Source organism: Myxocyprinus asiaticus, chromosome 11 (genome assembly GCF_019703515.2).
Source record: "Myxocyprinus asiaticus isolate MX2 ecotype Aquarium Trade chromosome 11, UBuf_Myxa_2, whole genome shotgun sequence".
Lineage (NCBI taxonomy): Eukaryota > Metazoa > Chordata > Actinopteri > Cypriniformes > Catostomidae > Myxocyprinus > Myxocyprinus asiaticus.
In genome coordinates this window covers 4,852,797-4,996,975 of record NC_059354.1, presented here as the reverse complement: position 1 = coordinate 4,996,975, position 144,179 = coordinate 4,852,797, and the positions used below count along the sequence as shown (strand labels likewise).

Here is a 144,179-nt window from a genome sequence, read left to right as displayed (position 1 = left end):
ACGGACATTCTTCCACCTGCTACAATTTTCCAAATCTTCCAAATTTTCCCAGCTCAACCTTAGCCATGGGTGGGTTAGCTTGTAGCTCCCTCTCAGGCGACTCCAGAAAATCATCCCGTTTTTGACATCACCTACTCTTGTAACCAGAGCAGAGAGCTTCGCCTCCATGGAAGTGATCGCCCGGCATATCTCAGCAAGATCCTCCAAGTTAGCAGTGTCTTTCATCAGCATTGCAGACATGTTCAGAATCTCTCTACGCATCTCTCGCAGGTCTCCAACATCCTCCACGCCCGGGCCCACGCCATGATCTGAGGCGTCTGTTTGAGCACGTAAGTGTCTTTTAATATCTCCAGAGCTCGAGGACTTGTTGAGTTAGCAGCACAGTTCAGAAACAAAAATATAACAAGTTTCTATTACTTTAAATATTAATAGCAGCAAAGTTTGTGGAGATAGAGCCTTAAATGACCACTCTCACCATAGCGTCATGTGACTCCAATGGTTACAATTGTTAAGAGATCATGTCACTAAGTAGAAACAGGCTGCCTCTTTTAAAAATCACATTACATACATTCATACAATTCTTTACTCCACTTCTCATACTGTTAAACACTGAGATAATTTAGTTGGTGAATTCCTGCCCCACCTGACCCACATATCTCATTTTTCCCTCTCCTTCATCTTACTGTTCTGTAATAGTTGTTACTATTATCACAACTACTAATACCACTATTGTCATTAGTATTAGCAATATTACGTCTTTCCATTTATCTCTGTTTCTTTAGCACTGCAATTTTGAAAACCATCTATTATTATTATTATTATTATTATTATTATTATCTTCACTTTTGTTATTAACAGTAACATATCTGTCCCTTCCCTTGCTATATTTCTTTACCAAATATGAGTAAAAAAAATCTCATTTGTTTTATTATTATTATCATTATTATTTATTACTTTTATTATTAGATTTATAGCTAATCTACTGGCTTTGTTTTTTTCCCTCTCTTTCAAACCTTTTGAAAACTATTGTTATTAGTATTAATTTAATATAATGATTGTCATTGTTATTATTATTATTATTACTGCTATATTTATTAATTGGGGGGGGGGGTGCTTGTGGGGAGTATTGGCTTTGCGTGGATGTCGCCTTGTGGATGTATGTCTGGTAGTCCGGTGTGAGTTCCCTCCTTATCTCATATTGTAATCAAATCTCACATCTGGATATACTACAAAATCAATCACTGAATTGCTGAGATTGTCTGTGAGTTGTCTGTATGTTCTCTATGTCTGTCTGTATATATGTAGATAATGTTTTTTTCTTGTTTTCTTTTCCTTTCCTGTAGTATGTTGCATAAAAATAAAAACTAATTAAAAAAAAAAAAACAATGTTAGCGTAGATGCTATTCACTTTAAGAAGTGTTTCTGGTAGACCTGACTAAAGCAGCCTAAATATGAGTTGATGGATAAATTAGGCATATTCCTGGCTAAATAGATGAATCTTTAGTCTAGACTTAAACTGAGAGAGTGTGTCTGAGTTCCGAACAGTGTTAGGAAGACTATTTCATAGCTTAGGAGCCAAATAGGAAAAGGATCTACCTCCTTTTGTGGATTTTGATATTCTAGGAACTATTAACAGGCCAGAATTTTGTGACCATAATGAACGTGATTGAATATAGCTTGGTAGAAGGTCACTGCATACTGCGGAAAGTATTGCGGAAAGTACTGCGGAACTAGACCATTCAAAGCTTTGTACGTAATTAATGTGAAATTTAACAGGTAGCCAGTGTAACGATGATAAAATTGGGCTAATATGATCATATTTATTGGTTCTAGTCAACACTCTGGCTGCTGAATTTTGAACCAATTGAAGTTTATTTATTAAACTTGCAGGACATCCTCCCAGTAATGCATTACAATAATCTAGTCTTGAGGCCATGAACACATTAATTAGTTTTTCGGCATCAGCAACAGAGAGCATGTGTCGTAACAGCAATATTTATGAGGTGGAAGAATGCTGTTCTACAAACATTGGATTTTTTTTTCAAAGGACAAATTGGTATCAAATATAACAACCAAGTTGACGATGTAACAGTACATCCATCGAGAGTCAAATTATATTTGAATGGTTTATTTTTGTCCGGTATGTTTTTGATTTAGTACCTCTAAATCAAGTGAGTAGAAGGAAATTTCTGGCCATCCAATCTTTAATTTCATTGATACACTCTCCTAATTCGGAGAATTGTGAAATTTCGTTGGGTTTTGAAGAAATATAAAGTTGGGTTTCATCGGCTTAACAGTGGAAACTTATTCCACGATTCCTGGTGATATCTCCTAGGGGAAGCATATATAAGGAGAAAAGCAGAGGCCCCAAAACTGATCCCTGTGGCACTCCATACTTTTGTTTGATTTGACAATTCCTCATTTACACAGACAAAGTGGTAGCGGTCTGCTAAATAGGACCTAAACCATGCTAATACATGTCCACAAATACCAACATAATTCTCAAGCCTATCCAAGAGAATGTTGTGATCTATGGTGTTGAAGGCAGCAACAGCTGGGTCAGTACCCTCAAAGGTACACACACTATACCCTTTATATCTTAATTGGAACGTATTTGTACCTTATCTGTCCCTAAAAGGTACATATTAGTACCTTAAGGTATAAAGAAGGTACAGTGGGTGTACCTTTGAGGGTACTGCCCTAGTGATGAGCTGTTGACCCTTAAAGGTAAACTTTTTGCAAATTTTTTCTGACATTTAAGATCTAAAAGCACTAGAAGAGAAATGCATCCATGATCAGATAATAAGAGCAAGTAATTTGTAACTCTGATAAGAGCAGTTTCTGTGCTGTGATGGGGCCTAAATCTTGACTGAAATTGTTCATATATACAATTTCTCTGTAGAAATTAACAGTTGCGAGGACACAACTTTTTCTAGTATTTTTGACATAAATGTGAGATTTGAAATTGGTCTATAACACGAGTCAAATACAATAATGACAAACCGTGGTTCACACAAGAATTGAGGCAATTGCATCAAGATAAAGAACAGGCATACAAAAGTTAAATAAAGACCTCTTTAAAAAGGCCAAGTACAAGTTGGACAAGAGAATTAGAGCAGCTAAGAAAAGGTACTCTGAAAAACTGACAAACCAGTTATTGGCCAACGACCCATCATCAGTCTGGAAAGGCCTGAAAGAAATCACAAGCTACAAAAAGGAAACACACTGTGCCATGATCGATCATCAGTTAACTAACGACCTCAACACATTCTACTGCAGATTTGAAAGAAAGTATAGCCAAAGCCATTCACACCGTAGACATGTATGCAAGACAACTGGAATGTCTGGCATCCTGGTACAGCGCTAACAACCTAGAGATGAACAATGTAAAAACAGTGGAGATGATTGTAGACTTTAGAGGATCACACCCCCTAGTCATCAACGGATCACCTGTTGCAGTTGAAAAATCCCTCAAATTTCTAGGGACAACAATCTCCCATGTCCTAAAATGGGACAATAACAATGCCTCCATCACTAGGAAGGCACAGCAAAGGATGTACTTCTTGTGGCAGCTAAGAAAGTTCAACCTCCCACAAGCACTGATGATACAATTCTATACAGCCATCATTGAGTCTGTCCTCACTTTATCCTTTACTGTGTGGTTTGGATCAATAATCACATGTGAGAGGATGAAACTCCAGCGCATCATCAGGACAGCTGAAAAGATCATTGGCTGTAGTTTGCCTTCTATCCAATATCTGTATGAGGCCCATTGCAGAAAGCAAGCAATTAAAATAACCAGGGACTCTTTACATCCTGCCCACATTATTTTCCAGCATCTTCCATCAGGAAGGAGATTCAGGTCCATTAGAACAAAAACAACAAGACACAAGAATATTTTATTTCCTAGAGCTGTATCTTTGCTGAACATATAAGAACATAGGTGTCACTGCACTCTCTAATATCATGGGCCATATTTTAATGTATATCTGTACGTCTGCACTTGCACTTTTTGTCCATACATACATACCTATTGATGTAATTGTTTATATGCTATACACTGTTGCACATCTTTGCTTTTCTCTATCTAGTCACATATATTTGTTTTTACTGTATTGTATTACATGTCTGTACACGTAAGTAAGTTTGTCTGTCTTAATGTATGTCCTCTGTCTGCAATTGCCAAGTCAAATTCCTTGTAAGAGTAATCTTACCTGGCTAATAAAGAAACTATTCTGATTCTATTCTGATAACTAGCCAATCTCCAGGATCAAGCTGTGGCTTCTTAATAAGAGGTTTGATATCTGCAATTTTAAAGTTTCTTGGGGCATGTCCTAAGGATAGTGAGGAGTTAATAATATTAAGAAGACATTCTGAGATTACAAGGAACACCTCTTTTAAGAGCTTAGTTTGTATTGGATACAATATACATGTTGTTGCTTTTGATGTTTCAAAAAGTTTTGTTAGCTCTTCATGACCTATGACAGCAAAGGATTGCTTGTGAGGAAAATTATGAGACACTGTTTTCTGAGGTGCTGTGACAGATGATTGCATAATTCCAATTTTATTTCTGATGTTTAAAATTTTATCAGTATAGAAATTCCTTACTATTGTGCTGCAACAGAATATCTGGTTCAGTCAAGGCTTTATTCCTGATCAGTTTAGCCACAGTACTAAATAAACACCTAGGATTGTTATGGTTATTTTCTATGAGTTTGCTAAAATATGCTGACCTGGCAGTTTTTAGTGCCTGTCTGTAGCTACAGACACTATCCTTTCATGCACCGCGAAATACCTCTACGTTTGTATTCTTCCACTTGCGCTCCATTTTCCGACCTGCTCTCTTGAGAGCATGAGTGTGATCATTGTATCATGGTCTGGGGCTTTTTTCTTTCATTGTCTTTTATCGAAGGGGGGCGGCAATATCAAGAGTGCTAGAGAAGACTGTATTTATATTTTCTGTGATTACATCAAGTTCTTCTAGACTTTTTGGCTTACTGAGTATTTGAGACAAATCTGGAAGATTATTAGTGAAGCTATCTTTAGTGGTCGAAAGAATAGTTCTACCTGAACAATAGCATGGTGTAGATTAAGTGACATTAGCTAATCACAGCATACACGAGACAAGGTAATGATCTGAAATGTGATCACTTTGTGGCAGAATTTCTATAGTATCATCAACAACTCCATATGACAGAATTAAATCTAGCATATGAATATGGTAATGTTTGGTATTGTCACATTTGGTCTGACTCCAAGAGAGTTCAGAATATCGATAAATGCTAATCCCAATGTGTCATTTGCGTTATCTATGTGAATGTTGAAGTCACCAACAATTAAAGCTCTATCCACAGTAACTACTTGATCTGATAGAAAATCTGCTAATTCACCAAGGAAATCAGAATACAGCCTGGGTGATCTTTATAATGTAGCAAGGGCAAAATATTTTTTATTTATATCTGATGGTGTCACATTAAGCAGTATTAGTTCAAAAGAATTAAACTTGTATCCTGTCCTCTAAGTAACACCAAAAACTTCACTGTAAATTGTAGCAACACCTCCTCCTCGACCCTTCAGATGAGGCTCATGTTTCTAACAATAACCTGGGGGAGAAGACTCATTTAAACTACTATATTCATCTGGTTTAAGCCGGGTTTCAGTCAGAGTGCATCCAAACTATGATCTGTAATAATTTCATTTATAATTAGTGCTTTGGTTGAAAGAGATCTATTGTTTAGTAGCCCAACCTTTATATGATGTTTATCTTCAATTTTTTGGTTTTCAAGTTTGACCTTAATCAATTTTTTTTCTAAATGATGAGTGAGGGGGTTTGTGTGTGGTAATTCCGGGAACAGACACAGTCTCTATATGATATCTGGGTGATACAGTCTCTATGTGTTGTAGTTTATGTGACCTGTGTGACGTCTTAAGGCAGCTTGCAGACAGATGGTTAAGCCATTCTGTCTGCTTCCTGACCTGGGCCCCAGTTAGTCAAATACTATCACTATTAGGACTATGAGCCAAATTAAAAGAGAGGAGAGTGGCACCTTCCCTGGAGGGATGGAGTTTGTCTCTCTTTAGCAGGTCAGCTCTACCCCAAAAACTTTTCCAATTGTATATAAATCCTATGCTAAGTATTGTTGCTGCCTGTTGTGGCGGCATCTCAAGAACCCATTGGTGGACAAGTCCTGGCAAAGCAGAAGGAATGCAGCCTTAATAGTTGTGGAAGCGAAAACCCTGGTGTGGGAGGAACTTGGGGAGGCCATGGATAAGGACTTTTGGTGTGCCTCAAGAAGTTCTGGCAAACCATCAAGCCTGGATATATGGTGAGGCAGTGCAAGGAACACTGAGGAATTTTTGAACTCGATTGATACGCCCTCTCTAGAGGAGGCAGAGATGGAGGATTCGAGGGGTCATTGCCAGTTTCCCTGGCAGAGGTCACTGAGGTGGCTCATAAGTGGCAAAATGCCAGGGAATTATGAGATTTACTCAGATTTTGAAGGCCCTGGATGTTGTTGGTTAAACCTGGAGAAAGCTTATGATCATGTCCCCCAAGGTATCCAGTGGGTGATTCGTGAGATTCAGTCTCTGTATAACTGCTGCGAGAGCTGTGTCCTCATTCTCGCCATTAAATCAAGCTTGGTTCCTGTGGTGGACTCAGCCAACAATTTCCTTTCTCGCCTATCCTGTGTGTGATATTCATGGACAGAATTTTAAGATGCAGTGAAGGGACAGAGTTTTCCAAGTTGCAGGGCCTCAGGATTGCATATCTGCTTTTGCAGAAGATGTCCTGTTGGTAGGAAAATTGTAAACACTGTGCCCAATGTGACACTACCAAAACTTTGTTCTGTTTATGTGAGCATCCCGATCAGCCCAACACAGCAACATTGGGGTGGGGCAAATGAAAGGCAGATGTGGGGAGTGTTTGGGGGAAGCCTGTTGGAAAACAGTCATTATTTATTTTTATAATTCCATTTGGTGACATGGGAGCCTAGGAATGAAAAACTTTAGCTTAAGCAATGTTAGATTGCTGCTTGCATGCACACAGTACTTAAATTTCATAAAGTATGTGTAATGGTTAACACCAGATCAGGTGGATCCATGTCTATATCATGCAGTGTTTTGTAAGGTGATGCCTGCCTTGTTCTCTGGTTGTCCCAATATAAATGTCTCATTGTGACGCTTTTGTTTCCACAATGACCCTTTGTAACAAAGACAGACTCTGATGTAGTTAGGTATTCATGGAAACCGTTCTCTCTGATAAGTTCAGAGCAACACATTCTCTGAGACGGCAGTACTGACTATCACACGCACACATTGCAGAGTCCATTTGCTCTAATGGTGAGGTAATTGTACTGAAGCCATTAGCATATCAATATCAGTAGCACACTTCTCATGTCTGGAGAGAGGACACAGCACACCTCACCTGGGCTTGGACCTTAATGGAGTCTGTTTAATGGACCCCCATTCATGACACACTCAGGTTATGATCGTGACACTTCTCTGCAGAGATCTGCATCTTTGGATAAAATTTTAGATTGAAGAGATTCTTTGGGAATTAATTTATTTAATTGAATTCTCTATAACTATTTATTCTCTTTCTGCTACATTTGGCATAAAATATTGTGTGAATAATTCACTAAACAGTTGCTCCACTTTTGCATGTGGATTTTCAGCACAAACACCTTAGGTGTCTTAGGCTGTGTGTCCACCAAAGCGTTTTTTCCTGAGGCCAACGTATTTTTTCAATTGTTTGCAATTGGAGCACCATGTATTTAAAAAAGGCAGCAGCATGACAAGGCACTGAGCGTCTATTCCACACTGAGCGCTGCGAGCTTGGCTTTTTTTTTCTGGTCGCCGAGAGTTTAAAAATTTTAAACTTTGGGTAAAATGCAGCGCTCGTCACTGTCACTTTTTACCCAGCCGTCCAATCACAGTGGAGGAGGGGAGGGACAAATTCCACACCAACCAACCATCACATCCTACTTGTACAAAGACTGACCAACAATGGAGAAGTTTGCTGGTCTCTGAGTATTCATGTCTGTACCAGATGACATTCCCGAACTACCACAATATTAATATGAAAAATAATGCTTGGAGGAACATTATGTGCTTAAGACTTCCCTTCATCCAGAGCAAGTACTGTACCTTGTGCCGACATTTTTACATTCAGTACTTGTTGATAACACAAACTATCTGCGAAATTAGGTATTTGCAACACATTATTTCCACAGATATTCCGTATCATCCATTCACGCTGAACATACCTAATATGCACTCTTGCATTGCTATCATGGTAAAAAATCGTAGTACTCAAGAGGGTGATAGAGTTACCTTTAAATGTTAGTGCCATTAATCTGAATGTGTTATTATTCAGGTAGCTACAAACATAATATCAAACATGCTCAGCAAGATTCTTTGTTGCTCCACTGTGACAGTAGTTGAATTTAAAGAGAAAACTGATCAATTTATGCTAATTCCAAATATAGCATCCCTTGTGGCAATGATGAGATTGCAACACACATTTCCTTTGTTTTATGAATTTCACTCTGATATGTTTCAGAATGCATGCATTGCATCAGAGCAATATTAGCAAAGAGCAATTTTTGGCCCTTATTCACTAACCACTTGCAATAGTTTAGCCAGGCTAAATCTGTGCTGTTAAATTTTTAAGTAAATGAAGTCATTTTCATTCTATACAGCACAAACACGCCCCCTTTCTATGTAAATTAATTTTATAATTTTTAATCCTTTTTTCATGATATTGCGCTATTACCGCCCACAGAAAGCAGACGTGAGTGGAATTTTGTTGAAAAGTGATCATGGCAGCAGTAACTCATCATATGATGATCAAATGATGGAGAAGAGCATTATAACAATGCATATGTAGGGCATATGTATTCAAGCACACTTTTGGCATTTTAAAGAATTGATTTAAGTGTCTGGATTGCAGTGGTGGTGTGATGTCATACAGTTCAGCCTGATCTCACAATGAAATCAGTAGTGTTGGGTTCGAGTCCACCATAGTCGAGTCAGAGTCAAGTCCGAGTCTTTAAACAATTGAGTTCGAGTTGAGTCTGAGTCCAAAAGGGGCCGAGTCAGACTCAAGACCAAGTTCATAGCAGGCCGAGTCAAATATCGAGTCAGAGTCTGAATGAATCTGTTCATGAATCTGAATTAAAATTGTAACCATAAACTCAACATCAATATTTTAAGCATATTTAAAACCTCACAACTAAGAAAAATAGTTTTTCAATATAAATGTAACAAAAACACCTCTGTTGCCTTTCATATACAGTTGTGCTCAAACGTTTGCATACCCTTGGAGAATTGGTAATATATGTACCATTTTTAAAGAAAACGTGTGCGCAGGCAAAACACATTTCTTTTATTTCTTATGGGATTCATATTCAATTGTAGGTTATAACAGAATGGCACAATCATAAAACAAAACATGGCAACGAAGAAAAAAATGAAATGACCCCTGTTCAAAAGTCTGCATACTCTTAGTTCTTAATACTGTGTATTGCCCCCTTTAGCATCAATGACAGCATGCAGTCTTTTGTAATAGTTGTCTATGAGGCCTTGCAGGTGGTATAGCTGCCTATTCGTCTTGGCAAAATGCCTCCAGGTCATGCAAAGTCTTTGGTCATTTTGCATGAACCGCACGTTTGAGATCTCCCCAGAGTGGCTCGATGACATTAAGGTCAGGAGACTGTGATGGCCACTCCAGAACCTTCACCTTTTTCTGCTATAACCACTGGAGGGTCAACTTGGCCTTGTGCTTGGGTCATTGTTGTGCTGGAAAGTCCAATAGCTTCCCATGCGCAGCTTTCATGCAGAAGAATGCAAATAGCTGCATTCATCTTGCCATCAGTTTTCACAAGATTCCCCGTGCCTTTAGAGCTCACACACCCCCAACACATCAGTGAGCCACCACCATGCTTCACAGTGGGGATGGTATTCTTTTCAATATAGGCCTTGTTGACCCCTCTCCAAACATAGCGCTTATGGTTGTGACCATAAAGCTCTATTTTGGTCTCGTCACTCCAAATTACAGTGTGCCAGAAGCTGTGAAGCATGTCAAGGTGTTGTCGAGCATATTGTAACCAGGCTTTTTTTTGGCATTGGTGCAGTAAAGGCTTCTTTCTGGCAACTCGACCATGCAGCTCATTTTTGTTCACGTATCCTCGTATTGTGCTCCTTGAAACAACCACACCGTCTTTTTCCAGAGCAGCCTGTATTTCTCCTGAGGTTACCTGTGGATTTTTCTTTGTATCCCGAACAATTCTTCTGGCAGTTGTGGCTGAAATCTTTCTTGGTCTACCTGACCTTGGCTTGGTATCAAGAGATCCCTGAATTTTCCACTTCTTAATAAGTGATTGAACAGTACTGACTGGCATTTACAAGGCTTTGGATATATTTTTATATCCTTTTCCATCTTTATAAAGTTCCATTACCTTGTTACGCAGGTCGTTTGACAGTTTTTTCTACTCCCCCTGGCTCAGTATCTAGCTGCTCAGTGCATCCATGTGAGAGCTAACAAACTCATTGACTATTTATACACAGACACTAATTGCAATTTAAAAAGCCACAGGTGTGGGAAATTAACCTTTAATTGCCATTTAAACCTGTGTGTGTCACCTTGTGTGTCTGTAACAAGACCAAACATTCAAGGGTATGTAAACTTTTGATCAGGGCCATTTGGGTGATTTCTGTTATCATTATGATTTTAAAAGGAGCCAAACAACTATGTGATAATAAATGGCTTCATATGATCATTATCCTTAAATAAAAGATAGTTTTTTTGCATGATCAGTCATATTTTCAAAATCAATGCCAAAATTTCACAATTTCTGCCAGGGTATGCAAACCTTTGAGCACAGCTGTATATATTTCATGATTAGTATCCTGCTGAACAAACTTCAAAGTGGTTTCAGAATGAAAGCATATGCTTTCGGTCAATGAAGACAAAACTGTCCTTCAGCACAATTCTTATTGCGTTCTGTTGACATTTCAATTATTTGTTGCTTTTTCCCCTCCACTCGAACATAGACTAAATAAAGTGAAAGCTGCATTAGTCATTACAACCAAGGTTATTATGTTTCAAATTTTTATTAAGTTTTTATTTGTACTTCATTTTCAATTTGTCACTTCAATTTAATTTAGTTTTATTTAAAATTGTCACTATCAAAAGAAATAATAGTCTATACTGAGATTTCTTTCTGAATCTTTTTTCTCTATCTGCCGACTGATTTGGGAAAATACAGTGCATAGAAATGAGTCAACACAGTAGTTATTAGCACTCACTGAGAAGTTACATCTCACGATTTGACTGCAAATGCTACATCCAAAAACACTGGAAAAGCCCACTGATAATATTAGGGCCATGTCATCACGGATATGATTTTCTAGTTAATTTGCTCGAAACCGCACAATGCAGGGTAGTTCTGCGTGCTACTTGTCTACCTAAATCCCTGATACTTTCGTGTGTGTCTCGCAGCAGCTGCCGCAGAAGATTTTTTTTAAATATAATTGATATTTTAAAGCCGCGGTGGTCTGCAATCAGTCTGAAATCTTTCAATACCAACCAAAGAAAATTTCATTGAGCTCTTCTTTTACCGAAAAACATGGAGAATAATAATTTTGAGTCATAAATTTAACAGAATTGTTCTTCAAAAGTGTCAGAGATGTAGGATAAAAAAAGATGTGTATAAGTTACCCGATGGTTTACAGTGCAACTAAATTCATCTCGTAATATGAAATTTAGCTTCATACATAAACTATGTCATCATATAATACTTATAATTATAAACAAAACATTTCACTGCCCAAAATATCCTAATATTTTATTGTGCATGGTTGAATGTTGTGAATGGTGGACAAATGCTGTAAAAGAATGTATTTTAAGCAGCTCGTCAGTGCTTTGAAAATAGTAAATCAATAATAAATAGGTGCTGTTTATCTGTTTAGAGTTGCTGTCCACTTTAGCAATAACGCTTTTTTCCCCCGACTATTTAAAAAGTTACACAGTTAACTCATCAAGCTAGTATGGACCAATTCAAGCTGAAAACACTGCGTGGACCACAAGAGACTACAGAAGCCTACATGTGTAGATACATTACGCCTAAAAAGACTTAATATCCAATATTAATACTATTTTTATGTATGTTTATTTTGATATGCTGTTTTAAGTAAACTGTGAGAGACATGATGTGGGTGACTTGACTCAATGAAGTTCTTGATTTTAAGTTTTTAAGCACGATGAAACCACAATGTGAGCACCGTCTTGGCTGCAAAAAAGCCACACGAAATTTTACCAGTTGTCAGGTTCCGTGTCGTGTGAAACTGCCTTGTTTAGTTTCTATTATATTGTGTGTATACACCCGTCCTTATGTTTTCATTGTGCCAGCCACCTTGGTAGTCAATGTTATGCATTAGTCTCTGTAGTAACATTCAAGTGTATTGGTTGACTGATAAGTGTGCCTGTGCACATGCGTATGTGTTTGCTTAAACACAGTGAAACAACTCTGGCTACATCTACAACTTCAGGGGCCAATTCAGCTGTATGCAGACAGAGATGTGTTCATTAATTTTTGTTTTGTTTTTTATTTATTTATTTTTTTCATTGCATCACAAATGTCATGGACTCGGCTGGACTCCCAAAGGCTTGAGTCCGAGTCAAGTCAGAGTAAAAATGCATCCGAATCCGTGACCAGTCCAAGTCCATTAAAATTGGACTCGTGACTCGGACTCGAGTCCGAGTCCAAACTCAAATAACCCAACTCTAGAAATCTGAAAGAGTATGTCGACTTTTCTTTAGCAAAACTGGTATATGCTTACCGTAATTTAAAATACTGCCCCCAGTGGCCAAAGCAGTAAGTGTTGTAAGGCGTATAGGCATGTGTGATCTCTATTTATGTCCAGAAGAACACCAAAAGCTAGTTGTGAAGTGAGTGCTATTCAGCTGTACAGGATGTAATACAATGAAGAGGAATGCATATTTTATGGACTCCATCCCCCAACCCAAACCCAAACCTAAACCTAACCATTAGTGGAGTGAAAATGAAATGTTAGGGGGAAAAGTGCAACCTCCAAATCACGCTTCACACCGATTAAGTGAACGTGATTACTTCCCGGTTTCAACGTGGATACAAACCCAGGTCTCTCCCGCTAACTGGCTGGTGTTTTTATGGACATTTTCAACCTTTCCCTCTCCTTGTCTGTAGTCCCCACATGCTTTAAAACATCCACCATTGTGCCTGTACCAAAGCAATCCAAAATCACTTGCTTAAATGACTGGCGTCCTGTTGCTCTGACCCCCATCATCAGCAAATGCTTTGAGAGACTAATCAGAGATTACATCTGCTCTGTGCTGCCTCCATCACTGGACCCATTGCAGTTTGCTTACCGCAACAACCGCTCCACTGATGATGCCATTGCATCTAAAATACACACTGCTCTCTCCCACCTGGAAAAAAGGAACACTTATGTGAGAATGCTGTTTGTAGACTACAGCTTAGCATTCAACACCATAGTGTCCTCCAAGCTTGATGAGAAACTCCAGGCTCTGGGCTTAAACAGCTCGCTGTGCAGCTGGATCCTGGACTTCCTGTCAAGCAGACGCCAGGTGTTTAGAATGGGCAGTAACATCTCCTCATCACTGACCCTCAACACTGGAGCCCGCAGGACTGTGTTCTTAGTCCACTCCTGTATTCCCTGTACACACATGACTGTGTGGCAACACATAGCTCCAATGCCATCATTAAGTTTGCTGATGATACGATGGTGGTAGGTCTGATCACTGACAATGATGAAACAGCCTACAGAGAGGAGGTGCACACACTGACACGCTGGTGTCAAGAGCACAACCTCTCCCTCAAAGTCAGTAAGACAAAGGAGCTTGTGGTGGACTTCAGAAGAAGAGAAAGAGAACACAGCCCCATCACCATCAATGGAGCACTGGTGGAGAGAGTCAGCAACTTCCTGGTCCACATCACTGAGGAACTCACATGGTCTGTCCACACTGAGGCCGTTGTGAAGAAGGCTCATCAGCACCTCTTCTTCCTGAGACGGCTGAGGAAGTTTGGAATGAACCGCCACATCCTCACACGGGTCTACACCAGCACTGTAGAGAGCATCCTGACTGGCTGCATCTCCGCCTGGTATGGCAATAGCACCGCCCACAACCACAAAGCCCTGCAAAGGGTGGTGCGAACTGCCAGACACATCATCGGAGGTGAGCTTCCCTCCCTCCAGGACATATACACCAGGTGGTGTGTGAAAAAAGTTCGGAGGATCATCAGAGACTCCAGCCACCCGAGCTATGGGCTGCTCTCACTGCTACCATCAGGCAGGCGGTATCGCAGCATCAGGACCCGCACCAGCCGACTTCATGACAGCTTCTTCCCCCAAGCAATCAGACTTTTGAACTCTTGATCTCTCACGATCAATATACATCAGCACTGCACTTTATTAATTTTATTATCTCACACTGGACTGTCATAAATTATATTCTCTCTTAACAACACACTGGCAACTGACTATCAACCGACAGTCTGAATGTCAATACAGTACAATACAACCTACTGTACATTTTATATATACTATATATACTATTTTTTTTTATTGTATAATGTGTATTCTTTATTGTGTGTATTGTATGATGTACATTGTATGTTATTATTTGTATATTGTGTGTATAAATTATGTGTATATTAGATTTTTAATTGTGTTGTGTAAATTTGATGTTTTTTTGTAGATTGTTATATGTCGCATCACTGTCACGACTGCTATGTTGCTCGGAACTGCACCCAAGAATTTCACACACTATTGCACTTGTGTATATGGTTGTGTGACAATAGAAGTGTTTTGATTTGATTTTTGATTTGATTTACTAATGCAACACGCTGCTGGTCGAGCCATGTGGGAAGGTAGACACACTGAAATAGATGCAAAACTGTCTGGTGGGAAATGCCACATCAGAGAATCGGCATACTGTCGCCGATCCTAGGGTACCGGAACTTTCAGAAACAGCATGCCGACCTCCTGTGTGATCATGTTGTACAGTTAGGGCTGCAAGAATATTACAAAAGTCATAATTGTTTATTATTGCCATTGATATTGTGATCGTGATTGTCTATTAATAGTTACATTAAATACTTAGGCCTATTTGTTAAGCTTCTTGCCATATTCTTTATGTAGGCTACACATCAAAATCAAGCTGAGAACTGTTAAGCTGAATTACTTTATTGCTGTATTATTATCAGTAAATCAACTTTACTGTTTGCCTGTTTAGTGGCACAACAAAAATAAACTGTTATTCCATTTTTTATAAATTGTACACAGAAATTGAGCAACTTAAAAATTCCATTATAATCAGTAAAACTCACTGCAAGTATACATGATATAAGCCAGGGTATAAAATTAACACCAGCCAATAGAGGGTACTTTTTGCACAGTGGTGGTTAATTTTGCTCACAGTGGCAGGCAACCTGTACATTTCGAAGTAACATGTTGTAACGGTCAGAGATGTCCATCCAGCAAGTGTTTACATAGAAAAACTAGTGAAAAACGGCACAGATGCATGCAAAAACACGTTCATTGTGAACAGTCCCGAACTCATCCTTTCACACATGTCTGAGAGTGAGAGCATGTGTGCAAAACAAGTTACGTGGGCCTATTTAATTTTTCCTTATTTAAAAATTCTAACCCAAAATGAGACTTGTAAAACTGACCTGAACCCGGCCCAAAACCTGAAGCATGCGAGTCCTGTTGGGTATGGTTTGGGTTGCCTGATTTGCTTAATTCCTTTAATAAACTGTGTGCTAAATTGCTAAAAAAAAAAAAAAGACTAAAAAAATAAAAGCAGTGTGTGCAATTAAACAATTCTATAAGCATGCAAAAATAATTCCTAGTGAATTCCTCCCACTATCTTTTAGTTCTGTGTGTTGTGTTTCATTCTATTCTCCTCTCTTCTCTTCCATTCAGGTTGGCATGACAACAGATGAAACCGATGGCATTATTCCGTGATGCAGCAATCAGACACAATACCCACCAGCTCCCTCTGCTCAGGTCAGGCTATCCAAAATCAATCTGAACCAACCAAAACAATGCAATGTCACCGTACACCTGGCAGGTATTGAGGTATTTGTGTATCACACTGGGATCTCTCTCCCCCACACCCCCCCCCCCTCCCCACCCCCATCCCATTACCCACCTATTCAGAGCAGTCAAACCCTGAGGACAAGCAGGCAAAACTGTAATGATCCTCTGGGTCTGGGCTCAGATAAAGCACTGTTAAGCAAAGCTGAAGGGAACACACTGAAGTCTGTGTTCGCCTGATATACAGCCATTTGGAGACCTCACTTGACATGAGATAGGGAGGTCTTGTATAGAGACTGTACAACACTGAAAAAAATGTCATTGATGCCCATCTCGCTAATGAAAGAGACAAATTACACGCGGGATGTTGTAATGACTGGTGTGAGATGGGAAAGTGTGGTTTTATATTACGGTAATGATTAAAGGTATTTGTAAGAATGTTCTTAGTTTTCGTGGAAAAGGAGGAAGCAGGAGATGGCGAGATCCAACTCAAAAGGGGCTTTATTTCCCACACTTTCACAGACTCAAAAATCACACTTTTCAGTGTACACACTCAATAATGGTTTTTAGCACAACAGAAATATTGTATGCTGGAACACTCTGCTCTGTGCTGCTCTCTCTCCCTCACTGGTGTCTTGCTCGCTCTCCACTCTCAAACTTAAAAGGCTGAAGAGCCAGATACCAACAGGTGATCCACGCATTGATATCCTTCATGCAATGGAGCCACTGGAGTGGATCGTGGTCCGAACAGAGGGTGAAAGCCCATTCCAGGAGGCAGTACCGAAGGGTGAGGACAGCCCACTTGATGGCCAGACTATCCTTCACAATGGTTCTGTACCTCGCCTCTCTTGCCGAAAGATTAAGGCTGATGTACAGTACCACCCCCAGATGCTGCATATGCTGCTGCCAGTCATTACTGTATATAATGATATCATCCAGATAGGCAGCGGCGTATGCAGAGTGCGGTTTTCTATAATCCACACCGAGCCGTCACTCTTCGGAACCAGCACCACCGGGCTTGCCCAATCATTGTGGGATTCTTCTATTACCCACATATCGAGCATTACCTTTAATTCTTCTCGAACCACTATTTTTTGTGCTCGGGTAATCGGTAGGGATGATTGCACACCACTACCCCGGGGTTGTTTCGATATGGTGTTTTATGAGTTTCGCATGACTGGGAAGGGGCAAGAACACATCTGAAAATGATCTTTGCAACCGGGCCATGTCCGTGATTTGCCATGGTGAGAGGTGGTCTCCGCAATTGACCGGGGTGCCGCGCTTGGCTTTTAAGTTCACCTTTGGCCCGAGCTTCTCCCTCTCCAGTACCACCGTCGCCAAAGTCACAGGAATCACTTCCCTCCATGGTTTTAAGAGGCTGAGGTGGTAAATTTACAGTGCTCTGCCCCTATCCGTTTGTTTAACCTCATAATCGACTTCCCCAACTTGCCGTGTGACCTTAAAGGGCCCTTGCCACTGTAAGGGGGGGGGCACCCAAAGGCCCAAGGACGGTATCCAATGGCGTGGCTGAAGGTCTACTGCGCGTTCTGTCTTATCGTGCACATTAAGTTTAAGTTATTTCGTTCCGATTAAGTAACTATATTATTCATTTTATGATCCCCGTTTATTTTATCTGACTCCAATTATAAAAGTTTCCAAGGATATATTAATGTTCCAATCTTAATTATTATTATTAAATTTGGTTTAACATTTGATCATCGTATTTAACATCGTCTTTATTTTATATTGTACTCGTTCATTCGGATTCATATGTCACTTAGAGAGTCTCGCGCCAGCCGTGTACGCAGATCTCACGATCACAAACTCGCCAGTCTTGGTCATTAGAGAGAGGTAATTGACTAGAACTATTTAGATGGCTGCTCATGCTTGCTCTTTTATCTAAAAGTATTTTGTTTAGTCCCCTTAGATAGTAGACACTTAATTAGAGTAACATTATTTCTACTCAGAGGTCATGACCATTAAAATTTACAAAGATTGACCAACATTAACTAAGTTAAAAATAGCTTTATATAATCATGCCATAGTGCTATGTACACTTAGCTAGAAAAATATTACAATAACCAGAGGTTTAGACTTCACCCTATTTAGGTTGGTCAATCAACTTCATGTTGTCCTAAACGGAAATTCCATATCGAGGCTGTACACTCTAAGTACGCTTGAACTAATGCCAATTTGTTAGTCGGAGCTCTAAAGTCTCAGTCGGTGTGCCCCATACTCTACTCAGAACTGAGATTTAGTCCGCTACCAACCTGGTCGTAGATTTGCGGAAACATGGACTTAACGTAATCTACTAAAGACAATAACTTCAGAGTAAATCAGCATAAACTCAAATGTAACAATTTATTTACCAGGTAAAATAATACATTCATCAATTCCAATTAGACAATAATAAGTCAAATTCAAACATTTATCAAAACATAAGAAATAAGAATTACATACCTGGTGGAGAAAACGACACACAGCAATTGTGCGGGAGATCTGACTACAGATTCCCTGTCTCCTTTGCCATCTCTCCTTAAGTACCAAATGACTTTATTGTTATTTTTGATGTGTTTGTTTGATGTTATTCAGGATTTGGTTTACAATTTAGGGGGTTGTAAGTAGACCTTTGAAACTTGTAATTGAGTAGGTCGTTTGATGTTTACAAGGAATACACCTAATCTGCATACAGCATATGTTTCCTTATGATAGACCTGGGAGGGGCATGCCCCTGATAGAATACAGTATTTTACTAAGTTCTTAAATCTTACTTGTGATTTGACTTTGCTGAAAGGGAATGAGACCATTTACCAGTTGCACCGAGACCTCTTGAATGATACCAACCATGTATGATCAGAAAACCTTTTACATTATAGAACAGGATAAGTCATAACTTAGTTTTTGGTGACTCTAAAGTGACCTGAGGTGTGAGGTATGGAAGAGAGGGAGCAGATGTGAGTGAGATTTGCATTTTATGGTCCTTATCAGTAGGGTGTGTTGTCTCAGGTGGAGATGCTCTTCTGTGTGAGAGTTTTATGACGTTGGCTCTCACAGAGTTACATTTACATTTATGCATTTGGCAGACGCTTTTATCCAAAGCGACTTACAGTACACTTATTACAGGGAGCAACCTGGAGTTAAGTGCCTTGCTCAAGGACACAATGGTGATGGCTATGGGAATTGAACCAGCAACCTTCTGATTACAAGTTATGTGCTTTAGCCCACTACGCCACCACCACTCCACAGTTCTTTGACTTTTACCGGAAATGGCACCTTTTGGGTGTAGACATCCTGGTGCCAGCCTTACACCACTTTGCAAGTAATTTAGAGCTTGATGTGGGTAGAAATACAAGGACTTTATCTCCCTGTGTAAATTCCCGAGGCGAGTTCCCCTGTTATACAGCCGAGTCTGATGTTCTTGAGCCTGTAGCAAATTCTCCTGAGATAGCTGCCCCAATGTGTGGAGTTTTGCTCTCAGGTCAAGAATGTATTGAATTTAGTTTTGCTGTTTGAAGGTCCCTCCTCCCAATTTTATCTCACGACATCTAAGACACCGCAAGGCTTACGCTCATACAATAATTCAAAGGGGGAGAACCCCGTGGAGGCTTGCAGGACCTCTTGAATTGTGAATAACAGGGGTTCAAGCCACTTATCCCAATTCCGAGCATCTACGTGCATGAACTTACGAATTATGTTTTTCATGGTTTTATTAAACCGTTCAACCAAGCCGTATGTTAGCGGATGGTAGCCGCTTGTCCGAATCAATTTAATGTCCAATAATTCATACAGCTCATGTAGTGTAAGTGACATAAAAGTAGTGCCTTGATCAGTGAGGATTTCTTTCGAAATCACCACTCGGGAGATAATTCTGAAGAGTGTCTCCGCAACACTATGTGCTGAGGTGTTTCATAAAGGCACTGCTTCTGGATATCGCATTGTGTAGTCCACCAGAACCAACACAAAGTGATGTCCACTGTCGTCCACTCTAATGGCCCAATGAGGTCCATACCAATTCTTTCCAAGGGGACCTCGATCAATGGAAGTGGGCGCAAAGGCGCTCTTGGGATGGCCGGTGGATTCACCTGCTGACATTCATGGCATGCCGCACACCACCTGTGAACATCCCCGTGAATGCCCAGCCAATAGAAACGGGCCATTAGACGGTTCAGTGTCTTTTCCTGCCCTAAGTGACCAGCCATCGGATTATAATGAGCTGTCTGGAATAACATTTCCCGACAGCTCTTTGGTATCAATAACTGGGTTTTATCTTCCTTTGTCTGAGCGTCCTGCATCACTCGATACAACCGGTCATTTAGTCAATGTCTGGCTGAAGGCGGTGACCATCAATCACTTTCACTTGGTCGAAGGTGTGCCTAAGAGTCTCATCTCACATCTGCTAAAGAGGGAAATCCCCGATGGGAGATCCTCCAAGGGCTGGGGAAGCCGAGACTTCCCCCTCCCTTACGTCATCTTGACGTGGAGCTGACGAAGACAGCCCCGGCTCTGCCTCCCCAGCCAGCGCATCACAAATCCCACACCGAGATGCTCTTTTACAGGAGTCATCCGCACAAATTTCCCTTAATAGAGTGGAAAACGCTGTCCAATTCATGCCCAAAATTAGCGGATGGGTGAGGTGCAAACTAACCGCAGCCTGGACACTATGCTTTCCTCCCCAAAATTGAATCGTCATGGTCACTACAGGAAATCATGGATATACCCATACACACATCTTTCCTTCACCTTGTGACTAGCACCCAAAGCCTCATCTTGAACCAGGTATTGATGGATGGAGGTTTGGCTGCAACCCAATTCCACCAAGGCCTGGCATGTACCCCCCTTAATACTCACAGGTATGCGGTATGTCCCAGCTTGATCGGGGACGGCCTGCGGCGCGTAGGGGACCCGAACCAATGTGCCCACCTCCATCAGCGGGCACTGGTCCCGGAAATGCCTGGGCTCCCCGCAGCCTCAATAGACTGGCCCAGGCTCCAGGCCCACGCCAGTGACAGCGGGTTCACCACCCTGGAAGTGAGAGCAGAGATTAGCAGGGGAAACCGGCGGGTAGTGCAATCCCTGGATTCGAGGAGCCGGTATGGGAGGGGCCCCTCCCCGTTTCCGGGGAAGAGGAACAGGACGGAAAGCAGGTTCAGTTGTTAGACAATCACTGCCAGGTGATGATCCTTACCATTCTCATCTCCTCATCTCGATCTCCATTCACGCCCCCACTACCAGAGTATTGTTGCTCCAAGCACCTAAAGTCACACGGTCATTTGTGCCGATTCACTTCGGAGATGTTTGACAGCTGGATGGTCCCAGATTTACACCAACTCTATATTTTTGCATAGCAGATATATTTGCACAAAGACACCTTTGAGAGTGTATGCCTTTATTGATTTGTCTTCACAGTTAATTGATTACCTTGCCACTTAACAGATCAATATAATCCAAATAAATTTACAGCACACTTTTGATTGAGACAGTTCTCTTAGAACTGCTCAAAGTCACATTGGTGAAAGAGCTGGAATTCCGTTCAGTTCCAGAGTCAACCTGCTTCATACTGAAGCTATATTGTATGTGGGTTATTTTCTAAATTGGTGTCCTTTTAGTGCTATATGTGTCTCCATATTGCTTTCAGGTCCTCCAGGTAAGTTCCTGCCTATGAGCTCAGAAATCATAATTGGTTGGAATAAAATGGACACACTGGTCAATTTCATATATTTTTTTTTTCTCTCTTGTTTTAATTCCCAACAAAGACAGGAAGCTTTTTTAGCACTTATGTAACAAAATGAATAGCAAAATTGTACTGCTATTCTTCATCAAAAGCACAAAATGCTTATAAACTAAACTGTACAGTCACATTCATATTGCACCTAAATTCTCCCTAACTAGGAGAGTCAAGGCTCTGTAGTGACTGCCTACTCCCATGACACACTGTGAATGACGCAATTGAGTTGATCTCTGTACACTCTCAAACTACTTACTGTATATTTGCATATATATGAATATTTTGCAATAAAATTAAAAAATATTGTTTCTATACTAATAATCAATAACTTTAAATCAAAAGTTTTATATTTTTCTATTGATTTTAATTCAATTTCATCTGCATTACTACTCAGATAATTAACAGGACTGAACTGATGTTTTCTTTCTGATTTCAGCCAATTTGCATGTTATAAAATATTTTATTAATAATAATAATACTTACCAAATAGTTCTTCCCAAAATAAAATAACTTTTGGTATTAGCTTTGACTATTAAATTATCTCAATCTCGGCATCCTGCTGGTTACACAATACTTGGCTGTTTTAAAGCTGATCAAGTGAGACTTTAGTTCCACATGTATTTTGGGTACAAGAGAAATAGGAAACCAGTGCTACTGAAATTAATCTGCTGCTTGTGCTGTTAACAACTGAGTTTTCTGTTTTCCTGTTGTTGACTGAGGCTTTATGCTGTGTCTCCTGCTAACTGTTCAGATCAGTAGATCAAGACATGTCCCTAAGGACAACTAAACAGAAATTTACCCAAATTGAGGCTAATTTTATGTTGTCTGCTATTTTTCAGTCTGTTTATCTTTTGCTCTCTTTCTCAGAAACTCCTTTCTTTTTAATCACTCACAATGTTGTTGTGTTCCTCTGTAGCTGCAGTTTTCCTCTTCGGGAGGGAGATGTTATCAATGTCAGAGTGATTATTTGTCGTATATACAGTACATGGGTCTGCAGTCCATTTAAAGGTGGATTATTGTACAATTATTGTCTATAATAATGGTAACATTTTACATTAATGATCCCTTTGTTATGGGTTTATGGAGGGGTTCATTAATGACTAATAAGTTATTAACAAATGCATTACTAATCATTGATATATAGTTATAACAACATGATTGAATAGGGTAACTTTTATACAGTTTTTTATACAATACTTATAGTGAAATTAAAAGGAGGCATTATGTAATTTTGTGTTTATATTCATGACTGTAATGTCTTGTGTTGTCACTTTCCTAATCACTTTGATGCCAAAAGAATGATTTTAACTTGTCCTGGTGACCAAAAGTCTTCTCTTCATGCTCATTCACAGCATGTATCATTTAATCAAGCCTGAACTTGTATAGGATACTTATGTTGAATAAGTATTATTAAGCATTTATAACATTTAAGCTGAAATGACTCATTATGTGGCAGGTATTGCAAGAAAGTTACATTTTTTATGCACATTGTTATAACCAAATGCCAATGATTTGTAATCCATTTGTAAATTAATTATTAGTCAGTAATGAACCCCTTTAGTGTTACTAAAATAATATATAATTCAATACAGAATTGTTTGTGCAGAACCTGGTGATTCATATTATCCAGCATGATTTGAGAGTGATCCAAAGGGCATCTTGTGTGCTTTAAATGAAAGCAAGGAAAACTGACCTTTTGTTCAAACGACCTTTTGATCCTATAGTGCAAATCTTACGTTTTCCGTCTTTGTTTTACGTGTTTTAATTTAAATCCTAAAGTTTTTGGTTTATTTCTCTGTTTAAAAAAAAAATCACAGATTTTCATTGAGGTCTCAGACTTTTGGAGCCCACTGTATGCAGATTTTTTATTTGGTCTAATGGGCCTTGTTTTTTTATTTTATTTTATTTTTTTTTTTATGACCAGTAGTACAGGTGCATCTCAATAAATTAGAATGTCGTGGAAAAGTTCATTTATTTCAGTAATTCAACTCAAATTGTGAAACTCGTGTATTAAATAAATTCAATGCACACAGACTGAAGTAGTTTAAGTCTTTGGTTCTTTTAATTGTGATGATTTTGGCTCACATTTAACAAAAACCCACCAATTCACTATCTCAAAAAATTAGAATATGGTGACATGCCAATCAGCTAATCAACTCAAAACACCTGCAAAGGTTTCCTGAGCCTTCAAAATGGTCTCTCAGTTTGGTTCACTAGGCTACACAATCATGGGGAAGACTGCTGATCTGACAGTTGTCCAGAAGACAGTCATTGACACCCTTCACAAGGAGGGTAAGCCACAAACATTCATTGCCAAAGAAGCTGGCTGTTCACAGAGTGCTGTATCCAAGCATGTTAACAGAAAGTTGAGTGGAAGGAAAAAGTGTGGAAGAAAAAGATGCACAACCAACTGAGAGAACCGCAGCCTTATGAGGATTGTCAAGCAAAATCGAGTTGGGTGAACTTCACAAGGAATGGACTGAGGCTGGGGTCAAGGCATCAAGAGCCACCACACACAGACGTGTCAAGGAATTTGGCTACAGTTTTCGTATTCCTCTTGTTAAGCCACTCCTGAACCACAGACAACGTCAGAGGCATCTTACCTGGGCTGAGGAGAAGAAGAACTGGACTGTTGCCCAGTGGTCCAAAGTCCTCTTTTCAGATGAGAGCAAGTTTTGTATTTCATTTGGAAACCAAGGTCCTAGAGTCTGGAGGAAGGGTGGAGAAGCTCATAGCCCAAGTTGCTTGAAGTCCAGTGTTAAGTTTCCACAGTCTGTGATGATTTGGGGTGCAATGTCATTTGCTGGTGTTGGTCCTTTGTGTTTTTTGAAAACCAAAGTCACTGCACCCGTTTACCAAGACATTTTGGAGCACTTCATGCTTCCTTCTGCTGACCAGCTTTTTAAAGATTCATTTTCCAGCAGGATTTGGCACCTGCCCACACTGCCAAAAGCACCAAAAGTTGGTTAAATGACCATGGTGTTGGTGTGCTTGACTGGCCAGCAAACTCACCAGACCTGAACCCCATAGAGAATCTATGGGGTATTGTCAAGAGGAAAATGAGAAACAAGAGACCAAAAAATGCAGATGAGCTGAAGGCCACTGTCAAAGAAACCTGGGCTTCCATACCACCTCGGCAGTGCCACAAACTGATCACCTCCATGCCACGCCGAATTGAGGCAGTAATTAAAGCAAAAGGAGCCCCTACCAAGTATTGAGTACATATACAGTAAATGAACATACTTTCCAGAAGGCCAACAATTCACTAAATATGTTTTTTTTTTATTGGTCTTATGATGTATTCTAATTTTTTGAGATAGTGAATTGGTGGGTTTTTGTTAAATGTGAGCCAAAATCATCACAATTAAAAGAACCAAAGACTTAAACTACTTCAGTCTGTGTGCATTGAATTTATTTAATACACGAGTTTCACAATTTGAGTTGAATTACTGAAATAAATGAACTTTTCCACGACATTCTAATTTATTGAGATGCACCTGTATAGCGGCAAGAAAAACAGCAGACTGAGAAAGAGGAATGTGTGCTGTTTGCTCAGGCAGCTGATTATTAACTTCCCTCTCGTTTCATTTTACCCTTTGCATTATTCTGTCCTTCCTACCCCATGTTTCTCAATTCCCACTGACCCCAGGTATGCTCCCACCGGCCCATGAGCAGCACTAGTGTCATGAACAGAGAGACGGGGCAGGGCCAGAAGGGTGGCACGGGGTGGCAGCTGCCACCCTATAAATGAGCTTTGCAACCCCACTTGCCACCCCAACCCGGACCCCTTTCGCGTCCTGTAGACGGTAGTGCAATGATTTAACCTGTCTGTGTTGCACATGGTCCATAACAACGCCAACGCCACCCCCCCCCACCCACCCTTTGACGCCTGGCAGGACACAGCGTTCCTCCTCAACCGACAACACTGCACCCTCTGCACGAAATTACTGGATGCCACCCCTTACTCGACTCTTGCCACCCCTGGCAAAAAATCCTGGACATGCCCCTGCAGAGAGAAACAGAGACCAAAGTAGGAATGGAGGGAGAGAGGACATGTGAGCACTGTGCTGAGGAGTGTTAATAGATATTGATCTGCTGTGTTTTTAATGTGCAGCTTGGGCCGACTGCCACAGGCAGACAGGGGGAGGCAGACACGCTCACGAATGAGCCTAACACTCTATGAAGGTAATAGAAATCTCACTGCCCTGCTTTTTTGCGCCGCTTCCCTCCCCTCTCTTCCATCTCTCTATCTCAGGCTGTAGATTGATCTTCCTCTTCCTGCTGTTTCGGTCTCTGTCATTACCTGCTCTGTCATTAAAGTGGAGTCAGCAGCCAGGCTGCCCTGCCCGCATCACTCCACACAGACAGCTCGACTCATCCCTCACACTGCTCCTACATTTAAAACAGCAGCTGTCTCACACACACACACACACACACTCATATGGACCAGCGGTCCTTGAACCCTCACTTCTGCTCCAGGGGTTTGTGGTTTTACCAACACGTTGACAGCCCTGTGCTCTTTAAGACATTGATTAACTAAATTATACATATATTGTTGGTATATCAAAAAACCATAATGAACTACACATTTGCACATGTAAATAGGTTTTTTAATGTTGGCAACTCCTTAATACATGCTTCATATTTGTCCACTTAACATTAAGGTACATTTTCATAAGTTACTAATGCATGTTCAACCCAGTGTATAAATAATAATGCAAACAGCATACTTTCCAGTATTTTATTGATTATTTCAAATACAGATCAGTGCCATATTTAATTAATTAGAATATAAATGTTAAATTGCAGAGATTTAGGCCTATACATTTTTTAAGCTTCTGCTCAAATGGTATGAAACTTTTTGTACTTCCATTAAATTAACCATTTTGTTATTGCTATTTTATATATATATATATATATATATATACAGGGATGGGGAGTAACGGAATACATGTAACGGGATTACGTATTTAAAATACAAATTATAAGTAACTGTATTCCACTACAGTTACAATTTAAATCATTGGTAATTATAATACAGTTACATTCAAAAAGTATTTTGATTACTGAATAGATTACTTTGCATTTAATTGTCATTTGTTTCATTTAATATTTAGTCGATCCAAAGTGCATTTGAACAGCGGTGAAACACTTTCTTATGATGTGTTACATTCATACGAGCAGACAGAGAAGTAAGTTTGAAGTAAGTTTGGAGCAGAAGAAATAGAAATAAACCTTGTGTAAACTGTCAGCTTTACGCTAAGATAAAATGCTATTTCTAGCCATTTTACATGCACATGTTACCAGGCACGATCATATTTTTTTATCAAGACAATTTACGCTGAATCATAATTTCTTTTTTTCTAGTAAGACCTTTGATATTAGGGCAAAAATCATATTCTTGATAATAATTTTTGTATTGTTTTACTGTAAAAATATCTAAATTCCTTAAAGCAAGATCAATTTGATTTATCTTGTTTTAGAAACAACACTGCATAAGATATTTAGGTTTTTCAGAGAATGTATTTTTAACATGTGTATTTTGTCTTACTGTACTGGCAGAGTTTTTATAGTCAAAACAAGTGAAAAAATCTACCAGTGCTGAAGAACTAATCCAAAGTATTTAGAATACGTTACTGACCTTGAGTAATCTAACAGAATACGTTACAAATTACATTTTACAGCATGTATTCTGTAATCTGTAGTGGAATACATTTCAAAAGTAACCCTCCCAACCTTGTGTATATATATATACACTACCAGTCAAAACTTTAGAAACACTTAACTGAAATGTTTCTCATGATCTTAAAAATCTTTTGATCTGAAGGCGTATGCTTAAATGTTTGAAATTAGTTTTATAGACAAAAATATAATTGTGCCACCATATTAATTTATTTCATTATAAAACTAAAATTTTATTAAAAAAAAAAAAAGTTTTTGAAATTGATGACTTGGACCAAATAATAAAGAAAAGCAGCCAATAAGTGCCCAACATAGATGGGAACTCCTTCAATACTGTTTAAAAATCATCCCAGGGTGATACCTCAAGAAGTTGGTTGAGAAAATGTCAAGAGTACATGTCTGCAAATTCTAGGCAAAGGGTGACTACTTTGAAGATGCTAAAATATAACACAGTTTTGATTTATTTTGAATTTTGTTTAGTCATAACATAATTCCCATAGTTCCATTTATGTTATTCCATAGTTTTAATGACTTTACTATTATTCTAAAATGTGACCAGTAGTGTATATATATTTCACATAGTTTATTTGTGTTTTGTCTTCTTTTGTTATGCATATTGAGCTCTTTATTAAGCTGTTTTTTAGCATCTGACAGATGCAATGCAATGAAGTTATTTCTTTATTTTAAATTATCATAATTATCATAATTGCTGTTTTTATTTTTTATTTTTTATTTATTTTTTATTTTTTTTGGTGGCTTTAGTGACTGAGGGACAGTGGACAGTCTGTTTGCTTCTTTTAGATAAAGATGTTAAATGTGTCAGATAACACACTCGTTCGGTTGGAGCAATTACCATAATGAAATGACAACTGGTCAGCCATTACTGTTCCAGGTAATCACAGTAGGTGTGTATTTCCATGACAGAGAGTCATGTGGTGATGTGCAACAGAATAGGAGAGGTAAAAATGTGCAGAAGAAAGAGAGAACAAAGGAAATTAGTAAAACGCATTACCCTCATCCTGTTTTTAAAACTGTTTGCGTGTGCCAACAGAATCGAGATGATCACGCAGGAAGTAGACATGTTGCTGCTGAATGTTCCAGTGCCCTGATTGTCCCCCCACTTCTGCCAAGTTACTGGCAAGCGGCATCTCCCATCAGACATTTTTGCATCAGTTCGAATTTTTCTTCTTCTGTGGTGCGACCAGGGCTGGGATGGGGGATGGGAGGGTGGGGGGGGGGTTGGCTGGTTCTCTCCTTTTCTCCCCAATTTGGCATGCTCAATTCCCAATGCTGTCTAATTGTGGCGGAGGATGAATCTCAGTTGCCTCCACTTCTGAGACAGTCAGCCCGCGCATCTTATCACACTGAGCGTGTTACCGTGGAGACTTAGCACGTATGGAGGCTCATGCTATTCACTGCAGCATACACGCACAACTCACCACGTGCCCCACTGAGAGTGAGAACCACGACATAGCGACCATGAGGAAGGTAACCCACGTGACTCTACCCACCCTAGAAACCAGGCCAATTAGTTGCTTAGGAAGCCTGACTGGAGTCACTCAGCACACCCTGGATTCGAACTCACAACTTCAGGGGTGGTAGTCAGCATCTTTGCTTGCTGAACTACTCAGCCCCCCCATGAGGATTTCTATCTTTTATCTACTAAATAGGCTACGAAAACAATTCGAGTTCCGCACAGAAAGTTTTAAATGATCCAGGAATGATTGTTGAATTTCAGAGCACCCCATATGCAGATTACACATTTTGTCTTTACTTTTGGCAGAATACACAGGTAATTCACTCCAAGATGAGATTCTGTTACATGAAAGGTGTTTGTTTTGTGCCACACATAATTCATGAATGTTATTCACTGATCATTTATGTGCCCATCTTGACACAAGTAAGCATATAATTTAGAGGAGACATGAAATGTAAACAAGTGCAATGTTGTTATTGATTATAAAGTTATTTATATTTGAAAATTATTTTATATAATCTTAAAATCCCCCTGACTCCCCAAATAGGGTCCCTCCAATCAGCAGTATAGGTTAGCCAGGTTCACCCCTTATCAGTAGCTAGCATGATTTGGAGGTTCCATTTCCCCTCTAGAAATTATATTATTAGTCCACTGACTGTTAGGTTTAGGGTTGGGAGTTGTTCTGTAAAATTCTCACAAGATTCACATTTTCTGCTACTGAGGTTGAGGTATGAGTAGGGATGGGGTTAGGGGTTAGAGATAGGTTTTAGGGGAAGGGTTGGGTTAGGGTTATTAAATGCAGGTACTTTAAATGTAAGTACAATGCAACTACATGTAAATAATAAGTACATTGTATCAAATGCTTAGTAGTTAAAGACACCTAATTTAACATGGAACCAAAACACTTACCGCGTCGTCAGCTGGGGGAAGTACTTAGAATTTCTGTTAACACAGACTGAGTTTAGCTCAAGAAATCTCAACCTACTGTTTCCAAAGTCACTGTCTGAATGCTGTCTCAGAGATACAGCCATGACACTGATGAAACCGTCAGCACCAGAGATCCATCAAATGTTTTGGATCTCAATGGTTGAGCTCCCAGTGGCCTAGTCTGCTGAAATTTCTCCAGATGTCTGTGGACTCACGGGGGTTGAAACCACTACATGTGGGAGCAGTTTAGGGATGGAGTGCGGGAGAGAGATGAAAAGTGGAAGTAAGGAGATCCCTTGTTTCAATGGCATTTGAGGATGCCATTTGTGTGGAAACAATCCAGCTGCTGGCCAGTGGTGGAAAATGTACGCATGTGATGCCATACGATGGTTCCCAAGTCACTTTATTTGTTGAAATATGAGGGTTTAACAGAATTGAGAATGTTTCGGTCTGTGAATATTTCCATTTGTAAATGTTTGAATGCTTACTCTCCACTTTGCCCCTGTAAAAAGGCAAATTTAATTGAAGACCTATTAAGATGGAATCTCAGGTTATGAATTTGAATTTCTCATTATATACATGTATCATCTGTGAAATGACGCAGAAGGAATTTTCCTCAGAGAAAGAGGGGGAGAAATTACAGTCTGAGCTATTTTCTTTCAGAAGAGTCCTGAATCTCCTTTAGCATTGTGAGGAAATGTTTAATCTGTCTCCCGCTGGGAAACCGAAGCCTAATGCAGTGTCTCAGTGCCTCTGCTGTCTGCAGGAAGAATGACGGAGACATTTTAATGCATTTCAGAGTTCTTCTCGAGGTACGAGATGATGGACGGAGAAACCTTATATTTGCGAACACCCAGGGTTTAATGCACTCAGCGGCGCTCGCCGCCTTGTCTTGAAGCCAACAAAACATTTTCCATGGAATAAAAGAAAAGGCAAAGCACAAAATTATTCTCCCTGCCTTCTATCAAGCTCCTACATTCAGCAGCGCGTCTGAGGGCGCGTCAGTCCGCCTGCCTCTCTCAGAGAGGTAATTATCCTTTTTCCTGTCACAGGGCTCCAAATGATTTCTAACCACTGGGGAGCTTTTTTAGGGGCTCAGCTTTGTCAATAGGAAGTCGAAATAGCTTTAATTTTCAGACAGCTGCACACGTACTTTCATCTCGGCATTATTCTCCTAGCGGTCATCCAACCATCCGTCTTTGTTTGTGACATGGCATCATGTATGTGTATGGCCTGCCTGTATTAGCATATTTATTTATAGACTTACACTTTTCTTACAGTCATTTTTGTGCAACAATATTCACACTCGACATTGTCTGCGTGTAATTTCCCTTTCAGTGTCTCTCTGTTTTCTCCTCTCTTTCCTTCCCTTTCAGAAAGAGCCATGAATGGATGGAAATTATCACAATTACTCACATAATTGAGCCGTCTTTGTGGCAAGTGTAGCTCGAAGAGCCCTTTTTCCATCAGCCAGAATGGTTTCATTATAGGGGTTTTCATATTCCCTGGCACAGGGCACGGAGGGGGGAGGCGGACGGAGAAGGGCTGAGGAGCGCTGGAGTGCGCGGAAAAGTCGCTGGGGGAGAAGGGTGGATCATTAAGGTCACAGTGGGGATAATTATCTTGACTATGGAAAGAGCATCCAGCACCTTTTTCTCATCCCCACCACAAAAGCACCGTCCCTGGCCTTTCGGCACAAAGAACTTGGAAATAAATGGAGCTTCCACCTACAACTTATTTAGAAAGAGAGATGGAGAGAGAGACTTGTATCAACATGACAATTTTCCATTATTATGACTAATGGCAGGCTGCCTTAGGAGATCAAGGGGAGAAGGGAATGTGTTCAGGTGTGCTGAAGTACTGACCTCTTCCCTGGCTTTGTTTGGGACATAACTCAGAGAAATAAAAAAAAAAAAAATAGGACGGAGCCCCCTCGGAAGACCCACTGCCTAATTATTCAATTAGAAAATTTGCATGTTTTCTATTTTAATGGAGGCATTAATTGGATAACATGAAATACATTTACAGCCATGTAATCAAACCTCTTTTCAACATGCAAAAGAGTGGAACCAAAATGAAGAGTACATGGCTGGATTGTTTTATTCCTGCTCCCAGCTGTTTAAAATCATCCACAGGCCTCAGCTCCACTGCATCCACGTCCAAATGGTTCTGTTTTCCCTCGGTATGACTTTCATTGATTTTAATTTACTGCTTAGTTTTGATGACTGCTTGTCTAGAGCCTTTAGCCACGAGACACAACAAGGAAAAATACCACAAATGACAATTCCACAGTCATTCCTTTTCCATCTTGTTGATGCATTAAGTAACTGTCTGTTGGGGCGGATTTTTCTATTTCTTCCACTAGCACCAAACTCAGGTAATTGGTCATTTTGGGAGGGCAATTTCGGGGCAGGTGGGGGGATGCTGGGCAGACTGTTCTGACCCCTGCTGCTGAAGTAATGATGGAGGTTGTTGGGTTGTCATAGTCCTGTCTCTCTCTCTCTCGCTGTGAGGTCTCCGCTCACCCTCACCTGCTCACCGGTTCTGCGGCTCAGGTGAGTGATGGGTGAAGATTAGAAGGTAGTGGCAGATTCTGAGCTGATCCAATCCATTCGCCCACAAAACTGCTGCTGAATCACAGCCGAATGTTTGGGTAATCGCATGACACATACCTACACCTATCATTTGCCACTAGATTTCTTATTTTAAGGTAGGAACAGTATGTAATCTTTCACTAGATATGAAGCCTGCTTAGAAAACCTGAAGGTAAATTTAAAAAAAAAAAACATTTATTTTGGTAAACATTAACAATGATTAAAGGTTTGCCATAAAAGTCATTTGTTCTAATCATTACAATACTGTTGTTGTTGTTGTTTTTTTCATTTGTTGCCTTGTCTCTAGATCCACAGAGTAACACATTACTTTGAAATACTGCTTTACAAGCCTCAAGCAACAGGCTTACAGGTCTGCAAACAGCGCTCGTTTTAAGTGATTGTGTGTGTTTCTGTAGATTTGAACCCCTGGCCAATTCTGAAGAAAATATTTCTCTATGTTCTTCCATTAAGAGACAGCGGAAACTGAAAAAAAAATCAACAATGTAAATATTCGTATTGGATTGAAAACAATTTAATAAAATCCATATAAATTAGTAAAAAGTTCATAAATATCATTTTTATTGCGGAGATTAGATAGCTGGTTTGGTGTTCAAATAAAGTCTTGAAATTTCTATAGCCTCCACAGAATAAAAATTATAGCAAGCTGTTCTGAGCTAATTTCTAATGTTATTTTGGAGTTATATGCAGGTTTAAAGGTTTATTGCCTGTTTTATTAAACACACACACACACACACACACACACATATATATATATATATATATATATATATATATATATATATATATATATATATATATATATATACTGTATATACCTACATACACTTAAAAAACAGGTTTTATTCAAATATTTTTTATTCTGTTTAAAGTAAAAAATGATACATTGTGTTACACCAACAAATACTTTTATGGGTTACATCAGTTACATTTTATTAATAGATCCTTTTGCAGGTTACTTACCACTTTTTACATTTCACATTATTTTACACAATATATACTGTATATAAAGAGAGAGACAGAGAGAGAGAGAGAATTCTTATGCAGTTTGTAGCAGCACAGTGCATGCATACATTATAGTTATGAGCACATGCATACTAAGCAACAAAGCATAATTCATTCAAAGTTAGAAAGTGAGAAATAAACAAAGCAAACAAAAAATTAAAGCAATTTGTTATATTAAAAATACCTGAACATCCATTTGAAGCACTGCAAAAAAACAAACAAAAAAAAGACTGTGCCTGTTTGCCTTATTCAACCTGACGCTTAACCCTTCCGTACTGATTGACACAGTAATCTGTGGTTACATCTCTGAGTGTCCTCTTGCTCTCTCACACATGTTGATCTGAGTCTCAACAAACACTCTCACAGTGTCTCTTTGTCCATTGGAATTCAGTGGAGCAGCAAATTGAAGGTGCTGCCTGCTTAAAACCCTCCAGAAGAAGCCCAGAAAACCACAGCTGTTTAATCATCAGGACTGATCAGATACTCTGAAATTGGATCATTACATCTGATCAAGTTTGCTGCAATGTGTCTGCTCTTGGTAGTGCAGAACAGGGATGGATTCGTGTTAGCTGGCATATGTCGCTTTGTCAGTAAAAGGTAATTGGAAGTCTTAGGGTAAATGCACTTGGCTAAGAAGTCAATGTTAATGCTGTCCTAATAACTTTTTTAACTGCTCCACTTAAACTTGATTTGTATAGTCCAAATATGTGATGGAGGAAAGCTAAAGTGCTTTCTCCCTTTCTGCTGTCTTTTTCACTGTGAATATGTGTGTGTTTAACTAATATGATAATGGGATAATATTCCATTTCATAAGTGCTCTGTCTCTTTAATGTGAAATAGCCCTTCACCATAATGTAAGGTCTATCAATAGGGAACATGTTCATGAGGTGAGCGCATGAAGTGTTGACTGAATTATAACAACTATATTTTGATACAGGATTTATGTAGTGCACTACAACTTTACTTCAAAACCAGATACTAACTATAGTTTGTCAACACTGAATATTTCATAAAGCTAATGTAAATGGATTTTATTCACTGCATTGTCTCAGGGTGCTGATTCGTTCTACCTTGTCAGCTGCATGTGGGTCTGAATTGATTGGAAATGTACTTAAAGGAATGTTCCGGGTTCAAAACCATTTTAACTCAATGGACAGCATTTGTGGCATAAGATTGGTTTCCACAAAAATTTATTTGACTCATTCCTCCTTTTCTTTAAAAATAAATAAATAAATTGCGTTACAGTGAGGCACTTACAATGGAAGTGAATGTGGCCAATTTTTGGAGGTTTAAAGACAGAAATGTGAAGCTTATCATTTTATAAAAGCACATGCATTAATTCTTCTGTTAAAACTCTTGCATTATTTGAGCTGTGAAGTTAAAAGAAATATAATTTTTTCTGGTCGATTTAGGGTTTGTGCGTTACGTCATCATGGCAACGAAGTTGTAAAATTGGATATAACTTTACACAGAAAAGGTTAATTAGTGATTTTATCACACTAAAATCATGATAACATGTATATTGTTTAAATCTTGTGACTATAATTTTTAAAGAGTGAGTATTTTAACATTTACAGATTGGCCCCATTCACTTCCATTGAAAGTGCATCACTGGGACCCAGATTCATTTTTTTTTTTTTTTAAAGAAAACAAAGGATGAGTGGAAATGAATTTTTGTGGTAATCAACATTATGCCACAAATGCTATCGATTGAGCATAACTTGTATTGAAACCAGAATATTCCTTTAACATTGTTTAAATCACTGTGTTATTAGCACATATTAGCCTGAAAGCACTGTGCTCTTCTGACACTAAAATAAATATTAATGTCAGATTATATACCTATTTGTTATTTATTAACTCCCTTATTACCGTAGATCCATGAAACTTAAATGTCAATGTTTTTGATTTTCAGTTCCTTTTCAATGTTGCCTCAGTTTTTTCTATGATTAGGCATCTGTGCAGATTTGGGGTCTGGTTCTCAGAAACACTTTATCAATGGGACATCTCATGGGTCACACTAACCAGAGAGCCAGTAAGACAGCTTCATATTGAAACAATTAAAACTCCCAAAGAATCATGTGCCACCAATAACAGAAACTAATCAGGAACTTTGCCTTAAATTTACTCAGGACACAAATTCGGAAGTCCCCTTACAGTTCTGAATCAGACCCTGTTGAAAGGACGGATGAGGCCATAAACTCAACTGACTCCAGCTGAAGCAGTTTGACATGTCAGCTGACACACACACACACACACACACACACACACACACACACACACACTGAGTGGGCCTGGACTGGTGTGGTGCACTAAATCAGGGCAGCATATAGCAGGTCTTTGACTCTTATTCTTGATGATCCTCTTCTCTGGAAAGTGCTCTAACTCATCATCTCACATGCTGCTTTATTTGAGTTGCATCTAAACAGAAAACTGCTGCATTATCATTCGGACTCTGTGGGCAGTTGGACTGTGCTGTATAATTATTTTGGGACAGACCACATGACTATAAGACATACTCTTTAGTGATGACAATATTTCATTTAACATGGGCCATCATTTTACTTTTGCCCTTTAATTAAAACTGTACTGATGAATTGGCTAGTAACTACACTGAAAAAAAAAATGTTAACCTTAAAATGTGCTTCTTGAGGTAACATCTAAATTAACTGGTTTTAATCAAGTCAAAAATATTATTTAACATTACTGAATTAATCTGAATAAAAATTATTTTAAGGGTTAGATGAGGTTGAAACAGAACCTTAAGGCAACATGTACTACGTGTGATACATGTGCTACTTATTTATAGTGTAGGTTACCTTAAAAAATTAAAGAACTGTTATGGACTTTTCAGAACAATGGTTCTAAATAGCACATAGCAATAGCATCAGACCTTTTTGGTGATAATTACAACATTTTATATTCTGTAAAGGTCTAGTGCATGGATATTGAACCTAACAAAATAGCATACATTTTAGCATAAAGGGTTCTTAATTTGTCACTAGAGAACTAGACAACAATATATTTATTTATTTATTTATTTATTTATTATCCGCTGATTTCTGAAGACCTTTGACTGTTGTTTTGTTGATAGTGCTCATTAATTGTATTATGCATACTCGGTTGCTCCACCTGAAATGGAAAACATGCAGCACAATGCTCTTTGAATTTGACAAAGTAAAAAATATACAATCCGTTGTCTAATTAATTAATTTAGCATATGTGTGTAATTATCAATATTTGTTTCCTTATGAATTCTGCAATGTTACATTGTAGCCTACATATGTGTTTCTCGTCATTTTTGTTTAATCGGAGACAATAAACATTTGTCGCAACCGCAAAGACCGTGTGTGTTCTGAACGATGATAATTATCGGTTGGAATACTGTCATTATTTTCGCTGTTGATGAAGGATCACAAGGTGGTTTGCCAATGTCATTTGAAATACAAATTGCTTTAAACTGAACCATTTCGAGGATGGTGGATATCTAACAGGTATTGTCAAATGTGGTCGGCACTCCAAATCATCTGAGCATCGTGTTGGTACCATTCATATATTATCCACTATTCTGGAGTTTCGAGGCTATTTTTTATCTATTCTATTTGGACGGAATGTAAGCTAACTCATGTGGGGATTTTGAACATTAAGACGAAGACTTGGAAAAGACAGCAAAAGAGAGAGTGGAAGAGGGAAAGAAATGAAAGGAGGGTGTGGAGTTGTGATCTGTTCACCTAGAAACTGTATGAGCTTCTGTTGAAATAAGCATTTTATGTTTCTCCTCACATCTTGACACATAGGCAACTTTAAGACGGGTAGATTTTCAGCATGCATTATTTTCGAAAAAAATGGTGTGTCCTTGTGCTAAGTTTTAACTAACCATATTTTTGAATAAGCATCGAATAGGGAAATGCTTCAGTCAGTTAAAGTCACTTATCATTTATATTTAATATGTTAATGTCACAATTATCCTTTGAGATAAACCGCTTCTGGATTGGCAGAGTCTCCCATTTATTTATTTATTGAAATTGAGATTTCAAATGAGTAACATTATTTAAATATTGAAATCTGGGAGTGTTGATTGTGATGTCTATATAACTGCCAAAATCCGCATCAGATCATTCTTATCATAAGCCATTATCAAAAATAATTCGGCTTGATCTTCAACTATACTGTCTTTTATTATTATTATTATTATTATTATTATTATTATTTTAACCTGCATTTCGAAATCATTAAATAATCTATAAAATCATCTGACAACATATATGAAGCTAAGTTTTATAAATAAATATATAATTGAAGTAGGCTTTTATTAACTGCTCAGCAATAGATAAATATACTTTTAAGTGTATCTGTAACTTAATCCAAAACTGAACTATGATTTTGTTCAGACATAATGTGAATGTCTCCAGAATGTGGTGCAATTGTTCAGTTGCATTGAGACCATTGAGGCAGTTTGATGAATTTAAATATAAAATATTGTATTGTAATTTTTCCAAGCATTATTAGGCATGTGTGGATGAATCAGTCACGTTTAAGGCTTAACCAAATCTACAAACTAAAAGAACAACACGGTTGGTATTGTTGTATAGCTGGTGGAATTGTACAGTCACACAGTGTGAAACCAAAACAACATTTCTGAGCAGCGTTATTGCATCGTCAACCAAACTCTGGTGTGAAATGAATTCACCAAATCACAGGTATCACCTGTTATGAACTCGGACCTGTCTCTGTGATCCTCGAGCGCGTGCGAGTGATGCGAATCTGTAAAACACTGTGAGTGTTAAATACACGGCTAATTATGCTGTGAAAATTAAACAACAGTGTTATGTTAATTCAGCTGTGTCTTCGAGCACTCGAGACTAGCATTTTAATCAAATGAATCACCAAAGTGATTCATCTTTGCCTTTATTTAATCATATGTGTTTGGTGTTAAATGCTCTTTCTCTAAGCCGTAGACAATAGAATAAATGTGGTTATTACATTTATATCAATCATTTTGCTTATGATCAATGTAGCCTATTTGTTTGATGTAATAATAATAATGATAATAATAATAGTACAGAAATCTGATAACATTATAGATTATATATTTAAAGATGTGTTTTGCATATATTGCCATATATTAGATTTCTGTACAATACCACGCCGACAATGTTATTACTTTGTTATTATAAACCGTTAACAGAATACAATTGTTAGATTAAACATTTCCCCACTGTTATTGGTTAATTTCATAGATGTGCTGAAATATTCTTGTTTCTGTGTTAATTTGTTAACTGCTCCAACGACAAAAATCAACGTGTGTGATAAATACATTTGGTGGTTTGGCAGGAAAGTGTTTGAAAAGGTTTTGTTGAAGCTTTTACTCCTAGCAGTGACCCTTCCACATATGGCCCATGTGTTCACAGTCCATTCCCTAAATTTCTACATGAGCATTGCACAATGGAGTCTCAGGTTGGTCTTATTTCTTGTGTTGATCAGGTCTCTCGGACCCGACCCTCGGATTACCAATCCGCATCGTTCTTGGAGAGAGTGGACCAATCAGAGATCACCTTGGATACATATTCATGATTGCGCGATTCAAACCTTTGAGCGAGTTTGTGTGGATTCACTGATTCGTACCTAGACATTTCACCGAGACAAACTACATTTTCTTATGAATGGAAAGTGAAAAAATCAGTTGAGCTTAAATTGGGATCCATCCTTCACTCAGATCATAGAAGAAAACAAAAAAGCAGGAGGAGAGAGAGAGAGAGAGAGAGAGGGGCAGAGAGAGAGAGAGATTGCGCCAGAAGACATGACCATGTCTACAATACCAGAGAGTCTAAACAGCCCCGTCTCAGGAAAGAACGTGTTCATGGAATTTGGGCCACCGAGTCAGCAAATGTCTCCTTCGTCTATGACCCACGGACATTATTCAATGCACTGTTTACACTCCTCCGGACACCCGCAGCACGACAGCGCATACAGCCCGGCTCCGTCCTTCCCCAGATCCCTGCCTTATCCATATGTCAACTCGGTCGGTAGCCATTCCTCCAGTCCGTACATCAGCACCGTGCAGACTTACCCAAACAGCTCGGCTCTGGCGCAGACGAGGTTGGAGGACCCAGGTAAGAAATGCGGCGTGTCTTTTGGTCTTTGCTGGTCGTTGCATTTGTCGGCGCGCTGTGAGAATGTCGGGCTGGAGTAGCCCAGATGTGCTGTTATTAGGCTTGGTAATTATTTATTGCGTAATGCTATAAACAATGTATGCAATTAAGGCTAATTATACCTAAAGTGATGAGAGCTGCACTGCATGAGCAGTCTGTGAGACAGTTTCTTTTCTTTCTCTCTCTCATGCAGCACCAGAGTCAGAGAAAAACACCGTGGTGGAAGGCGGAGAGGTTCGTTTCAACGGGAAAGGCAAAAAGATCCGCAAACCTCGGACCATCTACTCCAGTCTCCAGCTGCAGGCTCTGAATAGGAGGTTCCAGCAGACTCAGTATCTGGCTCTGCCCGAGAGAGCCGAGCTCGCCGCATCACTGGGGCTCACACAAACACAGGCATGTTTACTCAGCTTGTATTAAGAGAATTTGATATTGTGAGTGAATCAAAAAAGCCAATGAATTGCTATTTAATTACACAAAATCTTTAGACTATTAAAAATTGTTAATGGATTTTCAGTTACTTTAAACTGTATTGCTCATTTATCTTAATAAGCACTGCACTTGCTATCGCTTTTGAAATCGACTTGTCCACTTTCCACTATTCCACTATGGTGAACTGTGTTGCCTAACAGTCTTTTAGTAAAGGGCTATCTTTTTAAGGCTATGTTCTGAAACGTAATAATTCATGATTCACGTTTCTTTATTATGGCGTTTTTAGGATTTGAGGCTCAGGGTCTATACTTTTAGTTGTTTACTGTTCTAAATGATCCCGTTACTGTTTTACAGATTTATTTGCGAATTTGGGCATCTCCAGAATCGATAGATTCATAACTAGGCGACAGAAAATATTTTCATCCAGTCAACAATTAAAGACTGACTCACAATAACCAACATTTAGGCTACTTGAATCACGCTTCAGTTCCACAAAAAATAAAAGAAAGAAAAAATGTCCAAAGAAAAAATCATTCTAGGCTAGACTAAAATCAGTCTTTCGACGCCTAGGCAAGCCAATTAGATTTTATTACAGAAGACGGAAACATAATGTTGGTGTGTTTGCTCACTTTGTTTGACGTGGGTTTCTTTTTCTAGGTGAAGATCTGGTTTCAGAATAAACGTTCCAAGTTTAAGAAACTGATGAAGCAAGGCGGAGGAACAATAGACACAAACGCCCTGGCAAACGGGCGCGGACTGTCCACCGGATCTTCATCCGTAGCGCCCGTCTGGAACGCCACAGCCACTGTCAAAACATCCACGCCGACCTCTTATATTCCCAGTTACACCTCATGGTATCCGACAGCGCATCAGGACACTATGCAGCAGCCACAACTCATGTGAAACGGGACTGCTGAAACAATCCCACTCCTTTATCAACCAATGGCCCAATTCAGGGACCCGACACAGGCCAGTCACTCTGCGGCCTTACACACCCTGCCCCTCCGCAGCCCAGATCAGATGTGATCCGAAGACACTCTTAAAAGCGGCCTATAAGGACTGAAAAAAAGTGTCTTTTGCATCAGAGAGGAAACATTAAAGGGATTGTCGGGAAATTGGGTCAAATCAAAGCTGCTACTCTCCCATTTTCGGTGAATTTTTATTATTTAAAAATACACGAAATTGTAAGTTTTTTGTTGTTGTTGTTTGTTTGTTTGTTTGTTGTTGTTTTTTTGTTTGTTTGTTTGTTTGTTTGTTTTTTACATTTGTAATTTTCCCTGAGAAACTTGGAATTACCGGTCTGCCCCTATAGTGCTGGCTCTTATACGGGCTATGAGAGCATCATGAACATCGCACCAAATTGCACATTTTCCAAAAGCTCACGCCTTACATTGGGCGTATATTGTCGCTTCAGGCTTCACCATGGCGCGGTGAAGGTGTATTAACTGGGATAAATCACACCATGAACAAGAATGAACGTTTCATGAGTTTCCCCATTTTAAAGGGAGCAAAGAAATCTTTTAACAAAGTTATTTTGGATGTATGGCTCTTTGTGAATTATTTAAATATAAGTTATTTAGAATGTGTGTGTGTGTGTGTGTGTGTGTGTGTGTGTGTGGGCGGGTTTGGGTGGTTTACGAGGACTTTTTTTTAGGTTACAAACTGGTAATTACAAGGGTATTATGCTATAAATGTGGTTTATGAGGACATTTCTAGTGTCCCCATAATTCAAATCACTTAAAAAACATATTAAATGATGAATACAAATGCAGAATGTTTTTTTTTTTGTGAGGGTTAGGTTTAGGGGTAGGGTTAGGGTTAGGGGATAGAATCTATAGTTTGTACAGTATAAAAATCATTATGTCAATGGAAAGTCCTCATAAGGATAACTGCACCAACATGTGTGTGTGTGTGTGTGTGTGTGTGTGTGTGTGTTTTGTATGATTGTATGGTTATTTAAAATAAATCTTCTTTTATGCTGCACTATAAAGTAGAAACACGTTCCCCTGATCTGAACCCAATTGTAATCCCAAGTGTTTTTGGACCGTACAAAGAGGAGCACTGTGCAGATAAACGCATCTATCTTCACCGTTAGATGGGAAGGGTTGACGGCTCTAATGTACAGAAATAGTCATTTTCGTTGTGTGCTAAATAATTTGTGCAAAGGGAACTAAACATGATTGTGTTTATTAAAATTCATGTTTTGTTTTTGTTTTTTCGTTTAAAAATAGATTTATAGCTTACCGGTCACATTAATTTATTGTTTTTGTTTCATGGAGTCTTGTATAATGTGTTTACTCTGACAGTAAAAATCTACTTATGAAAGTTACAAAATGTCATCGCAACATTTATTGCTTGGCCAGAATTTGATGAAACTCAGATAACTGATGACAAAGCTGAATACCATCAACCAAAGACCACATGTCTTTTACAAAAAGTAGCAATGTCTCGAAAATAAATCTCAATATTTAGAAAACTTAATTTTCTACCGATTTCTCTCCAGACATTTTTTAAATAATAAAAGCATTTCAATAAATTACATTAAATAGAGTATTTATATATATATAAATTCTAAAAGCCCGCATACGCAGATAGTGCGGCCATTGATATAAAAGCTCGTAGGAGAGAAACATCAATAACGAAGCACAACAATTTGCGTATATTTTCAGGTTTTGTTACAGAATTCTTGCCATTTTATGTCTATTTCTCTCTTTTGCGTTGATCTTTATCACCGATTAATCTTGTGGCGGTTTCTCTAACATTGTAATTCCTCTGACAGTATGGGCACTTGTTGCTTTTCACTTTCGTTTAGCTGCTATAAGCTCTTTTCTGCTCTTGTGTGGATGCTTTTGATGGCCGTGTGTTAAGTGAATAATCGGGCAGGTGCCGCTCATAGAGGGGCAGATGAAGCAGAATGAAGAAAGGATGGGGGATGTTCAAAGTGCCTTTTGTTTGCGACTGATGGTTTTACTGCGCATTTTAAGAAAATTCTGATGCAGATAGATGCCGGCAAGCAATAATAATATGATATTTAATTAAATATTTCGCAAAAAACTTTTTTTAGTGGACCTTAAGACACATTCTAACCTGTAACTTTGTTGCTATATTTGTTTATTATTATTGGTCTAATTAATCTATTAATTAATTTTTGCAACATTTAATTTTAGGCCTCGGGTCAAAATTACATTCTGGGTTTTATATGTGAGAGGTTTTTCCTGCTGGTTGGCTGAGATTAAGACATCAGCTTCCTAGCATTTACAGAAATAAAATATAGGCTACAGCTGTATAAGATAATTAGCCTAGAATTTCATAAATTTGACCGGCATCTGTTTGCTTGAATGTTGGGAGTTGTTCCGAAGGCAGTAATGTCAGTGCTGGGGGTGAAGCAATGATTGTGACAAATTTTGACACTCTTCATGTGTGGTCTTTAAAAAGTGGTCCGGTCAAAGCAGGAAATAGGCCGCGCGCTCGATCGCTGCTCTCTTTTGCTCTTTCTGATTGTATTATTAGTTTTACACTTGTAGTTACACTTTGTACTATGAATGTGAAAACAATGTAGGTTAATAATGTTAATTAAAACCCCCTTTATGTAATTACAATATAGCAAATCATTTAGCAAGCGTCATATGTATTGTTGTTATAATAAAAACCACAACAACAACAATAAGAAGAAGAAGAAGAAGAAGAAGAAGAAGAAGAAAATAATAATAATAATAATAATAATAATAATAATTGTGCTTAGCGGGTCTTGGCGCATGTTAATTTGCATTGTGTTTTTGATGGTTTGCCTATTTTATTGGTTTCCACTTTGCAGAGTAATTTGAAATAGGCTGGGTTTCCCGAAGCACTAAAACGGACGTTAGTAGCACTTAAGTAGGGCTTAATCTCGAAGGCGCGTTTCCCAAAAGCATCATTATCTACGTAAAAACGTTCGTAAATTAACGAGACCTTTGAACCTATTTTAAGTCCATTGTAAGTGCAACTTAAACATATCTTTCTGGCATCTTTCACAGTTTATCAAAGACAATGGGACATTTAATAAATTGTATTAATATATTTTAATCATTGGAAAGCCATTGTAAACTATTTCAGAGGATAAAAAAGTGTTGAAAACTCAATAGGCAGTCTCTGTAGTCTGTGCATGTGATGTGATCTAAATTACAAGACACGCAATACAGTATAACATTATAGTAGCCTTCTTTGATAAGCATAATTGTAATGGCAATAGAAAGATGACATGTTCTTATTAAACAGATTAATTAATAAGACATATGTGAGTAATATGACTATGCAGTTTAAAACTAATTACTACTAATAAATATGCCTAATAAATCATTGAAATACGGTTAACCAATCCATTCTGGAACCCGAAGAGTCAAATACTGCCGTCAACATGTGGACGCCAAAAGCGCCCTCTGGCGTCAAAGACTGACGCAAAGGGAATCAGATTTTTATCATTGTCAAATTATATGTTGGGGTTGAATTTTCATTATGTTTGAAATCAGCCACATGTATTATTTTACAGTGGTTAATGTTTAATCCGTTATTTTATATACACATTCTGCTCTGCTGAATTGACCTGGGCCTCCTTTCCCAATAACGATCGAAATTCGCGGTTAAGAGCGCTTTCTACGAGCAATTTTACGATTGTTTGTTATTTTTTTTACATGCATTTCCCAAAACTGCACTTAACATGAACGTGCAAGGACGCGCTTTAAGTGCTACTGAAGAGAGTCGCTGTCCATGTGACAGTGCTGAAATGTGACTGTATAGTGCTGTCATCATAACTTCATTATATTTGTGCATAACTTCACAATTTATAATTTACCTCGCTAAAAAAAAATTAAAAAAAATAGATATTATATTTTTCTTAAATATTTGACCTAATTAACTGCGTATTTACATATTGTTTTTACAATAATTTTGTGCAGAATTATCTTCTTCACAATCTGCTTCCATAATCAGGTGTGCATTTGTAATATGTCGTTTTCACAAATTCCTCTCGGTATAAAAGCTTCCAGGATCAGTGAAGACAGTGGAGGCCTGTGTATGATCCTGCTAATCACAAGCATTCATTGAATATTATTCTGTTATCGTGGAGTGCAAAATAAGGAGACGTTTGGAAGATGAGCTTTATGGACATTCACCAGTATAGCAGAGGTCTGCTCTTTACTCCCAAAAGTGATAACGGTGACAGTAATGCTGCATGTGCGGTGCGACACAACTTGTAGTGCTGGCGAGAGAGCCTTTGGGTGTCAGAGTGGAAGAGGAGACGAGGATAAAAGCGTCTGCCAAATGAATAAATGTAAATGTAGGATGATGAGCAAAAATATAGGCCTACGGACGATTTTCATGCACGGCAGCAAGTTAATTACTTTTTTCTTCTCTTTCTAATATTAATTTAAACAGTTGTCTGCATCAATCATGCCACCACTTTGTTGTTACCAACTAGTCCACATATCTTTATTTGCCTACTAATTAATCTATTCATCCATTTAGATTATCTATTTTATGTATTTAATAATAATAATATTAATTATTATTATTATTATTATTATTATTATTATTATTATTAGACTTTTCTGTTAAAATAAAAATAAATAAAATACATATATCCTGATATTAAGGTCTCAGCATAAAGTGTAGCTATTGGTATTTAAATTGTAAAAAGTGTAATTTCGCTATTGTCCTGCAGGTGTCTGCATAAATCTGTGTCCTCACAATGCTCTTAGCCGTGTACGATTACTCCAGAGCGCTCGTTAATCTACGAGCATTTTCAAGAACTACTTAAATTAGGATGATTTTGGGAAACCAGGCCCTGTTCAGTTTCGGGTGTATTCCATGCATTTCGATCTCTGTGTGAAGAACAGACCCAAACGTAAATGTTTATTTTGCGGTCCCCCGGCGTCTACCGTACACATTCAGTCCTCGATTCGTTCTACTAACAATTTCAAAAATCACCGCCAAGAGAAGGCGTCAGCGCGACGTCAAACGTCATTGACGTCATTGATTTTCAGCGATTAAAATCTTCGGGTTCACTCTGTTCCTCACACAATCCTATCGAATGGTTTGGAATTATTATTGTGCTTTTGTATCATTTTTATTTTAAATAAATGATTATCAATGACTGTACTTTTATCTGCTTGTTACGTCTTTAATATTGTTGAGAATTGGTTAGGTTTAGGCATAACGGTGGTGTCGGGTGCATTCCAAAATGTGTAATGTAAATTTAAATTATTGTTATTAAATGTACCCAACCCCATCCCTAAACCTAACCAGTTATCAACAATGTTAAACATGGAACCTCATTCATGATTTTTATCGTTGATAATTGGTTAGGTTCAGGAGTGGGGTTGGGTTGGGTCAGGAGATCTAAAATAATCGACATGATTGTGTAATATAACCACACTAATATATTTATTGGTATAATAAAACATATTGCGGTTAAATACGCAATATCCGAAGATTAGCAGTGATGCCTCCCTCTGCGTGCCTCGCATACAGACTCCAAAGGGTACTTTTGGCGTCTGTAGATTGACGCACTGGGCTCTTGCACATGCGGCAGTATCTGACGCCTCTGGAGTGAGAACGGGTTGGGTTAACAGAGGAGATTAGAGCGAGAGTGTGCAATGAGAGATCCCCCCCCCCCCCCCCCCCTCTCTCTCTCTCTCTCTCTCTTCCTCCTCCTCTTCATTCTTCCTCCAATGGATGTTTCAAATCGGCTCGCCTAGCCTTTTTACAAGGCAGTAACAAATTGCATGATGCATAATGGCTGTAAGGCTACACATTGAACTCTAACCAGATGATCTATTAATTTTTAGATAGATCAATGAGTAGTAGTTCAGTACTGATGCCCATCATTTTAATCCTGTTCTGTGTGCATTTGTTCAGCTTCCAGACAAAGGAACGAAACTTTAGGTTACGTGAGAGCCCCTTATGATTCACATTGTGTACATTCACGTTACATGCATTTATTGCGTCACGTTCATTAATCTTAATGATTGAGCATCAATACATCTGAAACTCCGTCTTACTAAAGTCATCATTATTTCAGTAATAAATGTCGGCCACTGGACAAGGTTACACACAACTTCTATGTTTGTTAGTATTTCCACATTATTTTTATTTTGATAAGACAAACACCTGGACATACTGGCCAAAGTGATCAGCACCTTTGGACTGGACAGCTCCCATAACGAAGCACTTAAGTTCAACTTTATAATGAGCGATATAGGCTACGTGCTGGTTTGGGAAACAGGCGTTACTCCATCGTAAAATAACGAGCGATGTAAAATGATAATCTTAAACCCAGCCATAATCTGTTTTTCTCCCCACGGCGTCTTCTGGAAGAATTTCTCCCTGATTTCTGAGAAAATTGATAAATATGTCATTCTTTCAGCAACAGGTTGAACTTATATGGCTGATATTAATCATTAGAATAATCACTAATCCAACAAGTGTCACCAAAGTATTACATCTAAACTATTTTTTTTTTTCTTCTTAAAAATACCCAAAACATAACTCTTGGGAAGGAATAAAGAAGAATCCGTGTTGTTCAGTCTCTTTCTCCAACATGCAGTTGTGGAGCAGAGAGGGTCAGCGTTATTTCACTCTATTCTCCTCTTGATTACGCGCCGGGCCCATCAAACCAGACATAATTACAGTCATTCCCTCCTTACTTATTCTAATGCAGCTTCCCATCTATGGGATAATTATGAGCAATTTTTTTCGCTCGTGGAATCTTTTGTTAACAAACGGGGTAAAAAAGAAAAGGAAAAAAAGAGAGTGAAATAGGTGCGCAGCGGTAGTTATAAGTAAGGATGGCAAATTGCTTGCAGGTGTATACCGAGAGATTTGTCAATGGGAAGAGGGATCAAAACGAGCAAAAGCACAATGTTGGAGTGATGAAGGCAGAGGTGAAATTATAGAACAAGGGCTCCTTTATTTTCGACTGGATTCTATAGACAAACTACCTCGCAATTTCAGAGCGCTTTATTAATGAGTTCGACCATGTTGTTCCGATTCAAACAAGCAAATGGTTCATATTCTGTTTTATCTACACAACCGAGGGACCAACAGATTTTAATGTTACGTTTTATGTATCATATTCTTTTAAGTTGATTTCAAAATCATGTTTTGTTCACAAAATGTTATCTGTAGATTGTAACATAGAAATGATCACATTATCGCAATACACTATAATGCACATAATAATGTAAAATCCCCCTAAAATGAGTAAATCAAGTGAATTATTCTTACCTTACACTATAATAAAAGAGCACTGTATTATAAAATGCGTATCACCTTTCTTGATAGCAGAACGTGAGTGTCCAGTAGTCAAGGCATGGTTCGGCTCTTTGGGTCCCAGAATGTGCCTTCTCTAGCCGGGCTCAGAGCTGACAGCCGCTCTCCGAGCAGAAATGAAAAATCCTGCTTTATTTCCCCTCTTTATAGCTGATAGAAAAAATTGCTGATTATTAGAATAAATGTTTACTCCTCATTACGCTGATGACATTGTGCACTCGAGATCTTGGTAATCTTTGGGAAAATTATGAGTAATTTTAAAAAATTTAAAGCAGCAGTTACCATGCAATTCAGGCTAATTTTGCGTAGGCTCCAAACGGATATAATTATCGCGGAGTCAAGATGTTATGCTAAAAACTATGCACTGATATTACCATTTATTATGTACATACAACTTTGACAATGTTGATGCTTGAAATAGCTGGAAATTGTCTTGCGCAAAAATTACAGTCCATATTAGGACATCTAAATTGCGATGAATTATATAGTAATTGCAGGCTTTCAGATCGGGGAGCCAGAATGCTCAACTGGAGCAATTGTGGATAAAATTACAGATCAGAGTATAAATTAGGAATGGGGTATGGCATTTTTCAAGTTGTCTACAGGATTCCGGAAGTGTCTGAAACCACATCATGCTAATCTTTCAGAGAGAAAGGCATGCGGAGCATGTGCCTGCAGACAGCTCCAATTCAACTTTACGTTCGTTTGCATTTGCAAGGTGTAACACTTGTCCATGCTGAACCATCTGCGTTGAGAGACCCAGTCAGTGTTAACGCTGATCTATGGCCAATTTTGTCCAATGTTCTTTCCTTCCATTACGAGCTGGCTGGCAAATATACCGAGACGGCAAAAATACAGGCTGATAGAGAAAGGTGCAAAAACAGTTGCTGGCCCGTTGTACATTTGAAATACGGTTTAATAATAACATGGTCTGCTTTGCTCTACAACTGATGTGATGTTTCATTATTCTTGATCATACGTTAAACCAGCTTGTCCCAAGGGACACTGTGTGTAAACTGTTCTCCATTAACATTTTGGGTTACTGAGAAGTGTCCTTCTATAGGCCTTTACCGAAAGGTACCCTATAGGTAGCCAACCACTATTGGTTAAACATGGCATTCCCTTTTCCTGTAGTGTTTATTCTAGTGAACAGAGAAATCTTGGATCTTGTGGATCTCTGCGGGGCACATTTCAATATGGGTGCAGTCTTAGCTCGGAGCGACAGCTTGTAACATCTTGTAATGTGTCAATCACTGACAGGATACATCCTCATTACATTTGGTTGCTTTATAGCTTTTGAACCCTCAGACAAAGAGATTAATATAGCATGGAAAGACACCTGATACCATCTTTAGCTACTATTAAAAAAGAACAACAAATGTAAAGCCGCGTATACGGTGGCGCACACATTTCTCTTTTCATTTGAGAAACAAAACGGGCTGTGACGCGTGTCGCACGTTTCAAGCATAATCAATGTTGTGTAAAGATTACAGTCGTCATAATTAAGTAAAAATGAATGACCATGAGACAAACACTGTAGTTAGCAGATTTTAAATGTAGCCTACTTAAGCATCAAAAGTAGGTAGCCTAAATGGCTTAACCCGTTACTACCATGCATTTGTTTTTTATTCAGATTTGCACGCATTTGTTATATATATATATATATATATATATATATATATATATATATATATATATTCTCTTCAGAATGTGTTAAGTAAAATTGAAATTCAACAAAAATATTTATACTGAAGTAAAGTAATAAAATATTTGAAACAATGTACTCAAGTAGCCCATTTGTACTTGGTAAATTGTTACTCTACACCTCTTAATTAAAATGCAAAAGAGCTTGTAATTTTGCTTCGGCAAGAGTTTACATTAGAAACAGCATATGTGGACATGATGCATTACTCAAATTCCTCTGTTGCGCATTTGGTATTTTATTTTTCCACAACTAATAAGCTCTATTTTATGTTTTCCTTTGTAATTTAGCGTGGAAAATGCATGTTGGCTACCAGGCAGCCGATTCCCTACAAAGGCCTTGAATTGTACGTGGGGTGGTAGAAGATGTGAGAAACGTTGTTTAGCTCGGGGCATTTGTGAGCCTGCCTTTTTTTTTTTTTTTTTTTTTTCTTTCGCTAGGCTGACTTCATAAAAAGTCTGGAGCGCAGAGCTCTGACTCCATAGAGTCTGAATCCCGCTGAACGCCTTCATGCCGGGGCGTGTTTGCGGTTTGCGCGATCATTCCCTGCCCGAGGCTCTGTCTAGCGTCTCACTGATGTCGGGCTCGCCGAGCCTTTGTCTTTAAGTTTTACATCTCCAAATAATTAAGGAACATGGCCAAAGTATCTTTCTTGAACCTTATAAAAAGGACACTGCATAAACTCTCTTGACCTGCTCAGCACGGACTGGGCTCGACACACCACGTTAGTGAACAAAAGGTGAATTTGTTGGTTTTGTGTGAGACATTTACAAGACGTTGCATTGCGTCTCCTGCCAGACTTATTAAAGACTAGACTCAGCTGGCGCCGAGACAAACAGAGGGAGGCGTGGACAGATCTGAGGCGGGGGAAACCCCTATAAAACATTCCAACAGTGAAGTAAAGATAAAAATGAAATCGTCCAGAAATGGCAACATGAGCAGTGAATTCACGTGTAACATTTTATTTAAATAAGTTTGAATCTAGTGGCATGGACTGTCCATTCGGGGTTAAAAAAATAGAAATAAAACAAAGAAAACATCCTGATACATATGAACTTGACTTTTACAATCAGTAGCTTGCGAGTGATTTTCATTAACGTTTTGTCTACAATATTTGAAAAACAATGAGAACCCTATATGATATCCTAGATGGCAACATTAATAAGAAGACGCGGTACAACACACAAGTACCATATTTTCAACTTACCTTAAGTACTAAATATAAAACGAACAAAATGTATGAAATCAAAGACGGGCACATGTAACACATTTACTGCGAACAAGGACAATAAGGAGTTTTTTTTAAAGGCACCAAACAGCTTTAGGTTGTGCTACATGTGCTCTGAATATTATTATACACCCTGCTGCAATTGTCTCTCCAATAATGTCCACATGAGTTCTCTAGGCTTTGGATAATAGTGGTTCACTGAACAATTGGTTTATATCCATTTATGTAGCATCCTAGAATGAAAATAAATAAATACAAAAATAATTTAATCTGTTTGATACTTTAGTTTTTGCCTACATGAAAACCAACAGTGCTGCGCGCAAAAACGCACTGGCAATGATCAAAGTGGCAAGGGCGAGGAAGTCTCACCAGTCAGATTGGAAAACAGGCCTAAAAGTCATTTAAGTTGCATGTTTACTAAAATGCATTCCACAGTTTTTTTTAAGAGTCATTTGAGTCAAAATATGGTCCCAGCGCTGACATTTGTGTTGTGGTGATGTAGCTGTAGATGGGTTGCAGAGTTCGTGGATGAGTACCAGGGGTAGTTTGTCAGGAAGGAAGGGGTCGTTGTGTTCGGAGGGCTGTTGCTCTGGGGCAATGCCGAGTTTACAGTGTTCATTCTCGGATTGTGAGTGAAGTCCCAGGCCGTGTTGAGAGGCGGCGAGTGCTGAGGTGGAGACTCGCTGGAGGCCACATGCTGCTCGGGTGGGATTTCTCCACTTTTCCACAACTTCTTGAACTTTGAACGACGATTCTGGAACCAGATTTTCACCTGAAAGAAAACGCAAATAATTTAATGTATGGTTCCACGAAGAACCTTTAACATCCATGGGACCTTCACACTGCGCAAAAAGGCTCTTTGTAGTGGAATAAGGTTCTTTAGAATATAAAAAGTTATTCTAAAATCCTCTTTAGGGTTCTTCTATGGCATCGCTGCAAGACCCTCTTTTTAGAACCGTTATTTTTTCACAAATATAAAAGCAATCTAAAACAAAAAAACACCAACCATCTTGTTTTATATTGATTTTTTTTTTTTAATTACAAAAAATAATACTAATAATAGTTTTTAATGTTTAACATTAAATTTCACATTTTGTAAGTCAACCACTGGAAACAACCTAAAACATACACTTTATTTCTAAGATTTACGCATTTTAATTTTATTACAAATTTCCATGAAATTTAATTGCGTAATCTTTAACAAAATGAAATTAATAAAACTTAAGTAAATAATCTAAAACGGTGGAGATATGTTATTAAACACAACAGCAAAATATTGTGCATTAATAATAATAATAATAATAATAATAATAATAATTTTGGACTGCACATCTCTGCACCTAATTGTCAGTTTTGTTATGAAAGCTCACCCAAATAAATGAAACTGCAGAGATAAAACAGTAATTAATTTGCAATTGTACTGTAATAGCAAAATGAACACTAAAGCGCATTTGTAAACTGTTATTTTTAAATTATATTTCAGTTTTTAGTATTTGTCAGTACCTGTGTTTGCGTGAGGCCCAAAGATGCGGCCAGTTCGGCTCTCTCGGGCAGGGCCAGATACTGAGTCTTCTGAAACCTCCTCTGCAGGGCCGCCAGCTGGAAACTCGAGTAAATAGTTCGAGGTTTTCTGACCTTCTTTGGCTTTCCATTAACCATTCGAATTTCAGGTTCACCTTCTTCTTTTTCTTTGAGAGAAAATAAAAACTTGTAACATGAAAACTATATAAAAGTAACAGTTTGCACAAATGACATACTATTATAATTAATATCAATAACATTCGAAATTGTTGTTCACGTGCAGTTCAGTATACTCAGTAAATACACAGTAACATTAACATTATAATGTAGAAATGTTACAATTATGACTGCCCTAAAAGAGTCCTAATGTGACAAAATAGTAACACATTTACCAGCTTCCGCAGGAGTTGGTGAGGAGCAGGAGCCGTACGTGCTGTAGGGGCCAAAAGCGTTGCCAAAACCCAGCTCGTATGACTTGGTGTTGTACTGGACGCAGTTCATGCTGTTGTTCTGGTACTGGTAAGAGCTGATCTGGTCGTATGGAGAGCCGGCGCACTGTCCGGCCTGCTGGTTGTTATTATAGTAGCTGCTGTCGGTGGCGGTGGAGACAGGTAGAGTCGGCGATTCCTGGGATTTGTGCAGACTGTGGTAACTGCTGGAGGTAATCTGGTGTGAATGCATATCTGTACCGAGGCTGTCAAAAACTCCAGTCATGTTTTTCATAACGCAATAAAAATAAAAATAAAAATAAAATAAAATATCTTAAAAAAATACAATAATAATCTAAAAAAAAATGCAAGTCCAACGAAAGAGCAAACTTATGAAAACTCTTCTAAAGCGCAAAACTACATACGTTTTCTGATGAAGACTGCATTCCAGTTTGGAAGAAAACCAACGCAGACGCGACGAAAAGCAGAACTGAGATAGTCTGTCAGCAGAGATACGGGAGGACGGACATTTATCGCACGTCACTGGAGAGGATGAACTTGTGTGCGCGAAGCAGCCAATGAATGCGGGATACATGTGCTTGCTAGCGAAATGTGTGCGTCATTGCTTGGTGATTTACTGCCGCATCGTGGTACATGGTAGGGTACAACGGGGCTAAAGGCTCCATTGATTTTATTTTCTCCCAAACACTAAATAGCAACAAAAACTACCACAGCACTTTCATAAACACCTGTTTGTCACATACACTGAACAATTTCCTGATCCATGAGATCTTTGCGTGTGATCTCTAAAGGTTGATTTTGAGGCGATTTGATTTAATATTTAATATTTTAAAATATATTGCAAATTTATGTAGCTAATGTATATCCTGGAAATTATTAAATGTATTTTGTAACAAAATACTTATTTGTCATTTTCACTTTTGTTTAAGGTGATTAAATCACACATTTTCGATAACTGTCCAGTAAGTGAAAGGATAATATTTGGGGTAAAATGCCCCCCTGTTGCAGGGGCTAAAGGTCCCTATTAAACACATTGTTTTTCTTAAGTGAGGCGAATAGATTTGTTGTGAAAAATGTTCAAAGTGGGCTCACATTGACTCATTCAATCATAATAGAGATTAGTTTGTTTATAGAATACTTGAGATGTAATAAAATGCCAAATGTGTTTGAAATTAACAGGAAATGGTTGAAAAGTTATTTTGAGTAAGCATCATCTTAATTTGTCACTTAAAAAAGCATCTTGCTGTCTCAAAATTATTTGCATTAGTTGACAAATTGTGCCCTATAACTATTGCCCCGGTATCTACACAATATCACTTTAAACCCCCTATAGGGGCCTTTTACCCCAAGTGTGGTGTAATAGCCTCCTCACCACATTAAAAAAAAAAAAAAAAAAAAAAAAAAAAAACTTCTGTTATTATTTCTTTTCACACAAATTATAAATTATATATATATATATATATATATATATATATATATATATACTTTGATACATTTTGTGATCATGAAAAAAAGCTAAATTTCCTTAAGGGCTGCCTTTAGCCCCGTTGCATCCTACATGAAAACACAATGGTAACACTTTATAATGACCTTTTAGTAACACTAACAAACAAACAAACATTATCTTATTTTTAAGCATATTTAAGTATATTTTTAAGATTTACGCATTTCAATTTAATATCAATTTCTCGTCAAATTGAGCGGTGTAATCTTTAAAATGAAATTACAATTAAAATAATAAAATAAAAAATATTTAAGTTTTAATTTTCTTTTAAGATTAGCCTAATCAATTCAATCTGTTGGAAATATTTTTATAAAATTGAAATGCAAAAATTGTAAAATATTTCTTTGAGTGATAGCTGTATAGACTATAACATAGGCATGTACAGTATAGGCCTATAATCACAGTCATGAGCTGTCAAACATTAGCTATTTCGATTGTTGATGACATTAATGCAAGTTTTAAACAACACGGAAACAGGATAACACCCGAATGATTTTATTCAAGCCCCGAATGTTTTTTTTGTTCAGAACTTTATTTGAACGAAACTGAAGCGATATTTATTAAAGGAATATTCAGGGTTCAATAAAAAAAAAAAAAAAAAAAAGAAAAAGAAAAAAAAATCGAGGTTAAAGTGAGGCACTTACAATGGAGCCTATTTTTGGCTGGTTTAAACACGGAAATGTGAAGCTTATAATTTTATGAAAGCACTTGCATAATTGTTTCTGTTAAAACCAACACACTCTCATAAAATCGTCAGGATTCGTACGACTTTTCTCAATTTGGCTAATTCGTATGATATGTGCAACTGCACTCGTTTGAATTCCTACGACTTTCACTACAGCAAATGACGTCTCTGCACATAGTTTTCATCTAATACGTGACAATTACTTGCTTCTGTCACACACAACAGCTTCCTATCATGTTTACATACTCTACTGATCGCTTAGATTTAGATAAGGGGTTTGGGTAAGGGCATAATATTAATAAGTATGTCCTTAACCTTGTGCGCGAAACTCGGGTTTACTTCTGCATTAGACATCCGGGAATTTGCACGTGATGAAGTCATAGGAGTTTATGCAAACAAAATAGTGCAACATAACAGGAAATAGCCACCTCATAAATTATTTACGTTTTTTCATGAGATCATTCCCTAAAACTCATAAAATATTTGAGCTGTAAAGATGTTTTAAAACAGTCATTTTTTCAGTAGGGTTTTAGGGTTTGTTGACATTACATTGTCATGGCAACAAAGTTATAAAATTGGCTATAACTTTACACAGATAAGGTTAGTAGGCCTAAGCGATTTTATTGTTCTAAAATCATTTTTACATGCATATCCTTTATGTCTTGTGGCTATCATTTTGAAACAGTGAGAATTTTAGCATAAATAAATTGTTCCCCATTCACTTCCATTGTAAGTGCCTCACTATAACCCAGATTTTTGCTTTTTGTAAAGAAAAGGAGGGACGAGTCAAAATACATTTTTGTGGTAATCAACATTATCCCACAAACACTGTCGATTGAATGGAACTTGTATTTAACCCGGGATATTCCTTTAAGTGTATGTTGGTTATTGTTACACCGGTAGTAATTTAAATACGGATTGTTGTCTGGCTAAAATAGTTGCGATGCTCGATTCGCAAATGAATCACTCATCTGAGTCGGTTCTTTCAATGAATAGCACAAACGGGATAGCAAAATGGCATGAATCAGTTCGCGATTCACTCGGAAATAATTCAAACACATCCACTACGGACTGAATCATGAAAAACAGTAACGGGAAATGAATTAAGAATATTATTCATACAGCCCCTTATGTTTTTAAATCTTAGAAACGCCCCTTTACAATCAAATAATAGACTAATATGATAATACCTTCAATACAGCACAAGCGCCAACTGTTGCAATCTCAAAAGTAAACCCCATGGAAGTGTACTTTTGCTAAATGTCTTCCTACAACAAAAGAAAGGTGATTTAAGAGTTTAGGTTTATTCGGTTCTCAGAACCTTGAGGAAAGCTCTTGTCTGCATGGCTTATCATGGTGTCCTGGCCTGCTACGACACCTGTCGGCTGTGAAGATCACATTTTTTCAGTCGTGCTGTTAACGTTGTTATAAAAGTAAAGTATCACGTGAAGTATCCTTCCATTTCAGACAAACTGAGAAAATGATTGAGAATAGCCTATATAAAAAGTTCTCTCTTTCACCACGCAAATAAGCACTGTGGACTATAAGGCCAGTCCAACTCATATTTAGATATAACTTCTAAGTATGTACAGGAAGGATGATGATACTTTGTCCAATATATTTTCATGGGAAATAAATTGATCATTTGCCGATTTCCGGATAGCACACATACATCACCAAGACGTCTTTTTGGTGTGTGTGTTTACATCTGGAAGACACATTTTTAAAACTTGTTTTCTCTTCTGCAACACAACTATAAGACGTGCAGTATGTCAATAAAGTCTCGGGTGTCAATATGACATTTAGCAGATGTCTTTGAGAAGTTTATGATTTATGTTTGTAAATCGGATCTTTTTCAGATGTTTAGCAGATGTTAATCCTATTGGTGCTTTCCTGATGAAAAGGTCTAAAACACATTTCGGAGGTGTAAGTGTGCAATCTGGGCTAGTTGTTACAGCACAACATTTTAAATTATGAAAAGGGGCCATTTTGCCCAACTTCTGAACCCCCAGGGCAAATCTGTCTGAGCTCTCATCTGATTTTTTTCACAATGTATACAATATATCATTAATATCATTCTTAATAATGCATTTTTTGTTATTTAATGTAAAATACTAAATAAAATATTCTGTGTAATTATATTTTCAATTACAATTAAGTTGAATAATTGAATAAATGAATGCTCACAGACAAATCCACAGAATCCCAGCTACTAATATAGACATATTTAGATTCCCCATATTTTTAATTGAAGGGATGTCATAATAGCAATACTATGAATTCAGATTAAGTGGTTCCACTCAATTTACCTAAAGGTTATGAATAGTGAAGATGTTTGAAGTGTACATCAAACGTATGGAAATGTAAAAAAATTGCCCCGTGATATATAATAGTTACGTATTCTAACAGGGGGCATCATACCTTAAGGATCTAACTTCCACTTCAAAATAAAAACAGTATCTCCAAAATCACAAAAAGGCAGCATAAAAGTAATCCATATGACTCTAGAGGTTATATCCATGTCTTCAGAAGCAATATGATAGGTGTGGGTGAGAAACAGAACAATATATAAATATATAAATCTCCACTTTCACTTTCACATTCTTTTACTTTTGTTTTTGGCGATTCGCATTCTTTGTGCATATCGCCACCTACTGGGCAGGGAGGAGAATATATAGTAAAAAAGGACTTAAATTTTGATCTGTTTCTCACCCAGACCTTTCATATCGCTTCTGAAGACATAGATTTAACCACTGGAGTCTTATGTAGTACTTCTGTTTCTTTTATGTGATTTTTGGAGCTTCAAAGTTCTGGTTACCATTCACTTGCATTGTATGGACCTACAGAGCTGAAATTTTCTTCTAAAAATCTTCATTTGTGTTCTGCAGAAGAAAGAAAGTCATACACATCTGGGACGGCATGAGGGTGAGTAAATCATGAGGGAATTTTCATTTTTGGCTGAATCTATTTAAATAACAATTAATTCTGTAATTGAAGTAATTGTATAGGGATATTTTTGAGATTTCAGGGGCAATTATTTGTTATATTTTATAGCTTGTGTTTGAACCAATCGTGGTAAACTACATTTGTTGTTCCAGGGGTCATTACAGTAAAAGGGCAACAGCACCTCTATCTAATTAAAAGTTATGATTGATAGTAATATTCCATAGTAGGATTCGTAAGTTCACCTGAACTCTGGCAGCTGTTCAACGGCGTAGCTACTGGCAGTGCGAGCGGGACCGGGCCCTACCTCAAAATGATAAATTGTCTACACAGTTTAACTGTTAACACTGTCTACACCATTGTCAGTATACAACAAAGCAAACACCACAAATTAATAGAATGAATTGCTTTGTATTTATAGCTGGACTATACACTATGGATCTCATCCATGGCAAAAAAACAAACTAAAAAAAACAAAAACAAAACATTTAAATCTAAAAACTTCTAAATTATAGCTTATTATTAACATTACATCTTACACTAACACACATTAGAATATTTAATTAGAAATTACAAATTTTAAGCGATGCATCAAATTACCCTCTGCATTTTTTGTTCTACATCGTAGGGATTCTTGAGAAATCTTTACTGAGCCAGTGTGGTGTGTCTGACGTCATTACTCAGTGAGCTTACCACTGCATTCTTTTCTCTGCGGTCCCGAACACGTTTCTCCCTCCTCGAGAAACTATCATCTTTACCCTGCATTATATGAGTAAAGAGCTGCTGAGTATTGATGATGCAGTCAGTGTCACGTTCAAAGACAATATATTATGAGAGACTTGTGCTGAGAAAGAGCATGAAGCAACAGTGATAGTATTATTGGGCATCTCCAGCATGAAAGTTCAGCTGATCAAGCAAAATTGAAGTGTCCTGTCATTTTGTTCAGGAGAAAGCTGATAATAGTGTCATAAAGAAACTGACAGTAAATTAATCTAGTCCCAAAAACATGGGTATGATCAGCTGGACTACTGGTATAATTGTTTTTATTTGAAATGTAGCTTCTTCTTCTTCTTTTAAAAAGTTAAATGCAGCCTTTCGGAATAAATAGCATAACTCATTTGTGGAATTTTAATAATTTAAGAAAGACATTTTAAGATATATAAGACATTTCTCATAATTTCTGAAAAGGTGCCTTGAGAGGATCAAATTTATTGAGACATTTAGTAACTAAGAAACAAAACAAAAACAAACAAACAAACAAAAATCACATTATAATGCCATATATTTTATGTTCATTCTTGTAGGCTACGAGTGGGTGGGGTTGGCAAGGGGCCACATCAAGTTTTTTGGCACTGGAGCCCACAAGATCCAAGTTACTCCACTGCAGCTGTTATTGCAGCGACCGAGGCGACAGCTGGCTCTGCTCTCCTCATAATGCATGATGGAGAAGACCAACAGGGTGTTTTAGTGCTTGTCAGAGGTGTTCAGTCGTGACGTCAATTTGTAGGCGAACCCGGAAATCTAATTCGCTATGGGTGAATTCCTTCAAGATTAAAATGGGAGTTTGGGATTTATGAGTAGCCTAAAATAAAGTCTGTGGTAAACATTACTTGACAATACGTGGATGTTTTGTTCATCAACATATCTTACACACTTTCATACCTCAACGTGAATTTTGAAGCCATATTAAATTGCATTCTTTAAAAAAAAAAACAACAAAAAAATCACACGGCAGTTTGAGGTATGAAAGCGTGTAATTTATGTTGTAGAACAAAACATCCAAGTATTTTCAAGTAATGTTTACCACAGACCTTATTTTACTCATAAATCCAAAGCTCCATTTATAAAATCCAATAAACTACACTGAGATTCCCTAATTTCATTGGATAGTTTAGAAATGCCCATCCCGGTTTGAAAACGCCCACTGATTTGAAAACACTCATTACTGTTTCTGAGATTGGAGTCCTAAACTTTCAACATGGCGGAGGAGATTACGTTTTTTCTATTTATTTTTTATCCCCTTTTCTTCCAATTTGGAATGCCCAATTCCCACTACTTAGTAGGTCCTCGTGGTGGCGTGGTTACTCACCTCAATCCGGGTGGCGGAGGACAAGTCTCAGTTGCCTCTGCTTCTGAGACTGTCAATCCACGCATCTTATCACGTGGCTCGTTGTGCATGACACCGCGGAGACTCACAACATGTGGAGGCTCATGCTATTCTCTGCAATCCATGCACAACTTACCACGTGCCCCATTGAGAGCGAGAACCACTGATTGCGACCACGAGGAGGTTACTCCATGTGACTTTACCCTCCCTAGCAACTGAGCCAATTTGGTTGTTAGGAGATCTGGCTGGAGTCACTCAGCACACCCTGGATTCGAACTCACGACTCCAAGGGTGGTAGTCAGCGTCAATACTCGCTGAGCTACCCAGGCCCCCCGAGAGTACGTTTTCTGTAGTGAACAGGGTCGTAGCTAGTGGGGTGAAAGGTGGTAACGATTCTAGGGGTCCACAGGTCCAGGGGGGGCCCACAACAAATTCTAAACAGTATTTTTAAAAAAGGAAATGGGCCCAGAGCAATATTGAGTCAGGGGGCCCAGAATACCTTGCTACGGCCCTGGTAGTGAACGACAGGTTTTATTCATTTTTCTAAATAGAGTTAGATGTTAGCGCTTACCATTTTGGTCATATTCATTTATGTTTATCAGCAACCATCAGCATGTTGTACATTTTTACACAGTAATAATAGCTTGTATTTTACCAAAATGCCATTATCGTCAGCAAGCTGAGTAATATTATTTATGTTGTCAAAATAAAAGTTCCACAAGAAATATATATGAATGTTTTTTTCTAGCAACAAAGCACTTGAACTCGACTTACTGGTAATTACCACTTCAGAAGTGGGAAAGGCAGCATAATTGTATGTAATTGCAGCTGAATACCCTGTAGAGGGCAGTATCCCTCTGTTTAGTATTTTGCTCTGACCATCATCAACTGTGCCATTGTTCAAAGTAATAAAGAAAATAGAGACATTAGCACACTTTTTTAGTTCAGGTTGCTGAGAAATAACAATAGAATGACTCTCAAAATTATAAATATAAACACAGATTACACAGAGCATAGTCCCTTCCTTTAAAGTTTGGGTTGGTTGACAGTTGTCATCCCAGTTTCCCAGTATACAGATGTAGTCACAAATACTCTGCTGCTATCAGCATCACAGCAGCTGAATTGTAGGCGCATTCATTCAGATACTACGTTTATAGCAAACGTGTAACAATACTTGGCATATAGGAAATCATTTCTTATCCCAGGGCTAATTAAACATGTTTAATAGTTTGAAACATAGGCGTTACCAGACCCTTTTTAAGAGGGCTTCTGCCCCCCCTAAAATTAACCTCATCCCCCCTAAATATATTTGATTTTGCAAATTATGTGTTGTTGTGCGATGAGCAAATGCTCAAACAGAGGCTTGTGAGGTGAGTCTTCTTATATCCCTTTTTCACATGTAGGTGAAGAGTTCAGCGTGTGATTTTACACACATACTGACATTACTTTTCTTTCACATTTAGGTAAACAACACCCAAATCCATCAAAGCAACAGTCCAGTCCAATGTGACTTCAGCATTTTCAATTTCTAGTTTACATTTAAATTTATATTCATGTGGCAGACATGTTTATTAGATTCCTGTAGCTTAACTGGTAGAGCATATGGTGCTAGCAATGCCCAGCTTATGGGTTTGATTCAGATTTGCTTAACCCTTGGAGACCTAGCATAGCAGAATTGCAAAGTTTGTTTACAGCGATGAAATAATATCAAATTTTCATTAAATATGGGCAAATTTACAGATAATAATAGCTGACACTGCGAAATGTTTCACAAAAATTTGTATATTAACTATCAAAGCTTGCCAAAGTCAGGTAGGTGACACAATTGCTAACACTTTTGGAACAAATTTCGAAATGTTCCAAGCATTTTTTATCTGTACTATTTTTATTTTTATTTATTTATTTTTTTTCTTAATTCCAAACATGTTTATAGATAAACTTTTCCAAATTATTTTTTTCCAGCTGTTTTCTGTGCTGTTCTGTCATTACAAAAATCTTTTTATGGCCAATTAAATACACTACATTACACAGTGATGTGCATTTTCATTGTTATTCTGATTACACCAGCAAATATATAATCAATATCAATAGTCATCATTAGTTTTAAACAGTCAAATTTCTTAACTGTTTATGAATTTCCCCTTACTCCTTGAAATAAATGATTTTTCATATAATTTTTTTGTATTGAATGGTGTGTTCAAAACTTCCACATACAGTACATTCTACAAAAAAACAAAGTGGTGAAATTTTACAAACCTAAAAGCCCAGCGTTGATATATTGCAACATTTTCCCCCTCAAATTCACCCCAATACAAAACGTATAAAAATCGTAATTTTTTTTAAACCAGTGGCTTCCCAAAAACACTTTCATGGAGAAGACGAAAGATACAGTACTTCATTATGGACAATTCTTAGGTCTCTGAGGGTTTAACTGTTTATGACTTTACCCCAATACAAGACAACCATTTAAGGCGTTTACATGATTTTAAATTATGCTGCCTTATTAAGCACAATTGGTGTAAGATGTTGCATTTAAACGCTTTGTTGCCAGTGCCACCACGCTCTACTTCAATAGGTATCAGATTTACAGTTGGTGTAAAAGCGTAATTGCTACCAAATCCACTTTTTCATCATTGAACGAGATTTGTTCAATTGCTGTTTTTAAAAACAGTCCATGATCCAACTATAATGTTGTCACACACATAAGGGTTGTGTGAGATCGGTTCCACCAGGCAAAACAGGCCAGCTGAGTGTTAAATCAGATGCAAATAATGAGATGAGATAGGAAGCAGGTGGCGAAGCGGCTGATGTCAATTCTCTGTCGTTTTGCAATTCTGAGGGCATAGACATGGTTGAGTTAGCAGAGTGCTATCATTTAAATCATGATGTCATCATAAAATCTGCCATTCCTTGTCAGATTGTGGTCTTGCAACTATTGTAATAGATTCTATTAAAGGACTCAACGCACACAAGTTCAGGCTCTTTTCTACAGCAGATTATTTTTGTAGACATAAACTGTGTTAGTTGTTCATCAAAATGTACTTCCATCTTCAGCTGATGTCACCAAAAATGTTTGGAACCAAGAACCAGTTCTTGTTCAGAAACCTTTCCATTTTTCCATTTGGCTGTTCCCCTTGTTCCCTTCTGGCTAATAATAACATGAATATAATGCCAATAATAGTTATCTATGTGTAGTACAAGTCTTGTTTTATGTAAGTAAACTGAGTAGATGTTGGTGGCCAATGTTTAAAACTAAACGATTTTGTATGAACTGTAAGATTAATGATTAAGTGTCTATGAAATCCATCCTGTATTAACTATGAAAGTGCACGTAGATGCAGTGTCATGTTTATTTGGCTGATGAAGCCTATAGTTTACATTAATTTATTGTCCATGTATTCCATTTTAAGAGAGTGTAGTCCATCCTTTGACCAAGAAGGTGCAGGCAGAGGTCAGTCCGGCTGGAAGCTTGTGGCAGTTCATTTCCGGTAAAGTCCATCCTAAGTCCAAGGTTCAGGCAGTGGACAGTGAAGTATCCCTTATTGTACGGTTGTAGTTGGCAATAGTTCATCCTCTGTGAAGTCTATCATAATAGATTGAAGTGATGCAGACTATGGTTGCACGGTAGACAGGTGCTACGATAGTATCACAATACTAAAGTTTCAAAATACTGGCAGTGCCACAGTATTTTTTAAACGGTAGTACCGTTAATATGGTAGTAATGTAAGTTATGTTGTATGTGCGGTAGTAAATATTATTTTAGCTGAAACCTTAATTTGAATCATACCTATAATGTAATCTTTTCGAGTGCCGTCCCCTTCACGCAGTGCCCTTTAAGAGCACAAGGTGCTGTTTAGAATTTGCCACTTACATGGTATTGTTTATTTTTCAGTGTGTGGTTTTCCCATGCTTCAAATACACACACGTCTGAATCCCAGTGTATTAATTTGGCGGTAGTGTCTCCTAATGGATAATATGGATGTAAATAAAACTTTGGAGAGTAAGAAGCTTTTAAAAAAACACAATTCACATAACGAGATTTGGAATTATTTTGGGTTTGCCTGATGAGACCGGTAAAAACACATCTGTCGTGAATTTCTACAAAGATTTCAAGCCAAAGGGGGAAACACCAGCAAAATATATTAAACACCTTCGAACACATCCCACTGCTTCTGCAGAATACACATGGGTTAGTCACTTCATTGAACCTAACTGCTTTATCTTAACATTTACAGATTTGCCGTCTCTCTGAAAAATCGAATGTTGCTCGAACTTCGCAAAGTTTGCACTTATGATTAGATCATGTACCTGAGGCATGTGTCTACCTGGTTTGTGTGTAATCTGCACTCGTGCTGCTGTTTACCAGGAGAGAGAGGCTGAAGCTTTTGTAATAATGAAACAGTTGTTCAAAACAGTCTTTTCAACATTACAATATCTTTATATTTTTTTTATTTATTTTTTTGTTACAAACATTCAAATAATCACAGAAACAATGCAATAAAAGTTTAAAGCCATTGCCATTTGAACTGGCTGTTTTTTTTTTGTTTTTTTTTACATCAAACTAAGAATGTATTAGGTAACAAGTTAGTCCATTTGAGCCTTCTCCCAGTTCATCAGTTATTTTCACCACTTCCGGAGCAACAAGTGGAATGGCTAGATCTTAAGCGCCACTATGACAAACTGTGTTAATAATTAACACTATCGTGTGGTATCGTGATACTACTTGGTATCATGATACTTTATGCTGGTATAGTATCATAAGAAATGATTATAGTATCGTGACAACCCTAATGCAGACAGTGATCCTCGAAGCGTCCCTCGCTGTCTGGTTGGCACAGGCTGCAGTTAGTAGACATTGCTCAGGGACACATGGCGGCGGGAGTGGTACATCAGGCAGGACCGAAGCTGGATCTGGTAGATTCTGGTAACCCTGGGATATGTATCCTGAGGTTGAGACAGGGAAACAAATAGAATTATATTAATGTAGATGCCAATATTAAGATGTTTGGAACCGAAATCATCAAATTCCTTACAATCCCCATGCCTAGACACCAAGCGCTCTTATTTTTCTAACCCTCCACTTCAACTGCCTGGCTTCATTCTGGTATTACAATCAACTCCCAACCTCAATTTGCTCCTGCTGAATAACCTGTTTTACTCCAAAATATGACAGATTAAGGAAGTAACACAGGTTGTGAATACTGATTTATGTCAACTTTAAAGTGTAAACAGAATGAAAATCAATGATTATTTTTCAAAATTTTCTAGAATGTCTCTCCCTCTAATGTTGTCTTTATCTCGATGTGAATAGTGATTGATTTGAAAAGACAGACGGGACAGATCAGGAAGGGATTGGACTAAAATAGCTGTGATTTCACATATTGTAGTCATACCAACTACACAAGACAGTGACCTCGTCCTTCATTCACACCCCTGGACTGAAAACACATAGACACATACTATTATAATCAGTACCTTGCCCATTTCAGACTAAAATGTGCACTGGCACCTAAAAACAGTTGAAGAAATGCCAATAGCTAATGCGCTGACAAACATTGTACTTTTAATTCCTTTTTGCTTAATGCTTTTAATGGATTCTGTGACAAAAACACATTCCAACCCTATCTCCACTACTTCCATGAAATCTGGTCTCATAGCAACTGCAAATCCAACTTCCCCCTTTCAGGATGGTGTCTGTTTGTGTGGTTATAGACTAGCAAAAGCATTAAACAAGCTATCAGGTAGAAGTTTGTGTTGTCTATGGCTGCATCCTAATTCACACTTCTACTACACAACAGAAGTATGTACATCACTAGAAGTTAAAATAAACAAATGTATTTAAAGGGTCATTAAAAACAATGTTACCCAAGATAGAATAAAATAACATGCATGTATTTTACATTTTTAGAGAAGTTCTTTAGGAAATTCTGAATAGGTATTGGACTATTTTTATCCAACTTTGAAATCAGTAATGAGTGAAAGTCTCAAGATACGTTGTAGAGATGTATAATTTGCAGGTTTGGGGAGTAACGGAATACATGTTACAGGATTACGTATTTAAAATACAAAATATAAGTAACTATATTCCACTACAGTTACAATTTAAATCATTGGTAATTAGAATACAGTTATATTCAGAAAGTAGTTTGATTACTGAAGAGATTACTTGCATTTTGTTGTCAATTGTTTCATTTAATGATGCGGTCCAAAGTGCATTTGAACAACAGTGAAACACTTTTTTATGATGTCAATCATAAAAATACAAATAGACAGAGAAGTAAGTTTGAAGTAATTTTGGAGCAGGAGAAATAGAAATAAACCTTGTGTAAATTGTCAGCTTTACGCTAAGCTAAAATGCTATTTCTAGCCATTTTACATGCACATGTTACCAGGCATGATCTTGTTTATCAAGAACATTCACGTTGGATCATAATTTCTTTTTTTTCCTAGTAAGACCTTTGATATTAGGGCAAAAATCATTCTTGATAATCATTTTTGTATTGTTTTCATGTAAAAATATCTAAAAATCCTTAAAACAAGATCAATTTGATTTATCTTGTTTTAGAAACACTGCATAAGATATTTAGGTTTTTCAGAAAATGTAGGCGAGGAATGAGGATCTAAATGCAGCTTTTAGTGGAAACCAAAGATAAACAAAGTACTCAGAATAAAACGAAACAAAACATGGGAAACCAGGCACAGAATGTGACAACACGTGTGAAGACTGACAAAGAAAGCAGGGGAAACAAGGGCTTAAATACAAATGGGCAAACAAGGAAACGAGGAGCACCTGGGGAAAACAATCAGGGGAAAACCAATCATGAAAAGAAACTACAGAAGGACTACAAAATTAACAGGAAACAGGAATGGGGAACTAAAAAAGAATTTCAAAATAAGTCTAAAGCAAAAACACAGGGAATACGTGACAGAGCCCCCCTTTTAAGGAGTGGATTCCAGACGCTCCAAAAACAAAACAAAAAACCAAATTGTCCATGGGGTGTGGGGGAAAACAGGTAGTTCAGGGGGGCACAAGGGGCAAGGAGATCAGAGCAGATCAGGCGGACGGCCAGGAGATCAGAGCAGATCAGGCGGATGGCCAGGAGATGACCTCAAGGTGCGGACTGGGTCAGGAGTCCTGGGAGGTGGCTGCAGGGCCGAGACAGTGTCAGGAATCCTGGGAGGTGGTCGCAGGGCCGAGACAGGGTCAGGAATCCTGGGAGGCAGCCGCAGGGCCGAGACAGGGTCAGGCAGTGGAGCCGCTGTAGGAGGAGTCTCTGGGGGAGCGGTCAGTGCCGCAGGAGAAATAGTCTCTGGGGAAGCGGGCGGAGCCACAGGAGGAATAGTCTCTGGGGGAGGGGGCAGATCCATGGCAGGCTCTGGGGCGGAGCTGTGGCAGGCAAAGCCGTGGCACGCTCGAGACAAAGAGTCCTGGATGAATGGGAAATGACCTCAGTGGTTGCGAACATGGGAAGAGATTCGGGAATGACCTCCATGGTCATGGACATGGGCAGAGACTTGGGAATGACTTCTGTGGTCATGAACATGGGCAGAGACTCGGGAACGACCTCTGTGGTCGTGGGCATGAGCGGAGACTCGGGAATGACCTCTGTGGTCGTGGGCATGAGCGGAGACTCGGGAACGACCTCTGTGGTCGTGGGCATGAGCGGAGACTCGGGAACGACCTCTGTGGTCGTGGGCATGAGCGGAGACATGGGAACGACCTCTGTAGTCGTGGGCATGGGAAGAGACTTGGGAACAGAAATTTTTTCTTCTCCTTCTCCTCCTCCGGATGGCCAAAGTTGACAACGCTGGCTCTGGGACGGATGGACAAGGTTTCTAGCTCGTTGGCCGTGGCAGGCGTGGGCGCAGACAATTTGAGGTGGGGTCTTCATGGACCTACGCACCAACATCAGTGGCCATGGGAGGCTTTGAGACAGGGGCCGTGGAAGGCTTCGAGAAGGGAGCCGAAGGTTTTTGCCCGGGGTTCCCGCCATAATCCACTGTATAATGGGAACCACAAAGTTCCAGAGCCTTCTCCACATATTCGCCGAGCATCCAGTGAGGATCAGCCAGAGGCATTAGTTCCCTCAGTGCACTATTCAGACCGGCCCAGAAGAAAACCACCAGAGAGCCGTCTGGATAGTGCACTTCATTTGCCAGCTCTAAAAACTCACGGACATGATCCTCAACTGGACGGTCCCCTTGTTGAAGGAGAAGAATTCTGACAGCCACTAGATCCATTCCTTGTTCAGTCTTTATGTGAGGAGGCAGGCGAGGAATGAGGATCTAAATGCAGCTTTTAATGGAAACCAAAGATAAACAAAGTACTCAGTATAGAATAGAATAGAATAGAATAGAATAGAATAGAACGAAACGAAACAAAATGCGGGGAAACCAGGCACAGAATGTGACAACACATGTGAAGACTGACAAAGACAGCAGGGGAAACAAGGGCTTAAATACAAATGGCAAACATGGAAATGAGGAACACCTGGGGAAAACAATCAGGGGAAAACCAATCATGAAAAGAAACTACAAAGGTCTACAAAATTAACAAGAAATGGGAACGGGGAACTAAACAAGAATTTCAAAATAAAAGTCTAAGCAAAAACACAGGGACTACGTGACACTGGCAGAGTTTTTATAGTCAAAACAAGTGAAAAATCTACCAGTGCTGAAGAAGTAATCCAAAGTATTTAGAATACGTTACTGACCTTGAGTAATCTAACGGAATATGTTACAAATGACATTTTACAGCATGTATTCTGTAATCTGTAGTGGAATACATTTCAAAAGTAACCCTCCCAACCCTGATAATTTGTACCTCGTAATTATTCATGAGGAAAGGTATGACCTTAACTTATGTCAGGGACTTACTCCTGTAAATTTCTAAATTACTGCACAAATAAAAGTCAGCACAGTTTAAAATGTAATGTAATTGCAAGTACTTGATTTTTGCAGTCTGATTATGTAATCCAGATTACATGTAATCTTTTACTAGCCAACACTTTTCACTAGTAATGGGAAAGTACATACTTTTTAGTATACAATAATACTACATGGCAGTATTGGGACATTAAATTAATATTGAAAAACATGTTACACTAACGTTTGACACTGTATTTTGACATGTCCAAATACATTTTGTCTTTATTTTGACCACCATATCTATTGTGTTTATCATTTAAAATCTAGCAAACATGATTTTTGAAGTGTTTTGCTTGAAAAGAGTGCTTGTACTTTGATATTATGTTATATAATACAATGACATGCATACATTTTAAGTGTGGTTTAAGTGTCCAAATAAATTTGAGGGCTAGTGTAGTTCACATAGACACAGAAAGACTATTTAGGGTCATTCATCAGTCACTAGAGGGGAATCGATGGCTGATTTAATCACCACTCTTACAGTCATCAGTCACAGTCAGCAATTAAAGAGCTCTGAAACCACAAAGAGAGTCTACAGGCTATTGCTTATATGAAATTTTATTCTATCTGTTGGATAACCTCACAGATTTGCCACCATTCCTCTCATCTCTTCTCTTGAGCTACAGAGCTTTGGTCCTTTTTTACCCATTATTTGAGCACAGAGCTTAAATATGCAATTGATTTTACCAGTGGGGGAGGAGGAAAGACAGTCCTGATTGCAGAGGGTCAGCCAAGGGAAATCCGGACCTGGTGGACATTAATGCATCCACAGAGGGGAGCATTAAATAAAGTTTCCTGTGACGTATAAATCAAGTCTCGCACCACCCTGTTCCTCCTCCATTCAGAGCCCATAACACACAGTTAAATAAATAGTCCAGGTTCAATACAAGTTAAAGGGGTAATGACATACTATTTTTTTTTTTTTTATCATTTTATTATCTTCCCTGAGGTCCACTTATAATGTCTGTAAAGTTTATTTTTTTTGCCCCAAAACAGTCATCACTTAATAATATATGATCATTTTCAACCCTGTCTCTGGCCTTCTGTTTGAAATGCTTGGTTTAAATCTATCTGGCACTTTAAGAATTCAATGGAAATGCCCATGGTTCTGATTGGCTAACATGGGATAACACATGGGATAACACATAACATACACCCAACACATTTCATCTGAATGTATCAAACCGTTCACTGAAGCACAGCAACTATCAAACAGTCATGTCATTTGAAACATTAGTGAATTAAACTGTGTACTCACTGGTCCGGTAGTGTTTAACTTCCACATCTTTCAGTTCCTTTGCAAAGCTTGAATCATACTATGGCTGGTTCACAAACAACCCATGCTGATCTGAGCTATAAACACATACAATCTATGCTGAAATGTTCTGAATAAGCAATCGTAATACAATCCGTGGTGATGTTGGGTGATTCAACAGGCAAAAGCAGAGATGCTGGTCTTCACATCTCACATCTTCCGTTTTTGTTTACACACAGAACAGCATGTGTTTCTCCCAGACAGTGGCGGCAGCTGAATGAGACATGTTTTTTAAAATGTATGCTTGTCCCACTCTTAAAACGTGGCACACATAGCCAGAAATGCATCAAAACGATCAAAGACGTCTGTATAGTGCATGTTTACAGAAGACCAACAATTAAATATGGCACAGATGTGCTCTTCCCCCTCCCCTCTTCCCTCTCACTCTGCTCTCTCTCCAGAGCCCGTTCCTGCCCTGTGGAGGCGAGGAGTCCCACCACCGAGGCCAGTTCCACGTGCACCGGGGTCGGTACCCCCAACATCTATGGTGCCTCGCCACTCTCCCCCTCAGGTGGAGGTGCCCGCTGACACAGGTGCAGGCATAGCGCCTGGGCCAGCCTGTTGGAGTTGTGGAGATCCGGGACACTTCTAGGATCAGTGCCCTGTGATGGAGCTGGGGACAGTGGTCCAGATCCCCGACACTCTGCAGGCTGCCCACGACCGGGCCAGAGCGTACCGGATACCGTAGACAGGCTGGATGTCTCCCCGGACTGAGTCAGGCGGTGGGGATATGTGGCAGTGGGGGTGTGGTCAAGCGTCCATCCGGAGAGAGAGAAAGTGGTAAGGGTGCTTGCACCTGAGCTAGATTATGTTTAACACCTGTCTCTAATTCCAGTGAGCATGGGAAGAGTGGCATATAAGCAGCCATGCCACCAGCAGAGAGGAGAGAGTCTGGCAAAAGGAAGGCCACGGTGTTCCTGAAGCTGAAGCTGTTACGTTTAATCTGTTATGTTTGTGAAGCTGATGTGTTTAAGTTACTACATGCCTGTGAAGCTGATGTGTTTAATTGACTATGTGCCTGTGAATCTGATGAGTTTGTGAAGTTGTAAAGCATTGAAGTGGCCTATTAAAAGTCCTACCTGAGCCTGGAAAAACCTGCTTCCCTGTGTTTTCCTTCCCTTCTGCTGTGAAGCTGTTTACAATAGGCATTGATGTTTTGCTGAAGAGGCAGTCATTGGCTGCGTCCGAAATCAAAGGTAGCTGTCTTGTTGCTTCGCTGCCCTATCAGTCAATGACTCAACAGACAGAGTTTGCGTATGAAGGTACCTCCAGAAACTGGTTTTGGACAGGCTACTGAGGCAGCATAATGTCACATCATTGCTAGGATACCAGCAACTGATTAACAGCATCTGGTGTCCACTAAAGGTAACACATCTGCTTCATTCATCCGACTGAACCACAATGGACTAATAATATAGAACAAAATCAGGAGAGTTTTGGCAATAACCAAGTATATATTTCATAACTACAATACTAATATCTCGCTAGAAATGGAATCAAAAGTTATAGAAAGTGAATAAAAACGAACATTTATACACAAATTGGCTATCAACCGCCTCTTCTGCCGACAATTTTTTTTCTTCGCCTCAACCGTCATAGATCCACGTGCACAGGATTGTGGGATTTCATAGGCAATGAAGGATACATCAGTGCTGCCTTCAGAAATCGATCAATTGAAGGAATCTCAGTAGACAGGATGTGACACAAACGTTGGATTCGGATATGCCTTGATCCCTTCCTATCTCCGTATACAGCCTCTGGAGGCAGCATTTTCCTGGTTTTGGACACAGCCATTATGCAGATGTATTTGGTCCTTATGATGTCACAAGTTTCAACAGCCTGTTTTAAATAAATGCTCTTTTTCTATTGAGGAAGTTTTGAGTTCTGAAACTTACAGTATGTTTTTATAGTACAATGACCTCTTATATGTCAAAAGATCAAGGAAAATTTGATTCCTCATGTCATGACGCCTTTGAGAACAATCAACAGCATCTGTGACATAATGTTGATTACCACAAAATATAATTTCGATTCTTCCATTCTTTTCTTAACAAAAGCAGAAATGGAGGTTACAGTGAGGCACTTACAATGGAAGTGAATGGGGCCAATTTTTGTAGGGTTTTAAAGCAGAAATGTGAAGCTAATAATTTTATAAAAGCACTTAAATATTATTGTTAAAACGTGTGTATTACTTAAGCAGTAAAGTTATTTAAATCATATACGGCATTTCTTTTATGGCATTCCGTTTTACAGCATTGTTTATAGCAAAGCTGTAAAATTGGATATAACTTCACACATAGAATAGGTTAGTAAGTTATTTTATCATACTAAAATCATGCATATTGTTTACGTCTTGAAGCTATACTTTTGAAACAGTGAGTACTTTAACATTTACAGATAGGCCCCATTCACTTCCATTGTAAGTGCTGCTCTTGTTGAACATCAGAGATGAACACTGCAGCAGTGTCTGAGAATGACATCCTATACTGTACATGCTTTTAATGCAGGTCAATGTTATAATGCACTCAGAGCATTTAATTTGTTCACAACCCCAACATGAGGGTGTCATTTATTACTTCTAAAGAGATTCACAGGTAATAAAGCTATTAATGATCGTCATTGATTAGATGCATATGGGTAGTCACCACTGACATGAATGGAATACTCAGCATTCAAAATGTAACCAATAGTTATGAGGTCATCACCTTATTTCCACACACTGTGATTGGTCTTGTGTTCCTTGCATATTTTTAACAATTTGTAGCTACAATAACGTGCAGGCTTACCAGGGATTAAAGCTGCATGGGAGGCATTCGCTGTGAAAATGCATCTTTTGAATTGCGCTCATCATTATTTACGTGAATGCAATTACTTTCTGGTTTTCTTGGGATCAGAACCCGTGTCTTTGAGGTCAGCTCTGATTAAACATTTCATTTACACAGAACCGAAACCTAAAAGCTACCTGCACTTACAATTGTAACACAATTCTTTTGCTGCCTTTCAAGCGGTGGTGCAAATTTAGTTTATAAATGTGTCAGCTAGAGGAGGATGAGCTCCCCCTTTTGAGTCTTGGTTTCTCAACTGCTGACCAAAAAAATGGGTCGCAAGTCTGTTTGAACTTTTTGCCAGCTAAAGCAGGTCTATGCTTTCGGAATTATCAAACTACTAAACGTATTTTTTTTCTGTGCAAATCAGTGCAATAACTGGCACAAGCCCTTTTTTCCTGTTGTTTCTCGACAAAATATTATCTCAAATAAACTCTCCTGTTGTTAAATGCGTGAGTTTGCGAATTAATTTTGTGATCGTATCTTTAAGATGCATTTTCCATTGCCGGTCACGTGTGGATTTAAAAGGAAATAACCCTCTCACGCAAAAATTTATAAAAGAACAATACAAATAGATGCACAAGAACTTCACGGATCTTCTTCAGTGTGCCTGATATCAACATGCAATGACAGATAAAGCACACACATCTGAAAGTTAAAGGAATAGTTCACCCAAACATTCTCTCATCATTTACTCATCCTCATGCCATCCCAAATGTGTTTTTTTTTTTTATTCTGCAGAACACATGAAGATTTTTAGAAGAATATCTCAACTCTGTAGGTCCATATAATGCATGTGAATGGTGACCAGAACTCTGAAGGTCCAAAAATCACATAAAGACAGCATAAAAGTCATTCATACGACTCCAGTGGTTTAATCCATGTCTTCTGTGTGTGATGTGATCCAATCGGTTTTGGGGGAGAACAGACTAAGTTCTCCAAGATACAGAAGTGTAACTTATTTTTCATAATAAATCTCGACAGCAGTCTTCTTGGCGATCGTAACTGACCCTTCACTAAGCCCCGCCTTAAAAGTGCTTCTGACCAATCCTGTCTTAACAACTGTTGCCCTGCCGCCAGTATTCTGATACGCGTTTGCTATTTTCCAATGACAGCCTATGGAAGTAATGTGTGTTTGAATAGTTTTAATTGGGATTGTATCAAAACAATCCCAAAAATGTAAAACACATTGTTGCCAGGTCATTTGTAATGGTGTTTTTTTTTTTTTTTTTTTTACTTTAGATATCTTTAAATATATCTGGAGAAGAGCATGTTCTGTATTAAACTGTGTCAGCTCGTATTCCCAAATGAACATACAGCATCAGCAACGACACCTACATTTGCTCCAAGTTAAATTAAAGCTAATAATTGAACATTTATTCATTTATGTATTGACTTAAATCATAGTAAAAGCGATAGTAAATAAATAGTTCACAGGATCAAAATGAGTGTTATGAGACGTTATAAACAGCTCTGTTCACTTACACTAATGTTATTAGATGTGTCATCGCTATTAAGTGAAGTTTTTCTCTTTTCAAGTGACTATGATAATCGTTTGCCATGATTCTGATTCACAGTCTCCACAGTCTTAACTCAAATTACTGTGTAATTTAATAATTTATATTGTCAAAAAACATCAGATAAATATGCATTACAATGTCACTCTTCATACCAGTCCACTTAATAATATTATCCATTCAGTTTATGAGAATATTTAGCCAAAAACTGCATTCTTAATGGCAATCTCCCATTCATTCCAGTGGGGAGTTCTGCAGAGCTTGTCAGAGTGAGTAACTGTAACCAAGGGGGGTGGAGCTTAGCGAAGGGTCAATTTCAAGTTCGATTACACTTCCTAGAGCACCATCTAGCCCTCTGCATCCATCAAGCACTAGGAAGTGTAATCGAGCTTGAAATCATGATCATGAGACTGCAATGGCAAGTTGTACAGTGAAAAAGGAGATATATTTTGTTCTCAACCAACACTGATTGGATCGCTTCAGAATACATTTATTAGACCACTGGAGTTGTATGGATAACTTTTATGCTGAAATTATGTGATATTTGAACCTTCAGATTTCTGGTCACCATTCACATGCATTGTATGGACCTACAGAGCTGAGATATTCTTCTTAAAATCTTCATTTGCAGAAGAAAGTCATACACATTTGGGATGGCATGAGGGTGAGTAAATGATGAGAGAATTTTCATTTTGAGTGAACTATCCCTTTAATACAAGTAGGCTGTTCCACTAAAATTAATCAGAATTCTGCTCTCAATGATTACCCAAAGTAATTGAAGTAGCCTTCTCTGTGTGCACTTCCTTGAGGCAGGTTAAATTTGTCTGCAGTTTTTCTTATTGAATTGATGTTTGTGCTTAGATTAAATGTTAGTATAATTAAGAGAAACGGTGTGCTGGTTTTTAGCATTTTTTTTTATTTATGTTTTTTATGTTGCGCTTTGTAAGACACTGACATGATGATTGATCCAGGCTGTCATAAAATGAGAGACTCTCCCCTCGAAATCCGAACACAAGTAGTCAAAAGAGACAACCAGGTCTACTTGTGAATGGATCACCCAAAGCACATTAATACCTGGTGTAAACAGGGCTTCAGTCTGGGACAAATGGTTGTGTAGTGTGCATATCCCCATGACCAAAAACGGGAGATTTTAGCCATTCTGGAACTACCACGAGACGTTGAATTAGACATGCCCCCTCTTTCCAAATCACTGTCCTCCAAAGATAGCGTTGAGACCATCAGCGAACAGTCTGGGAACCTATATATTCATATTTTTCCTTTGTCATGCCCATTTCATTGATTTATGAATCTTTAATTGTTTGTGAAGTGTTTTCTGTGCTGGTTTCTGATACCACACTGAAAATGTTCACACGGGAAGGTTCTGACTGTCCTTGTCTGTAGTTTAAAAAGAAAAGAAAAAAGAAGGGAAAAAAAGAAACAGAAAAAGGAAAGAAAAAAACAGATTGACTGAAGACTTGTTTTCTATATGAACACAATCCAGGCTTCAGACTGATATACTTAAATGTAATTTCATTATTTTCAGATTGCATATTTAAATGTCCTGCAGAGAGCACTAGACCTCACTGAGCTATTCATCTCCATAGTAACTGGCCCTAAGCTTCAAACCCTGCAGTTAAATTCCACCAGGTTATTCAATCATGCTGTCCATGGGTGGAGCGGGACAAATTAAAAAGTACACAACTAGTTAATGTTTGTTCAGCCTGGTTACTGTTGAGGAAATCTAGGATGGCCAAGAAATCTAGCATTTTCACAGAATGCCTTTTTGCCTCTATTTACACCTCACACAGACACAACTGGCACTGTTGACTCTTATAAGGGAGATAGGAGTGTAAACTAAATTTAGCCTGCAAGAGAGGGATCTGTCAGTACTGATTCTTAAGCAGCCTGCCAAAAATCTGATGGAACTGACAGTTTATGATATTGACAACTGATTGTCAACCATTTGGAGGAAAGTTATGAAAATTGGCACACTTATACAGGAGAGTCTATATTTATACCATAGCAAATTTTTGGTCTATAAAATTATAGACCAAACGAATTCGACAGCGAGCAGGCCAAAGAGGTTGTGTAGCTATATCTTGGCAACGCTTCAGCTTATTGAAACTAAACTTGGTATATGTTATAGCCATCATGCTCTGAGGACACTGGGGCTATTTCGGCACAGTGCCACCTACTGGTCAAGAAACATGAAAAAATGTCTATCTTTGCTTATAACTTCTGAATAGTTCTCTTTACATTCCTTGAAGTATACAGACGACTCTCTAGAGAGTCTAATGATACCCAGTGTTCTTATGTCAGCCATATTGGTCATTGGCCTTTTTGAATTTTTTTCATAAAATGCTGTATTGTAAGCACATTGGTGTATCATTACGAAACTTGGTATGCATCATCAGCACATCATCCCTGAGAAGTTTTCAGATGATTATTACTTCTAAATAGTTTGACCTACTGTCATGGCACTGGTCTCTTTAGATTCCTTAGTTCATGCAGAGTACAATGATACCAATTTTGCCATGGTTGGCCATACTTCCTGTCCGCAATTTTGAACTCCTCCTGGCAGTGGTAGCTCAGTGGTTAAGGCTCTGGGTTACTGATCAGAAGGTCGGGGGTTCAAGCCCCAGCACTGCCAAGATGCCACTGTTGGGCCCTTGAGCAAGGCCCTTGACCCTATCTGCTCCAGGGGCGCTGTATCATGGCTGACCCTGCACTCTGACCCCAGCCTAGCTGGGATATGTGAAAAAGAAGAATTTCACTGTATATGTGCAAATGTATAATGTGTGATAAATAAAGATAATTATATAATTATAATTATTAATTAAATTATAACATTCATCTTCCCCAAATTTGGGCCAAATCATCTTCAGACAATGCTGGAAAAAAGTTATTGAAAGCTTTTTAATAGATCAAGCCATTCTAGTCTAACACATCACTGAATTTGTTGGCAAAATGCCAAAAAGGATCTATGGCTGTATCTTGGCAACGAATTGACAGAAAACTTGCATGTGTCATTGCAACCATGCCATGCCAACAAAACCATAAAAATTTGGTGACAACACTACCTATGGATAAAAATGTTTAAGCAGTTTTATTAGCATTTTCAGTAACACTGCTTATTAGATTTAAACCACCTCAATTACAACCCCAATTCCGAAAAAGTTGGGACAGTAAGAGAAATGCTAATATAAGCAAAAAAGAGTGATTTGTTAATTATATTCACCCTTTGTTATATTGAAACCACTACAACTACACATAATATGATGTTTTACTTTGTGAATTTCATTGTTCTTGTTTTTTATGTACAGTAATTTCAAATCAGTTGATTGCAACACACTCCAAAAAAGTTGAGACAGGGGCAATTTAAGACTAATAACAATTTGATGAGTTAAATTATCTCTGGTGATAATTTAAGGTAATCATATTTTTGCAGTTGTTGCTGTTGGTGTATTTGTCCCCTTAATTGCTACTTGCAGCTATATTTTATGTTATTATTTAAATTATCACACGTGTATTAAATACAGTAACCATTTTGCTTTTTTGGTGTGGCCAGCTACAAAAAGACTATAATAACAATAAAACCTAGAATTAATTTACAATTTGGCAGAGTCAGAGGGTGATGGAGTTGACAAATCATGCTTGTGACAATAATGTTATACTTAATGTAATACTTAAACATGACAATAATGTTTATTTTATAGATACATATTATATGACTGTTTTTCTTAAATTAATACACTTTTTGCCTATATGAAGTATTGAGGTGGTTTTAGGGCTAGTAAGGGATAATGCAATGCCACAAGTCTGATAAAAATAAAGAGAAATAAAATCAAATGGTGCATGTCTATCAAGAACATTCTAGTGGTCATCTTAGATTAACTTCAAAGCGCAAATGTTTCTATTTGAAATACTAAAGTCGTGGGACATGTTTTGTTTCATGTCTCAAAAACCAGTGTAAAACTGGTGTTGTTTCTGGTATTGTCTTGATCCAGTGAAGTGAAGCATACAGTATGTTAATACACTTAAAGAAAAAAATCATATAAGAAACCTAAAAAAAAAAAAAGATGAAAAGTCTCATCAATGATTAGCAGCCAGTTATGTATTCCAAAAGGTAAGATGTGGAATGTGACTTCTCCCAGTTTCACACATTAGACGGGGTATCAATCACAAAAGGAGATGTTAGGCAGAATGTTAGCCTCACTTGAGACTCTCCTTTTGTGTTTTGAAAAACATAAGGGGAAGTAAATAATGACTCAAAATAAATGATTTTTGGATGAACTAGCCCTTTCTGAAGCTGTGCCTTTAAACACTTGAGTGCCTGCTGTTTCCTGTAGATATTTCTCTGTTTACAGACAGAAATTGCTGCTTTGCTTTTGATTCAAGGACTCTTTGACGTCTAGGGAGAACACATTTCACCAGCCTATAACAGCAACAAAGGGGGATCCCCCACATTTCCCAGCGTCACAGGCAGGATCAGTCTGCATGAGAAAGAATGCAGTGATGTCCCGGCATTCTGACATCCTCATTGTTCTGCACCCCCACCCCCATCACTGCTAAACTAGAGCTGAGCTTTTGTGCTGCAGGAGTTGGGTAGATTTACAGCGATTCACACTTCACAAAAGAGACTGCCCTCTATCACAACACTGGCCGATCAGGAAGCTCTCATTGAGATTAATCTGTGCACTTTACCAAGCGACTGATGCAAACAAAATGGGCCGAATCAGTTCTTTCTCTGCTCTTGTATCACAGGCCGCATGGTGTTGAGGTATTGTCTGTTACTATAGTCTGCACTTTACTGTTACTGTAGACTGTGTTATCTGCATATAGAGAGCAGTGGAACTGCAACTCTGTACATATTTTAAATGGGTCATTCCTACAATTCGGTGACATTCCGGCTTTGAAATTTTGATTAAAAATATTTGAAATAAAACATACTTTTACAAGTTTCTTCATGTTTCATCATAACAGGGACATATTAAAGATTGTATTAGTCATACTGGTCAAGCTAAATTATAAAAAAAATTCAGAGGTCCATCCAGTTAAATGGGCAGTATCAGGGTGGACAATAAAAGGGTGGACATTCAGTGGATAAATGAGCCAATACATGGTCTGTGATTGATATCTAGGAAACATATTTGCAAACTAATATTTATGATTTTATTTCTGTTAACATAAATACTATATATTACATTTTTTAAATTATATTAATTTCCCATATATATTCCCATAATAGGGTGGACATTGTTACACTTGCAGCGCCTGCTATCTCTCCTGTACGCCATCCCCTGAATTAACACCTCATGAACTACATTTCCCATAATCCTCCGTTCTGACTGATTACTCTCACACCTGTTCCACATTAACTCTGGTTATTTAAGTTCCCTGTTTTCTCCATTCAGTACAAAGTCTTGTTTGCCTTGTCAACCTTTCTGATGTTGGAACATTTTCCTGAACCAGTTCACAGAAAATGTCAGATGTGCCCTAATAGCCACGTTCATGTCCAGACTGAAAACATTTCTCTTTAACTGTTCAATATTTGTCACAGTCAGTTAATTGATGTTAAGGGGTATCTTTATTGAATGTGAGCTCTCAGTGTCTGGTGATGGCTCTTGTTGTTCTGTCAGAGATTTCTTTGTTCACACTCTTCGAGCTGATACGTACTGTATGGAAGTCAGTCTTTGTGGTGACTGCATGCATTATGAGTCATATTTATGGAGATTAGACACTAGTTTTACTGACTGTGGTGGCTCATTCCTGATTATGGTAAAAGAGTGAGTGAATCAGTGCAAGAGAGAGATAGAGAGACAATGTAGCATATTCATCTCATCTAAATGCTTTTCAGCCACGTAACCTATAACATCTAAAAGCATTTAAAAGCAGAGGAATATATCAGATATGGCCCCTGCCACCCCTGAAAGTCACAGGTGTGATAAATGAAATGCTGTTACTGAAACACAATTGCTACACACTGTATGTTCCTCAAGTGAATTTCAGTCATGTAGCTCACAGACACTGGTGCTGATGCACAAATGTTTGGTTCAGAAACATTCATCAAAGTGAATGTTTTTAACAATCAACAGCTGACACCTGCTAGATGACAGGTGGATTTGTGGGAGTTTTAGAGACAGCACAGTCATAAACTAAAGTAAGAATTGTAAAACTGACTGTCTGTAAAGAACAGACTTTTCTGTAAAGGAAAACATGACGTATAATATGTTGTGGAATCTTAATTGTCATATCTTATGAAATCTTGCAATTAATATCAAAGAAAGTCCAGTAGCTGAAAGTAAAAACACATTTGATGAATTCTGATTAATAGTTATCCATGACACTGACGTGCACAGAACAGGGGCAGCAGTGGTGCAAGCCCCTGCCCCTTTTGTTCACAAATCTAAAGGTGCCCTTTTAGTCAACCAGAAAAAGGGAGAAATTTTAATAATTAAATGAAAATAGTTAAAACAAAATTAACGTCTCGTCATAATCTCAGAATAACAATAATAATGTGTTATTATGAGATTTCTTTGTAAATCGTAGGCATATTAAATAAAATTAAGCGGAGGTGCCTTTAAGAGCGCGCTACAGCAGATCGGGGGTGGATTCCAATCGCAAGTGATCCTCCCTATGCCCTACTCACTCTGAACTGCAGAGACCTTGAATTGGATACTCTGAAGGAAATATGGCATTACTATATGAATGTATAGTAGTACAGTCTTGTGGAAGGGCCCTCCGAGAAAAGATTAATTTTCTCACTTTCATTTTGAACAAGCTTTTGTGTGGCGTCCCCTCCCGTAGGAGTGCCCTTCAAGGAAGCAAAAAATGCAGTTTTGAATTTGCCCCGGAACATCGAATTGCCATTACCTCAGTCAAGTAACAGGTCAGAAAAATTTCCGACGTAACAGGTCATAAAAAGCATTTCCGACGTAGCGTACCACTAGTGTAGACACATTTTTTAATTATAATGGGAGCAGTCGCTTTCAGTGATATAAATTTGATTAGTCTTTTATAGAATATTGACATAAACTGAAGGATCTGTCAGGTTCAGCCAAAGCCAGTTTGGTTTTGCTGAAATGAATAAGCCATTAGACTAATCACTTTCAGAAACATATCATTAGGCTACCACATACGCTCCCTATACGCATATTACGCAGTTTACGTAGGGCACCAATTCCCTAGGGGGGCACCAGAAACTCCACTGGCTGCCCTTACTCGCCTGTTATACGTTATTCAAGGACCTTGCAGCATTCGCGGAACACAGTCAATTGCCATGCGCTCGCACTTTGTTATCGCGCCTTCGCACCGTGCACGACGTTACCAAGGTAATACCATGGTACTGAATGATTGATCATGTTTATATTTCATGATACTGTCATGGTACTCCAAGGCACTTTAAAAAATACCATGGTTTTACTATGACACATGTCATAAACATGGGGTTATCACAGACCATGTCTGAAAATAACTTTTTGTGAGAAATATAACAGAATCAGTATAGCTATTATTTGTGATAAAGGAAAAATGGAAAAAAATTATATACAGTATATACAAGAAAATGGTTAAATACTCAAAAAGCAAAGAAATTAGTTAAGTATTTATAATTAATATTCATTCCCCCGGAATCTACACCCCTGTGTACATACAGTGGTAGCTCAGCAGTTAAGGCTCTGGGTTACTGATCAGAAGGTCGGGGGTTCAAGCCCTAGCACTGCCAAGATGCCACTGTTGGGCCCTTGAGCAAGGCCCTTGACCCTATCTGCTTCAGGGGTGCTGTATCATGGCTGACCCTGCACTCTGACCCCAGCCTAGCTGGGATATGTGAAAAAGAAGAATTTCACTGTATATGTGCAAATGTGTGATAAATAAAGAAAATTATAATTAATTTTAAATTATAATATATTTAAAACTATTCTTCTAACTTATAAGCAGTCCATTTGAGACCTAAAGGTTGGATTTGAATTGTGAATGTGGTGATTTGTTGTGAATGTGCCATGTGTGCTTGCAGTGAATGTTCATGATGCAAAAAGCTGAACAGATTAGCTGGTTAATTATGAGAATAAAAAAATGTTCGCCTCACGTCACATCTACTTGAACTGGCAGTGTCAAATTCCCATCATTGGTCACATTGGAGGTATCCTCATACTCTTTTGAACAATGAGTCCAGGCTTTTTGTCATGATGAGAGAATTTCAACAGTGACTCAACCGTGATCACACAACAGTGCCATTCACATTCCTCCTGCTTCCTGTGCTATCAGACAAGAGTGTGGGCTGCCGAGTCACCATGCTCACATGCACCCTGCAATTCAAGGGTCTCCCACTTACTCTTTATCTCTCTATAATATTCATGAGATAATTTAACATTCCTTAAAGGAATAGTATCCAGAATTGAATATTCTGTCATCATTTACTTTGTTGTTCCAAACCCGTTTTACTTTTTTCTTCCATGGAACACAAAAAAAGATGTTATGCAGAATGACAGCCTCAGTCACCATTCACTTTCATTGTATCTTTTTTTCTTCTTCTTCTTCAAATAATGAATGTAATCAGTAGTAACTGAGGAAATAAATCTTTTGTGTTCCACTTAAGAAAGAAAGTCTATATTTACATTATGTGGTGCACTGTTCCTTTAATGTGTTTTAGAGAGATACTGGCTGGCTGGCAGTGCATTGTTTCTCCACTTTAAGGTTTTGGCAACACACAAGAATGTCACTGTCTGAGAAAAGGAAGGATGTAAAATCCTTCCACTCTTACACTTTTTGACAGGCACTTTTGTCCAAAGCAACATGCAGTGCATTTAAGGTTTACATTTGACCAGTATATGTGGTCCCTAAGGATCAAACCCATGACCTTGGCATTGCTAGTGCCATGCTCTACCAGTCAAGCTACAGGAACAATATATTGCAGCCTTAATGTCATTTTAATTCACAGCATCTCTCTATTGATTGTTTTGGCTTTGATCCTTGTTTCAAATGTCATGTATTTCCAATGGCTAATAAACAGTTCTCTTTTACATTAAACTGATTTTCATATTCAATAATCCTGCACCTCAGTCCATGAAGATTTTCATTTTACTGTAGCAAATGGGTGAATGAAAACAAGATCAACCAGAAAGCACAATAAACTCTTCCATTATCCAGGAAAGCACACGTCCAGCCAGCAGGAGGATCCTACCGTATTGATCACCATTGCTTCTCTGTCAGGAATGACAGTTATTAATTTCTGATAGAGTCAATTTACAGTAATACACTTTGTGGTAAAATGATGACGATGACGCATCAGCCTGGATGACTCCATGTGCTTTATGCATAACCTCATACTGTGTCAGAGTAAATGAGTTTTGGCAAATCAAAAATAGTTCTAGACTGACCAACACAGGCTGATGTGTATACACACTGACAGGTTTTTAGTGTTGGAGAAGCAAAAACCATATTTTATTTAGTAGTTACTATGGTGACTATCTCCCAATATGTTTACAAATACAAAGAAATGTTGGAGGTTTAAAGGAATATTCTGGGTTCAATACAAGTTAAGCTCAATCAACAGCATTCATGGTATAATGTTGATTACCACAGAAAGTAATTTCGACTCGTCCCTCCTTTTCTTTAAAATTAAAAAAAAAAAAAAAAAATGAGGTTACAGTGAGGCACTTACAATGGAAGTGAATGGGGCCAATTTTTGGAGGTTTTAAACACAGAAATGTGAAGCTTATAATTTTATAAAAGTACATGCATTAATTCTTCTGTAAAGTTATTTAAATGTTTTAAAGAAAAGGAGGGACGAGTGGAAATGAATTTTTGTAGTAATCAACATTATGCCACAAATGCTGTCAACTGAGCTGAAATTGTATTGAACCCGGAATATTACATACTGCATCTATGATGGAATCCCTCACTAGTTTCATTATGAAATTAATCTGTCCACCATACACAAATATTTCAGACTGTTTTTAATATTTACACACTTTAATCATAAGACAAATTTCCATCAAATTCAATTAAATCATCTTTAAATGATGTGAAAGGAAGTAAATGGTGTGAATATTATGAATTCAGGATGAATGTGAAGTATTTAATTAAATGAATGAGAAGTACGAACTTTTAAAACTTAGTACAAAATTCATAGGTTTTCAAAAATAAATGACACATTTATTTTAAAATTCAAAATGATTTTATTTTCTCCTTAAACACTAAATAGCATCAAAAACTACCACAGCACTTTCCTAAACACCTGTTTGTCACTATACACTGGAAAATGTTCCTGATCCATGAGATCTTTGCGTGTGATCTCTAAAGTTTGATTGTGAGGTAATTTAAACTCAAATTTAATAACATTTAAAATGTTGCAAAATAACGTAACTAATGAGAATTTTGAGACAAAAATACTTATTTATCGTTTTCAGTTTTGTTGAAGGTGATTAAATCAAAAGGTTTTTTTTTTTTTTTCTGAAAAACCATCCAATAAGTGGAAGAATAAATGTGCGGTAAATGTGCGGTAAACCACACCTTAAAAAAAAATAATAATAATAAAATAAATAATAAAAAATAAAAATCTATTATTATTATTCCATCATTTTTTCTTTTCACACGAATTATGTTGAAGAACTTTATTTTCAAAATACATTTATATATATATATATATATATATATATATATATATATATATATATATATATATATATATATATATATCTATATATATATTCAGTATTTTTAACGCTTTTGGTATTGTTCACCTGTTATATCACGTGTCATGCATAAAACATGCATGTTTGAATACTGTAAACATACACAAGTTTATCAGGATCATCAGAACAGACTGATCGCTTTACACTTCATCGACCGCCTATATGGACAGCACGGGATCGATGCCTGTTGCTCTCGCGCTGGTATATGAACCTCCAATCCATATTTCAGTGGCTGCTACAGTATTTCCTCTTACATCCACATTGGACCTGAACAAAAGAGACTGAAATTTTTATTTTTTATTATTATTATTATCATTATTATTATTATTATTTACAATCGTGACAGTTAAAAAGCGTGCAATTGTCTGCTAATGAACATAAATTCTTGCTAACAAAATGAAAAGGTTAGCAGTAAATTGAAGAATGTTCTCTGTGAATGAGGGGACAGCAGTGGGAGGAGGGGAGGGGCCCTCGGTCGGTCAGTCTCGCTCTCATTAAGCGCAGTGCAGTGCGGATCACAGCTCCTGTACTCTCAGTCTCAGTGCAGCGGGAACTACCGCCTTCAAGGGCTATATTCATACAACCACAACAATTACAAGCAATGCAGCTCTTTCAGGAGGGGCTCTCTGTAAACCTGTGGTTTTTTTCATTGCTCATATGGACTTCTGCAAGTGCGTTTAACCTGGATACACAAAACGTCCTCAGGAAGAATGGTCATCCGGGCAGCCTCTTTGGATTCTCTCTGGCCATGCACCGGCAGCTCCAGCCCACCGATAAGAGAATGTGAGTAGAATTTGTTATCGTTGATCATTGCGATTACAGTAATCGAGATTAATTGACTAATCGGGAGTGTGATCAGATGCGCGCTCCACACCCGTTCGTCTGGCGCTCATCGTGCACCTGTTCCCTTCTCATTTTCAAACAGTTGTACAACTGCTTTCTCATCTATAAGAACGTGTAAAGGTGATTGTAACTCTCCGTTAGTTGATAAATATATAAACACATCTTTCTGAATGGTAAAATGTGAGTAATTGGATGTCCTGAGGGTGATCGGTCCCAATAAACAGAGCACCCGGTGCAGTCTGCAGTCAACGGTGTTGAGTTGCAGCATGTGGGGGAAGGCATGGTGCTTGAAGAGGCTGCTGCTTAGACAGGCAAGTTAACAATACCTACCGTGATGCGACAAGCTACCAATAGATAATGGCTTTTCTCATTGAAAGAATTCAGCAAGAGCAATGCTTCCCAAATTACACATAAAATAAAGGTTCTTCAGTGGTTCTTTACATCCCTTTTCTGATCAAGAACCTTTTTTAATTTTACAGTTTTTTTTCTTTCTTCTTTTTTTTCTAACTTTTTGATGCCAAGGACCCCCAGAAATGATGTTCCACTGTATTCAGCTGGTCATGTGATCTAAGCATGGCCGCCCCCATGAGGGGACCCTCTCCATGTAGAATAAAGCAGTTTTATAAGATTACTGATATGACTGGAGTCTTCATCTCATGTCATTATGATTTTATACATATGCTTCAAAAATAGTTTTTTTTTTTTTTTTTTAGGAGTAAAACTTTTTTATTGAGAAACTCTATAGAAAGATACAACTATTCTCAAAGCTGAAAATGAATGTTCAAATAAACTAGAAATACGTATTTCACAAAACAATTAAAAACTATGGCTGTCAGTAGAATAAAGTAATCGTGATTAACTTCCTGTTTTTGAACAGCCCATAAAACAGCAAAATTAAACAGAATTAAAGGGATAGTTCACCCAAAAATTAAAATTATCTCATGATTTATTCACACTCATGCCATCCCAGATGTGTATAAATTGCTTTATTCTACAGAACACAAATTAAGATTTTTAGAAGAATAGCTCAGGTCTGTTGGTTGTCACAATGCAAGTGAATTGTGGTCAGAACTTTAAAGCTCCAAAAAGCACATAAAGGCAGCATAAAAGTAATCCATACAATTCCAGTGGTTTAATCTATGCCTTCAGAAGCGATATGATAGGTGTGGGTGGGAAACAGAGATTTATTTTTATTATAAATCACCACCTTTTACCAGCCCTGTAGGTGGCGAAATGCACGAAGAATGTGAATTGCCAAAAAAACAAAAGGAGAAGAATGTGGAAGTGAAAGTGGAGATTTACATTAAAAAATAAATTAAATATTGATCTGTTTTGTCTAAAACAGCTGAGTTGCCTTGATGGATCTGCACTGAACAGATACAAATATTGTACTGTCCCTCTGCTGGACATCTTTAGTAATATTGAAATATTTTGTGTGCAGACTTGTCTTACAACCATGACTTTGTTTTTGGCCCTGTTTTTATACTGATACACTGAACAGTTTCACTTTGTTTTCTGGTCTCTGTTCTGTTGAGTTTTCTTTCTTGCAGATCTCTGTCTGGTACAGTTAAAGTTAGGATGATAGAGTCTATCTTAGGCTTTAAAACATCTGCCATGATGGTACAACAACAGGGGGACTCAGGGCTCCTTTTTATATGGGCCAATTTGAAATGCAAGGGAATCATATTCTAGAGTTAGAATGTTAACTTCTGAACAAATTAAAACTGATATCAGTTTAACGCCCCATAACTTTCTTAACTTCTAAAAAGTTTAGTTGGTAGTGCATTAGAGCAGTAGTTCTTTACATTTTTGACTCCAGGCCACCTGTGAAGCTTGCTGAGGCCCCCTCTTGGGCCCCGGCCCCCTGGTTGGGAACCACTGTTGTAGAGTTCAGAAACTATCAATTCCTCTGGCTGAGATCAGTTTGAGATTAACGAAAAGGCTGAATGATTTACTTAGTGCCAGATTGTGAGGAGGTTATTGGCTAAATCAAAGTGTGTGTGCCTGTGTCTGTTTGTTCATTTGTGAGTGTGTTTAAACAGTTGTGTGAAATGAACAAGTGTTGTTTTAGTGTGTGGTTGCTGACACCTGTTTACAGCATCTATGCTACCATGAAAATGTTTAGCACCTGTGACCAGACTTCGGTCTGTCTGTCTGTCTGTCTGTCTGTCTGTCTGTCTGTCTGTCTATCTAGCTAGCTAGCTAGCTAACGATTACATTTTGCTTTTTTCTGTTGTAATTTGGTCTGTGTTGATCTACTCTGTGGCTGCTTGGAATTCCTCAGCAGTTTGGTGGTAGTTTCTCTATTTACCTGAAAAGAGGATCAGTTGTGTAGGGTTAAGGTTAGATACAGGGAGGGGTCTACCATTGACAGGAAATGAGAGAAAACAAATGAAAGTGCATGATGCATTGCAGACTAATCTCACAGTGAATTCAGAAACAGAAGGTTGACTTTTCTTGAGCAAAACTCGGTCTATGCTTACCAAAATTTGAAGCACAGCTAGAGGGATACATTTTTTTAACATATAGGCACAAGTGAGCTCCTAAAGCAACTTCTAAAGTGAGTTGTTTTAGTTGTAAATGATGTAATACAGTGAAGAGGAATGCATATTAAATTAACCCTACCCCCAAACCCCAACCCTAAACGTAAAAATCAGTTGAGTAAAAATTAGTAATGTCCCGAATCCTGATACCATTTTTTGGAGACAAGTACAAGTACCGATAATTCCTTTCTGTTGCTCGCCAACACGATACCTGTTTGTTGTTGTTTTTTTTTTTTTTTTTTGTAATGTTGCCGTTTTCAAATACAATACTGAGGATTTGAGGACAGCATGTTTATTATGTTTCAGCAACTGTCACTCAAAAGACATCATCCAAAAAAGTCATTTTTAGCTTTCACAAAATTATCAAAAATCACCAACAAATTCATCACTATAAATAAAACCAAGAAAGCTGGCCTACTTCCTGGTTTCAGCAAGCCATTTTAAGCTCCTACATTTTCAAAAATTGTAAAAAAAAATCTCAAATTTAACAGAAAAAAAACAAAAACATATAACCAATAATGGCTGTCTATCATTAAGGATTCTTTTGCAAATGTAAGGGCAGGTTCTTTTTTGTGAACAGAAGCACCTCTGCATGTTGACGTGTAGGGCTTTATGAAATCCATTTAAGTTTTTTCCAAATTCTTTTCAATTTTTACAAAAATTCAGTGTTTTCCGTTTGATTTTTTTCTGAATTCTGTATTCAACAGTTTAATTTAATCTTATCATCAAAATGGTGTCAAAATAAACTAATTCATTAAAACTTGAAATGAAAATCAAATGAAAATAGAACAATTAATTTTCAACATAACATAGCATTATTTTTATTATATAAAGTAATTTTATACAGATCCTCACAGCACAATCCAAAATACAACATTTGAGTTATTTTTGTTAAATAAAGTGCTGCACAACAGAGCATCACAGATGTGAGATATTAATTATACTATTTTTATTGATTTATTATTATTATTTGTATTATTATTACATTGAATATGGTATAATTATAAAGTAGATACGTATATATATATATATATATATATATATATATATATATTACTGTGGAATTTTATTTTCAATTATTTTTAGCTTTTATTTTGGCGGAAAACTGAGTAAAGCCCTTTTGCGCTCTGCTCTCTGTCATCTGTTACACACAAGAGCGTGCGTGATCCTCATTAAGAGGTGATTTCAGTGTACGAGCAGCCTGGCTTAACACATTCAGTTTGAAGTGGACATTCAGACTATATACTGTATTTATTTAATTAAATTTCAGCCTTTGCGGTTTAATAATCACACTAGGACATATCGCGATTTTAATTTGTGCGCTGAATGTGTACGCAATGACATTCGTACATCAGATGATATCAGTTTTTGGTATCAGAGCATTTTTACGAGTACAATTATGTGACCGCTATATCGGACTCGAGGGAAATCCCTAGGGAAAATGTATTCTTAAAGGGATTATGCAACCTCCGAATTGTGAAAAAAAAGTGTTTTTGTGATTGTATTACTCTGCAGTGGCATTTACACACAGTCTGAGCTGTGCTTCTTTCTCACCAACATTCTCATAAGAGTGTGAATAGGGCTCAACTCTTGAGGTAAACTGCAGCGAGGCTTTGGGTGTTGACAGCCCATTTGTGCTGCATTTTCCTTTGTCAGAGGCAGGGTTGGGAGGGATACTTTTACAAATGTAATCAGTTACAAATACTGATTACTTATTCAAATGTAATCATTAACTTAATCCAGTTACCTCAATAAGAAAATAATGTAATCAGATTACTTTTAGTTACTTTTTGATTGCCTCAAGATCACATATGTGAATAAAGTCAAGAGAAAAGCAATATGTTCTCGAAGACTTTTAATCATGCCTTCTGAATGCAAACAAAATGTGTTTGAGTAATGTAGCTATTATTATATATAAGATAAAAACATGAAAAACAGGGACAGTGCCTCCTTATTAGGAAAACAGTATATGTTAAAATCTAGCACAACTCAGCATTTTTAACCAAATCAGGTGAGTCCTCTATCTGTTACAGAAAATTGTTTATTTTCTCATCAAGCAAATACAGTGAGACTTGGTTCACATTAAACAAAATCTGATAGGATATACCTCATATTCAAAAACACTACCAAATTGAATTCTGCCATGTATTGCAGTTAATTGGCACTGACCATTCATGAACTTCCGACTGCAATAGGTAGATCACAGGCTATATTCTTCATCATTATTATTATTATTATTAATGCAGTGCCTCCAGTGTCTGTCCTCTGCTTGCTCACGATCCACAGTCAAACATCACCAGCTAATGTTTATGGGTGATTCTATGTTTATGTTTAAGGAGGATTTTAAAGACAAAAAAATAATAATAATAAAAAGTAAGAAAGAAAGAAAATCTTGTTTTAAAGAATAGATTGAAACAAATTTAAACCTTTTTAGTGTCTTGATTTACTTATTCCTACTTTCTATGAGTTTTAAAATGTAACATTTGCCAGTATTTTCCCTCACCCATACCTTTGAACTGTTCTTAACAATACATTTATAATAAGTATCAGAATCAGATAAATTATCCATTGCACTTTTCCTCTAAGAACTTAATAACATTTTCAATTCATTTGGTACATGTGTACAATCTGGATTTTTTTTAACAATGAAAAACAAGAAATGCTGTCCCAATTACTGTTGTCATTACAACATGAAAGCATTTCAAAGAACAATTTTAGAGTTTCAACTTAAGTTAGAATGGAAATGAGAAGTCACACTAAAGTTTCGAATGTAGGTGTCCCGTGTACCAGAGTACGGGCCGTTCGTCAGGGGGAGTGGTCGTTTCTCCGCTTCTGTTCCTGCTCCCGAGAAACTGATCGACAAATGGCAAAATTAGGGAACACTTATGACTAATTTAAGCTATCCTAGCTAAAGTGATTTTCATGTGGGTCTTACCTTTAAATGCTTCTTTAAATGGAAAATAACGGCATCTTCACAACTGGAAGGTAGCCTCTAAATTGCACTGAACTGTAGTGTTGTTTCCCTTTTCTACATTAAATAGACATGAATGTCAGAATTTCCACAAAAATAATCATATTTCTCCAATGGCCATTGCGATTGAACAGCCCTTAATGGTTTTACCTCGTTTGCCTGGAGAGCACAGTGTTGATGTGAGACAGGTGTTATTTGCGCATGCGACAGTAAATGCCACCTGATTCACATCAGTCATGAGAGAGAACCAGAAGAGATCTCGAGTGTGCATCTGATCATATCCGTATTCTGTACTAAAGCAAGCAGCGGTCTTTATCATTTTATGTCAGGAGGATCTTTTTTTTGTTTGTTTTTTTGGTGTTATAAATTTAAAATTGTAATCCTGCTTGTAATCCAAATTTTTACCAATTGTAACTGTAATCGGAATATGTTGGCTTTTTATGTAACTGTAACAGATTACAGTTACACATTTTTGTATCCTGATTACGTAACACCATTACAAGTATTCCGTTACTACCCAAGCCTGGTCAGAGCTGAAGCTATTTGCACATAGGTTATGAGACCAAAGTTATGAGAAAAGTTACACTTCTTTAATAACAAGATGATTTCTGGATTGAAAGAAAATTTGAGGTAGACATCTAGACAGACTTTGTAACAGTCAGAATATGTCAGTCACTTACAGTATTGTGGAACTTCACTCAAGTTTATTCTGGCTGTGTGAGCCAATGCAGACTTTAGGGAACCATGTCTGAGCTCACAGGAGGTGAACAATCACTGTGTAACTGTATCTCTGGTACTCCAGATGCCATTCATGCAGCCCAGTTTTCAGTAGCAGCTTCTTTTTATTGCCACACAAGCTGTCTTCTTTCCTGTCATTCTTATAGTTTCCTGTGGTCTGGAAAGGACCAATTCTGATTTGCCCTTGTCATCCTTCAGAGAAGGAAACCACATAACCCAAATAAAAAGTTGAACATGTCTGAGCTGCAGTGAGTATCCAGAGTGGTCAATGAACAGGTTGACATTTGTTTACACTGGAACTGGAGAAATCAGGGAATATGTACACCAGGCCATCTGTGGTCCTGTTACATGAGAGACAGATCGCTAGAGGCCTCTTTTCTTTTCTTTTCTTTTCTTTACTTTTATGGTTCCTAATATTTAAAAGCAAATTCATTTTACATTTTTGTTTGGTCTCCTCTGAGGTGGATGTGAAGTTGTAGATATTTGTATTTTGTTTACATCAACATAACCCACACACACCCACACACCAACATAACATTACACAACACAACACATAATAGGCAAGTTTATATTCCCCAATATAACCCAGCACACTCATTTACCCCCAACACAACTCATAACAAACACATCACATCAAAATGCTGTTTAACTCAACACAAACATAACACCTCAACACAACCCAACGTGCACAAAACACCCCAATATAACCCAACACACCCATCATACAAATAACACTCCAGCATAATGCAACACCCCATCATACCCCAACATTATCCAATGCACACATAACACCCTAACATAACCCCACACACCCATCATACAAATAACCCTCCAGCAAAATCCAACACCCCCAGCATTCCCTAACATAACCCAACACACTCATCATACTCCAAAATAACCCAATACACCCATCATACCGCAACATAACCTAACACCCCATCGTACCCCAATATAACCCAACACACCAATCAAACCCCAACACAGCCAAACACACCCATCATAACCCAACAAATCCATCACACTGAAACATAACCCAACTCACCATCATACCCCAACATTATCCAACACACCCATCATACCCCAACATTACCCAACACACCCATCAAATCCCAACATAACCCAACAGACCCATTATACCCCAACATACCCATCATGCCCCAGTATAACCCAACACACCCATTATATCCCACCAAAGCCCAACACACCCATTATACCCCAACATAACCCAACACACCCTTCATACCTCAACATAACCCAACACACCCAACATGACATATTCTTCATACCCCAACACAGCCCAACACAACCAACATAACCCAATACTCCCATCATACCTCAACATACCCATCATACCCAAACATAACCGAACACACCAATCATAACCTCACATACCCAAACACACCCAACATGATCTAACACACCTTTTATACCCCAGCACAGCCCAACACATCAGTCATAACCCAGCATAATCCATCATACCTCAACATAACACACCCATCATACCACAATATAACCCAACACACCCAACATGGCCTAACACACCCTTCATACCACAACACAGCCCAACACACCCATCATACCCTAACACAACCCAACACACCCATCATACCCCAACATACCCATCAAACCCCAACATAACCCAAAACAACCATCATACCCCAAAATAACTCAACATGGCCTAACACACCCTTCATACCACAACACAGCCCAACACATCCATCATAACCCAACAAACCCCAACATACCCATCATACCCCACACAACTCAACACACTCATCATACGCCAACATACCGATCAAACCCCAACACAACCCAACACACCCATCATACCCCAACACAACCCAACACACCCAACATGGCCTAACACACCCTTCATACCACAACACAGCCCAACACACCCATCATACCCCAACATAACCCAACACACCCAACATGGCCTAACAAACCCTTAATACCTTAACACAGCCCAACACACCCATCTTAACCTAACAAACCCATCATACCCTAACATAAACTTATACACCCATCATACCCATCATAGACTAACACAGCCCAACACACCCATCATACCCCAACACAACTCAACACACCATCATACCCCGACATACCCTTCAAACCCCAACATAACCCAACACAACCCAACACACCCATCATACCCCAACATACCCATCATGCCCCATTATAACCCAACACACCCATTATATCCCACCAAAACCCACATAACCCAACACAGCCAAGCACACCTATCATAACCCAACAAACCAATCATACCCCAACATACCCATCATACCCCAAAATAACCCAACACACCCATTGTACACCAACACAACTCAACACACCATCATACCCCGACATACCCTTCAAACCCCAACACAACCCAACACACCCATCATACCCCAACATACCCTTCATACCCCAACACAACCCAACACACCATCATAGCCCAACACAGCCAAACACACCCATCATACCCCAACACAGCCAAGCACACCCATCATAACCCAACAAACCAATCATACCCCAACATACCTATCATACCCCAAAATAACCCAACACACCCATTATACCCCAACATATCCCAACACACCCTTCGTACCTCAACATAACCCAACACACACAATATGACATGACATATTCTTCATACCCCAACACAGCCCAACACACCCAACATAACCCAATACTCCCATCATACCCCAACATACCCATCATACCCAAACATAACCGAACACACCAATCATAACCTCACATAACCAAACACACCCAACATGATATAACAGACCCTTTAAACCCCAGCACAGCCCAACACACCCATCATACCCCAACACAACCCAACACACCCATCATACCCCAACATACCCATCAAACCCCAACATAACCCAACATACCCATCATACCACAACATAACCCAACACACCCATCATACCCCAACATACCCATCATACCTCAACATAACCCAACACACCCATCATACCACAACATAACCCAACACACCCAACATGGCCTAACACACCCTTCATACCACAACACAGCCCAAAACACTCATCATACCCCAACCCAACCCAACACACCCATCATACCCCAACATACCCATCAATCCCCAACATAACCCAACATACCCATCATACCCTAAAATAACCCAACACACCCTACATGGCCTAACACACCCTTCATACCACAACACTGCCCAACACACCCATCATAACCCAACAAACCCATCATACCCCAACATACCCATCATACCCATCATACCCCAACATACCCATCAAACCCCAACATAACCCAACACACCAATCATACCCCAACATAGCCCAACACACCCAACATGGCCTAACACACCCTTCATACCACAACACAGCCCAACACACCCATCATAACCCAACAAACCCATCATACCCCAATATAATCATATACAGGTGCATCTCAATAAATTAGAATGTCATGGAAAAGTTCATTTATTTCAGTAATTCAACTCAAATTGTGAAACTCGTGTATTAAATAAATTCAGTGCACACAGACTGAAGTAGTTTAAGTCTTTGGTTCTTTTAATTGTGATGATTTTGGCTCACATTTAACAAAAACCCACCAATTCACTATCTCAAAAAATTAGAATATGGTGACATGCCAATCAGCTAATCAACTCAAAACACCTGCAAAGTTTTCCTGAGCCTTCAAAATGGTCTCTCAGTTTGGTTCACTAGGCTACACAATCATGGGGAAGACTGCTGATCTGACAGTTGTCCAGAAGACAATCATTGACACCCTTCACAAGGAGGGTAAGCCACAAACATTCATTGCCAAAGAAGCTGGCTGTTCACAGAGTGCTGTATCCAAGCATGTTAACAGAAAGTTGAGTGGAAGGAAAAAGTGTGGAAGGAAAAGATGCACAACCAACCAAGAGAACCGCAGCCTTATGATTGTCCAGCAAAATCGATTCAAGAATTTGGGTGAACTTCACAAGGAATGGACTGAGACTGGGGTCAAGGCATCAAGAGCCACCACACACAGACATGTCAAGGAATTTGGCTACAGTTGTCGTATTCCTCTTGTTAAGCCACTCCTGAACCACAGACAATGTCAGAGGCGTCTTACCTGGGCTAAGGAGAAGAAGAACTGGACTGTTGCCCAGTGGTCCAAAGTCCTCTTTTCAGATGAGAGCAAGTTTTGTATTTCATTTGGAAACCAAGGTCCTAGAGTCTGGAGGAAGGGTGGAGAAGCTCATAGCCCAAGTTGCTTGAAGTCCAGTGTTAAGTTTCCACAGTCTGTGATGATTTGGGGTGCAATGTCATCTGCTGGTGTTGGTCCATTGTGTTTTTTGAAAACCAAAGTCACTGCACCCGTTTACCAAGAAATTTTGGAGCACTTCATGCTTCCTTCTGCTGACCAGCTTTTTAAAGATGCTGATTTCATTTTCCAGCAGGATTTGGCACCTGCCCACACTGCCAAAAGCACCAAAAGTTGGTTAAATGACCATGGTGTTGGTGTGCTTGACTGGCCAGCAAACTCACCAGACCTGAACCCCATAGAGAATCTATGGGGTATTGTCAAGAGGAAAATAAGAAACAAGAGACCAAAAAATGCAGATGAGCTGAAGGCCACTGTCAAAGAAACCTGGGCTTCCATACCACCTCAGCAGTGCCACAAACTGATCACCTCCATGCCACGCCGAATTGAGGCAGTAATTAAAGCAAAAGGAGCCCCTACCAAGTATTGAGTACATATACAGTAAATGAACATACTTTCCAGAAGGCCAACAATTCACTATAAATGTTTTTTTTTATTGGTCTTATGATGTATTCTAATTTTTTGAGATAGTGAATTGGTGGGTTTTTGTTAAATGTGAGCCAAAATCATCACAATTAAAAGAATCAAAGACTTAAACTACTTCAGTCTGTGTGCATTGAATTTATTTAATACACGAGTTTCACAATTTGAGTTGAATTACTGAAATAAATGAACTTTTCCACGACATTCTAATTTATTGAGATGCACCTGTACACCCATCATACCTAACATACCCAATAAATCCATCATACCGAAACATAACCCAACACATCATCATACCCTAACATAACCCAACATAACATTCCCCAACATAACCCAACACACCCATCATACCCTAAGATAACCCAACACACTCATCATACTCCAAAATAACCCAACACACCCATCATACCCCAACATAACCTAACATCCCCATCATACCCCAACATAACCCAACACACCAATCAAACCCCAACACAGCAGAACACACCCATCATAACCCAACAAATCCATCACACTGAAACATAACCCAACACACCATCATACCCCAACATTACCCAACACACCCATCAAATCCCAACATAACCCAACAGACCCATTATACCCCAACATACCCATCATGCCCCAGTATAACCCAACACACCCATTATATCCCACCAAAGCCCAACACACCCATTATACCCCAACATAACCCAACACACACTTCATACCTCAACATAACCCAACACACCCATCATGCCCCAACACAACTCAACACACCCATCATATGCCAACATACCCATCAAACCCCAACACAACCCAACACCCCATCATACCCCAACATACCCATCAAACCCCAACATAACCCAACACACCAATCATACCCCAACATACCCCAACACACCCAACATAGCCTAACACACCCTTCATACCACAACACAGCCCAACACACCCATCATAACCCAACACAACTCAACACACCATCATACCCCAACATACCCATCAATCCCCAACACAACCCAACACACCCATCATACCCCAAGACAACCCAACACACCCAACATGGCCTAACACACCCTTCATGCCACAACACAGCCCAACAAACCCATCATACCCCAGCATAACCAATACACCCATCATACCCCATCATACCCATCATACTCCAACATAACCGAAAACACCCATCATACCCCGACATAACCAACACACCCATTATAGCCCAACACACTCATCATACCCCAACATAACCCTAAATACACATCACACCCCAACACAGCCCAACACACCATCGTACCCAAACATAACCCAACACCCCATAATATCCCAACATAACCCAACACATTCATCATACCCCAACTCAGTCCAACACTTGCAGAGCAACTCAATATAACCATAAACACACATCACACCTCAATATAAAACCCAACACAAGAAGTCCCATACAATCAAGCTTAGTTAGGATAGATTGCAAGCTCAAACAATAGTAGTGATTGCACTGCAGTGTGATTTTGAATAGAGATAAAGCATCACTTGAAACACTTGCATATTATGAGCAACACTGGGCAGAGTGGTTATTCAAAACAGCTGCTGCAGCTTTGGCATGGATGGTTTTGGACTGTGTAACACTTTGAGAATTAGAGAAAGGTTATGCATCTGCTGTATTTTCTAATGGAATGATGGAAACTTATGGAAACTTCTGCATGACTGAACTGACAAGCACAGACAGCTGGCTCTGGCCATTTTTTCCCCCTTCTGTGATAAAGCATCAGTCTGAAACAGGTAGAACTCTTGGTGAAGTACTGGGTTCATGGTCACTGAGAATTTTCAAGAAGCAGAAAGTTTGGTTTCCTTTCAGAGGTAAAGAGACTTTACAGTGGGCAAGTGACAGATTGCAGCCAGCTGCTACTACAGTAAGGACACAGCTGTGAGTAGAGTAAAATGAGTAAACAGCCACCCACCCACACCCACACATACTGTGTGCCCTACACTACCCACTGTTCATTTTACTCTACCTCATTCTATCAATGTTTATATTATTCTTAAAATTGAAATGCTGAAATATGTTATGACTTTTAAATTCAAATAAATCTGTTTAAATTATTATAAGTAGAGATTGTGGATATGCACTCTCACTTTTAGAAACCCCCTGTTTTAAAACCCACTGTTTTTAAAGGAATTCTGTTCAATCAGAGTACAAACTATGGTGACCCTGAATAAATAAGCTCTGGTAATCTCAACAATGACACGCTTAGACTAATCAAACTTAAATCTTTCTGCTAAGAATACTGAATTAAAGTTCTGCCTTTCATGCCTGAAAATAAGGCATGGTCTCTTTGACTTTTAAAGTAAAATGCTGTTTTCCCATAATTTCTCAAATTAGATCTTTTGTCCTTCCTTACGCTGGTTGAAAATGGGGTGTGTCAGGTTGACTGGCCACATTCTCCACATTTAACTTTAATGATTTGTCTCTCCCTCATTAGTTACTCAGTGCAATAACAAACCAAAGCCAGTCTACTCTACACCTTCTGTCATTCTTAAGACCAAGAGAGGAATATCCAAGGAAAATAAAAAAACGATAGCATGTTTACTTCATTAACTCCCTCAGTCACAGCATGAACACAACAAAAGAAAAGTACCTTTAAAAATGTACCCTACTAACTATAGGGCCAGACGATATGTTTCGGATAATTACTATATATTCATAATTATTTTGATGACAATGTAACATTAAGCAACTTTGTGACTCGCAATGATTTATTTTTTATTTGGCCATTAGATTAATTTTGCAATCCCTCTTGATTGTTTTAATTTTATAGCTTGCATTAAACATTTCAAATCTCCTTTGCTAGCAATAGCTTTATATAGCAGTAGCTTTGATTGAAATTTTGGTTCAACTGATTTTTAAAAAATTACTCTTTTAAGCTGTTTAAGAGCAAATACAAAAATGGAGATATATATTGAATATTATCAAAAGCCTGAAAAATATAGATATAGACATACACTGAAAAAAAAATGTTAACCTAAAAAATTCATGGTTCGTGGTTACATCTAAATTAATTTGTTTTATTCAAGCAAAAAACATGATTTAACTCTATCACTGAATTTATCACTGAATCAACCTGAATACATTAGGTTACACCAACAAAACTAATTTTAAGGGTTAGATCATGTAGAAATATATCTCTAAGTTTACAATTTCAGGTTACCACTTTTGATGGTGTAGCTTTGTGGACTGTTATAGCTACTTTTGTAAAACATTATAAATTAATATGGGACCTTCTTCAAATAATGTAACACATTCAGAATATTTGTGTCATTTTGTTTAATGTCTTTTTTAATGTGGTGGCAAATACCAAGTTTCAATATCTTTATTGTAATAAAACTGATTTCCATTTAGGTGGAAATTATGGGTTGCCATGATGATTTTTTAGGGATGTTCACTATTAAAAATAAAGGTTCCAAAAAAGGTTTTCGCTGTGGAAGAAGAATCATTTTGGGTCCCCCAAAGAAAATTTTTTTTTTTAAAGAATCTTGTATAGTCTAAACAACCTTTTTCCACTACAAAGAACCTTTTTTCAATGGGAAAGTTCCATGGATATTGATTGCCCATAAAGAACCTTTATTTTTAAGAATGTTAATGGGCTGCTGTTAAGTTATCATGAGTGGTTGTGGACCCTCTGAGCAGGCATATGTACATGAGAAACAATGTCTATTATCCTCCGATTACAATTAAACATTTATTTCGGGAGTATGGCAGAGTGTCCCAACAGTGACCCATAGGAGGTCTCCTGTGTTCCCACAACCCGCAAACATGCTGATCTGAATGGATTTGCCATGGAAATTAGATTAAGGGGCACTGAGTGCACAGATGAAACGCTCATGAAACCTCTCACCACTATAATGGCTGGCCTGTTTCCCATGAAGTGTTGAGCCCCAAAGCTCTGGCTTTGGCATGTCACTTCAATGTTGTCCGTCAGAGATGTGTGGAATTCTGAAACTATGATTGTGGCCCCAGAGCTTTCCAAATCTTACAGCCCACCTGCCACATGTCTTTGGGATTGAGGTGGGAATGTTTATTTACTGTCCTCCAAATGTTTATTTACTCTAATGTTTCATCATAGTAACACTTACAAATGAACCATGTTGCTTTGCCAAACCTTAAAGCCTTAAAGGAGTAGTTCACCAAAAAATTAAAATTCTGTTATCATTTACTCACCCGCATGTTGTTCCAAACCTGAGTGACTTTCTTACTTCCTTGGGACACAAAAGGAGATGTTAAGCACATAGTTAGGGACTGACAGCCTCTGTCAACATTCACTATCATTGTATGGAAAACTGAACAGTGTTAATATTGTTCAAAATTTCTCTTTCTCCTCTATGAAAGTCATACAGATATGGACAACATGAAGTGGAGTAAATGACAACAGAATTTTTGGGTGAAATAGGTCTTTAAAATAATTGTAACTCTTTACATTAATTTTCCCTTTGTTAAGGGGTTATAAAAGGGTTCATTAATGACTAATAGATCATTTACAAATGCATTATAACTCAATGATTTGTGGTTGTAAAAACAGAAATAAAAAGGGCAACTTCATGCAATACTTTACCAAATATTATGCATAACTAATATGTTATAAAAGCTTAATAATTTTTTTATATATATAGTTAATTCAAAAACAAATGCCCTACTTCATGATTTATGTCACAATGCCACAAAAACAGACTATTATAGTGATATTAAAAGGAGGGATTATGTCATTTTGTGTTTATATTCATGACTGTAATGTCTCGACTCACTCCTGTTGTCACTTTTCTTGTCACGTTGATGTCAAAATAATGATTTTAACTAGTCCTGGTTACCTAAAGTCCTCTGCAAAAACACATGTCAGCTCTTCATGCTCATTCACGGCATATATCAGATAAAAAAACCTGATGACCATTAAATCATACTGAACTTTATATACAGGTTTATATTGATGGCAACTCCTTAATAAATGCTTTATATGTGTACACTTTACAATCAAATACATTTTTATAGCTTACTAATGTTGAAATGTGTTATTAAGCATTTATAAAATGTCAGGTAAAATTACTCACTATTTGAAAAGTACTGAAAGTCAAACTTTTATGCATGTTGTTATAACCGCATGTCAATGATTTATAATGCATTTTTGTATGAATTATTTGTCATTAATGAACCACTTCATAAACCCTTAACAAAGGGAACATTCTTGTAAAGTGTTAACAAAATAACTGTTATTGAATATATTTTAAGAGTTTAATATGTCTTGTTATGCAGATTTATTTTAATTGATTTTAATTGGTCCAGCTGTGATTGTAGTGTAATAAATAGGATAGTGTACAGTCAGACAGTATTTTATTCAAGGTGATACAAGACTCTGCTTTGCATCTGGGTCCTGATCACTCTGTTTGGTTATTTAGCACTAATGACCCACTGACTGCACATCATTACATATTTATTCATCAATCCAGTTGGTGAATCCTTTATGCAATTTGAAATGGAAGTGGATTGGAGATGTTTAATTCTGTAACTATGTCAGAATCACACTCACACACACACACACACACACACACAGAGTCCTATCTGGAAAAAGAGACACTCATTTTTTGTTTTTTTGGTTTCACAATGCATTCCCTGTATTTCTTTTAAGTGTGACAGAGCTGAGTTTTTCACATTTTCATTTTCTAAGTGCCCTGTACAGTTGATTTGTTAGTGCTGCCAAATATTCTGGAAATGTTTCATCAGAATAACAGTTGCTCTGAGCCAGCTGTTCTGAACTGCCGTGTGTAGAGTTAAGCAAACTGCCACTGTTTGTCTCATTGCATGTTGGATCTGTCTTTATTTATTTTTTTTTAAACAAACCACAATAGATGTAGGAGTGGGCTGTCGAATAAAGGAATCTCTTCTTTCGGGACAGGTGTGCCTGGAAAGAACTGGGCAGGGATTGGTTGAAAAGATTCCAGGTGTTCATCAAACGCACCACTGCAGATGAAGTTTTTTTTTTTTGTATTGCAACAATATGATGGAATTAGTGGTCACTGAGGTTATTGTTGCAGTTGTTGAATTGTTACATGGTATTTCTGTGGTACTGTAAGTAAATATGGGCAGATCGATATTGAAATAAACTCAAAATTAATGTGCATCATAAGTTTCTAAGTGAAAATAGCATCTGCCACACAGCGCAGCTATTTGCACTCCAATAGTCACACAGAAATTGAAGACAAACTGTAGTGTTGCTGCAGTGGTGTGGGGTGTTACGACGGTGTGGATGTGCTTTTTTCCATGCGGATGACCCGGGCTCGATTCCCCCTTTTATCCCCCTTTTTCCCATCGTGTTTCCAGTCTCCACTCTTAATATTTCCTTTAATACTTATAATAATAAATAAAAATAAATATAAAGGTTGATTTCCTCACATTTGGTCACAGTGTAAGAAAAAGGTTAGATAAAATTAACCATGTTTTTACTATAGTAATATCATAGTAAACATTTTTAATTGTTTGGTTACTGTACATTTACAACAAAATATCATGGTGCAATTATGGTACTGTAGTAAAACCATGGTTATTTTTTGTAAGGTAAGGTTAGGTTAAGGCATTGTGTCGGGTGTCTGTGGGACTCTAAATAAACACAATAAAAACACTGCACGGAATCCCTAATACTGTATGTTAGTATTTAAGTAGGGGTGTAAATAGTATCTGCCATTATTTCATTATTTGTACACTTAGCGCAATATAGTCACTGCCATACATACACGCACACACACACATACACACACACACATGTTGGTGCAGCTATCCTTATGAGGACTCTCCATAGACATAATGATTTTTATATTGTACAAACTATAGATTCTATCCCCTAACCCTAACCCTACCCCTAAACCTAACCCTCATAAAAAAACTTTCTGCATTTTTACATTTTCAATAAAACATAGTTTAGTATGTTTTTAAAGTGATTTAAATTATGGAGACTCTAGAAATGTCCTCATAAACCACATTTATAGCATAATACCCTTGTAATTACCAGTTTGTAACCTAAAAAAATGTCCTCATAAATTGATGACTTGATGAAAATAATAAAGAAAAGCAGCCAATAAGTGCCCAACATAGATGGGAACTCCTTCAATACTGTTTAAAAAGCATCCCAGGGTGATACCTCAAGAAGCTGGTTGAGAAAATGCCAAGAGTACATGTCTGCAAATTCTAGGCAAAGGGTGACTACTGTGAAGATTCTAAAATATAACACAGTTTTAATTTATTTTGAATTTTGTTTAGTCACAACATAATTCCCATAGTTCCATTTATGTTATTCCATAGTTTTGGTGACTTTACTATTATTCTAAAATGCGAAGGAAAAAAAATTATAATAAAGAATGAGTAAGTGTTTCAAAACTTTTGACTGGTAGTGTATATATATATATATATAGATAGATAGATAGATGATGGATGGATGGATGGATGGATAGATAGATAATATACAGTATAGATAGATAGATAGATAGACCATGTCACTTCAAAATAAAAACAAAATGTTTTACTCCACAATTCTAAATACTTTACTGTGTCCACAGATCCCCCATTAACAAATAGACATAAAAACTTTAAAATCCAACATAATAAAATGTCACAGATCACTATTTTCCAATGACGAATTTGATCATTCAGTAAAGGTGTTGAGATGAGATTTAGTGCCATCTATGGTCGAGAAAAAGTTAAGGTGTGGTCCCGGGGCCATCTTCCCCTATCTTATCCTATATATATATATATAGATATTAAAACAAATGTCACACAGACACATGATACTAAAAAATCTTTAAGCATATTAAGGGACAGATTCACTAAGAATGAACTGCGGCTGGTAAAAGTGTGTGTTTTGTTTCATACCGGGCATTTTTCCGGTGGGCTGATGTACTTTGGGGCTGATCGGGGCGGACTGGCCATCAGGAGAACCGAGACTAAGCTGAAATGAGCCGCCACGTTATGCAGAATGGGCCACAAAAAAAATCCCGGGCCGATTTTTCTTCCCAGTCCACCCCTGGTTATAACGCTCTTCTCCATCATTTGATGATTGTTTGATTATTTACTGCTGATACAGTTGGTTGAAAATGTTCACAAACATCCCTTTTAAACAAAATTCATTTTACCGCCTACTATCATTTGGCGATAATAGCACAATTTAAATTGCACCATTGCAAAAGTGGCGCAACTGTTTCGTGAATCTGCCCCAAAGTGTGAAAAATGACGGCTTTCAAATAATGTTAAATAATTTTATCCTCAGAAGTAGCAAAAACTTTTGATTTAATATTAAGTATTGATATCAACAATATTGACCTAGGTAGTAACTGTAAGTGGTAATTATTGTGAATGTAAATGTGGTTATGTGTATAATGGTCGAGGTGTGTTGAGTTTGGGTGTGATGATAGCCGTGTGTATGTAAATAATTGATATGGTGCAGCTGGCTGATGGGTAACGGAAACAGGAAGGCACCCACTGATGATGATATAATGTCAGAGCCTCTTCATTGAAAAGCACCAGTCATATTTACAAAGGCCTGATAATTATGTCATAATTACAAAGGCTTTCCTATTTTTCATCTTCCTACCAATCAATGGCTCTGTTCCAAAACCCGCTGGGCTGCTCATAACACTACAAAGGATCCATGAGTGGCTGTGTTCTTGAGGATAGAAAAATGCTTCATCACTACATAAATTCAACTCTATATTCTCTAACACAATATGGGAAAACTACTGTTAGAAATTAACTACCTTTAGTTACCAGCTGCCATTGGTTCTCTTAAAGGTGCTGTAAGCTATTTATTTTTTCATGGAAAGTATGCAAAATTTTTTCCTACTCCCTATTGTAGGGCTTTACTGGTTGTTTAGATCAGTGTTACTATCAGAAATAATTAATAATTATTTCTTTAGTTATTAATTAATATTTAAATTAATTAATTGAATCTAACTCATTAATACCTCATATGGGGCTCCAGTAAATGTAGTGTGCTACGTTTAGGAGCGGGTTTGGTTATTAGCAATAATTAATAATTATCAAAGATAATTATTAATTATTAAAATCAATAGAACATTGATGAGAATCAATGTTAGCTTTTCTAATCCTTTAAATCAACAATTATCAAAGATAATAGTTAATTGTTAACATCTGTGAAACATTAATTGAAATTAACACTAGCTTATTGATCATTCAAATTCAATCAAAGATAATTATCAATTATCAAAAATCAATAGAATATTAATAAGGATTAACATTGACGGGGCACCACCCTGGAATTAGGGACTAATAACCAAATAGTATAACAGTCTCAATATTAGATTGTTTTATTAGGAAAATCGACATCCGAAGAATATCTCCTCGATTTTCGGGAAAAAAAACAATGAATGAAGGCTTGAATCCGAGCACTGACATCCCGTCAGCATGACACAAGCGTATGCAAAACAAACCAAAACACTTCTCTTTGTAATATATACAAAGTTTATTTATGCAGTAATATCAATTAATAATTAATACAATGCAGTCAATAAACTTCCGACTTACAACTACAAACTAAACAGTGATATGATTAAATATGGAAACTAAAATAATCCTATAACACATGAGAGTGTGTGTGTGTGTGTGTGTGTGTGTGTGTGTGTGTGTGTGAGAGCGAGTGTGTGTGTGTGTGTAAGGAGGGACGCGCACAAAATGGCGGACGTGACTCTCGTGGAGAGTATGTCATGCGAGACTTCCGGCCAGAGAATATGGCCGCGAATGTGGGCGGAGAGAAACCAGTCAATGGCGTCTACCAGTTACCGCGTGTATCCGCTTGTACGATAGCTTAGGGACAAAGCTGAGCTTTATCACGAAGCTATCTACTAGCCAAAAATGTGTGCCAGAATGTTTGTGAGGGGTCGCGCGTGTGTGTGGTTAGTATGAGAGAGAGAGAGAGTTAAGTGACGGCCCCAAAGCTGATTTCGCGATCGTGGGAGAGAAAGCAGCTGTTAGTTTATCACTCAGAGACATGGTGGACGGCTCGTAAACCATCCCGCATTCTTTGATTCTTTAATGGATAAACTCAGTTTGCCGGTCTCACCCGCGATGGCGAAAATGCACAACAGTCCAATTTGGTTGGACCACAATACAGCAAACCAAATTCGTGATAATTAATACCCTGAGTATTAATAATGAGCGGACATGGCGGTCTGTAAACTGTACAAGCAATAACCTTGGTACACAAGAATAACACACTATAATATTCTATCTCTGCCCAGACGTAAACCTCTTACTTGAATCGCATGAGGATGCAGAATGTGTGTTCATCTGTTGTTTGACTCCGACTCGTTTCCTCGAGGCTCGGGTGATGAAGGGAGGCCGTTTCCCGCTCTGTCGGCGGGCGGTACGGCTGCTGATTCTCGGTGGGCTGGCGGAGAAATCGGCGACGTTGACTTGATTGAAGATGGAAGAGAAATCTTTTATCTCTTCACTTCTGCGGGCAAATGGTTGAAGATGCGGATTGCTCGGTGGTCTCCTTCGGATCCGTTAGAGTGTTCGGTGGAACACAGAGTAATCTCAACTCGTCCAGCGAGATGGAGATTGTATGGCCACAGTTTCAAGTCGGACGTTACTTCCTTGTGCCATGAGGCTGCACCTGAGAGCAGCGAAGAGCTGCGCCTACACATGGCGAGCAAAGTTGCTGGAAGCAAATCCCGGAAGCATTTCAGAGGTATTTCTACTCCTGATGATGTCATGGTTGAGGTGCGTTCTGTCGTGTGCCTCATCCAATAGGAGTTGAGAGTTCGATCCTTTAGTGAGCAAGGCTTCATGGGATTTGTAGTCTGTTTTGGACTCCCTTTGTTTGATTTTGCCGCGATTTTTATCAGTACAATTTATGACTTGGTATGTGGGGGCCTGAGTTAGGTTTTACGACTGTGTTAGGCCTGCCTTTGTCTTCTATCTGAATACATGAGGCCCAACACTATTAACGAAATAAGTGTCCTGAGATATCTCACCAGTCTCTGTTACAGCTGTAGACTTTATAAACAGCAAACAAATAGGTGTCCACGGACGGTGGACATTGACGCTTTTCACCTGTCAATCATTTTGCTCGTTCTCATAGTGTTGTCTTTGAAGTGGATCATTGAGGCTTTGATTCATAATGTTTGTCAGTTGAGGGCACCAGTGGCGGATCTACCGGTTGGCATAGGGTGGCAAATGCTTCCCTAAGAAAAAGTATTGCCACCCCATTTGCCACCCCAACATACTGTAAGTATCTGGAGAGTGGAGAGTTTGTGGTTATCGCTGTCTGAATTTTGGGCTGTTTATTCATATACAGAACTGTCAATTAATATGTCTGTGTTTCTACTACTCTCGTCTCCTCGCATCTTTTATTGCATTTTATTTTTAAAGTGTAACACCCATCCACTGACCTACAGATGCAATCATGTTTTATTAAAATAAAAAGTTATATTTGGGCGAATTAGAATCCAAAACCTCTAAAAACTAAAGGCAAAAAGTTACCACTAGATCAATCAGTCATGTTCTTAATCAAAGTGCTGATCTATGTATTCGTGTACTGATTAACAAAATCCCAAGACTGACAGAGGCAGATATAGAGATTAAATTACCATATTATGTGAAATATTTATTTGGTGCTTGAATCAAGAACGACTGTTGATCAAGACAGGTAATTTAAAAGAATATTTTGCTGTGCATAGCATAATTAATATTCACGAGTTATGCAGCACTGCCCGCCACAGTACAATTTTCTGTACAGTTTATTTTTATGTAGACCTAACTTTGTGTTCATCTCTTTCAAATGGATTATTCTAGCTCTTACAAAGGCAATAGGCCTACAGGACATGGTTATCATGCCTTAAAATGCTTTTATAGCATTCAGGTTTTGGAAAACAGCTTTTGTCATATTTCCTGGTGTTTATCTATCATTTTGATCATTTTATTAATGATAACTTGACCTAAGATCTGTCTATCAATAATAAAAAAAAAAACAGTGTAGGTAAAGATTCAGCCAATCAATGCGCAACTTTAGCTATGGAACCTTAAGTTGCATTGTGAAAGTATGTGCTTCTGAATATGTAGCGAGAAAGTATTGAGACGTTACCTCACCTTTAAAATTGCATCTTGATACCACAAATGTTTTGTTGCGTACTGTTTGTGTGCATGTATGACTTAGCATCTAATATAGCAGTTTTGCTTTATTTGGTTCTAAAAGCATTGCTAATTGTAAAGATTGACTGAATCCTGAGTTATTGAAAGAAAGACATTAAAAATCTACTTTATTTGCTTTGTGCAGATTGTTGATTGGTGCTCCCAAGGCCAGGGCTTTATCCAATCAGAGGGCAAACATCACAGGTGGGCTGTACAGTTGTGACATCACCACCCATCCAGATGACTGTACTCGGGTGGAATTTGACAATGATGGTGAGTGCTTTGTTTCAAGTTTTATAAAATTATATGAACAAAAAATAAGAAAATATGTTTATAACCCTAAGTGTGCCAGAAATGAAACAATATATTACAAAATACTAAAAACAAGCATGTTTAAGTTTAATCACAGTACTAAGATTATTTATCATGCAAATGGAACACAAATGTCCATAAAGTCACAAATGAACTTTATTAATATTACCATGAACTGAAGAATCCCAACAATATGCAAATCATTAACATGATATAATGAATAATAAAGCATCTAGTGTGCATGCTGCTCATATTTGTGTCCCTATTATGCACATTCATGCATTCGCTTTTTAAAATTTTCAGATCGTAGGTTTATTTCCCTTTAAATCCAGCCCTCATAAGGATAGCCACACCAATACAGCTGCCTTTAGCGTTGTCCTGTTTCAAATAGATCATCAAAAGTCAAATTAAGATAATGAAATTAATTCCCAAACTTGCACAGTTTATTCTTGATAATGTCAACAAACATGAAAGAACTGCTTGCGCCCATTTTTGCACTTATTGGTAGGGATGGGTAAAAATATAGTTTTTCCGATTAATTGTGATCTTCATTTGAACGATCTCGATTAGGGATGGGCACGAGTACTCGAGTACTCGGGTACTCGGATGTGGCAGCAATGATCGATCATGAAAACGATGATCGATAGTGATCACGCATGATGTGACTTTTCACTTAATTTGAAATCCAGTGACAATTACCTGACAACTAAAAACAAACGTGTCAAAGGGGGAGCTTATTTTTAATTTTGAGATTGATTATGTTGTGGTTTTGAGGGGTACATTGATTATCAGAGATGTCTCATAACAACCAAACTGATATACGACGCTGCAATGCTATCGTTACAATAATAAAAAAAAAGAGCAATTATCTGTGTTTTGAACACCTGTCTCTGCAAAACATTTGCTAAACACGTTTTATTATCATTTAATGTAAGAACTTTGACTCGTTAATGGATATTATTTAATAAAAGTGAATGTTTGTCACTGACTGTAAACCTCCCTGCCCTGGGTGGCGTCATGTTTGCGTGATGTAACACACCTGCATCTCGACGAAATGAATTAAGATTTCCATTCAAGTTTCTAAGTTAGATGTCGATATAAAGTGTCATTCCGTTGCACTTTCCCCAGTTGAAAGGTGGAAATTCCGACTCTCCGAGTAGAATGGAATGCTTCATGAATCACAGCAAAGACAATACGGAGCATCGAGGCTTTCCCCACACGAGCGAACACTTGGACGCATGCACACACACACACACACACACACACACTTACACACGCACACACACACACACACACACACACCAGGCAGTATGGCAGTGGACTCAACGCACTGAAGCAACGCATATACAGCAGGCGAGTGTTTCAAACACTTTGACAGAGCTAGACAGAGCGCAGCTAAATGGAACAGAATGTAGCGTCTTCAAAACTGAACTTCAACTTAACAACCATATTAAAAACGCAATGGTTATGGCATCTCCTGATAAGCCAAATGCGATTTGAAAATAGATGGTTCAGACAGTCACTAAAAAAACTGGTGCGTGCTTACAATGATTACTTTGGTAACCTTAAGGAAGAACCGACGCGCATTGTGCACATTCTTTCCGAGCTAGGCAGTGAATCTTCACATAATGATAAAATATGATGCATTATATTTTGAATCTTTTGTTCATTTTGTAACATTATTTTATAACAGCCTATAATGATGAATAGACAATACACTGGAACAACAAGACACAATGCAGCAGCCTTAGACGTCTGTCAGACATGTTATTATATATACAGTTATGAACATGTAATTGCCCCTCGTGTACTCAGCGAGTACAAAATGACCAAAATGCCCATCCCTAATCTCGAGATCCTTCACTCTGTGCGCAAACCTCTATTACAATGAGAGGAAATCACTCGCATTTGCAACCAAATTTTGTACTATGCGAATAAAGTGAATATATATGGCAACTAGCTGGTTAGATGTTTATATTTCACTTACCAGTAATTGTGTAGTTTAGTTGTGAAGTGTTCAGCAGCGAGATCCTTTCACAGCAAGTTGAGAGTAAAAGTTGTTCCGTGTAATGTGTGTCCAAGGACGAGATCCACGCAACCCATTTGTCATTGAATAATGTCCCTTTTAATACCCTGTCTGTTCTTTACAGTCAGTTGTTCATCAAAAACAACTAAAAAAATAAAATAAAATAAAAAAACATTTAATTCTAATCATGCATCGCACAGATGAGATAAAACCAATCGAGTCCTCTCTAGTTAACATGCACTCATTTAAAGGCAAAATGCAATTTTTTTTTTTTCTTCGTTAAAGAGACAGTACCGGTATTAGCACGTGTTCAGCAATACTTGCAAATCTGTATCAATACCCCACCCTACTTATTGGCACCATTTGCAAAGGGAAAAAAAATTATTAAAAAATCTGTAAATAATAAAAACAGCGAGTAGGGAGATGTGGGTGATATTTTATTTTATTTTCTAATTATTTTTGTCCCTGTTACCCAATACATTGCTTTCCTTTTTCAGCAAACATGTAAGAATGGCTCGCACCCATTCTTTTTTCGCGCCGTTATTTGCGATAATTTGCGATAATTTTTACAAATAAAAACAGCTAAAAATAATAAAGACAGTGGGTAGGGAGATGTGGGTGAAATTTTATTTTATTTTCTAATATTTTTTGTCTTCTGCTTCCTAATACCTTGCTCTTCTCTTGCGCTCTCTCTATATTTCATTGGTTTTGTCTCATATTGACATATTACCAAGTTACACATACATAAAAAAAAAAAAAAAAAAAAAAAAACTGTGAATAAAAAATACAGTGAACGCACAGCGTTTCATGTCAACAACTAAAGATTGGGAAGTGTTTTCTCCTCCTTTTTAAAAGTTATTTATTTTGCTAATCTTACCATGCATGATCATAGTATTTGCATTTTTCCTTGTTTTTCCCGGCTGTCTGTAACCCAATCAGAAAAGAGCTGCAACCCATTTTTTGGGTCACGACCCTCCAGATGTGAACCATGGTTTTTGTGGAAGTGCTGTAGGGAATGTTATGGAAATATGTTGTTTTCTTGTCTTTAATGTTTGTTAATTCAACCGTTTCAGTGGCAAGATTCTGTGATTTGGGTTGAATTGTAATAATGACTTAATTAATAATTTATTAATGGTTTCTGTGTGTGATGAATGTCTCAGTGGACATTCGTGTGGAGAATAAAGAGAACCAGTGGATGGGTGTGACGGTTCAGAGTCAGGGACCTGGAGGCAAGATTGTGGTACGTCAAGAACATTGTTGAATGTTAATGGCCTGTTAATTGACTTCCAGTTACAGTGTCCTCCCTTTCACATTTATTTATCTGACACCTACAAAATTTCAGTACAGAGTTCCTTAGAGGAATTATTCTTTCTTTCTTTCTTTCTTTTTTCTTCCATCAGACATGTGCCCATCGCTACCAGCGCTTGTTGTTTCCAAACACAGCACAGGAGGCACGTGACATCACTGGACGCTGTTACATGCTGAGTCAGGACCTGAGCATTGACAGCCAATCAGATGAGGATGGGGGCAACTGGAAATTCTGTGATGGTCGCACCAGGGGTCATGAAAGATTTGGGGCCTGTCAGCAGGGTCTGGCTGCCACTTTCACGAAAGACTACCATTATGTCATCTTTGGAGCACCAGGAGCATACAACTGGAAAGGTAAACACACACTTGAATAAAATTCAGTGGTAGCTATCATGGGGTCAATATTTAAATAGTTAGCTTCAGCAGTTACCGTTAAATGAACAAGTTCACCCAAAAGGAAAATTCTCTCATTTACTCAATCTCATGCCATTTCAGATGTGTGTGACTTTCTTTCTTCTGCTGAACACAAATGAAGATTTTAAGAAGAATATTTCAGCTCTGTCGGTCCATACAATGAAAGTGAATGTTGATCAGAACTTTTAAGCTCCAAAAAGGACATAAAGGCTTCATAAAAGTGATCCATAAAACAGTTTAGTCCATGTCTTCAGAAACGATATGATAAGTCTGGGTGAGAACAGATCAATATTTAAGTCCTTTTTACTATAAATCTTCACCTTCACTTTCACATTCTTTCACATTTTGAAAGTGAAAGTGAAGATTTATAGTAAAAAAGGACTTAAATGTTGATCATTTTCTCACCCACACTTATCAAATTGCTTCTGAATGCATGGATTAAACCACTGGAGTCTTATGGATTACTTTTATGCTGCCTTTATGTGCTTTTTGGAGCGTCAAAGCTTTCCTCACCATTCACTTGCATTGTCTAAACCAGGGGTAGGCAACCTATGGCACACGTGCCATCATTGGCACCCGGAGGGGTAATCACTGGCACGCCAGCAACCGCGAGAGAGCTAGACTATTTTATTTATATAAATTCTGCACCTGCATTCCAATCTACATCTTGATGTAATCCTTCCTCATGATCGCTCAGCTTGTTTTCATGAGCCGAATGGGAGACTGAACAAAAAGTTGACGAGACTGCAGTATACCCAACAGACTCATGAGCTGGCAGCACTTCACTTTCAGTTAATCGCGTGAGTAAACGCACCCGCTTTGCTTCGGTCAGACTGCGCGGATGACAGCCTACATTCCGTGTTTAATTTGCTTCTTTTTGCTTTCAGAACAACTTGCATGTAATAAGGAAAACACCACTATTAATCCTTGAGATTTCCAACCCAGCATACAGTTACACCCTCCTTAAACCATAGTCACACTCAAAATTACATTAAACGATTAAAAGAGAAAACATAAACCCACATTGTGCGGTTCAAAAATCTGAGTTTATTCAAAATATAAATTAAACCTGGAAATAAAGTTTTAGGATATTGCAGGTGCGATTTACAGAAAAGGGCGAAATAGTTGATCAGCTTGTGATGCACTAATGGCTTTCATGCACAGCGCGAGTCTTGTCACACTTTAAAAGTGTTTAGTCTCCCATTCAGCTGATGAAAACAAGCTGTGTGATCATGAGGAAGAATTACATCAAGATGTAGATCGGAATGCAGGTGCGAAAAACTTTGCATCAGCACAGCCTTTGACCAGAAAAATAAAAAATGGCACTCCATGTCAAAAAGGTTGCCGACCCTTAGTCTAAACCATTAGAATTGAGATATTCTTCTAAAATCTTTTGTGTTCTGCTAAAGAAAGAAATTCATACACATCTGGGATGGCATGAGGGTGAGTAAATGATGAGAGAATTTTCATTTTTGGATGAACTATCTCTTTAAGTAGGCAAAAAAAAAAAAGATCTTTCTCCATTGACAGCTATTCAAAAGTAGCACATTTTATTCTAATGAAATCAACATTTTTGCAAGCAGCAAAACTAACAGTCTTACACTTTTAAATAAGTTTTTCCTGTCACGATAACAGCGTACGTTTTTTCATTTTGTTTTGCTGTCTCAGGTATAGTGCGTGTGGAGCAGAAGAACAACACTCTGCTGGAAATGGGCTTGTTTGATGATGGTCCTTATGAGGTCGGGGATGAAAACCGCCTGGATCCAAATCTCGTGCCAGTACTAGCGAACAGTTACTTAGGTGAATCAGAAACAGGGTTATTATAGTTTTGAGTTTTTAAGAGGGTCTAAAACGGTTTAAGTAACAAAACCCAAAAATGTATACAAAACCCCATTTATACAATGATCAATGGAAACATGTAAATTCTTCACACTATAACCCCCCCAAAGTTCTAGCCAAATTTACACCCTTGCACCCGGTTACTGCTTTTGTCGAATTTGTTTATATATGTTTCTCTACAGTAACTGATTTTTGAACAACGTCTCATTACCATACTGTACATGTACATGTCTTCCCAGGATTCTCTCTAGATTCTGGTCACAGTATCACAGAAAAGGGGAAGCTCATCGTAGTGTCAGGAGCACCGAGAGCCAATCACAGTGGAGCTGTGGTGTTTCTGAGGAAGGAAGGTGAAGTGTCCACCGCGCTCACACCTGAACACATTCTAGAGGGACCAGGACTTGCATCCTCATTTGGATATGATGTCGCTGTGGTGGACCTGAATGGAGATGGGTGGGTAGAGGAAAGATATGTGAAAAACTCTTGATGGGTTGACTTGACTTTTTACCTGTTGTTTATAATGAATTTGACACATAGCGAGTTGGCGACTGAATTTTGTTGATTATGGCTTCAGTTGGCAGGATGTTGTGGTTGGTGCACCGCAGTTCTTCCAGAGAGATGAGGAAGTGGGTGGAGCTGTGTATGTCTATATCAATAATGCTGGAAGGTGGAAAGACATCTCACCTACTCGCCTCAATGGAACTAAAGACTCCATGTTTGGACTGTCTGTGGAGAACATTGGAGACATTAATCTGGATTCATTTGAAGGTTGAATGCAGGAGCTCATTGTGACTATATATCTGATTTTAGTGTTCTAAACTAAAACTCAGTTCTAAACCACTAGACTTCATGCTGAATTCATGGTGACTTCACTAGACAAAAGATTGAAGGTTCTTCAGCTGAAATCGGTCTGCATTTACCGAAATTCAAACCACTGCCCCCAGTGGACAAAGATGGAAGTGTTATTTACCAGTTTCTGGGTGAAATGTTCACATAGTAGTACAAAGGAATGCATATTTTATTCCATGGAAACCAAGAAGAAATCGTGTTTACATAAACAATGGTCAGTGTGATTCAGAGGTTGCATTTACACTCTAGAATTACATTTTGATTCCACTGATGGTTAAGTGTAGGGTTTAAATAATAAAAAAATAAATACATTAACAAATAATTACAAAAAAACACATATTCATGCTTAAATACAAATATAAATAATTAAATGTGCAAGGAGATATACAAATAAATAATTAAATAAATGCACCTATCAATGTAAAAAATAATACAATATAAAACATAAATAAATGGTTGGGGAAAATGTAAAAGGAAATGTAAAATTTAAAGTTGATTTTTAATTCTAGATTTCTAGATTTATTTTAATCATTCATTTATTTCTGTATGTAGTTCCGTTTTTATTTTTCCTTCATGCAATATACTAATGAGAGGATGTCAATCGAGCATCAGTAGGCAGAATTTATGACACCATTGGCTGAACATTGTAAAATTGCTGCGCTTAAAGTGATAGTTCACCCAAAGAAAATTCTCTCACCCTCATGATATCCCAGGTGTGTATATCTTTCTTTCTTCACCAGAACACATTTGAAGAAAAACAGAAAATATCTTAGCTCAGTAAGTCCTTAAAATGCAAGTGAATTGAGATTTCTCTTTTGAAGCTCCAAAAATCACAGACAGTCAGCATAAACTTCATCCATACGACACCAGCTGTTAAAATAATGTCTTCTAAAGCGACACGATCACTTTTGGTGCAAAAAAGCTCAATATTTAAGTATTTTATACTATAATCCAACGCTTCCGGTAAGTTTTATGAGAGGGTGGAGTTCAAGCGGTCTCTTGTGTGACGTATTTGCGTTGCCATGTTACAAACGTAATCTCACATTCTCCACTCGGTTGAGACATCCAGGATAATCACACAAACGCACCATTGTGAGTAAAGAAACAGATAAATACAGATCTAAACCAAAACCAACAAAGCTTCTGTACAGAGTTCCTCCTTCTCACTTGTAAACAGCGCTGCTCTTCCGACTGTGACGCACGTGCCTTAGTTCTCGCGTCTCATGTGACTATGTGATTACGTCACACGCGTGTACCGTTCCTGACCGGAAGCATGATTTAGAGTTAAAAAGTACTTAAATATTGATCTTTTTCACACCAAAATCAATCGTGTCACTTTAGAAGACAATAATTTAACCGCTGGAGTCATATCGTTGAATTGTCGAAGTTATTTTTCTATTTTGCTTCAAATGTGTTCTGCTGAAAAAAGAAAGTCATACACACCTGGGATGAGGGTGAGTAAATAATGAGAGAATTTTCATTATTGGGTGAACTATCCCTTTAACTATGTTTGCCTGCACATTAAAATACTAAAATGTAAAGAGAAAAGATATGGATGAAGTCAGACTAGCAATAAACAAAGAACTGCAAAGACTCATAAAATAACTACACTATCTATATCTTCAGAGTGAATGTATGTGTCTATATGATTTGTGGCAGTTAGCAGCTACATTTGACAAGGATCACTCGATAGTTTGACTGTGATGCCTAAAGGGCTGTTGACATCCTCTCATTAGCATGTTGTGCGAAGGAAAAATAAATACGTAACTATACACGGAAATAAATTAATGATTAAAGAATTATGGAATTAAAAATCAAATTTCAATTTTGCATTTCCTTTAACATTTTTGCATTTCCCCAACCATTTATTTGTATAATATTGTATTATTTTTGTGTTGATGGGTGCATTTATTTATTTATGTATTTATATGATTATTGTATATCTCATTGCACATTTAATTATTTATAAATTTATTTATGCATGAAAATGTGTGTTTATTTATTTATTTACTTTTATATATTTTTTCATTTATTATTTTTGAAGGTTTCGTGCTCCATATTGGGTTGGGGTTTGGGTTTGGATTTGGGCAAATGGCTAATAAAATATGCATTCCTGTTGACTGCATTACATCCTTTACAACCAAAAATGTTAACTCGCTTTTGGCGCCATGCTGTGGACATTTCACCTTAACAACAGTACGGGCAGTGGTTTAATCAGCCTGAATGGCTGTATGCCAACAGACATGGACCAAAAGCAACAAAACTCTAAGTTTGCTTTCATGGGGTCTTTAAGATATCAACTGCACAGTTTCACTTATTAGTGTCTAATACTACATAGATTTTTGAACACTATTTGTTTAGACTAGGATGGATTTATCACAGTGATGTTTCCTCTTTTCTGTCAGATTTTGCAGTTGGTGCTCCATATGCAGACTCTGGGTTTGGATGTGTTTACATCTACCATGGATCTGCTGACGGCATCAGTACTGAACCAGCTCAGGTTAGACACCCTCTGTCTGTCTGTCTCTCTCTCTCGCTCTCTCTCTCTCTCGCTCTCTCTCTCTCTCTGTCTCTCTCCTCTTTTCTGTCTGTAGTTTTAATGGAAAATACCAGTATGACATTACATGGGTCAAATAATAATGAAACTGAAAGCAGTCCGGGGCACTGTCAGACTCCATAATTGAGCTTTTTTCAATGTTGTCTTGTCTGAAAGATTTTCCATTTGCAGGTAAAAGCACATTGGTGAAAAATAGATTCTTACTTGTTTGGTCTTATTATATTCCAGTTGATATTATTATTTTCCATTGATCTATGTATAATTACGTATTATGTATTATGTACGAGCAATGTTTCTAAATAATTATGGAAAAAAAAAAGCCTTATCTTGGTCTACAGATATTAACACAACTGATATTTCTTGCAGGTACTGGAGGGCAAACAGCACAACATTAAGATGTTTGGTTATTCTCTGGCTGGAAATATGGATTTGGATCAGAACTCGTACCCTGATCTGGCTGTGGGCTCCCTCTCTGATACCGTTTTCATATACAGGTACTGATAGATCATTTCTCTTCACACTCAAGTCATTAACTCTGGATTCTTTGAGGAGTTGTAGTAATGTCTCTCTTATGTGCAGATCAAAACCGGTCATAAGCATCAAGAAAGACATCAAGGTTACACCAAAAGAAATTGACTTGATGAAGAAAACGTGTGGCAACAGTATTTGGTGAGATACTGACAAAACCATAGCTTAGCTCTCTGAAAGATACATTTTAAACCCTCCTGTGGGAAGATATTATATATGTTTAATCTTTCTTATTTTACAGCTTGACTGTGGAAGCTTGTTTTTCATACAGAGCAAACCCTCCCACCTACAACCCCAAACTCAGTGAGTCTGTTTCTGTTCTTATGTGGAGAAACTATAATGAAAGATTTATTTAAAATTTACTCTGAATTTACCAAGCAATACTATAATTTTAGAAATCTAGTGTTGTACTAAACAGGGGGAAATAATTGTTTTATACTATAATTTTAAACAATTATTATATAAGTATATAGAAAATGCTAATTCCAAAATGTGAAATTCTAAAAACTCTACACTGGGTTCATTTTCCATAGCACAAGTAAATAGTGACTCCGGTCATAAAACCTCAGTATAAGTAATAGATATGACTCTATTGCACTTTATTGCAAGTCTTCTGAGGGAATACAACCACTGTGTGATGAACTGAACAAAATGTAAGTCATTATTCACAATCAAATCATTAATAAAGCACTTAAATCAAATAAGGAGACTATGTTGATAACATCCAACGCATCTCGTGACCAAACATCATGACGTCATGTCTCATGTTTGGGTGAACTATTCCTTTAAGATCAGTGTAGTATTTGATTGCTTTAATTGTAGATATTTTTATTTTAAATGAACATGCATATTTTATCTAGTTTAATTTGGCCAATTCATTTCTATCATAATGCCTGTCGAGTTACATCATGATCCACTGTCTATTGATTTTTGTATTGGAAAGAAGTCTGTTGGCTGTGTTTTAGATTCTGTGATCAAATAATGGTTGCTGTATTTACATATTTGAATGCATTTGTTCTGCAGTCTATAGCTGACATACTGTATTCTAAATATCTATCTATATATATCTACCTTTTTTTTTTTTTTTGCCTGCCAGCTATTTCCTACACATTTGAGGCAGAGTGGTACCGCAGGAAGTTGGGTCTCCCGTCAAGAGTTGTGTTTCTGGAGAAGAACATGATAGATCAGGACTTCCAGTCGTCTGGCACTCTGGAGCTACGAGGACAGAACAAGAATGCCTGTTACAAGACGAAACTCAGACTACAAGTAAATGAAGCTTGTTTAAAAGAGTCCAAAACTCGAATTCTGGAAGTTAAAATCCAATTCATTTTCTCCACAGGCAAATTCATTTTTATCAATAACTTATAAACCTTTAAAGACAGACCAACCATGAGCTCAGAGGCTGTTAATCAATGGTTTATGCTTCTGTTAAAGCCATCAGTGTTCTTCGAACTTATTTTTTTAGATATCATGTTTAAAGGGATAGTTCACCCAAAAAGAAAAATTCTGTCACCATTTACTCACCCTCATAATATCTCAGATGTTTATGACTTTCTTTCTTCTGCAGAACACAAATGAAGAATTTTAAAAGATTATCTCAGCTCTGTAGGTCCATATAATGCAAATGAATGGGGATCAGAACTCAGAAGGTCCAAATATCACAAAGTCAGCATAAAAGTGACTCAAGTGGTTAAATCCATGTGTTTTTGGTGAGAACAGATCAAAATATAACTCCTTTTTCACTGTATATCTTGCCATTGCAGTCTCTTGGCACGATCATGATTTCAAGCTCGATTACACGGATGCGCAGAATGCTAGATGGCGCTATAGGAAGTGTAATCGAGCATGAAATCATGATCACCAAGGAGACTGCTGTCAAGATTTATAGTGAAAAAGGAGTTATATTTTGGTCTGTTCTCATCCAAAACCAATTGGATATCTTCAGAAGACATTGATTTAAACACTGGAGCTTGTGGATTACTTTTATGCTGCTTTTATGTGCTTATTGGAGCTTCAAAGTTCTGGTCACCATTCACTTGCATTGTATGGACCTACAGAGCTGAAATGTTCTTCTAAAAATCTTCATTTGTGTTCTGCAGAAGATAGAAAGTCATACACATCTGGGATGGCATGAGGGTGAGTAAATGATGAGAGAATTTTAATTTTTGGGTGAACTATCTCTTTAATACCATGTTTGATCTCCACCAATCATAGAATTGCTGCCTATAAAGTGCACCAAAATAGCTCTGCAGTGACCGCCTACTCCCATGATACACTGTGAATGATGCAATCGAGTCACTCTCCCCACTCTCAAACTTATTATATATTTGCAAATATGAAAATATTTTAATATTATAATATCTAAGTAGTTTTAGATTTTCCATCATTTTAAATTTGATTATGTCGTTCACAATGCTTCATGGGATTGTAGTTCATTTCCTCATGTAAAGACATTAAGTACACAGTCTTGTAACTGTGTTTTGGTCTGATTTCTAATACTTTTTTGCTTCAAATCAAAGTTTGTAATGCTGTGATTCACCTTGGATCTGGTTGTTTTGGTTCATGGCATACAACTCATTCATGAATGATTTAATATAATGTCTACAGAAGAAATAAAGGAGAAAAATACTTCTGGAACCCAGATGGCTGAAAAAGTGGGTGGGCACTGTTGCACTCTTTTCTCAGATTGAGACTGGGGAGTTGCATGTCATCACATTCAACAGCTTCTGGCATGTGTATAATAGAGGGCTAAGCTTTAATTGGCTAAATGTTCATTTGATTATATTTTGACTATACACTTCAGTATATTTTGAGTGGCATCTGTTATGTAATCATTTTCAGGATGGAATCAGGGATAAGTTGAGAGCAATTCCTATCGAGGTGTCTGTGGCCATTCAGAGTGCTAAGAGAGGCAAACGGCAGAGTTCATTGCCACAACTAGTGCCAATACTGGACTCCACTGTGCCCATCAAGACCATCACTGAGGTACACACAGCCTTATTTACTGTAGGAACCTTGAGGGATCCTTCACTGGAAAACATAATTCACTTTAATGTTACTTTAATTGGAAAAAGGAACTTATTGAAATGAATTTGTCTATAACCTGAAAAGCTTTGTAAACTTTATTCTTTTTAGTAAAGTTAACCATTTTGCTTTGGAGTACAGAAAAATATGTGTTTAGTGTACATATTTGTGTTACTCAATTAACATCAATATTACCAAAAAAAAATTAATGTTAACAATAAATGTGGCATGCATAAAAATGATTGTAAATATTTTAATGAAAAAATTTAATAAGCATAAAATGATTGGAGTTGCTATCTTTGTTGGCCCAGGTGAACTTCCTGAAGGAGGGTTGTGGCACTGACAACATCTGTCAGAGTAACTTACATCTGCAGTACAGGTTCTGCTACAGAGAGACCAACCAGGACGTGTTCCCTCCTCTTCCTCTGTATGTATTCCTCAACAAAACATCACACACTACTAAACTTACTAAAACATGCTTAACAAACCCCATATACATGCAGTCAAACATGCAGTGTGGAATCAAACACAGATCACAGCATTTAATGTAGGTTGAACCTTTTCCTGACCTCCGGAAATCTACAGTCAGAGAGCTTGTGTTTAGTAGAGAATTACAAAATCTAAATGTATCAGTTATCGGGGCCTGGGTATCTCAGCGAGTAAAGACGCTGACTACCACCCCTGGAGTCGTGAGTTCATATCCAGGGCATGCTGAGTGACTCCAGCCAGGTGTCCTAAGCAGCCAAATTGGCCCGGTTGCTAGGGAGGGTAGAGTCACGTTGGGTTAACCTCCTCGTGGTCGCCATAATGTGGTTCGCTCTCGGTGGGGTGTGTGGTGAGTTGTGCATGTCAAAAAATGTCAAAATATCTAATATAAAAAAATTCAAATAAAAAATAAAAAACTTCAGAAGCAATCTTGAGAATCTAAAGGGTCTTTTTTTGTTTGCTTGTTTTTTGTCACATGAAATCAGAATGGCTACCTGCATATTGGTTACATCAGCTGACTTTGATTTGATGGACACATTTTTTTTAAATTAATAACAATTAATCATATTTCATTATTTTTTATTAAAATATAATATTAATAATAAATAATAATAATACAAATACAAATATTGCAAATTACTTATGCCAAAATTTCTTTTTACAGATTCTGTTTTTTGTTTTTTTAATACTGTCCCTGTATGGTTACACTGATTAAACCATTTTGACTTTGAACCCCAGAAAAAATATCACTTTGAAATAAAAAATATGTTCATCATAGTAGAGGTGTATTCAAGTAGTTATTTTGTGTGTATTACATTTTCAATGTATTTTGAATAACTTAATTGACCCAAAAAATGAGCATCATATCATTGACCCATTTAACAATGTTAGACTGTGAAATACATAATAATGATTGATCTATGAAACACAACATTGCAATAAAATTGCCTAAAAGTATTTTGGGGGACTGTAGAGCTCTTAAAAAGCATTCATACTATTTCAAGCTAAGGTTTAATGGCATGAACTGTTTCCATGTTTTCTCTTGTTCTTATATAATTATTTGGTAATGAGACAAAACTGTCTTTCAGGGAGAATGGAGTTCCAGTGATTTCTCTGAGTGATCAGAAAGACATCGCTCTGGAGGTGACGGTGAGGAACAGGAATGGAGATGACGCCCATGAAGCTAAACTGATGGGGCAGTTTGATGAATCACTGTCATACTCTGGATTCAGATCTCTGAGAACTACTGTGAGTGTATCACACATTTAAAACACTGTAATCTGTCCTTAAACGTGAGCTGAACCTGTCTTTGTGGCACTCTTTTCTACACAATTTTTTTTTTAAAGTTTTACTCAATTCAATTTGATGGAATTTTGTTATGAAATTGAAATAAGTAATCTTTTCAATTTGATAGAATTTTGCTATGAAAACTAAATGCATAAATCTTGAAAATAGGCTCTAATATTCTGTATCATTTATTTCACTCATACTGTATGTAAGTCCTAGAGACACCAAATTTGGCAGGATGATCCCAAATCCCACCTACTACTTAAGTGCACACACACACACAAACACACATACTACACTAGGTGGTGCAAAAATAAGCGTATGAACATTTTAGCTAATATCTTTTCAACTGTATGGGACATTTGGCCGTATGACACACAAAAAAAATGTATTCTTTAAAATCGATCAGATGTCAGTAACTTTGGTCCCACTTTATATTAGGTGTCTTTAACCACTATGTACAAGCATTGAAATACATACAGTAATTATAGTTATCAAGACTTATTACATATTGTGTAGCTACATTTTGTTCTACAAAATGCTCACAAGATTCACATTTGCTGCTACTGAGGTTGAGGTACGGGTAGGGTTAAGGGAAGGATTAGGGTTAGAGTTAGGTTTTAGGGTTAGGGTTAGAGGATAAGGTTAACAGTGTAACTACAGATGTAATGAAATGCAGGTACTTTAAATGTAAGTACAATGCAACAACACATATTTACATAATTAGTACAGTGCTGTGGTAAAGTATTTGCCCCCATCCTGATTTCTTCTGTTTTTGTGAATATCACTAAATTGTTTCAAAAATTAAAACAAAATCTAACATAAAACAAAGACAATCTGAGTAAACACAAAATACAGTTTTTAAATGAAAATGTTATTTATTGAAGCAAAAAAGTTATCCAATACCAACTGGGCCTGTGTGAAAAAGTATTTGCCCCCTTAGTTACTAAATCCCCAAATCTATGAAACTGCATTCATAATGGGGTTCAGCTGGACTAGACACACCCAGACCTGATTACTGCCAGCCCTTTTCAATCAAATCAACACCTAAATAGAACTTTTTTCTGCAGCATGAAGTTAGCTAAAAGGTCTCACCCAGTAGCACACTATGCCAAAGGAACTATGGACTCCAAAGAATCACAGTGAGGGCCATTATCTCCAAATGGAGAAAACTTGGCACAGTAGTGAACCTTCCCAGAAGTGTCCGACCTTCCAAATTTCCTCCAAGAGCACAGCGACGACTCATCCAGGAAGTCACAAAAAAGCCAAAGACAATATCCAAGGAACTGCAGGCCCCTCTCACATCAATGAAGGTCACTGTTCATGACTCCACTATCAGAAAGACTCTGGGCAAAAATGCCATCCATGGAAGAGTGGCGAGGTGAAAACCACAGCTAACCCAGAAGAACATTAAGACTCATCTGAATTTTGCCAAAACACACCTTGATGATCCTCAAACCTTTTGGAAGAACGTTCTGTGGACTGATGAGTCGAAAGTGGAAGTGTTTGAAAGACAGAGGTCCCGTTACATCTGGTGTAAATCAAACACAGAATTCCACAAAAAGAACCTCATTCCTACGGTTAAGCATGGTGGTGGTAGTGTGATGGTGTGGGGATGCTTTGCTGCTTCAGGGCAAGGACGATTTGCAATAATTGAGGGAAACATGAATTCTGCTCTCTTCCACAAAATCCTAAAGGAGAGCATCTTGTCATCAATCCGTGATTTGGAGCTCAAGCGCAAATGGATTATGCAGCAAGACAATGAGCCAAAGCATTGGACTAAGTCCACCTCTGAATGGCTCAAAAGAAGTATAATTAAAGATTTGGAGTGGCCTAGTCAAAGTCCTGAACCCAATTGAGATACTGTGGCAGGACCTTAAACGGGTAGTTCATGCTCAGATCCTCCAGTGTGGCTGAACTAAAGCAGTTCTGCAAAGAAGAGTGGGCCAAAATTCCACCACAGCGTTGTAGAAGACTGATCTCCAGTTATCAGAAGCGTTTGGTTGAAGTTGTTGCTGCTAAAGGTGGCACAACCAGCTATTCAGTTGAAAGGGGCAGTTAGATTTTCACATGGGTGATGAAGGTGCTGGATAACTTTTTTTGCTTCAATAAAAAAAAAAAAGAAAAAAAAAAAAGAAAACTGTATTTTGTGTTTACTCAGGTTGCCATGGTTTTATGTTATAGCTCATTTGAAGATCTAAAACAATTTAGTATGAAAAACACACAAAAATAGAAGAAATCAGGATGGGGGCAAATACTTTTCCACAGCACTGTACGCTGTATCAAATGCTTAAGTGCATAGTAGTTACTAGTTAAAGACATACTAGTATAAAGTTGGTCCAGGACTTTGTGCCACTGCCCAAAAATTAATTGACATATATTTTCTAAATTATTTCATTAATCAGAATTCTTTTTGTCAACATTTTTGTCTAGAGGGTCTCTAGATGATACATGCCAAATTTTGTGCGATTTGGACCAATGGTCCAAGGAGTTCGAAAAAATATGTTTTTCGGAAAACTCACAATGGGGGACAGAAATGAAGTTTTGCAAATCCTTGTTATTCTGGAAACATCATTCCTACAAAGTAACCAGAGTACTTAGTAATGAAATTACTTTGCCCTTTACAAATCAGGGCTGCATTTCTCTGCTTTTCCAAACTGCTTGTATCCCAAAATTGCCGTTTGCAGCCATCATTTTTTATGTTTTTATTATATCACTACAAAAAAAATATTATTTGTATATTTTTTATGAAATAATTCCATGAATTCCATGAAAGTTTCATGTTCTCTCTCTTTTTTTTTTTCTTTTTTTTTCTCATTTACCCATGGTTCATACTTTAAAGTCCTCAAAATAGGAAACCTCCCTTCTGGAGACCTATTCTTAAGCCCTTAAAAACCCTTAAGTAATAGTCTAATGATCTAACTTTTATGCTGTAATGATGTGTAACTGAATCCCTGTCGTCCCATAGGATAAGCATGTGATCTGTGCAGCCAATCAGAACGGCTCTCTGGCAGACTGTGAGCTGGGAAACCCATTTAAACGAGATTCAGAGGTCAGTCGTTCTTCAAAGATGCTTTATTTTTCTATTTCATTTATAGAGAACAGTCTGGTTCTGGAAGTAAAAATCCCATTCATTTCTTCCATAGAGGAATTTATTATTAACAATAACTCATAAACCTTTAAAGACAGATGATATATACTCCTGTTGAAGCCATCAGTCTGTGTAATTTAAGAAATTGTCTTTAATAGTGGAATTCCTGTTGAAGAATTACACTACCCATGATCCTGAGGGAGAAAATCCACCAGTCAGAGAATCACAGCCCACAAAGCACACCAAAAGAGCTCTGTAGCGACCGCCCACTTGCATGATGTACTATGAATAACACCATTGAGTGGGTCACCCTACACTCTCAAACTACTTATATATTTGCCTATATCTGAATAAACTTAAAATATTTTGTTTCTATACTTATAATCATCAACTTTAAATCAATAGTTTTATATATTCCCATTGTTTTTAATTCAATTACATAATTCACAATGCGTCATGGGATTGTAGTTTGTGTCCTCGTGAAAGACGTTCAGTACACAATCTTGTACCTTTGTTTTAAGGCAAAAAAGTATTTGAAAATCAGACAAAAAGACAAAGTTTGTAATGTTGTGATTCACCTTGGAGCTGGTTGGTCTCTTTTATTAAGGATTTTATACAAACTCTATGGAAAAAATGAATGGGAAAAATACTTCCGGAACCAAGATGGCTGAAAAAGTGTGTGACATTGTTGTATATTGTCATATTATTATATCTTATAAATGTTTTTGTAGGTAACGTTCTATATCATACTGAGCACTGGCAAGATCTCTCTCGACACCAAAGATGTAGAGATCGTCCTTCAGCTGGAAACGTAAGTCTAATCTCAAAAGTTTCCTCTGCCAAAAATACAGTATTGGTTTTGAAATGTTTGACATATTAATAGAAATGTCACCATAAAGCATATCAATATTGTGACAATTAATATAAATCTTCTACAGAACGAGTTCACAGGAGGGCATGGGCAAAATAAAGGCCAAAGCCAAGGTGGTGATTGAACTTCTACTTTCTGTACAAGGGTACGCATTTTCATTTTATTTCTCATTTGATCATTAGGAATCACCAGGATGTGCTTAGATGTGTACCACATGACAATGGTACCAACACAAATTCATCAAAGTAATATTATGCATTCATTACATTCAAGTAATTTCAGTTTTTGTGCAGTTCATGTCATAGTTGGACTGGCTGAAACTTTATGATAAAGGATCCAGGCTTCAGAAGCAATGGTTTCAAGGTCAATCCCATGCAGCGCTTACTAAGAATTGAACTTAAGAATTACTGAAATCAATAACCTGCTCTATCGACATCATCCTCTTGAGCAAAACACTCAACCCCAGTTCAAAACACTCAACCCCAGCCTAGCTGGGATATGTGAAAAAGAAGAATTTCACTGTATATGTGCAAATGTATAATGTGTGATAAATAAAGAAAATTATTAATTATTATTATTATTAAAAGCAGCTGCTAATAATTACTGAGAAGCAAACTGTATCGCCACCATCATGCACTTACCTGGGATTGACTCTACACACACATTAGTAGTGTAACATCAATTAATATGTCATGTATGTATTTGACTGTTGTGTCGTTATCAGGTTGGCCAAGCCCTCTCAGGTCTATTTTGGAGGTGAAGTCAGAGGAGAGAGTGCCATGAAGACAGAGGAGGAAGTTGGCAGCTTGATTGAATATGAATTCAGAGTAAATGTTTAAATAATTCTTAAGAATCAGTAATATGTAGGGCTGTCAATCAATTACAATTTTGAATCAAATTAATTAAATGATATGGCAATTTATTAATCAAATTATTTAAATAAGTATATATATATATATATATATATATATATATATATATATATATATATATATATATATATATATATACAAACAAACTGTAGATATATTTATTTATTATCCAGATAATTAAAATAAATTACATTATTATGACAGATGAGTAAATCATTGATTAGACAATACAAAAAGTGGCTTTAGAAGGCAGTATATTATATACCTGCAGTCATCAGCAATCCATTTTGCAATCGAATTAGTCAATCTGTCTGAAATATAATTTTTATCAGTGCTTTTCTAAGGATGTGCCTGTGTGCACTTGCGTCAGAAGGACATTTTTGGAGCATTTCACTTTGGTTGCGATGCGTCAACCTGCATTGTCAGGATGCTGCGTCAAGTTAAACATAGTTTGAAACGGAGTTGTGCTCCGTCCCGCTGCATTTGAATGCAAGAACATGTCCTCCTCTTGTGCTGTCTGCTGTCAGTAAGTGTGGTTTGTTGCCTTTATACGTACAGCTGCTGTTGAACTGACTGCCCCCTTCTGACTGAGAATCGTAAAAACGTGAAGGTGGTATTTCAAGCTTAAATGGTCCGGGGTTATTATTAGTGGTGTTACTTATCTTTAACATGTTATGTTTATATAATTAGTTGCACTGAATTAACTTGGTAAATCAACAGCCCAAATAATAAGCCTTTTCTACTTCAGGCATTTTAAAAAAAAAGTACCAAGTGAGCTGATTTTGTGTTTGTTGCAGGTGATTAACTTGGGAAAGCCTCTGAAGTCATTTGGAACTGCTTTTCTGAACATCCAGTGGCCTAAAGAGAGTGCTGTGGGGAAATGGCTGCTGTATCTGATGAAGATTAGCACAAAAGATCTGCAGTTAGTCACCTGTTCACCTGAGAGTGAGATAAACCCTCTCAGACTGAATGAGGTACTAAACAGTCTCCCAGCTCATCCTCACGTTCCTCATGTGTTTTAAAACTAGTCAAATATGAAACCAGATTTCAAGGAAACGTTTTTATTATATATCAGATATTTCTAAATCTAACATTCCATATCCATGTGCAAACCCGTTGTAAAATAGCCAGTAAATCCACATCTGTAACTGAATGCTACACCAATTTGCTACATTGCTTGGCAGTAAACCCCTTTCACAGATTGTGATGATGCATTTCCACCTTAATTTAGCAGGGTAAATCCAGCAAACTTCTTTTTTATTCTTAAAGGAATATTCCAGGTTCAGTACAAGTTAAGCTCAATCAACAGCATTTGTGACAAAATGTTGATTACCACAAAAAACAAATTTCATCTCACCCCTCGTAAAAAAAAAAAAAAAAAAAAAAAAAAAAAAGCAGTTTCAGTAAGGCATTTACACTAACATTTACACAGTTTCAAAAGTATAGCCACAAGACATAAACATTATTTGTGTTTATAAGAAGTTATATCCAATACTAGAATTACAGGGTTGCATCGTCATGGCAACGGATTTGTAGTATTGGATATAACTTTACACAGAAAAGATTAGTAAGTGATTTTATCATTCTAAAATCATGTAAACATGCATATTGTTTATGTCTTATGGCTATACTTTTGAAACAGTGAGTATTTTAACATTCAAAAATTGGCCCCATTCACTTCCATTGTAAGTGCCTCACTGTCACCCAGATTTTTACCTTCTTTTTTAATAATAATAATTTGAATTTTTTTATTACATTTTTTTTTTTTTTTTTTTTTGGTGGAAATCAACAATATGCAGCAAATTATGTTAATTGAGCTTAGTTTGTATTGAACCCGAGTCATTTAATGTACATTTATATCACTACAGTTTGTTATATTACCCTGGTATTAACTTCAGCACTGTTGCGATGGGGTTTCAAATACAGTTGCAAACCCAGAAATCTGAAAAGGGTCCTTTGTAAACAATTTAAATTTCAGCTAATGAATTGTATACTGTATATCAAAATACCATTAACCTGATTATTATTGGTAGTAATTTAATTTATTAATTATTGGTGTTTTTTTAACATATTGCTGTTGCCACTGTTTTAATAAAGCACTAATTCTTCCCCAAAACACCCCTATCTATGGAATAATCACTGTTCTCTTGTGACTTATTTCTCTAATATATAATTCAGTACTATCTGAACACCAAGAGGCCTTAACACTTCTGGCTAAGATTGATACCAAACTAAATAACGACATGAGTCTGCCATATTTTCAGGAGTCGACAGTAACTAGGAGAAAACGAGAGCTGGAGGAGAGAAGTTCGTTTGAAGGGAGTAAAATATCTCTCTTCACTGACAAACGCAAACACAAGACTCTGGTAATGGGATTTACTTATTTGTATTTGTGATTAATTCTGTGTTTTATGAATGATAGGGCCAAAACTGCTTCTTGAAGTGAACTTAAAAGTCTTTATCTCTTAGTCGTGCACAGGTGATGCCAAATGCGTGGAGATAAAGTGTCCTCTACAGGGCTTAGACAGCAGTGCAGTCATCCTTTTGAAGTCTCGGTTGTGGAATTCAACTTTTCTTGAAGTAAGAATAATACGTAAATAGTGCTTATTTTGGTTCTTTGAAAGAGAATCTATTACATCTATTAAAACTATCAATTTTTCCTCTTTAAAACAGGATTTTGCCTCCTACAATTACCTTGATATAATGGTGAAAGCCTCCATAAGTCTGGATGTTTCTGCTAAGAACATTGTGCTTAAAAATCCTGAGACACAGGTACAGTAACGGCATCAACTTTCTTAGTGTAAAAGAGATACTAGAATCAAGCAACATACACAACTAGTATTTTTAAAGCAGTTTAAAGTTTTCAGTTAAACTTGTAAATGAAATGTGTTGCAGTGTAACTAAAAGTAGCGATGCTACTAACATAATTACATGTTTCAGGAGCGTGACAGTAGCTCAGCTGGGAAATAGTGTAGAAACAGTGTAAATAGTGCAAAATAGTGTAGCTTTTCCAGGAAAAAGCTAATTTTTCCAACAAATAGTTGACCATATTTGATAATAGTTGATAGCGTGATAAAATATCTGCTTTGCGGCCAATAGCACTCACATAGCACCTAGAATGTCTCTTTCTGATAATCTTCGAGGAAGTCTTAACTCTTAAGAAAAATGGTTCTAAATAGTACCAAATAAGGGTTCTTCGGCTTGTAACAATAGCAGAACCCTTTTTGGTGCTAAATAGAACCCTTTTTTAAAGGTTCCATAAAGAACCTTCATTTTAAAGTGCTATATAGAACCTCAATAGTGCTATAAAAAACCTTTTTGATGCCTTTTTGATATTTTTTTACCCCTCTACAATCTGCTTCCATAAAATATTATAGCCTCAATTATGGTTTTATATTAAATATAAACAAACAAATAAATGCAAGGTATGTGTGTCAATTAAGTACTTTTAATTTCTATTTAAATGAAAAATTTTAGAAAAAAATAGCAATGCTTTTACATCAATCATTAGCTGAATACATTAATAAATGATTGTGATTACATCATTCCAAATGCATAAATCACACTTTAATACATAAAAAATACATAAAGAGTCAATAAATATATATGCAAATGAAATAGCAGACCACTACATTGCTCCACACATTAAGGCTAGGATAGAAATTTGTACATTTACACTTTTTATACACTTGTACTTTTATCTTTAATATTATAGAGAGTATTTTTCTTCCATTCTGACAACCAACTCTTCAAGGAAGAGCAAAGTCCCATGGAAACACAAAATATATGTAATGAAGGCTATATTTCACTAGAATATCTGCACAATCCTCTATGATGTCTTCATCATCCATCACTGTGTATTTTGTTGTACTTGAGTGGCAGCTGCTCTCTGCAGGTAATGAGGTTGTGGAGTAGAACTACATAGTTAGGTTACTTTAGAGTCAGTGTGGACAATACTGAATATGTGAGCTCTTCACAATGTAAAAAAGAATAAGTGATATAAAGTGTGTTTGTGTGTGTGTGTGTGTGTGTGTGCGTGCGTGCGTGTGTGTGTGTGTGTGTGTGTGTGACTGCGAAAAATGTTTATGCAACAACCCAAGTAAGTAATTGAAACATTCCAAAATTCTATTTAAACACTCACATGCTTAGTGGAGAAGCAGAGACAAGTATCCTCACCGAACACAGCCGGAAGACATAGTGTCACTGCTTTTTAACTGTAAACCTTGAAACAAAGAAATTACACTGTATTATTTAATTAGTGTATAAATCAATAGCAAAATAGATATAAAAAAAGAAAGAGATACAAATGAGTACTTAAAACTCACATAATGTGATAGCTTTATGGCAGGCATATGCTGTTGGGTGGGATGGATACCTGAAATCACAATAAAAATTTAAAATTAACTACTTTTTTCAGAACATAATGTCAGTATTTTAAAGAAAATGACTAAATGACATCTCACCTCTTGGTTGGTCACTCTTGCATGTTCTGATAGAGATCTTAAAAAAAAAAAAGAAAAAAAAAAGAATCTCATGGCTAGGAAACTACAACACTGTTTTAATGCCACATAAAAAAAAAATAAAAAAATTAGAGTATCATAATATTTTGAAAATAAATCGAAATTACGAGATTTAAGTCATAATATTTTGAGAATAAAGTCAAAATTATGAGAATAAAGTCATATCACTACAAGATTAAAGTGGCAATATTTCGGGGCCTGGGTAGCTCAGTGAGTAAAGATGCTGACTACCACACCTGGAGTCGTGAGTTCAAATCCAGGGCATGCTGAGTGACTCCAGCCAGGTCTCCTAAGCAACCAAATTGGCCCGGTTGCTAGGGAGGGTAGAGTCACATGGTTTAACCTCCCCGTGGTCACTATAATGTGGTTCGCTCTCGGTGGGGCGCATGGTGAGTTGTGCGTGGATGCCGTGGAGAATAGCGTGAAGCCTCCACACGCGCTATGTCTCCGTGGTAATGCACTCAACAAGCCACGTGATAAGATGTGTGGATTGATGGTCTCAGACACGGAGGCAACTGAGATTCATCCTCTGCCACCTGGATTGAGGCGAGTTACTACGCCACCATGAGGATTTAGAGCGCATTGGGAATTGGGCATTCCAAATTGGGGAGAAAAAAAAAGTGGCAATATTAAGAGAGAGTCAAAATTACGAGAATAAAGTCATAGCATTATGAGATTAAAGTCGTAATATTTCGAGAATAAAGTCAAAATTACGAGAATAAAGTCGTAGCATTATGAGTTTAAAGTCGTAATATTTTGAGAATAAAGTCAAAATTACAAGAATAAAGTCGTAGCATTATGAGATTAAAGTCGTAATATTTCGAGAATAAAGCCAAAATTATCAGAAACAGTGCGTCATTATCACAATGATAGAATGCCGAGCCAGCAGCTTCATCAATGCAAGAAATGGATGTAGATGATTTAGTTAAATCATACTTTAGTTTAGGATTTAGCAACAAAGAAATCCTTTGTCATCTTTTGGCACATCAGCACAAAGTTATTTTTGGGATTCTGACACTTCAGCGGTTATGAATTGGAGAAAGAACCAGACAGATGTTCGCGCAGTCCCGCTCAGCGTGGGTGATGCTTGGTCTGAGTTTCCCGAAGCTCTAAGTTGAACATTAGTAGCACTTAAATTGTACTTGCTACAGCATGTTTCTCAAAAGTACCGTTATCTATGTAGCACCTACAAACGCTTGGAAATTAACTAGAGCTATGATCCACTCTTAAGTCCATAAATTACTACACGTATTGTTCTCACGTCTTTCACAGTTTATTAGATACAAAGGGACATTTAATAAATTATATTAATATATTTTGATCATTTGAAAGTTGGGCTGAAAGGATTAGTCGACGTTATCGACAACGTCGACAATAAAAAATTGTCGACAAAAATGTTCGTTGTCAAATAGTCATTTGATGTCATTTAACATAACAAGAGATCACATTTAACTCTAATGATGACTCACGAGAGCAGCACTGCAGTTCACGCCTGACTGAGAGGAAGAATTACACAGCTCACAGTCCAGATACATGCTACACTTTCACAGCCTCAGGTGATATAGATCACAAAGTATGAGCAAAAATACAAAATAAGTAAATACAGAAGCACTCTCGTTGTAGAATGAGTGGAGCTCTTTAAAGGAAACGCTCCCACGTTACATCTTAAATGCAGTTATATTTAATGTGTTATAACTTTAATGAAGTTCAAATAATACAGAAATAGTTCATGTAAACTCCAAAACTGGCATTTCTCTGTACAGTCAACGCCTCTTCCATGAGTTGCGCGAATGTCCTGATCTAAGGGGGAGAGACTGAAACTGCACCCGGCTGAGGCACACTCTGTCACGGGGACGCTCATCCCTCGAGCCCGCATGCTTGCTGCAGCTAGATTATAACATGATGGCTTATTGAATCATAATATATGTCACTGTGCATTTCTTAACGTGAAGAAAATTGGCAAAACGCAGCTTTATTAATAAGAGAGAGTTTGTTTTTTAGTGAGATAAAGATGGATTGAAGTGAACAGAAAGGTGAGAGAGGGTAGTCTAATATGTTTTCTAATATAAATATCTAAAACTGGGGCCTGGGTAGCTCAGTGGTAAAAGACGCTGGCTACCACGCCTGAAGTTTGCTAGTTTGAATCCCAGGGTGTGCTGAGTGACTCCAGCCAGGTCTCCTAAGCAGCCAAATTGGCCCGGTTGCTAGGGTGGGTAGAGTCACATGGGGTAACCTCCTTGTGGTCGCTATAATGTGGTTCGTTCTTGGTGGGGCACATGGTGAGTTGAGCGCAGATGGGTGGGGTGAAGCCTCCACACGCGCTATGTCTCCGTGGCAACGTCCTCAACAAGCCATGTGATAAGATGCGCAGGTTGATGGTCTCAGACGCGGAGGCAACTGGGATTCATCCTCCACCGCCCGGATTAAAGCGAATCACTACGCCACCACGAGGACTTAAAAGTGCACTGGGAATTGGGCATTCCAAATTGGGAGAAAAAAGGAAAAAAATAAATAAATAAATAAATTTATCTAAAACTCCTTTAAAACAATGTACATTTACTTTAGCAGCTGTACTGCAGAAGAAAAAACATTTTATCTGAGAATGTTGAATATAATATAAAAAATACAAATATTTTAAAATATCTAAAAATCCTTTAGAAAAGATGCATTCAACTGAGAAGCAGCATAGAAGATTTTTAGACTTGCTTTTAGAGAATAGATCTTGAATATAAGTATATTTTGTCTTTACTGCACTCGCAGAAGTATAACCAAGTGAAAAAATACACTTATATACAAAATAAACTTATATATGTTACAGTCTCTTAAAGCAAGTCTAAATATCTTATATGTTGCTTCTCAAGTAAATGTATCTTGTTTTAAGGATTTTTAGACAATTTTAAATCTTTTTAAATGTTATAATCATTAGTTGCAGCCCTATAGGAAAGCCACTGTACACGGTTTCAGAGGATAAAAAAGTTTTGAAAAAACACATTGAAATCAATAGACAGTCTCCACAGTCTGTGCACACCACGTGATAGGTGTAAATTAGGTCTAAAGATAGATCTAAATTGACATGACACATAATACAGTATAACATTTTATTGGCCTTCTTTGATAAGCATAATTGTAATGGCAACAGAAAGATATGTTCTTATTGAACAGATTTGCTTAGAAGACATTTGTGAGTAATGTGACCATGCAGTTTAAAATTAAATAGGCCAAAATAAATAATTAAAATATGGTTAACAAAGCAGGGTGAGAGTGTGCAATGAGTGATTCAGTCTCCCTCTTCTTCCTCCTCCTCTTCTTCCTCTCTCAAATGGATGATATAAATAGTCTGTTTACATGGCGGTCACAAATTGCATGCTGCATAATGGCAGTAAGGCTACAAGTGCATAGTAGGGCTGGGCGATATGAAAGAAATATTTTCATGATATTTTTCTGAAAAAAATATAGCCATATCCGATTACATCGTCACCCCTCCTGCTAAGGGATTGGTGAATATACTTGCTTTATTGGTTTTGCTTTAAAAATTAAATGTATATATCAAAACTTCAACCAAAGATATTTCTAAATTCAAATTACACTTCAAATGAAATGCAAAAGCTTTAAGAATAATGAAGTGGTCAATAAAATCGAATATAAGCACCCTTCCTTTTGCCATCACGCAAGTATCCGTCTCCAACAGGTGGAAAGTTACTAATACTAATTAAGATATGAAGACAATTATAAATGTAAACATAATAATAAAAAATAATAATTAAAATATAAATACATTTTAGGTTCAAGGTGAACTCGTTTAGGTTGTATACACATCTGCTATATAAAGTGAACCTGCCGCTGTACGTGTGGTCCAGGAGACACACTCTCACTGCAGTCCTCTGAACAAACAGCACATCAGAGACACGCAACGATGGCTTTCTGTCGTCTGTTCTTCAAAATATAATAAAGTGTGTTTCTTCAAGCGCGTCTAATATTACTAAAATGTATTTATATTTTTATTATTATTCTCATTATTATGTTTACATTTATAATTGTCTTCATATCTTAATTAGTATTAGTAATTTTCCACCTGTTGGAGACGGATACTTGTGTGACGGCAAAAGGAAGGGTGCTTATATTCGATTTTATTGACCACTTCATTATTCTTAAAGCTTTTACGTTTCATTTGAAGTGTAATTTGAATTTAGAAATATCTTTGGTTGAAGTTTTTCCTGTTTTAATACATACATTTAATTTGAAAAGCACAACCAATAAAGCAAGTTGACGATGTAATCGAATATGCCGATATGTTTTTCGAAAAAATATCATGAATATATTTCATTCATATCGCCCAGCCCTACTGTCTGCCATTATGCAGCATGCAATTTGTGACTGCTTGTGACTACAGTCTCATTTCCCAAAAGCATCGTAAGCCTAATTAGATCATAGAATCCATCTTACGATTCATCTTAATTTTGCGGCCCGTTTCCCAAAAGCATCGTCATTTAAGTAGTACTTGAAAATGCTCATAGATTACGAGTGTTCTTGAGTACTTGCACACCGCTAAGAACACCGTAAGCACATAGACTTCTGCAGACACCTGCAGGACAATCGTGAAATTACACCTAAAACAATTTAAATACCTATAGCTACACTTTATACACTTTATACACTTAATATCAGTATACATATGTTTTATTTTATTTGTTTTTTAACCGAAAAGGCTAATAATAATAATAATAATAAAGTCAAGCAAGTACAATGTTACAATTGACCCTGACCGTGTGGTCAGTTGTAACATAGTGTGGGGTCAGTTGTAACGTTTATTTTCATTAAGCCTGTTTGAGAAAAATTAAAAAAAGTAACATTACCATTTATCAGGCAGTAAAGGACTCACCAGAATCTACTTTTCTCTTTCAAACAGCATTTTTAAGGATTACTCAGCCAAGAATGAAAATTCTCTCATCATTTATTCTCCCTCATGCCATCTCAGATGTGTAGGACTTTCTTTCTTCTGCAGAAAACAAATGAAGATTTTTAGAAGAATATTTCAGCTCTGTAGGTCCATATAATGCATGTGAATGGCGGCCAGAACTTTGAAGCACCAGAAAGCACATAAAGGCAGCATAAAAGTAATCCATAAGACTCCAGTGGTTTAATCCATATCTTCAGAAGTGAAATGATAAGTGTGGGTGAGAAACAGTTTAATATTTAAGTCATTTTTTACTATAAATCTCCACTTTCACATTCTTCTTTTGTATTTGGCAATTCACATTCTTTGTACATATTGCCACCTACTGAGCAGAGAGGAGAATTTATAGTAAAAAAAACAACTGAAATATTGATCTGTTTCTAAACCATACTTATATCACTTCTGAAGACATGGATTAAACCACTGGAGTCGTATGGGTTACTTTAATTCTGACTTTGAGCTTTTTGAACCCAACTGGTCTGCGATGATGAAATTTGATATGCTCACTACACTTCAGCACTGACTCAAGATGTCAATCATGATAACTGATAGGCAACAAAACAGTGATCATTTGCAAGAAAACTGATGACACAATCCAAAATGTTGGGCAGATTTTAAAATGTACTTTTGTACCGCGAAAAAAACACGTTTAGGTATAAAATGTGCATTGGTGTAAAGAGACTGCTGATCTTGTGAAAAACAGTGAAAATTTCCTCCTTGTTCTTTGACTTAGTGGGTGCACACCCTTCAGCAATCACAGAAATGCAAACCGATTTGTATTGCAGTGTAGCTATAGCTTTTTAAAAGACTTGCTTGACTGTAATTGTAACTGTAGCCACTCATTTAAAGTACTAAATGAATATTCCAGGTTAAAAACAAGCTCAATCGACAGCATTTGTGGCATAATGTTGATAAGCACAACAAATCATTTAGACTCGAAAAAGAACCACGGTTACAGTGAGGCACGTACAATGGAAGTGAATGGGGCAGATCTGTAAACGCAAATACATACTGTTTCTACAGTACAGTAACAAGACATAAACATGTTATTTGTCGACATGATTTTAGTGTCAAAATCGCTTTTAACCTCGAATGTGTAACGTTATATGCAATATAAAAATTCTGTTGTCATGATGACATCGTAAACCAGTAAACCCTGTAATCTGGTTAAAACCTTAATGGCGGTAAATCCCTGAAAATCATGTTAACATGTATAATGTTTACGTTTTGAAGCTATACTTTTGAAACAGTATGTATTTTAGTATTAATGAACTGGCCCCATTCACTTCCATTTAAGTGTCTCACATTAACCAGGAATCTTTGCTCCATTCTTTTTTATTAAATGAGGGACGAGCTGAAATTATATTTTTTATGCCACAAAACCTATCGATTGAGCTTCACTTGTAGGAGACCTGAAACATTCCGTTAATTACTTTAAATTAGTTATTTTGCAAGTTACAGTTTCAAAGTTGCTTCCTCAACACTGATGTTTTCTTGCTGTACATCTGATGGGCAGGTGAGACTGACCGTGTTCCCAGAGACGATAGTGACACAGTTCGGAGGCGTCCCGTGGTGGATTATTCTTGTGGCTGTATTAGCTGGAATCCTAATGCTGGCTCTTCTAGTGCTGTTACTGTGGAAGGTACGCTCATAAAACACACACCCAAACATTGAGGTCCAAAGACATCAGCATCATGTCCTAGAGCTGCCACAGATGACTTCTGATAGCATGTCAATGGCATAATATTTCACAAAAAGAAGTTTGTTGGGTTTTAATTGATTTTCTGTTCAAAAAGACAAACAACATTTGGAAACTTTCTTGTTGTCAAACATTAGTGGAACATAACATGATATGTTTGCAATGACCCCTGAATCTGCCCCCTCTGTAGTGCGGTTTCTTCAAGCGAGCTCAGAAGGACGAGTACGATGCCGCATTTCACAAAGCTGAGATACACGCTCAACCCTCAGATAAAGACAAACTGTCCACTGAGGCCTAGTTCTCTTCACCAGGGTAAAACACGATCGCTGCAGCAGAGTTCGTGTCTGCATGATGTGTGGCCTAACTGTTCACTAACTCAGCTTTTGCTTTGACTAAAGGAAGGGAAAGACACAGCGTGAGCCACTCTTTCCAAACTGTGTGAAACTCTGTTTTGTTATGTATTTTTGACATTGCCTTTTTGTCAGTGACCAATCGATGGATGTGCTTTTAATTGTGCTGTTTTGTTAAGCATGTCCCATCACTCACTTTGTCCTTTGTTCTCCAAAGTTTATGAAAAAAGTGATTTTTAAAGGGGTCATGTCATGAGGAATCACATGAGGTGCTTTGAAAACATATTGTATGTTTTCATACAGATCTACAGAACTCCATTTTTATGACGAGAAAGCTGGATAGAAGCTATTATCCACTGACACCAGAAAAACTATTGATATAAAAGTAAAATGAGGAAAGTTTCATCAAAGCCTTTCTCAGCTGTGTGTAGCACCTTCCACTCTGCAGATCCATCTGTAAAATCCCAACATTAGAAACAAACAGCTTAAGTTTCCTAGTTTTTTACTAGGGCTGTCAATCGCTAAAAAATTGGAATTAAATTAATTACATGACATGCCAATTAATTAATTTAATTAATTGCATTTAATCGCATATAGCAATATTTGCTGGGAAAGGCCCTCACATAGAGATCATTTAAAATAAATAAAACATAATTAAGGTAATTTAAATATAATATAATAATTCAGATATTCAGATTGAAATCTATACATTATTGTGGCAGAAGAATAAAGCATTGATTATCCAATAGAAAAAGTGGCTTTAGAAGTCAGTATTTTGTTTTATTCTCATTTAATAGAACATATGCGTACAGTCGAAAGCAATTAATTTCACAATCGAGGTTGTCAATGTATTCAGTGCTCACAGGAGGCGGTTTTGCCTCTTTGCTATCTTTAATTGTCTGCCTATGTACATATTTGTAAGATAGACGAGTTTAAAGTGTCTCACTTGTTTCAGGATCATAACCGGTGTGTTTTTAGGATGCTGTGTCAAGATAAAAGTAGTTGAAACCTTGAAAATCATGTTTCGAGATTTCTGCATCCTGTTGTGCTTCTTCCAGCTGTCGAGGTCCTGTGCAACCAGCTCTCATTTTGTGGCTGTGCTGCCTGTGAGGTTTGTTAAGGTGTGCTGACTGCCCCCTACTGATGCGGTTTGTAAAAATGCAAAGTTTCATGAACTTCAAAGCTTGAATTGCTCCAACAGAAAAAAAAAAAAAAAAAAACATTAATTGTGGAATTTTCATATGTTAGTTGGCATGATTAATTGCATTCATTTTTTAACACATCATTTATATCTATCTATCTATATAATTAATCACACTAAATTAATGTGTTTAAGTGACAGCCACATTTTTAACAAGATCTCTGGTCATTTCAGTCTGATCTTAAAGGAATATTCCGAGTTCAAAACAAGTTAAGCTCAATCGACAGAATTTGTGGCATAATGCTGATTGCCACAAAAAGTAATTTTGACCCATCCCTCCTTTTTTTTTTAAAAAAGAAACAAACAAAAATCTGGGTTACAGTGAGGCACTTACAATGCAAGTAAATCCGTAAACATTAAAATACTCACTGTTTCAAAAGTACAGACACAAGACATAAACAATATGTGTGTTAACATGATTTTAGCATGATAAAATCACTTACTAACCTTTCCTGTGTAAAGCTAATTGCCAATTTTACAACTTCGTTGCCATGAAGATGTAATGTCAACACACCCTAAAAATACGGTAAAAATTACGATTTAAGCAACTTTACAGCTCAAATAATACACAAGTGTTTTTAGAAGAATTAATGTAAGTGCTTTTATAAAATTATGAGCTTCATATTCCTGCCTTTAAACCCTCTAAAAATTAGCCCCATCACTTCCATTGTAAGTTCCATTTTGTGGTATTCAACATTATGCCCCAAATGCTTTCGATTGAGCTTAACTTGTACTGAACCTGGAATATTCCTTAAACAGTTTGAGCAAGACATTTCAGTGTAGATTGTTCAATGAATGTCACAACTGCAATGCAGACTTGCAAAGAGTCTGTTACTGAAGGATGGGGCAGTTATCTATCTAATCCATTTTGAATTATTTCGACTGCAAACCCGCAAAGTGTAAGCAGCAGAGCACGGCATTCAGCACATTGGCTCAGACAGCAGCGGGAGTTTCTCAAAGGCACAGTAGTAAAAACGTTCCTGATAACACGTATGAGTCAGAGAGAGGGTGCAAAATATCAATAAAATAATTATATAATAAATGAAATAATTACTATTTTGGCACAGAAAACATTACTAACATCATAAGTGGAGCTCATGGAAATAAACTGAGCAACAAAATATATATGATATGACCCCTTTGTTTCCGTTATTGTGTTTCAATTTTGAAGTAAAAATATTGCTTAGTTTTAATGTTTGTCTTTGTTCTTTTTTCTGTCAGTGTGGATTTTTTAAACGTTCCAAATATGATGACAGCATTCCGAAATATCACGCGGTGAGGATTCGGAAGCAGACGCATCTCTTAAAAGACGAAAAGGACATGTTAGATCCCCTGGAGAAGAAGCAATGGATGACCACATGGAGTGAGAATGAGAGCTACTCTTGAGACTGTCTCTGCATCTGCTGTGGACAGTTTGACGCCATCAGGCATTTCAAGTTGGGAAAAGATTCAGAGGAAGCTGACATGGCCTCTGTGCAGTGTGTAAGCCCACCGAGAGCAAAATATCACAGGCGTTTGACACAAAGAAGCTTTTACACATCCATGTGTTTCTGAAAACTAAGGAGTATGACTGACAGTTAACTCCTGGATCTCTGGGCCTTTTGTCTGCAATGCCTCATCTTTAAATCCCAACCATTCTTTAAAGAGTTTTGTATATTTTTGGAAGTTGCATGGGATGCCAAGACATACTTTTCTTTGTAAATATTTAAGTATTTTACAATGTATTTTATTTATTTTGTCTTGTAATTTTGTATTATGGTGCCTACTGTGCATGGACTGGCCAAAGATTGTTTTTTCAAGCCTTTCAGTAACTGTAAATTACATTGAATGTTACGAGCTCTGTCAGCTAAAGCTCAGGCAGGACATGATAGTCAGGCATGCAGAAGACAGAACATAGACAACGGACAAGGAAACAAGTCAGTACTGGCAAATGATGTTGATTGTTAGTGGCAATTTGTCCCAAATGTATTAGCTATGCCACTGGAGCAATGGAATACTAGCTTACTACTGAATACTGTAGTATACACTGTATAGTATATATATAGTTTAAATAGTAAGTGAAATACAGTATGCATCATGCAACGATAAACGTTCCAAAACAGTAGTATGCAACTTTGTTGTCACATGACCTCATTCATTT

General features: G+C 37.5%; 3 protein-coding genes and 1 long non-coding RNA gene across 5 annotated transcripts; 2 read left to right on the top strand and 2 right to left on the bottom strand.

Moving 5' to 3' along the window:
• Positions 1-39,294: 39,294 nt before the first annotated feature.
• Positions 39,295-42,449, top strand: LOC127448079 (homeobox protein Dlx1a). Its single transcript, XM_051710359.1, has 3 exons — positions 39,295-39,645; positions 39,878-40,077; positions 40,771-42,449. The coding sequence occupies exons 1-3, from the start codon at positions 39,333-39,335 to the stop codon at positions 41,014-41,016; spliced, it is 759 nt and encodes a 252-aa protein (XP_051566319.1). The 5' UTR covers positions 39,295-39,332; the 3' UTR covers positions 41,017-42,449.
• An 8,624-nt stretch (positions 42,450-51,073) lies between these two features.
• On the bottom strand, positions 51,074-53,785 carry LOC127448078 (homeobox protein Dlx2a-like). Its single transcript, XM_051710358.1, has 3 exons — positions 53,261-53,785; positions 52,851-53,035; positions 51,074-52,119 (listed from the first exon to the last, which is right to left on the bottom strand). Exons 1-3 carry the CDS (start codon positions 53,589-53,591, stop codon positions 51,805-51,807), a joined length of 831 nt encoding a protein of 276 aa, XP_051566318.1. The 5' UTR covers positions 53,592-53,785; the 3' UTR covers positions 51,074-51,804.
• A 32,574-nt stretch (positions 53,786-86,359) lies between these two features.
• On the top strand, positions 86,360-143,439 carry LOC127448057 (integrin alpha-6-like). Of its 2 annotated transcripts, XM_051710323.1 has the most exons (26): positions 86,360-86,618; positions 109,997-110,124; positions 113,350-113,429; positions 113,590-113,851; positions 115,580-115,711; positions 115,990-116,203; positions 116,325-116,518; positions 119,005-119,099; positions 119,523-119,650; positions 119,736-119,825; positions 119,926-119,987; positions 120,781-120,950; positions 122,526-122,669; positions 123,020-123,135; positions 124,283-124,442; positions 127,450-127,533; positions 128,304-128,383; positions 128,511-128,588; positions 129,168-129,270; positions 130,113-130,289; positions 131,580-131,681; positions 131,785-131,895; positions 131,989-132,087; positions 140,306-140,431; positions 140,679-140,800; positions 143,261-143,397. In XM_051710323.1, the coding sequence occupies exons 1-25, from the start codon at positions 86,437-86,439 to the stop codon at positions 140,784-140,786; spliced, it is 3,225 nt and encodes a 1,074-aa protein (XP_051566283.1). In that variant the 5' UTR covers positions 86,360-86,436; the 3' UTR covers positions 140,787-140,800; positions 143,261-143,397. The 2 variants fall into 2 exon arrangements, with proteins under 2 accessions (XP_051566283.1, XP_051566282.1); XM_051710322.1 differs by lacking the exon at positions 140,679-140,800 and having other exon boundaries at positions 143,261-143,439.
• LOC127448084 (uncharacterized) lies at positions 132,831-133,862 on the bottom strand. Its single transcript, XR_007898454.1, has 4 exons — positions 133,779-133,862; positions 133,641-133,690; positions 133,457-133,537; positions 132,831-133,204 (listed from the first exon to the last, which is right to left on the bottom strand). It is a non-coding gene; the product is annotated as an uncharacterized LOC127448084 (long non-coding RNA).
• Positions 143,440-144,179: the final 740 nt, after the last annotated feature.

What these genes read in the sequence shown, in the direction of transcription:
- LOC127448078 (XM_051710358.1), bottom strand. Translation starts at nt 53,591, where the DNA reads ATGAAAAACATGACTGGAGTTTTTGACAGCCTCGGTACAGATATGCAT. An exon ending in ACCAACTCCTGCGGAAGCTG is followed by an intron (nt 53,036 to 53,260) that starts GTAAATGTGTTA and finishes TTTCTCTCAAAG; the next exon opens with AAAAAGAAGAAGGTGAACCT. An exon ending in TGGGCCTCACGCAAACACAG is followed by an intron (nt 52,120 to 52,850) that starts GTACTGACAAAT and finishes GTTTTCTTTCAG; the next exon opens with GTGAAAATCTGGTTCCAGAA.
- LOC127448079 (XM_051710359.1), top strand. Translation starts at nt 39,333, where the DNA reads ATGACCATGTCTACAATACCAGAGAGTCTAAACAGCCCCGTCTCAGGA. An exon ending in GACGAGGTTGGAGGACCCAG is followed by an intron (nt 39,646 to 39,877) that starts GTAAGAAATGCG and finishes TCTCTCATGCAG; the next exon opens with CACCAGAGTCAGAGAAAAAC. An exon ending in TGGGGCTCACACAAACACAG is followed by an intron (nt 40,078 to 40,770) that starts GCATGTTTACTC and finishes TTCTTTTTCTAG; the next exon opens with GTGAAGATCTGGTTTCAGAA.
- LOC127448057 (XM_051710322.1), top strand. Translation starts at nt 86,437, where the DNA reads ATGCAGCTCTTTCAGGAGGGGCTCTCTGTAAACCTGTGGTTTTTTTCA. An exon ending in ACGTGTGGCAACAGTATTTG is followed by an intron (nt 119,826 to 119,925) that starts GTGAGATACTGA and finishes CTTATTTTACAG; the next exon opens with CTTGACTGTGGAAGCTTGTT. An exon ending in CATTTAAACGAGATTCAGAG is followed by an intron (nt 127,534 to 128,303) that starts GTCAGTCGTTCT and finishes ATGTTTTTGTAG; the next exon opens with GTAACGTTCTATATCATACT.